We start from the raw sequence: 121,155 nt of genomic DNA, 5'->3' as shown, positions 1-121,155 counted from the left end.
AAATTTTATCACAGAATTTTGGATAGTTTTCGAGTTATGTGGGAAATGCTTCATCACTGCACAGTGAACCGAATTAAAAAAAAAGGAAATAATTTTTTTAAACCGTAAAAATATTTGTTTCATATAGCAGAAGGACACTCTTTTACACATTATAATTTTCATTATTGTACAAGATACAGTAATGGAGGAAAAAAATGTTGAATATTTCCAAAATTTTACTGCTGTAAGCTGTACCTAACCCCTTAAGGGGAGAGGATGGTATTTTTTAAAACTTTTTTTCTATTTGGTGTAAAATATTAATTTTTTGTATGTAGGGAGCTCATATCTGTGGCAACTCAACCAAATAAAAATATATAAAAAAAAATTATTTGGGGGCCCAAATTTGAAAAAAATATACCCAATGCAGGATTGTACTAAAATCGATACATCTAAACCGTTTTTAAAGATAGATTCAAACAGTTTTTTGCAATGTATTTGCAAAAGCATGTTCTACAAACTGTCTGTAACAGAATTTTGATATTAGTCCCTACGTTGGTAAAATAAACAATTAAAATTTAATAACAATTTTCTGATTTCCTTTCTTGCAAACAAACGGACGTATTTTTAAAATGAAATCAATTAACAAAATTCTGTTACAGAGAAAAATTTCCTAATAGTCTAAAGAATGTGTGTTCTAAATTTCATGCATGTATCTTTAATAGTTCAGAAATTATATCCATTTTTGTCTGGCAATGTAGCAAACAAAAAAAATGAAGTTACTGGAAACCGATAAAAGCGGGCGTGTGATTTAAAAATCCATAGTGCAGGAAGTTTAAAAATGACGTCTCAACATCCGATAAGGGCACAAATACCCACAAAATGTAATGCAATGCATTCCACACATATCAAAGGGTATTTTAAAGAAAAAAAATTGTTTTTTTTTTTTGAAAATTTAATTTACCGGAAACAACAATAAAAGTGGGCGAGTGATTTAAATATCCATAATGTAGGAAGTTTAAAAATGGCGACTCCAATAAGGGCACAAATACCAACAAAATGTTATGCTATGCATTCCACACATATCACAGAGTATTTTAAGGATTTTTTTTTTAATTTACTCATTTTTCACCAAAAAATACCATCCTCTCCCCTTAAAGAAAGTTATTTATTATATTGCACCAATACATTAAAAATTAACAGCGAATCTGAATACATATATCGTACTTCTGCTCTCATAATATTAATGTCCTGATAATTACAAACAGATAGGCAGTCTGATAAAGTGATTGAAACTTATCTAATATCAATTACGTCATTCATCATTCATTCCCATACTTCTGGAAGAATGTACTTGTTTTAGAAAGTATACACGTTTTAAGAACGAGGTTCACGTACCAGAGCGGTTGGCTGTGACATGCCCAGCCACTGAGAAGCAAAACACAACACCAGTGGTCAGTAGGTCTACATATAATAGAAGCCCTGTAATAGGCAAATAGGTCTTAATAGTAGAACAGTTTTGTAAAATGTAGCTTTTCAATAAACTACACATGCTGGCCACAAGTATTATTCCTTCTTTCGGCCCATTCCCATGAAAGTTTTCCCACAGTTGCACAAGAAGCAGGCTACAATAGTCACGAGTAGAGAAAATGTGTGAACATAAAGAAATGTGGAAGGTTACATAGCTAGGCCTAAATATATTGACTGAAACATTTGTATAAATGTGGCGTTCAAAGAAAATAACTTTTTGAACAATACAAGTTTGGTCAGTATTTTTATAATTATAAAAATTATAATAGTCCAATTCATTCATTGGTCTTCAGTAATTTTGGAAATAATATATATATTTTTTTCACTATTTAAATTTCAAAGATATTTTATGATACACTGTAACAAAACCCAGTGACTATGGTATGGTGGGGTTTTTTATTTGTATTCACCTAAATTCGCAGCTGGAATATGTTGTTGTTGTTTTCTAATGTCAGGCGTTTGACAATAAAGTCATTTGACCTCTTGCACTCCAATACTTTTCAAAGATATTATCACGGCCAGCCACTGAAGCACAGATTTTGAGGTGTTCCGAATCCATTTCTTGGTTTGAGTTGCACAATGGGCAGTTAGGGGACTGATATATTCCAATTCTATGCAGATGCTTGGCCAAACAGACATGGCCTGTTGCCAATCTAAATGCAGCTACAGACGATTTGCGTGGTAAATCAGGAATCAACTGTGGATTATAATGCAGAGAGTTCCATTTTTTCCCTTGGGATTGTGTTATCAAATTTTGTTTATTGAAGTCTATGTAGATTTAATCAATCTTTTCACAGAGTAATACGTAGATTTAGTAACAGGTCTGTAAGTAGCAGTGCTCCCCTTCTTTGCTAAAGCATCCGCATTCTCATTTCCCAGGATTCCACAGTGGGATGGTATCCATTGGAATACAATTCTTTTATTGAGTGATATTAATTGAGAGAGCATTTTAGTTATTTCTGCTGTTTGAGATGAAGGTGTGTGTTTAAAACTATTGATAGAATAGCTGCTTTGGAGTCTGACAATATAACTGCATTTTTAAATTTATTGATGTGGCATAGAAGATTCCTGAGACTTTCACTTATTGCAGTGATTTCTCCATCAAAACTTGTCATTCCATATCCAAGAGATCTATAAAGTGAGAAGAGACAGCACGTAACACCTGCACCTGCACCTTGTTCCCTGGAGATCAAGGATCCATCGGTGTATAAATGAAGCCAGTTTTGTGGAGGGTACCTAATATTAATTGTCTCTAAAGACAATTGTTTCATTATTTCAGTGTTTACTTCTGATTTCAGTATTTCTTGTGTTAAATTTAGATTATACTCTATATTTAATAGTGTTAAAGGGTTTGGTTTAATTTGTAAGTTTTCTTTTAAATTAGGGACGTTGATTTTCTGTTTTAATTCTTGAACCGTGAATATGAAACTTTTTTGAGTTTTTAATCTACGGAGAGGACTGTATGAATGCCAATTGTTTCCTGGTAATCTGATAAGTTTTTCATATTGAATCAGTGCTTTTTCTACTATTATCATTTTGATGCTGTTAATATTAGTGAGGAATCTCACAGAATCTATTGGAGTTGTTTTGATTCCACCAGTGATGAGCCTGAGAGCTTGGTTTTGAACACGTTCTATTTCGTTTATGAAAGGTGAAGTAGTTAAAATTTCTCCGTAGTATGTCAGCACTGGCTGTATAAACATTTTGTATGTAGTGTTCAAAGTATTTCTAGAGCAACCCCATTTCTTTCCTGCTAACGTTTTATAATATATGAAGATATTAAAGTTAGTATAATGTTTCACTGCCACATTAAATCTCTCACTTAATATTTTATATCCCTATAGTTCGTAAAAAATATCGATATGTTACGGTTTTAGACAGTCATAAAATTAAATGTAATCAAGATATTTATTACGATGCAATACATCAATGACCATGACAAAGCACATAACAAATCAAATTATGGTTTATTTAACAATGCTCGCAACTGCAGAGATTATATCAGCCTTGCCAGAGTACAGGAATTTTGTCCCGCAGGAGTTCTTTTACATACCAGTAAATCTACCGACATGAGCCTGTCGCATTTAAACACACTTAAATACCATCGGCCTGGGCCAGAATCAAACCCGTAACCTCGTGCACAGAAGGCCAGCGCTATACCAACTACGCTACCGAAACCGGCACCACATAACCAAAGAGCATACAGTCCATATGTAGCAGAGAAGGGGAGGGAGAGGGGATATAGGGGGAGAGGGAGAGAGAGAGAGAGAAACATTTCAGCTTATTGCACATTGAAATTAAACATAAACAATTTATACTTACTTATTTACAAATGGCTTTAGAGAACCCAGAGGTTCATTGCCATCTTCACAAAGGCCGCCATCGGTTCCTATCCTGGGCAAGATTAATCCAGTCCCTAGCATCCATTTTAATATTATCCTCCCATCTACGTCTCGGCCTTCTCAAAGGTCTTTTTCCCCTTAGACTTTTAAACTAACACTCTATATGCATTTCTGGATTCACTCATACGTGCTACATGCCCTACCCATCTTAAACGTCTGGATTTAATGTTCCTAAATATGGAACATATGCAGAGACTAAGAGGATGGCACAAAATACGAAAGATTGGAAAATGCTGGGTTTGCAGTGAAAGATCTGCCCTTGGGCAGAAAACTATGAATGAATGAATGATGTTAGGTGAAGAATACAGTGAGTGCACTTCTGCTTTGTGTAACTTTCTCCTTTCTCCTGTAGCGTCATCCCTCTTAATAATCCATGGCACTACAGTCCATGAAGGGCCTAGACCGACCAGCCGGCTGCTGGCCTCACGCCCACATGCCGAAGCAGAGGTGGACGATCATCCAACCAGAATGGAGGTATCGTGTGGTTAGCACGATGATCCCCCCAGCCGTTATAGCTGGTATTCACAACCGGATTTCGCTACCTATCATAGCTCCCCAAGTGCATCACGATGCTGGGTGGGCACCGGTCCCATACACTGACCGAAATTTCATGAGAAAATTTCTTCCGCCATTAGGATGCCTTAGACCATGACGCCACAGCACGGGACATCATCCCTCTTAGCCGCAAATATTTTACTAAGCACCTTAATCTCGAAAACCCTTAATCTCTGTTCCTCTCAAAGTGAGAGTCTATGTTTCACAACCTTACAGAACTGGTTTGAATTGTTTTTAAAGCAAACCGGATGACAAATTCTTCTCAACCGAATAATAGCAGGCATTTCCCATATTATTCTGTGTTTAATTTTCTCTTGAGTGTCATTTATATTTGTTACTGTTGTCCAAGGTATTTGAATGTTTGCACCTTTCCAAAGTACTGTATGTATGTATGTATGTATGTATGTATGTATGTATGTATCCAATGCCTACCCACTTCTCTTTACGTGATTCGGGTTCGGCATATTGTGGATAGATATTTGGACTGTGACCGATTTTTAAGTTGCACACCACTTCGATGGGCCACGCTGTACATGATGTGTATCTGTGGAGAGTTATGTCGTGTACTAGGGTGAGTATGTGTAAGTGTAGTGTATGGAATGAATGATGATAATGAAAATGAGGAAGGGAGAAGGTGAAACCCCATGCCGGCACGTAGCCTACTCCTATCACCTGCACCTAAGTGGAGAGTGCCTTAGATAAACTGAAGTTAATTATGCAAATTAACACATGGATGAATAAACTGATGATTAACAGAATAAAAATAAATAAATCAATAAAGAAACAATTTTCCTTGCTTTTCTGGAACAACAAATTATAACAAACTTAAGGTATACAAAACCTACTTCAAAATCAAAATCTACACTAATGTCAAAATAAGGTTTTAAGCAAATAAACTACTCACCTCATGGAGTTATAAGAATGCCTTGGATCCAATTCATAGCTATATGTGTCTGGGAATAAGATGAAATCTCAGAAAAGAAAAGATGAAACCTGCAAGATAGTAATGAAGAAAGAAAAATAAGCTCAATAGCTTATGATGTTACGTACGAAAAATTGATAAGGAAAATGTATTATAGGAATTCATCTGGAAAGCAGTGTGCGATTAATGTTCTCTCAAAGGGGTGAGGATACTCTCTTTTTCTCCCTTTTCTGCCCAATGTCTGCCCTCTTTCTCTACTAGTATCAATAGACTGTACTCCAAATTACTTAAAAAGGAAAGGAAAACCAACATGCATGAACTTTAATTTAAAATACCATTCAAAATAGAGAATTCTCTCACAATAATATATAATATTGACCTTATTTTACAAAAATGCACAATAAGTGTTCAAAGACAAAGTTCGTACTCTTACAAAAACTAACTACTGAATAAGACATAAGTACATGAATAATCAAATCACATCTCATACGTACTGCATGGCCCTTTCGAACTGCCTTGATTTCAACCGCCTCTCAAAAGAAAAAGGAAAATGCAAAGATATTTTTATCACCAAAATTATAGTCCCGTCACTCTAATTTCCGGCAGCCAGTCTCGTTGCAGGTCGGCTACATTTAAACGTGTGTGTTTTGTGATTCACTGGCTCGATAAATACTTAATATAATCGCCCGCCAATTTGGCTCTTTCGTTGGCGTTCGCAGAAAGCACACGAAGACGTTATTTGCCGCTCAATTATTTGCTGAATTACAGTGCGTTTGATTTATTATCATAGGAGCTACGACATGATAATGTTTAACGGTGTGGCGAATAGATTCCTCGTATGGTAGCTCGGCAACGAAAGAACATAAATTGCAAACGATACTACCTACCTAGACTTTATAGAGCCTTCACTTCCTAAGACGTAAGCAAAGAGGAGGAGTCACGCCGGGAATAACAGTGTCGCGACTATAGGAAGTTCAATTCAAACAATTTCATAAAAATAATTGTACATGAGTTCCACTGGTACCATGACAATATCCAAACAACACTCAATTTCAGTCCAGATTCTGTGTAGCATATCTGGTGTAACAGTTGCTACTGCTTCCACATTATGATCATGTAAGTTGTTGAGTTCAGTCACCTTGAGGGAATACACAATGTCCTTAACTTAGCCCCAAAGAAAAAAATCTAATGGAATGTCGGGAGAATGGGAAGGCCAGACTATGGTTACTGCAGCATCCATTCCAACAGCCTGGGAAAGTGTTGTTCTCATAATAATGCTCCAGTGAAGCAGTGCTCCATCTTGTTGGAGATTATGCTGGACTATTTGTGTGCACTCTGTGGAAATACGTATTCTTCTAGCATGTCTAGGCATGGAGATCCAATTATCATATCATGCTTATGCATGAACACACTATACATTTAGTTTAGGATTGTCTCGAATATGCTCCACTATTATATAGGGGTTGTGAGAGGCCCATATTCAGACACTATGGTGGTTAACTTTCCCAGACAAATGGAAAGTTGCCTTGTCAGAAAACATAACACGATTAAAAAATCTTAGTTTTTATTAATGTGTTCTAGGATCTCAATTGCAAATTCTTGTCACTAAGATTTGTTGTTTGGCTTGATTTCTTGAACAATTTGTACATTATAATACGTAATTTCCGCATGATAGACAATCACCAAAGTCATCCATATCAGTGAAGAAAATATTTCAGTTAAACTTCCCAATAAAAATGATCAGTGGCGGTGTGTCAATAAGAGCACAAGAGCACGTGAACACCTTGTTTCCATTAGTGCACGACTAGTTTTATTATTTAATATCGTATTGGCGTAGTGGGGATGTATATTATCAGGATCGAGTATTTTAAACTTCCCGCATCTTGCATAAACTTCTTATGTAAACTTGGCAACATCCGTTCACGTACAAACTGTGCTCTTTTCAAGAAGGTTACAGAAATTTCACGCATGCACGGGAGAAAATTGTCTTTCGCTGGCAGCTTATGACTCGTCAAGAGCACAAAGCATTAAGTGAACAGTGAATCTGTCCTACAGATGTCAGGTGCATCGATGCCTATCGTTTACGTGCTATATCTCGAGGAGGAATTTTAATTAGTCTGTATTTTAGCCTGCAGGTGTCAGCATCTCACTGTCGGAATGTTTACTTTATGTGGATGTCTGTACAGTGCTGCTACGAGAGTGTAGTTTGTGAATTACTACACTTCAGTGTCGGCATATAGCATAGTTTGGTTTTCAAAGACGTGCTGGCTGAATGTGAAGTGGTATGAATTTAAGTATCTGTATGGTGGTGTATATTATTTAAGAATAATATTTACTGGCATGTATTTATAGTAATCAGTCTATGCGAATGGGATTACAGTACTGGTATAGGCTATAGTGTATCAGTGTGTTGTGAATCAAAATATATTACTGAACACACACTTTTGTAAATTGTGTTATGTATTAATTTTTAACAAACGTAAACAATGAACTCCGTTCAAGTAATTTTGAAGAGTAAAGAACTGGGTAAACTGGCTTATCACGAAAAATTGGAAATAAAAATACTAGATTTCATTATTATTATTATTATTATTATTATTATTATTATTATTATTATTATTATATGTTGTTTTCAATTTATATACGGTTTTTTTCGACAGTGAAACATTGGAATCATGACATTTCATATTAGGCTAAAAACATACGATTTCAAATTCTCTTCGATTTTGGAACACAAAATTGTGAACACAAACAATATTTTATCACGAGCCGCCATTGAAAATGATACAAATTTCCCTGCATCTTTAGTCTTTCTTTCAGAGGCAATAACAATCAGGGAAATTCGAAAGGGCCACCTTGTATATCTACATATTCACAAATTCATTTCTAAGAAAATTCATTGGTTGGGAGGAAGATTTATCATTTGTGGATGGGATTATTAAAAGGAGAGCTGCTCTTGAAAGTGGAGAATAAATTCCCCCCACTCTCTTCTATAAATCACACCCTGGTGAAAGGAATGGGTAATAAATGGCAGTAAGTTAAAAAGAATATACTCTTATTATTAATAAACTTTATTTGATAATAGCATAGCATAAACATACTTGTGCCTTTAATTACTAGAACTTTAGCGTTTCTTCCATGTATACTTCCTCCTGGCACCTGCTTGCCCTGGTTTCTTCCTTTCTCTTCTTCTGTAATCCCGTTGCAAGAGTCCAGCTGTAACAACAATTAACATTTCAATAGGATAACACATGTAAGAGAAGAAATAGTATTACATATACAGGGTTAACAGCAAGTAATGTCATTGATTTCAGGAGGTTATTCTTTGAGATATTTCAAACAAAATCAATCAATCTTCTTAATATATCCAGCTGTTTGCTGACAACATAAAGTCCACTGTAGTCTATTCAGTTGTTGTTTTTCACGAGAAATGAGGGGTATTTTGATCGGTGTTCATTATAGATGCCTGTTGCTAGTAGCCAGAGTTGGGGTGTAGTCAATATATACTGCAGGGTTGTGTCTTCTGCAACTGGTACTGGTGATTTTAATTTACTTCTTTTGTGGTTTATGGATGGACAGTATAGAAGAATGTGTTCCAGATCTTCATCATGATTATTACACCACAGACAAGTAGGATTATCAGAAATGTGAAATCGGTGTAGGTACAATTGAGTGACAATGTGACCTGTTCTGGCTCTTGTTAAAAATGTTTGAACATGTCTGGGCAAGTTTTTGTACATTTCCAGGTCTTTTGGTTTCTTTTGTACAGACTGTAAAATTTTTCCTTTGTCAGAAGAGAGCCAATTGTTGATCCATAGGTTTGTAAAATGAGACTTTACTGAAGCAAAAGCACTGGATAGAGATATCACTTGAAGAGGTCTTGGTTGCGAATATGTTGCCTGTTTTGCAATATTATCGACTTTCTCGTTTCCAGGTATACCACAATGACTAGGTATCCATTGAAATGTTATTTCCTTTTGGAGTTCTTTTAGTTTACTTAGTTGTTTCAGAAGTGGAATAATTCTATGTGCGTATAGGTGAAGTTCAAAAAAGGCGGAAACGTCTCCAGATCGGACATCTTCACATATGCTAATGAGAAACTGGAAATTGTTAACTCATACAAATATCTGGGCTTAACACTGCAAGTGACAGGCAAGTCATTTACCAAGCACATAGAAGAAAGATGCTCGGCGGCAATCAAGGCTACGTACGATATAAAGAAGCTCGAAAAGCTCTCCACGACCACAGCCCTGCGCCTCTTCTACATCAAGATCGCTCCAATAGTTAGCTACGCGCTGAAAAAGATATGGGTTCACTTAACCTCAGCAAACCTGAAGAAGCTAGAAGCCGTGAAAGGGTCATACCTAAAAAGAGCTCTTCAAGTGTCAAGAACAACGCAAACGAGGCTGGTATACCTATTAATGGACACGGATTTCTTCGTAAGAGAGCTGATGACGAGCAACGGCCTTCAACCTACACCAGCATATGAGGCCCACGTTAGGGACAGAGAAGAAAAAGCAGCAGCCGTGGACCAGGAATTCCTTCAGACGCCAGCCATGAACACGGAAGAATGGAAGAAGCCTAACTTCGAGCTACGTCACGTCTTCACGAGGACGGCGGCCCACGGGTTCCACCACAGGATCTGTGCCAAACGAGGATACCACTCGGCCTCAGAGCAGTGCATCTGCACCCTCTGTGGGTACAGCTGCAGTCAATATCATATACTAACCTGCCAAGCAAGGACTGAGACACTAACGTTCTACGCAAAAGAAGGCAACTTTTGAGTAACATGTAACAATGTACATATTGTGTTTAATAAATCTTATTATTATATAGGTTTGGTACATATTTAATTATATTAAATATAGCCCCCTTGGAGTCAGTAAGTATGCAAATAGATTTTTCAGAAATTTGAGTAACACACTGAAGAGCAGCATCAATAGCTAGCAATTCAGTGTCAAGACTGGAGGAGGATGAACATGATATGAAACAAAAGAATTTAATACAATTTTGCTCGTTTCTGCTTCTTTCTCGAGATAAAAATTATTGTTTTATATGAAACATTTTATAGTGTGTTTTGGGAAAGCCATTGATTAAATTCCCAATATGCTCAGTCAATTTAAGAGAGCAGTGTATTATGATAATAAATGATAGGAAGAATTTTAGTTTTGTCTTTTAAATGTGCAGAAATCTGATCTGAACAAATGTGAAATTGTAAAATTCCTTTGCAGGACGAAAAGTTAGACATATTTTCAAAAAGTAGCACAACCATCTACAAAAAGTCACTTCTTTTTGGTACAGTAAAATCCCTTCGTATCTGGCACCCAAATAACCAGCAATACCAAAACAACGGCACTTTTGGCTAGGCAAAAAAAAAAAAAAAAAAAAAAAAGTCTGACGAAGATATGGATGGTTTTCGTAGATCGCACATGCCGCATATTGTGTTTACTCTTCACACAGTTCACGCTTGCAAACATAGACAAAAAAAAACCGTATGTCCCTGGAGTAGAGGATAGCATCGGTAATCTGTCACTTGAAACTTGCAAACAATGCGCAGAGACAATGTCTTTCAATTTAACACTTGAATTCGCCCGTTTCGAAGGGATGTTGGACGAGTCTAAATAGGAAAGTGTGAAATTCTCTGTTCCTACAGCATGTAAAAATTTTATTTGAGTGATGGATAGTATCATGACTATCACCACTAAGCACTGTTATTGCACAATGGATTCCGCAAAACGCAAGCGAAATGTTCTTACGCTCAAATCATCAAGCGCTACTTCATAGTATAGTTGCAAAGTTGACTACACTGCTCTTCATGTCACATGACTCATATGACGACCATTTACAATTGTCATAAGGTTACGAAAACTTCTAGTATTTTTTACGCTATTATGTACCCTATTACTGTATTACAATAATTATGAACTGATTAATATACATTACCGTATTCAGTACTAAAAATAAACATTTTATGTATTTCAAAACTTTATTTTTAATTATCAATATGAAAATTACTAAATTTCAACATTGAAAAAAATGTTTGTGCAGTACAGTGTGTCTTTACATAACCTATAAACGTATTTTCCAATTATCTGGGAAAATCAGTTATCCAGCACTGGCTTTGTCACACAGTTGCCGAATACGTGGAATTCTACTGTATTAGGAATCTCAAAAGTGTAACTGCTGCTTGAAATTTGTTTTAGAATGTAATTTATACTTCTTTTCGTCCTTAAGAAACACCACTGGTGGTAATATGTATTTCCATAATCCAAAAACATTTCTGATTTATACATTATCTACGCAATTCTGACAAAAATAAATGCTAGAAGAATTGGGAAGCAATGAAATTCTTTTTAAATAAATGCCTACACTGATGGATAAGTACTCATATTATTAACCAAAATGTGACACACATGAAGAATATAATTTTACCAATTCTCATCCTTTCGACTACATCCTGGCTCAGGAAACAGCGAAGTCCCAAAGCAATGCCCAATCTAACAGCTCCAGCTTGCCCTGTTGGTCCTCCACCAGTCACAGTGGCCTCTACATCTACAGTTCCAACAGCGTTTGTAAAGATCAGTGGGAACAAAAGCTGAAATAAAAACAAAAACTGTGAAAAATATATGCCATTTACAGAATATATAAATGAATGAATGAATGTTAGCCATGATGTCCCAGGTTGGGCACAGGCCTCCTGTGATGGGGTTAGAACCCCCTCGACAGGGATGGCTCAAGTGTACTCGCTTGGTGAGCCAATCCAGGCGAGCTTGTCGTGTATACTACTTTCGTGACATGGTTAATAACCCTGTTCAACTTTAACTAGTCTCAGCACTCTGTTCTTTATTCATTTTTTTCTTGCACTACACACATTATACTGACACTGGCACTTTGACAAACACTGATTGCTATTTACACTATTTACGTGACACTTTCTCAACTCTGACTTTACTATTTACAAAACTTATCTTACACTTTCACTAATACTGACTTTACTATTTACAATATCTTAACACTGATTACGTTATCTATTTACAAATGACTTTCCCTAGTTCTTTCCACAAAACTCTGTTCTTTGCTGTCCTCAACCATTGTTTCCCCACCTCTTTGGTAAACATGTCAGACCATCTGAGCTGTGGTTTTCCCTGTCCTCTCTTTCCGACGTAGGGGTCCCACATCGTGACTGCATGGGTCCCTCTTGTCTGATGTAGTCTCGCCACATGTCCCCCCCAGGTCCACTTCGTTGCCGTGGCTCGTTCTGCTGCATCAGTAGTGTTCGTCAGTCTTTGCAGTGTTTCGTTTGTCATTCTGTCTCATAGAGTGGTGCCCAGTAATTATAATTATAATTAATATATAATTAAAGATACAAAATCATAAAAGCTCAAATCTACAGAGATGAGATTATTATGATGTACCGAAGTACATGTGATATTTCCGTGCAAGAATTCTCTGTTACCATATGATGAAGGATGGATAGAAGAGAGAAAAATTCTCTCCAGCACCAGGACTCGAACCAGGGTTTTCAGCTCTACGTGCTGACGCTTTATCTACTAAGTCACACCGGATTCCAGTTCCGATGCCGGATTGAATCCTCTCAGTTTTCCCTTTGGTGGCCTACCCTCATGTACTGTGTCACAGAATATGTAACAGTGGCACAATGTCCAACACACTATATACAGAGGTGCACTCATATGAGCTACTGCACAGAAATACTGTACTCCAATCACGAGAAAGTCTCCAGGGAATGAGACGCAGCAGGATGATGCTGTGAATGAATGTTGATGTCATAAGGTTACACACGTGGGTACTCGTATCTCTATTGGCTATCTCTCAAAGCACAAACGATAACACTGATATTCACATTTTTATACTACCCTAGTTACAAAATTAGATCACGGTTAATTTCCTAGTCTTTTAATCCCTCCATAAAGGAAATAACATATGTAGGAGAGTGCATGATTCTTAAATTGACGTTATAACGGTAATATTATCTATCTACTTCGATCCAACAAGTGACGCAATAGTAAGCACATTCCTTTCACGGTTTATCTCCTGGTTGGAGAACAGTATTATATGTACTTCGGTACATCATAATAATATGATATGCATAAGTAATCACTTAGTGATTCAAGTTGGCACTCATCCTGTTGGGTCCCGGTCACTTAGTCTTTGACAGTATGCAAGATCCAGGTGTTAATGACATCTTCGTACTAAAAGAAGATATGTGGTTTGTATCTTGCTCCAACTGCTTTAAACCCTGGTAATGAATCCCACTACAGGAAGGTGGATGGGCATCATTGTTGTTCTTGAAGTTATGGCGAAGTTATTACCATATATTTCTGCACATAAGACGAGGTATGGTTTTAGCTTATATCTGTCCTTTTAAGACGATCCCTAAACTATCAACCATCATGTGGAAACATTGATAAAATCCTTAAAAAAAGGTGCAAAATTTCTAACGCCATGAATGGCACAAGGACGACTTGCCACACTCAGAATGGGACCCATAAAACGATGCTTTCAACAGTGAAAGTCAGGTCGTACTTGACGAGTTCTTTGCTTTCGACGATGAATGTGATTTGTTGTATTTTATAATGGTTTTAGTGTAGAATTTTATGGTCTTTTTTGTATCTACCTATAAATGACCTCTGGGTTTCGTGGGTATTTTTTTGATTCAACTATCGTCTTAATCTGCGAAAATATACAGTACTTATTACAAAATACACAAATTTCTTAATAAAAGTTTTTATTTGCATGGTACTGAAATTAGTGAATACAATATATCTCCCTATTGTGGATTTCTATAAAGAATGGTACCAAATAGATGATATAGAAATCAGAGGCCTTCTTGTCAGAGCTCGGGGCATAATACCAAAACTGACAGCCCAAATTATAAGATTTTAAAAGATTTCGGCCTTGATAATACATTGCTACAAGATATAATCTTAAAAGCTATTAAAGGTTATATAGCAATTTTTATACACCATTTGTATAGCCAGACATAATGTTTTATTTCAATGGTTTTTAAATTTTTGTTACAGATTTCTGCATGATGTTTTATTGTTTTGTAATATTGTTAATTTATTCTTGATTAGTATTTAAGTAAGGTTAACTTATTCATTTCATTAATTTTCCCACTTTTTTTCTTTCACACCTTTTGTTCATTATTTCATTATTCCTTGTTTCCATGGCAACAATTCTTTGTGGAAGAATAAAATAAAACATTGCTGAAACTTCAGCAACCAACACACCAGAGTTGTTCAGTCCTCATATATGAAAAGCATATAATATTTACAAATATAATAAATAAACAAGTCACAAACTTGACTTCTCAAATCTTACATGCATTCTTTCAACTTGTGACAGCTCGCTAGCCGGTTGGCTTACAGGTTTGCTGTCATGGCAAACACTGCTGCTAGGGGCCGGTCAGTCATTCAAGTGCGACAGGTTAGATCAGACGTCTCCAAAAGCGTACTCACGAGTAAGTCCCTGAACGAAACCGAAGCCAGTACATAATGAGTGCGCTACGCCTCACCCATCCCCACCTGTACTGTACTCAATGTTTATGCGCAAACGAAGAGCAGTGGTGGACTGCCATTATCATTGTGTTGGTCAGAGTGTTCCACTGTTTCACATTGTCTTCTAATCATGGACGTAATACATTCAAGGATGAAAGGGAAGAGAAATGTTTTTGTGTTAGTGGGGAGAATGTGAAATGCTTAATTTGTTCGAAAATTATTAAGGGTGTGTTAAAATTCAACATGCGACGACAATACTTGACTCTTCACAAAGAATATCATACAATTACAGGCATGTTGGACATGTGGAAATAATTTATTTTGAGGCTATCTGTATAACTGTTGGTTATACATAATAATCAGTATATTACAATACGTTTACACTCAGTTCCGCATGACATACTTATATTTTTTTGTTTAATTTTAGGTGAAATGCTTAGGCCTACAAATATTTTGATAAATATAAAACAAGAAAGTACAAACAAAAATCACACACGTGTTCTCAGGCTTAAACAAAAAAAGCTTCTTGCTAGCTATGTTCTAGCTTGGAATATTGGAAAATCAATGAAGCCCTTTACAGAAGCATCATTTGTAAAATCGTGCATACAGAACGCTACTAAAATACTGTGTCCAGAACAAAGTCAAAGTTTAAGAAAATTAAATTGTTTCCAATTACAGTTCAGAGAAGGAATTTCAAGAGTGTAAATGTAATTGAATCTGAAGTCGAAACCACAATTAACCAGTTTGTAGCTTACTCACTTGCATTGGACGAAAGCACAGATAGAAATGACAAAGCTAACCTAGTCATTTTCATCCGAGGAGTTAATGAACATTTTACTGTGTCTGAATGTCTTCTAGATGTAATTACAAAATACAACTGGAGAAGATCTTTTCCAGGCACTGAAAGGCACCATAGAACAGAAGAGGTTGAATTTGCAATGGCTTGTGTCTATAGCAACAGACGGGGCTCCAGCTTCATATATGTCAAAATAATACACAAACGTATGATTTTCTTATTATTTTGATGTTATTATTTGTAAACTTAAACAGACCGTTGCCGCGATCCCCCACTGATCGCTCCCATTTGTTGAGGTACGAGTCTCTCCCCCTTCTCTAGCCTTACAGCACACTGTGTTTGGCGGGCAGCATCGAGAGCACGAATGACGATACGCTTTTTGGAGACTTCTGTGTTAGATAATGTGGCAGCATTGTCCACAAGCTTGATGATAACTGGTTACTTTCAAGGACAAACTAGGTTGCCAGAACAACCTGCAAACCACGTGGCTAGTGACCATAAACCATGCGGCTAGCAAGCTGTCATAAGTCCAAAGAAATGTTAATTCCACTACAATACTTCAGTCTATTAGAATTAACCTCAAAATAATTACAAAAGATATTATCACACCAACAATAAATAACTAAATAAATAAATATATTACATGGGAACATTTCAAAGATATTAGTAAACATTCAATTAAATTAATTATGCTTTCATACTTTTGCAGTATCCAACATGGTGTGAGATTTCTGGGTTTTTGCGACAATTAATGCAGAAATATCCATTGTTTCAGAACTATTCTCTGCCTCTCATTAGAGAAGGCAGGGAAAGGGCGAGTCTATCTGTTGGATTCTTTACCAAGAGCTATTTCCAGGATAGGTTCCCTTCTCCTGCCTTCTTTCATTGTGGAACCGATTTGTAACTCTGAAACACAGGATGTTTATGCATGACATGGTACAAAAATCCAAAAATCTTGCACTACATTCAATATATTATGTTTCAAATTGACAGAGGATTGTCAGGCACATCTTAAACTGAACTACATGACACATTAAAACGTACATCTTACATTTTAAATAATATATACAAGTGTAAGCTAAGGTATTATATGTTGGCGATCTTTAGGCTCAGTCACACAGTTGCAAAAAGTACCTAACTGTCATGTTCTTTCTTTATGTACCTAAATTACATAACTCAGTACCAAGTAAAACGTCTACATTACTCTACTTAGGTAAATTGTAAAACTTACAACTATAAAATTAAATATTATTTTGTATATTTGTTACAAAAGTGGTATAAATATTTTTAGTCATATTAACTATGACTATATCTTTATAATCTACAAATTTAAAATGGAGGGAATGAGTTAGGCACCATACAGATTCAATAAATATACAAATACAAAACTTTGTATTCATTAAAAATAAATAATTTATCATGAAGCTAAAATCATTTAAAATATACAAAAGATTTCTTTCAATCAGTTAGTCTATAACAAAAACGTTTTATTGATGCTTTATTCCAGATTTCTAAGGAGTTTATTACGAAGTATATGGAAAGCAGTTTGTTTTTGAAATTCTACTTAGAATATACCGGTATGTCTTAACTAGGGTTGCCAACTGTGTTTGAAGAAAACACGAAAGACCAAGCAATCTACAATATTTCACATAAAAAATTGACGAATTATTGAATTCAGTTTATTCCACATTTAGGGCGTTTGACTTAAATTAAGATTATTTTCAGACATTTTGCCTCGCGTAATAGTTGCAAACAAATTGTAAAAGTTCCCTACATGAGTAGTTGAAGTTGACTGTGATTTGCAATTCTGATTAGATGTGTCGTGCTCCTGTTTCGAACATCTGTTCACTCACTGTTCATAATAGAAAACACTCTCTGCATGAGTTTTGTTGCCTGGTATGTTTATAACTCAATTCACTAGTCTTTTTTTTTCTTCTAAATTTGTAACTCTAACATTGTTTGATTTTAAACTAGTGAGCCTTGAAATTATTACTGGCAAGTATTATTACTTTCTACATTTCAGTACGTCTCTGGAACAACAGAATCCATCATATAAATCACCTTCAATCACGGAAAATTAAATGCTTCAAACAGATTTTTTATTGGGTTATTTTACGATGCTGTATCAACATCTCAGGTTATTTAGCGTCTGAATAAAGGTGATAATGCCGGTGAAATGAGTCTGGGGTCCAGCACCGAAAGTTACCCAGCATTTGCTCACATTGAGTTGAGGGAAAACCCCGGAAAAACCTCAACCAGGTAAATTGCCCCAACCTGGATTCGAACCCGAGCCATCTGGTTTTGCAGTTAGACGTGCTGTTACTCCACAGGTGTGGACAATAGATTTTTACATTATACAAAAATAAGGGAGAAAAATGCTCGAGTCCACACCTGTGGAGTAACGGTCAGCGCGTCTGGCCACAGAACCAGGGTTCGAATCCCAGTCGGGGCAAGTTACCTGGTTGAGGTTTTTTCTGGGGTTTTCCCTCAACCTAATACGAGCAAATGCTGGATAACTTTTGGTGCTGGACCCCGGATTCATTTCACCGGCATTATCACCTTCATTTCACTCAGACGCTAAATAACCTGAGATGTTGATACAGAGTCGTAAAATAACCCAGTAAAATAAAAATAAATAAAATGCTCGAAGACAAGAAAAATACAGGAGTTGGGAGACTTTTAAAAATTAGGGCTAAATATGGCAACCCTAGTCTTTACCATACAGATAATTCAAAATTAAATACACAACAACTATATTAATAATAATAATAATAATAATAATAATAATAATAATAATAATAATAATAATAATAATATCCAGATTATCTCACGAAAATTAAAACTCAACAATCACTGCACTTCTTGTTTAGTACATCTAACAGTTGATTTAATATTATCTGATTCAATTTTGTAGCTTCTTTGAGCTCCTTTAACTCCTCACTTAATTTTGCAATTGCCTTTGATCCTTCTTCAACTCCTAAGTACAAAGATTGAACATTTGGAGACTCCTGTGTCTGAGGGAAAATATTTTTGTTTTCCTCATTAAATGACGCTGCACGGGATTTTATATATGTAAATGACGTTGTATTAGAGGAACCCCGAGAGGATACAGTATGACCACACCGTTTTCTATTTTTGGCAATCTCATAAGCTGCTTTCAAAACATTCTTTGGTAACCTTTTTTCTCGAGGATTGAGAGGTTTGACCTGTATTGCTACCCAATAGGCGGAAGGTGAAACCAAGGCAGTCCACTGGAGAAGTTTAATAATATAGTGTGGCAGATAACCACTGAATAATGCGGACTCAATATACGCAATCAATTCTGTCTGACGAACGAGTTTCAATAGTCCTGCTGTTTTTTGAAGTCCTTGAATATCATGTACGGCAATACCTACCAACAAGTTCATCAGAACTACAGTTACAAAGACGAGGAATATAATGAATGTTATGTGTGCACTGACTTCCAGAAGAAAAGCCGGTTTCTTTTCGTCGTCTTTGCCTAATATTAGATCTTCAAACTCTAGTTCACCAGTCATCATTACAAGTACTTTCATGAAGCCAACAAATGGATTTCCAAACGCATCTGAAGTAGGGAAAATAACACAAAAACTAATAGTAAATCCAATCAGCAGACATAGATACGCTGCAAAAAGTTTTGCAAATTCCTTCTGTACACTAGTGTACATTGCCACATAGCAGCCTAACATAGGTAACTGTCCTATCATAACCATGAGGTTTACCCAACCCAATAACACAGCAAATGCTCCAACATGGTTCTGCCAGGTATATGTTCTCCCTGTATATATGCATGAAATCACAAAAACACTGACTATTACAAACCATTCGATTAAGTTTTCCATCTGGCACAAATATTGTTTAAAAGAGGAGTATGCTGCAAGTCCAATTAGTTTTCGAATCAGTTCAATAACGGTAAAAAATACAAGGACATACCACATAACTTCAGTCACAATCGGCCTCTTTCTGAGAAAATTAGCTATCATAGAATTGTCTTTGCAAAGCACATCACTTTCTAGCATTCTACTGTCTCTCATGAGAGTCGCATTGTTCATTGCTTTACTACTGTTATAGCAATTATGAGCTAACGCCATGAGGACATACGCTGAAAGGGACAGAACAAATATTAAATAGAAAAGAAGTCTGGCAATGTAGTATTTTCTTATTTTCTCCCATTTCAGGTACAAGAATGCTTCACACAGCGGATGTTCCAGAATATCCTTTTGTCCCGCATCCACAAAAGTCTTCAAAAAGCTTATTTCTCCCATATGACAGTTTTGTAACAGAATACGAAAATCCATCTTTAATTCCACTTCCCTGTTAGACGCTTCTGGATCAAGTAATGATATTGCACAGTCCAGTTTCTGATATAACATAGCTAATGACGCTGGAGTCTTTCGGACAATAACACTAAGAGCCGAAGTGCCACCCTTGGTTTTCGCACTCACATCTGCACCGTGATATAGCAGTGTCTCTACGCACTGAGACTGTTCATTCAATGCAGCTATATGGAGTGGAGTGTAACCGTATTTGTCCTTTTTATTTACTTCAGCTTTCCAAATTAAGAGTGTCTCTGTAATTTCAAACGCCAACAAAGATTTCCCCACTGCTGAATGGAGGGGTGTTCTTTTATCAGTATCAACAGCATTTGGATCGCAACCTCCAATATTTAGCAACATTTCAACACATTCTAGTGACTGTACACGAGCTGCAAGATGTAACGGTGTTTGTCCTCTGTAGTTTCTTGCGTCAGCATTAGCACCTTTGGATAAGAGAAGTGAAACACACTCAGGAAAGCCTCCTTCTGCAGCAAGGTGAAGGGCAGTATTCTTCTTGTCACGAGTAACGAGGTTGCAATCAACGCCGGCATCCAAAAGAATCTTCAACGGTTGAGCATGTCCTAATTCGGCAGCTGAATGAAGAGGCGACACTCCTCCAGGTTCCACAGAGTTGATGTCTGGACATTCCCCTATAAGTAGCTGTACACATTCTACAGCATTCGCTTTTACAGCAGAATGTAAAGGTGTGCCATATATGAAGTCATCATTACTTTTCATTCTTCCTGTGACATCTAATCGTGCACCATTGTTTAGAAGCAGTCTTGCTACTTCAAACGAATTTCCAAATGCAGCACTGTGTAGTGGGGTGAACCACATTGGAGCCAAATTAATATTAGCACCACTTGAAATAAGAAACTTCGAACATTCAACACAACCGCTGAATGCACTCAGATGTAGAGCTGTAAACCCTTCAATAGGCTCACTGAAGTTTATATCAACCCCTAAACTGTAGAGCCACTTAAGGAAATCCAGTCTTTTAACAAAGGCTGCCCACAAGAAGGCAATATTCCTTTCCATTTTGCTACTCTTTGCAAATAATTGTTGAGCATCTTGAACAGTAACTTTACCAGCCTCGATGTCTTCGAGATAATGTCCTCCATTTCCGTTTGCAGTAGGCTTCATAAGATCCAGAAGTCCTTGTCTGACACTATTCCTGCATATTCTTACACTTATTGCTTCATTTCCAAAGTCCTCGAAGCTGTCAAGCAATACCATGTCATCTGCAGGAGGTGATTCTCCTCTCTTCATGCAATGGCAATCATCGTCTTCATTCTCAGTGTTCTGCATGGTGACGCCTTTTCTGTAGCTCTTCCATCTCCCCAAGAGTTTGGGTGACACTGTCTTATACTTTGATAAAGATGTGAGTGGAACCCTTTCAATATTCATGCTGACTGCTCGATCAAGTGTTACCTTCTTCTTGTCTAATGATTCTGTGTGCTTACTCTTCTTTGGGTCCTCCATTGCGAATATGCACAATGAAAATCTTCAGACTCCAGTATCGTTCTGCCAGCCTGAAATAAGAAAATATATAATAAGTATTCTCTTATCAACATATACCCAAACACACAATTTAACCAAAGCCTTGAATTATGCAACATACATTTTCAAAAAGTGGAAATGTCTAATCCCAACTCATAGTAGAAAAAATATAATTATTTTTCACAAATATCTACACATAATCGTCTCCGAGTTCTAATGATTACTATGCTTGCCATTAGATTCGAAGTTAGTGAGTCAAAACCCAGCCATGGGTGATGGATTTTTAAGGCCAATAAAATCCCGATCATGGCTTCCTTTGAAAGTGAAGTAAGGTTCAGAGGTCCATGTTGTATATTTGGGGCACATGAAAGAATCCTATAACTGAATGAGAGGACTTGAGGGAAAATTTCCTGGTCGTTTATTGCTCACGTCAAAAATTCAATTCTGAAGGTGACACAGAGCTGTAATCCATATCCTAATATGTGGTTGTTAACATGTTCATATTCATATTTTCATATTCATATTTATTGTCATCAAACGTCTTTCAGGTAATGGCTTCCCTCACATTTCTGTATACGGTCCACCACTACCTTACTTACATTCCATCCTCTATCCTTTATATTTATCTTATCATCTATGTCTCCCCCAATCTGCCAAATATCTAAAGTTTAACCCTGCTTCTGCCTATCTCTTCTTTCTGATGTACAGTATTTACAACTCTTGACCTTCTATCTCTTCCCTCAATCTAATTTCCAACTACTATGCAATACTGTCCACCTTACTCTTATATAGTAACATTCGCGTCTACATCTATTCCTCCATCTCTACTACTATCATTTTCATCTTTCGTTACTGTTATCCCTACTTTTGTGTTTAACGTTCAAACCTTTTTATCTCTGACTAGTATTTACTAATATTTCTACTATCCCATCTACTTAATCTTATTATAATATTTGTCTCAATTATCCTTGCAATGTTCTAATGTTTGTGATACCTCCTTGCAATTTCTTGTTCGATTCACATGTCACTTTTTCACTTTATTGGATAACTTTTACGGTACACTCTCATTACTTGCACATACTCTCTCCTACTCTTATTAGTCTCGCTACCATATTGCTTTTCTTCTCTCTAATTTACTCTTTTCATCTTCTATTAACACTTCATTACTTGATCCTCTACATTATTCGCAGTTCCACTTCAGTTAACTTATTGATCTAATACTCACATTTTTGCCCGCATCTAATGCCTCAGACTAAGTCAGATCTTTCCTCTAGTTCACTTTCACACTTCACACGTCTTAGGGTTGTTAACAATATATGCATGGTGTTTGGATAAAGGTAGATGTCATAAAAATTAGTTTTGAAATAAATGAAAATTAAACTTCCGACCCTTATTGAAAATTTATTTTCTACACAAAACACACCAAATGCTGGTATTCTTTTGTTTTTTGCACACCCACTTGCAGAATTAAACTTATGCATTCACCTGGGAAAAAACCCATTTGCACAAAAAAAACTTAACCCCATTTACTCGAACACCATCGATATATTAGGTTTGTTCCAGCAAGCAATTCAGAACGCGTTCCGAACTATTATCGAACTTCTTTCGACGCATGCGCCACTTATGTACGGTATCAGAGCTAGTTCGGGATTTTACGTTGTTGGAATGTTTCCTGAACTCTTCTTTCACGGCCTTCAGAGTTTCTTCTCATATTACAATTATATTCATCTTCCGAACTTAATTCTTCGTAAAATATATCGCTATCACCTTCCAAATCACCCATGATGAACTATTTTTTTTTTTATTTTAACCTGCCTAGTCTCGAAGCATTTTAATCATTAACTTCAGATTAAATCATCTGCGCATGCGTAAATAGTTCAGAATTCCCAGTTCCTGCTCTTAATCTAGAACCAATTTAACTCGTTCCGAACGAATTCTAAACCACGTTGAAACAGGGAACTGGGAGCTCAGAATCGGTTCGGAATCAGAATCGATTCTGAACCGTGTTGGAACAAACCTATTGCCAATTATCATCTCCCTGATTCTGTTAGTCTGGTAATGTGATGAATTCCAATCTGAGTAAGGACACTTGTAACTTATGGCGAAATTAAATTACGTGAGCGAGAGATAGTGAAGATCAAGATCTAAGGCACGAAATTCTCAGTTAAACTTTTCTTCAAAAGAAGCCATGTTCTCATAAAAATCCATCACCTTGAACTTACGAACTTAATGACATGGTTAGTACCCATACGATCACTGGAGGCGATTAACATAATACAGTTCACTAAGAAGTATTTATTACCAGTGGCGTCGCTTTGTTAATATTTGAGCGTCTAATCAGATTATACCAAATGAAAAATTAAGGTTGAAAACTTAAGGTGTGGAAAAACAAAAAGAGACTTAATTTATCACACATAATAGATCCTGTCATAATACAGTTCGCTAAGAAGTAATTATCAGTGGCGTCGCTTTCTTAATACTAGAGTGTTTAATCGGATCATACCAAATGAAAAATTAATATGTGAAAGATAAAAAAGAAGCTTAAATTAATCACATGTAATAGACCCTATCATAATTATCATAAACAAATACCGGTTCTCACAAACCATGCCCGATGTTCAATCGCGGGCAAATACTTTAAGACTTTTGGCAGTGGGGAAGGTTCCCTTAGGTACTCGTATAAGAACTGGCGGAACTAATGACGATATAGCCAAAGTGTCGTAAGGAAGGCAATATTAGGGAGGTGACAAGAGCAATATTGTCAAAGTAGAATTAAGGGATAGGTACAGCTTATAGCAGTAAAATTTTTGGAAATAATTCAACATTTTTTTTCTCCATTACTGTATCTTGTACAATAATGAAAATTGGTATGTGTAAAACACTGTTCTCCTGCTATATGAAAAAAATATTTTTACGATTTAAAAATAATTATTACTTATTTATTTTTTTCAAAATTCAAAATGGTGGTAGTTCACTGTGCAGTGATGAAGCGTTTCCCTCGTAAGTCATAAACGTGTTAACTTTTTCATGTTCTCTTTCATTTTATTGCCGAAACTCATGTTTACAATATCATGCTCTTTCAACTACATTCCTTAATCAATATATTTTTTTATTTTGTGTTAGAAGAAAATACTGATATCTGACCATTTTTAAAAATGAATTTATTTTTTATCAGACAACCTATCAAAGGTAGAGAAGTGATCTTGCAACATGTTGTAGATATGATATGCATGGATACACACAAAAAATTTCATCACAGAATGTTGGATAATTTTTTAATTACGTGGGAAACGCTTCATCACTGCATAGTGAACTGAATTTTGAAAAAAAAAAAAAATCGTAAAAATATTTTTCTCGTATAGCAGAAGGACAGTGTTTTACGCATACTAATTTTCATTACTGTCCAAGATACAGTAATGGAGGGAAAAAATGTTGAATATTTCTAAAATTTTACTGCTGTAAGCTGTACCTAACCCCTTAAGCAATGGAAGTAGAGTAATTTAAAGGGATTTTTATTATTGATTACATTTACGGTTTTATGGTAAGAATTCGGGAAACACCTCTTTAAATCAGATCTTCATCTACCCTCTGTTAGTCTAAGCTGTTTTAAAAAAGGAGTTCGCTATTCATGTATAACAGTCTTCAATGCACTGCCTAATTATCTTAAAGATTTGAAGAACAACGAGAAAAGGTTCAGAAAAGAATTAACCAAATTTCTACATACTCATACCTTCTACACAATTGATGAATTGTTTATGCTTGTGAATTGAATTATTCTACTTAAATGACATGTACGTAGCTCAGTTGGTAGAGCAGCTGGCTACGGACTGGAAGGTCCGGGGTTCGATCCCAGGTGGTGACAGGATTTTTTCTCGTTGCCAAACTTTCAGAACGGCCCCGAGGTTCACTCAGCCTCCTATAAAATTGAGTACCGGGTCTGTCCCGGGGGTAAAAGGCGGTCAGAGCGTGGTGCCGACCACACCACCTCATTCTAGTGCCGAGGTCATGGAAAGCATGGGGCTCTACCTCCATGCCCCCCAAGTGCCTTCATGGCATGTTACGGGGATACCTTTACCTTTTTACCTTTTTACAATTTTATATAGCTCAACTAAAATATGTTTTTATATTGACTTAATCTGTTTACTATGTATTGTATTTTTTGTTTAGCATAACTGATGAATTGTATGTACTGTAAATTGAATAGTATACTGTATAGGTCAACTGATGAATTGTTTAAGCTTATAAATTGAATTAATCTACTTCATATGAATTGTATAGCTTAACGAAAATAAGTTTGTAAATTGAACTAATTTGATTGTATATGTTTGTATAGTTTGGCTGATGAATTGTATATGTTCTTAAAATGATTACTAGTCTGTGTAGCTCTACTGATGAATTGTATATAGACCTACTGTAAATTGAATGGTAATATGTATAGCTCAACTGATGAAATGTTTATGATTATAAATTGAATTAATCTACTTGATATTAATTGCACAAATTTGTATAGCTTAATGAAAGTATGCTACTTTGTATTGTATATATTTGTATAGTTTTGGCCGATGAATTGTATATGCTTTAAATTGAATAGTAATTATAGCTCTACTGATAAATTGTTTGTGTTTGTAATTTGAAGTAGTTTGCATGATATGTATTATCAATTTCTGTATATCACAACTGGTTGAATTGTTTATGCCTTAAATTTAATTAAATTGTTTTGTATTATAATATAGCTCAACTTATGAATGATCGTTTGCGTTTGTAAATTTAATAATCTGATTGGCTATGTATTGTATACTTTTAGTAGAGCCATCGATGTAGCTCAGTCGACAGACTCGCTGGGCTGCTGATCCGGAGCTGCGTTCGGGCTTGGGTTGGATCCCCCTTTGGACTTTGGTTTCTTCGGAGGTTTTCCCCAGCCGTGGGACTGAAGCCGGATGGTCTATGGCGAGTCCTTGGCATCAACCCCTTTGATTTGATTACCCCCTTTGATTTGATTACCTGGTTGGGTTTTTCCGAGGTTTCCCCCACCGAAAAGGCAAATGCCGGGTAATATTTTGGCGAATCCTCGGACCTCATCTCATCTCACTACATCTCGCCAAAATGTAAAAAAAATTGTACAAAATTGTAAAAATTGTAGAAAATTACTAAATTGTAAAACTATAAAAATTTGTAAAAATTGTAATTGTAATATTGTAAAATGTTGACATGTTCCACATCTTAAAGCTTCATTGCTCATGTAAGATCTATGGAATAAAATAAATGAATGAATGAATGAATGAATGAATGAATGAATGAATGAATGAATGAATGAATCCTTATACGGGGAATCCCAAATCATTACTTACACCAGGGCTCTGAGTATTTCACTTCCTTCTATCGTTCTTATTTCACCATTGCCACACAACACTGTCATCTCGTCTCTAAGTGGCCCTTAATTCGGAGGGAACTTCAAATAATTACAACTGCAATCCAATTTGATTTTCTTGTTATGACTGTTTAACACTAAGCGACGACCTGGTAATACTACAACATCACCACAATGTATAATACAAACAAACATGCACTTACCATGGACAAAGACTTCACATTCACACACGACCTCTCTGCTTACTGTTCACTCACGAAATGTCACGCGTGACCGACACAACACACACACAGAAGCACAGGCTCGCAGCTACGTCAAATAACAACTGAATATAAAACCGGTTTAGGTTAATAGCGGCGCGGTACTTTCTCCCCCACCTATTTTCTGAGTCTTGCATCGGAGAATATTCCAGCTTACTTCCGCTTCTCTTCGAGAGAACTATTATCAATTACGTTTTAAACAATACAAGGCCGTTGAGAGCATGATGATCAACGCAACACTGTCTTTTCTCATGCAACCAACCAGAGCTTCTAGTAATTAAGTAATTTCTCGCAAAATTTAAAGAACAGCAAAAAGATACCATTAAGAATAAAGCTGTGCATTTTAGGCTGTGAACCACTTTAATCTTGCGAATAGGTCACAAATCTTTACCCCGAAATGCAGAAGAAGAAAAAGATGAAGATAGGGCGGAGGGGGGGGGGAGGAACGAGCCTTGATCTTTGTATGTCACTTTTAGAAATATGATCTGTACGTTAACAATAAAGGATTTAACGCGATGTTATACAGGGACATCATTTTATTTTTACTAACATTTCCAATATTAACCTGGCTATACTTTTGGATTAACGGTTGCTATCCCCTTCCACGACTGGAGTTCGATGATAATGCGTAAAATACAAACAGATCACTTTACTAGGTATAAGAGGGAAGAAAAGTACCGTAAAGTGGGGTGACATTGGACGCCGAGGTGACTTTGAACAGTAATTTAGCGCCTTTCTAAATTAAATGCTGTACCCAATTGCGAAAAAACTGAACTAATTTATTGACAAATTAAACAGTTTTTTCGCAATTGGGTACAGCATTTAATTTAGAAAGGCACTAAGTTACTGTTCAAAGTCACCTCAGCGTTCAAAGTCACCCCACTTTACGGTAGTTCATCCATTTACGTAAACTAGGAAATATCACGATTTAGAGTTTGATAATTTTCATTAGGTTCTTGTTTAATCAAAATTCAGTACTGTATTAACAATGTGTTTTTACTGACGAACTGAATTATTCGGACGTATTCATTATGCAGTGTCTATTATATTGTCTACAGCACATTAGCGTACAATATAAGTTAAATTGAAAAATAATAATAATATGGATATTTAAACACATTTTTGAAAATGTTGGCCGTTCATTTCGATACAGGCTTCAATTCTTTCGTGCATATTATCGTACTATAGAATATTCTACCTAATTCCAATTACCAGTTTCGTCCTTCGTACTAGTAACTTATGTTGAAATAATTCTGTACCTGCTCTATAAAAGAGTAAGTACCTTGCGTACTATATACTTCACTTCTGTCCCATCCGAAAAGGTAAAATTACTCAGACATGCTATCTACTCTCCGTCTAAGTGGTTTTGTCGCAGGATCGTAGAAAGGGGGGAAATCATGTGACAGTTAATTACTTAACGAGGCCCTTTTATTGAAGTTATTTTAAACAGTTATATAATATTACATAGACGTCCAATTCCTAACAGAAAATATTTTCTGAGAAGAGCTAAGACAGCCCAGCCAGTAGCCTTCACAGAGGAGCGAGCAGAAGCGGGTGGGGGAAACCGGGTTGCGACGTAGGAAAACGGACGACAGTACCTGTGCGAAAATATGATTTAATATTGAAAGCTCTTTCGTCACTGGAAAACGCGAACATATTTCTGGAACGTACTATACTCACTAACTCTGCAGTTTACTATGACCGTAAGGCGACTCTGACTGCATACGCGGCCTTGGTTCTGTGTGGAGGATGATTGGAAGTTCAGTAGTAGAGGGGGTGGGAGTGAAGTACATTCAAAAACTCAGGTACAATAAAAATTGAAGTAAAAATAAAATGATGTCCCTGTATAAATTATTATCTATTTTATACGACACAATATTACAATGTTTAAGAGGTTAGGTACAGCTTACAGCAGTAAAATGTTAGGAAATATCCAACATTTTTTTCATCCATTACTGTATCTTGTAGAATAAAGAAAATTAGTAGGTATGTGTTAAACACTGTCCTTCTGCTATGTGAAAAACATATTTTTACGTACAAATTATTAACATTTTTTTTTTCAAAATTCAAAATGGTGGCAGTTCACTGTGCAGTGATGAAGCTTTTCCCTCATAACTCATAAACTTGTTAATTTTTTCATGTTCTCTCTCTTTTATTTTATTGCTGAAACTCGTGTTTACAATATCATGCTCTTTCAACTACATTTCTTAATAGATAATATTTTTATTTATTTAAATGAATTTATTTTTTTATCAGATAATCTATCAAAGGTAGAGAAGTGATTTTGCATCATATTGTAGATATGGCAAGCATAATTACACACAAAAGAATTCATCACAGAATGTTGGATAATTTTTGAGTTATGAGGGAAACGCTTCATCACTGCACAGTGAATCGCTACCATTTTGAGTTTTGAAAAAAAAAAATGTAAATAATTTTTTTAAATCGTAAAAATATGTTTTTCATATAGCAGAAGGACAGTGTTTTACACATACTAATTTTCATTATTGTACAAGATACAGTAATGGAGGAAAAAATGTTTAATATTTCCAAAATTTTACTGCTGTAAGCTGTACCTAACCCTTTAAATGATGCCAACGATTTGGGATTCAGGATTAATGGATCCCTCTATCAGTACATAAATTCTCTCAGCTTCCTGTATCAAAGATTAGCTTCACAATGGAACGTGATATTTCACTTTTGCCTGTGTGACTTTTTAATGGCCATTCTTTGAATGTGTTAGGTGAAAAAAAGTACGAAAATTACCGCCATTATGTGTAAATGTGAAGACTTGACATTTGCCGGAAGAAAAACTGGCATTATTAAGACACTAATTGGAGGTTTCTATTGTCCAGTTGTCACGGGGTGCGATAGTAATCCTGCTAAAAAAAACCCTTACCGAAGACCTGAACAGGCTACGGGACCGTACAGTACAGTTTGAAAAATATTTCGGTAGTCATTTTTATTATTACGTCTATTGTCAGGCAGTATATCTCACATGACGACATGTGTCAGAGAAAAAACAATTGCTTGTATGCCTCTGAAGTGCGATTAATGTAGGTAATATGTAGCTAATCAGTGATGTGTGCAATCGACGGAGAAAGAAACTGGCCACCCCACCCATTATCTCTGGACCTAGTTTCCTCATAAATGGTGCGTTGTTGGTATCACTTGTGAGGTTCAGACCTGTCTTCGGACAGTTGACTAAACAATAACAACAACGATATAACTGTCTATATTCCAAAAAACACACACATTCATTCATTCATAGTGTTCTGCCCAAGGGAAGGTCTTTCACTGCAAACCCAGCATTATTCAGTCTTTCCTATGTTCTGCATTCCTCTTAGTCTCCGCATATGATCCATATATCTTATTGTCGTCTATTATCTGATATCTTCTTCTGCCCCCAACTCTTCTCCCGTTCACCATTCCTTCCAGTGCATTCTTCAGTAGGCAGTTTATTCTCAGCCAGTGACCCAACCAATTCCTTTTCCTCAGTTTCAGCATCATTCTTTCTTCACCCACTATTTCCAACACAGCTTCATTTCTTATTCTGTGTCCATTTCACACGCTCCTTCTCCATATCCACTTTCAAATGCTTTTAACCTTCTCTTAACTTCGTCGTAATGCCCACGTTTCTGCCTCATACAATGCTACACTCTACACAAAGTACTTCACTAGTCTCTTTCTTAGTTATTTTTCCAGAGGTCCGCAGAAGATGCTCCCTTTTCTAGTAAAATTTTCCTTTGCCATTGCTATCCTCTTTTTGACTTCCTGGCAGCAGCTCATGTTACTGCATTTAGTACACCCCAAGTATTTGAAGCTGTCCACTTGCTCTACTGCCTTATTTAGAATTCGCAAGTTTATCTTCTTTACTTTTCTTCCTATGACCTTGGTCTTCGTACAGACACACATGTGCTTGCAATAATCTTTTCAGAAACATTATCTAACAAATAAGGTCTAATTTCCAGTATAAAATAAAATCAGTAAGGGTGCTATTCATAGACATTTCGCAGCACGCGCTACGAGCGTACTAAGCTAGCCCCGGCTATCCACTGGTTACTTGTTCAGAATTCAAATCATATACTATCTCTAACACTGGTTTATGAATACGAAAAACGCTGATCATCCACCGGAAACCCGCGCTAAAAATGTCTATGAATACGGCCCTTAGACTCGAAACGAACTTTTAAAGTTAGCACTTTTAATGTACGCTGTGAAACATAATATAATAATAGAAAAAAAGCTTACTTTGAAAATCTATCTTAATTCAAATTATTATTATTATTATTATTATTATTATTATTATTATTATTATTATTATTATTATTGTCTTTATGAAAACCGCAATTGGCTTCAATTCTGTAATGTAATAATGCTCGGAGAGGGCGACATCCTAATTTTGTGTGTCCTTTATTTCTTTACCCTTTTCTTTCCAGCTTTATATTTAATTCATTTTCATTTATTTCCTTTTTTCATTTTGTCTTTGTTCCTTCTTTTTCTTTATTCTTCGCTTTCATTTACATGAATATATTTTAATATCGAGTATGTACTTACTTACTGGCTTTTAAGGAACCCGGAGGTTCATTGCCGCCCTCACATAAGCCCGCCATTGGTCCCTATCCTCAGCAAGATTAATCCATTTTCTATCATCGTATCCCACCTCCATCAAATCCATTTTAATATTATCTTCCCACCTACGTCTCGGCCTCCCTAAAGGTCTTTCTCCCTCCGGCCTCCCAACTAACACTCTATATGCATTTCTGGATTCGACCATACGTGCTACATGCCCTGCCCATCTCAAACGTATGGATTTAATGTTCCTAATTATGTCACGTGAAGAATACAATGCGTGCAGTTCTGTGTTGTGTAACTTTCTCCATTCTCCTGTAACTTCATCCCTCTTAGCCACAAATATTTTCCTAAGCACCTTATTCTCAAACACCCTTAACCTATGCTCCTCTCTCAAAGTGAGAGTCCAAGTTTCACAACCATACAGAACAACCGGTAATATAACTGTTTTATAAATTCTAACTTTCAGACTTTTTGACAGAAGACTAGATGATAAAAGCTTCTCAACCGAATAATAACACGCATTTCCCATATTTATTCTGTGTTTAATTTCCTCCCGAGTATCATTTATATTTGTTACTGTTGCTCCAAGATATTTGAACTTCTCCACCTCTTCAAAAGATAAATTTCCAATTTTTATATTCCCATTTCGTACAGTATTCTCGTCACGAGACATAATCATATACTTTGTCTTTTCGGGATTTACTTCCAAACCTATCTCTTTACTTGCTTCAAGTAAAATTCCCGTGTTTTCCCTAATCGTTTCTGGATTTTCTACTAACATATTCACGTCATCCGCATAGACAAGCAGCTGATGTAACCCGTTCAATTCCAAACCCTCTCTGTTATCCATATCGAAATTATGGTATCGAACCACCTCTAATTGAATTATTATCAATTTATACTAACACCCAAAAAGACCATAAAACGATGAAAGTTGTACAACATCAATTAAACAATTTTATTCTAAACTGCGGTGGTGCAGCTTCAAGGTTGTATCTCGTATGAAAGGAAGCGGATTGAACATCTCCTCAACTATAGCTTGTAACCGATTCTTTCATGCAGAACTGCTCCACGCTCATAAAACACTGAAGCGTAACTTAACCTTCGACAACGATACAGCCATCACTGTACCACAATAGACCATTAAACGGCCACAAATATGAGCAAGGGATTCAAACACGGGTTGGTGTGATTAAAGTATCTTCTACTATAGTCCATCAAACTCTTCTGATCTAACCACCGACTTATTCGATAACCACGTACTACGAATGTAAGTTTTGGAAGACAGAAGTGAGTCTAGAGTTACCAGACGTGTGGTTTTACCGAAACAGTACAGCATTTTTAAATGATGAAAGAGTAATGGAACGGAGAAAAATTCTCTCCGGCGCCGGGATTTGAACCCGGGTTTTCAGCTCTACGTGCTGATGCTTTATCCACTAAGCCACACCGGATACCCAACCTGGACAGAATCGTCTCAGATTAAGTTTCAACTCTTGGGTTCCCTCTAGTGGCCGCCCTCTGTACTACGTCATAGATGTCTATAAACGTAGAACTGAAGTCCACACATGTGCTGAGGTGCACTCGTTATGAGTGACTAGTTGGCCGGGATCCGACGGAATAAGCGCCGTCTTAAATCACGAAGTGATTTATGCATATCATATTATTTTAATGTACCGAAATACATATGATATTTCCATGCAGATATTCTGCGTCATCATATGAGCTGAAAACCCGGGTTCAAATCCCGGCGCCGGAGAGAATTTTTCTCCGTTCCATTACTCTTTCATCATATGATGACGCAGAATATCTGCATGGAAATATCATATGTACTTCGGTACATTAAAATAATATATATATATTTTTTTAAATGAGTTCTATGTAAAAGGGGCCTATCCTGGGATAGGCTCTTTGAGGGAGATTGCATTTTCTTATCCGCCACACACTTACTGGTAATCCTGCAAATGTTGGTTTAGATATCTTTAAAGCAGAGGAAACTGTAGGCAAAATACAGTAGTGGGAAAAAAAAACCGGACCGACGGAATAATCAAAGTCCCCGAAATGAGCCACTGCGCATGCCACGCCCGCATTCACAAGATAGCGAGTAATCTATTGAAATTGTTGTAGTTTCGACTGCTGACGTAGCCCATTTCGAAAGCCATTAGAAAATAAGCTGGTAAAATTCATGTTCTGGGAATAATAAGTTAATTAAGTAGTAAAATATCGCTGCAATCGAAAAGTATTGGGAATAACTTAAATTTGAATAAGGAACAAAAAAAAGTTTCTTTCCCAGGCAGGATTCGAACCACGAAAGTCTTAGTTACCAGTCTATCGTGCTGTCTGGAGTGAACAAGGTTCTGAAATCAGCTACAAGGGTCGGTCCGGTTTTTTTTTTTTTTTTTGCCACTACTGTACATCAGCTGTTGGTTTGGACTCAGGTCGGACGTCAGTTGTTTCTGCGTGAGCTATAAGCTATACATGTCGACCGCTGTCGAGTAAAAACAATGACAATTAATGTCCCCTTCATTGTAAGAAATGGTGCAAACTTGGTATCAAATGAGCCAAAACAATTCAACAAAACCTAAGGCAAAAAATCAGCTATTCAAAACACAATCATATCGGCGACTCAGTTATCCTCCGTGCTTGCTTGCTTCTAATTTCTATCAAGGTCTTTATCAACCATTCAGGTTCTTTAAGATACCAACCAGGGAAATAGACATAACATTTCCTCCCGTAGCAGCTATGAAAATAAATTCAAAGTATATGAAACTTGAAGTGCAATGGTATGAAGAGGTTTTCTGCAGCAGCTGACAGTGATGAAAACTGAAATGATGGTGATCCTACGTACTTGTATAATGTATTAAAGTGAAGAAATATTGTCTGTATGGTTTTGTTAGTGTTCAATATCGAACTCATGAAATAAGTTGCTTTTTTATTGTACTATCTTTGCATGGGGCAGAAACATGGACATTACGACGTGAAGAGAAGCGAATAGAAGCATTTGAAATGTGGATATGGGAAAGATGGACAGTGTGAAATGGAAAGAGTGGATGAAAAAAGTTTTTTATTGGGTTATTTTACGACGCTGTATCAACATCTAGGTTATTTAGCGTCTGAATGATATGAAGGTGATAATGCCGGTGAAATGAGTCCGGGGTCCAACACCGAAAGTTACCTAGCATTTGCTCATTGAGGCATTGAGGGAAAACCCCGGAAAAAACCTCAACCAGGTAACTTGTCCGGGATTCGAACCCGGGCCACCTGGTTTCGCGGCCAGACGCGCTGACCGTTACTCTACAGGTGTGGACTAGATGAAGAAAGAATGAGAATGAAACTGATTAGAAAGAGGAAAAGAAATTGGCCGGGTCACTGGTTGAGAAGAAACTGCATACTGAAGGATGCACTGAAAGGAATGGTGATTGGAAGAAGAGTTAGGGGCAGAAGAAGATATCAGATGATAGATGATATTAAGATAAGTGGATCATATGCGGAGACAAAGAGGAAGGCAGAAAATAGGAAAGACCGGAGAATGCAGTGAAAGACCTGCCCTTGGGCAGAACACAATGAATGAATGAATCTGTCATTTATACAGCAATATACTTTCGTTTATTCTGCAAGCCAAGTATGACGTAATGCATCAAAAGAACTAGCATCAGGTCGAACTCTTGAAGTAAGTCTGAACTGAAGAATCGCAGAGACAATGATGATGAAGGTCAGTGATCATGTTAACTGACACAGGTCTCCAATCAATTTACTCATACATGAAAATAGATTACCTCCATTTACCGGGAGATTACTTGCAAAAAAACTCTGTAAAAATCGAATAGAAGCACCATTTTCATCTGCAAACATCTCAGTCAAAGCCTTGGTTCTTTCCCGTTTGTAGTAATCGTCTTGTTCAGTACCATAATTAGTGTCTTCTGGGAACTACAAATTCTTTAAACATCCAGCTCAAGCTTTCATGCTCAACTGTCTTACTCAGCGTTATTTAGCACAAAATTTCGTCAGTTCTATACTTAAATTAAACACAACATTTAGACTCAGTGAACAGGTACGGCCTTTGATAAATTAGCTACTCTGAGAAACGATGCTGTATCAATTGCTATATTATCTAGCGTCGCTAAAGTTGGTGATAGCGAAATGTCATTTTAGAGAGATGAGTCTAACGAATAAGCCATGGAATTACCTAATATTCGCCTTAGGAAAAAAGCAAACAAGGTAATCAATCCAAGCCGGGATTTGAACCTACCCAAGAGCGCAATGTCGGAGCACGAGTCCCGATCGTCGATCGTTACACTAGACCAGTATTTTTCAATATTTTTCAACGTGTGGCACACTAAAGGAGTAGTTTAAAATCCCGCGGGACACTCATATAATCTAAACCAATGGTTCCCAACCGGGAAGGGTGGAATTTGAGGGTTTTAGGAGTGAATATGTTTACTGAATGTTGACTTTAGTGGACTCACTAGTTTACTACTCTTTTCACTTTTACTTTTCCAGTTTTTGTTACAGTCTTCACTATTTTCATTTTCTCGCGGTACAATAGCGAATCATTCGCGGCACACCGGTTGAAAATGGTTGCCCTAGACCATGATAGTAGTCGAAAAACATCTTGGAGTTTGTATTATTATTATTATTATTATTATTATTATTATTATTATTACTATTATGTGTATCTAATGCCTACTCACTTCACTTGCGTGATTCGGATTCCGCATATTGCGAATAGATGGCAGGACTGTGACCCATTTTCAAGTTGCACACCACTTCGGCGGGTCACGCTATGCATGATGTGTGTATCTGCAGAGAGCTATGTCGTGTACTAGGGTGAGAGTATGTGTAAGTGTAGTGTAGGGAACGGGTGAGGATGACGCTGAAGATGAAGGGAGAAGGGGAAACCCGGTGTGGCACGTTGTCTACTCCTGTCGAATAGCACCATGAGGGCCGCCAGGCTTAACGTCCCCGTCCGACGGACGAATCACTATCAACAGTGACATATGCCTTCTCTTGATATACAGATTTGGGTTTTAAGCCAGGTATAGGTCTACTGGTGTACAATTTAATGATTAGAAGTTGTACACCGCCATGAAAATTTCTGACCCCGTCGGGAATCGAACCCGGGCCGGCAAATCTGTAGGCTACCACAGAGCTAACTCGGCGGACTTTTTACTATTATTACTATTATTATTATTATTATTATTATTATTATTATTATTATTATTATTATTATTATTACTACTACTACTGTCACTTCTCACGTAATTTTAGGTTTCTCCTTTAACAACTTAAATCGCAATTTTCATCTTACGATGTTTGGTGACGTAACATCGTAAGATGAAAATTACATTTGTAAAAAAAAAGTTTCTTCACACCCATAAGCAGTGCTGACTAGATCAGACGCTATGGACAGTACTCTGTAACAGAGTCGCCAGTATGAAAGGATAATTCCAAGCCTTTGGCGTGAGACGAACTCGATAGCTCAGTGGTAGAACGCCTGGCCGGAGAAAGGAAGTCGCAGGTTCGATTCCCGCTCGAGGTTGTATAATTTTTCTTTCATTACCATGGCATGATTGTGACTATAATAGTAGGGGAGACTGTTGTACCTTTAGCATAGTGTACCTTTGAACATTTTTTGTTTTTTAATTTTTGCTACTACCTAGAGGACTCAAAATGAAGTAGATTGTAGAGAAAGCCGCTAAGTAGCTCTGGTCGTAGTTTCAGTTTGATTTATTGCAAAGTGTGAGTTCCGTGGACAATAAAAGTTTTTTAGTACCAAAAGTAAACATTTCGTTCATTGATGTATGTTTTCTAACACAAAACCAGATTGTATTTGTTAATATCTTTTAAGTACGGTGTGTTCCCTATCATCTGGTGAGTAATAACATATTTTAATTTTCATGATTTATTTGACTCTCTAGTTTTCAGAGCCATATTTGTTTAAACGTGCACCCTCTTGTACCTTTGAACACAAAACATCTTGTACCATGGAACACGTTCCAAATTACACGATACTATCGGTTTTTGTTTTGCTTTTATTTTAAGGTCATGTCACGAAGTAAGTCTGGAGTTAAAGAGGTCCCCAATTGATCCGGATGTCTTGAAGAAAGCTGTTGAAGCAGTTATTGCTCCTCCAGGAAATAAAATCTAAATCAGAGAAGCCTGCTCTGGTTTATGATTGAAAATACATTTTAAATATGATTTTCAGTTTTTATAGCTATATTCCCACCTATATTCCATGTGTTCCAACTTACAAGAGTGTATGTTCCAAGGTACATGATCCTGTTGTACCTTTGAACACATTACATATCTCTTCATTTTATTTTTTCCATCCTTAATAGATCTGTAAAACAGGAAAATACATACAGGAAGTTGTAAAGGAATCTTCAATAATTATTTCAAGCATTTTTTCATTAAAAAATTTCATTTCCCAAAATAAAAAAAAAATGAAATGTGAAAAGTGTTTAAAGGTACAACAGTCTCCCCTATTTAAATTCACTTAAATCGCATTCTGCAAATGTTTCAGTTTTACACTAGCCTATATCAGGAATAGCTGTATAACGTGTTCACATACATCGACAAACTAGTAATAATAATTATTATTTACAATTATTAACAACAATAATAATCCATGCAGTATTTTAATGTCTAAATTTGGTCACACCAGAGTTTAAGTGATCTTTCTTCAAAATGTATGATAGACTATAATGCTTTCCACACGACTTCGTTCATGCGTTTCATCTTCGTGGTTACAATATTTTGCCTAGGCACACGCAATATTTTAAATTACCACTACTAACAGCGACTGAGTCTTAACAATACAACTAGACAACGCTGCTTAAGCGAGAATGGCTCATGCGGTTCTGGGTGGCTAAAAGCAGCTAAGTTGCATGAAAAGGAGTATACGTGTATAACTGTTCACCTTGGTTAGACGACGACGACGATAGTGATGACGATAAGACCGTAATATTTTTTTGAAGATTTACCTTTACTGTTTGGACACAAGTCTGAAGTTCGAGGTTAGTTTCTCTCTTCTCCCTAGGTTTCTGCGATCTGCTCTTTCTTTAGACCAAGACAAGGCATATCTGGCCCCCAAGCCAGATACGTCATAACTCATAACGTCACATGTCTTCTTTCTCCCTTCACCAAGGCCTAGTGGATAATCAACACAAGTTGATCAGACCTTCAGTCTATCACGCAGACGGTCCGGGTTTGAGTCCTGGTCACGTATGGGATTTTTAATCGAAAAATCAATAGTGTCACTTGTGGCGGACAAGATCGCAGTTGGGGTTTCCTCGGGATTTTCCAGTTTTCCCCCATATTAGGCATTTACATAATTCCGTCAGCAATTCTCCATTTCGTCATCATTCCATAGCATTCCCTGAACGCCGGCTGGCCTAGAGGCGAGGAGTTGCCTGCTCGAAACCTGGGTACGCAGAGAATCTTAAGGCTGGTTCACAATAAACCGGGAACGGAAACGACAACGAGAACGAGACCGGAAATATTGTTAAAATAAATGTATTTAAATGTAAGCATTCACAACAGTTAATTGTGAATGACCACATTTAAATACATTTATTTTAACAATATTTCAGTTCTCGTTCTCGTTGTCGTTTCCGTTCTCGGTTTATTGTGAACCAGCCTTTAGTGTAGTCAGCCGGTGTGGGTTTGAGAATGCGCCTAGCTTGAGGTTAGCGCAATAAATCTTTAAAAGTCATAGTTCTGGGTCGTAGGGCCCCTCTACCCGAAATTCCATTCCATCAACACAAATAGATAGGCCTACAGTGGCGGAATTTCAGTAACCTTATGCACCACTGCAGTACGACTGAAATAAAAGCAAGGAAGTACAGTATAAAAGAGTATGGGGAGTGAATTATTTTGTTATACAGGGTGTTTCCGAGGTGGTATTACAAACTTTCAGGGATGATGGCGAAGGGTACATGTATCCTGATAAGGAACCATGGTCCGGAAATGACTGAGTCGATAGTTTCGTTTGTACCATTAGAAAATTCGATCATGTAACACCGTCATTAGAATTGTTGTCTTGGAGCCCACTTAAAGAAAGAAGATTCTTCAACTCTCTCTTATTACTATTTAAAATCACCCACACCTCCACATCCTCTTACCTAGCATCTCGTTTTGTTTACCTTTCACTACCTCGAACCCGGAACATGTACCTTCTCTCTATTCCTCTGCACAGAACATCCTTCTACTCATCATCTTTCAGCATATCTATTACACGCCTCTGGAATTCTCTCCCCGACCATGTCAGAGACTGTCGGACAATATCAAAATTCAAATTTAAATTAAAAAATCACATTCTAGTTCATGGAATTGCTTGTTGAACGCCTGTCAGGTTGCGCAACTTTGCCTTAACCCATGACATATAGTAAATATTGTAACTATGCTGTTGTAAAATTGACAATTAATACGTAATGTATTTATTATTATTATTATTATTATTATTATTATTATTATTATTATTATTATTATTATTATTATTATTATTATCAGTTATCAATTATCACTATCATCAATGCTATATCTGTTTTCTTTTTTTCTCTCTCTTGTATTAGCTCGATGAGAGCTCTATAGTGTTCTTTTGACTCTCTTGACCCTCTATAGGGCTTTAACTTAATTTATATTATTTTCATCAGTGTTTGTGTTTCTTTTCTGTATTTATATGTGTTATCTGGTAGGATGGAAGAGAAGGCCTTATGGCCTTAATCCTGCCAGATTAAATAAATAATAATAATAACAATAATAATAATAATAATAATAATTATTATTATTATAAGCAAAAATAATTGTGTGGAAATGGAATTGCAATTTGGCACAACGTGCCCTCCTTCCCTTAACTTGTGGAACAATCGTGGAAAAATTATATGAGCCGGATGTCTCCTACGTGGGTACTTGCCCCGATACAATCTGTGAACTTGTCTACTGTTACCATTGGCTCATCCATATTCGAAAATCATGTCTGCTTATTCCGCTCTCGTGTACTCCTCCATTTCACTAGGACTGATCGACTGGACACTGCAACTTGTACACATATACTGCTGTCTACAGACGTGCATATCAGGACCGACCATGTCCGTTGTAACATAAGAGGGGTGATTTGTTGAAAAGCTTGAGTAATTTTACTCTCAGATCATCAATGTTCCTGGATTTCTGTGAATAGACAATGTCTTATACAAAACCCTACACGAAGAAGTCAGGAGAGGTTAGATCTGGGGAGTTTGGGGGCCAAGCCAAGAGATAGCTCTGCTTCTCGTACTGGGTTTCGCCTGCGACCTCCTGCATGCTTTTTTTTTTAACACAGAACCTATTTCTACAAATGTTCGATACCACAACATTATGGAATCGTATTTAGGTACATTACGCACACCATACTCACGTCGAAATTCCCTTTGAACTCTTTTAACACTCTCAAATTTAGCATACCAAAGAACACATTGCGCCCGCTGTTGATTTGCAGTAGCCATTTTAATTATCTACGATTTCCATTTGTCCTTTCAGATTATGCATTGTTGCTTGTCATATATGGAAACTCCCATCTTTTAATCATAATATAACCAGCAAGAAATTGTTCCTACTATCATAATAAATTAATATTATCCATACCCAAACGGATCAGACTGTATTTTCGGTGTGTTACTCTTAAAAAGGAAAGTCGTTTGATTTAAGATCGAATACTGGCAACGGAATAGTAATAAATAAATAAATTATTCTGACTTGTCGAAAAATCCAAGACAGCAGAGACGCCATTTCTCAAAATAAAGTCCGTTAGTCATAAGATGAGGTTAGTTTGCAATGCTAATTATGAATAAAAAAGTACTTATTGGGAATACCACTGTCTTCCGAATACTATATGTGTAGTGTTAATCCAGGAATAAATTGCATCCTCTCTTCAGTAGGTACAAAAGGAGGTGAAAGAAAGAAAGAAAGAAAGAAAGAAAGAAAGAAAGAAAGAAAGAAAGAAAGAAAACTCTTATTCAATGAAATTATTACCTCGACTGTATACCAAGTGGACAACATACATCTGTCTATTTCTAATTTTGAAGTGGGAGAAAGATGACTCTGTTTACTTCAGGAACAAGTTTACATACTGCCGTGTTTCAACACACCGACGTACCACGCAGAATGCCAAAATACCAAGGTCAAGGCAAGAATTGAGATCATAACTGGAATTGGATGTCAGTCCACAATACTTCCATTTATACGTAACGTCATCCATAGGAAACATGAAGAGTATTATGACGGACAGTTCTGAAAGAGATTCGCGGCCCAACTGTCTCAACAAAGGGAAACTAGTTCATACAGCCTATGTCACATGTAAAAATATAATTAAATAGTGAATCAATAGAATTTCTTACTACAAATGTAGCAAATTTAGGTTCGATTCCCGAGAATCATTAGATGCTATGATAAGTTGATAAGTGACATCGTACTTATTTATAAATGGCTTTTAAGGAACCCGAAGATTCATTGCCGCCCTCTCATAAGTCCGCCATCGGTCCCTATCCTGTGCAAAATTAATCCAGTCCCTACCATCATATCCCACCTCCCTCAAATTCATTTTAATATTATCCTCCCATCTACGTGTCGGCCTTCCCAAAGGTCTTATTCCCTCCGACCTCCCAACTAAAACTCTATAAGCATTTCTGGATTCGCCCATACGTGCTACATGCCCTGCCCATCTCAAACGTCTGGATTTAATGTTCCTAATTATATCAGGTGAAGAATACAATGCGTGCAGTTCTGTGTTGTGTAACTTTCTCCATTCTCCTGTAACTTCAACCCTCTTAGCCCCAAATATTTTCCTAAGAACCTTATTCTCAAACACCCTTAATCTCTGTTCCTCTCTCAAAATGAGAGTCCAAGTTTCGCAACCATACAGAACAACCGGTAATATAACTGTTTCATAAATTCTAACTTTCAGATTTTTTGACAGCAGACTAGATGACAAAAGCTTCTCAACCGAATAATAACAGGCGTTTCCCATATTTATTCTGTGTTTAATTTCCTCCCGAGTGTAATTTTTGTTACTGTTGCTCCAACATATTTGAATTTTTCTACCTCTTCGAAGGATAAGTGACATTGTACAGTAAAGAACTAGTACGAACAAAAATGTGTTCAACTGTTAAAGAAAATAGCCTATTCGGACGGCCAAACCACAGTCTAGTATATACAGTCACGAAGCTTGAATTGAGGGTGCTAGGAACAATAGACTGTGCCGGTACTATTTCGCATTGTCTGTAATGAGGCGATATTATCGATCCTAGTGGTTAGCAACTATCTATGGATGCATATTTACTACGTATTGAGCTTCGTGACTGTATATACTAGACTGTGGCCAAACCATGCATCCATTGTGTAGCCTATTTGTTTTCTCCCTTTATAAGAAAAGGGGAAAACTTCTCAAAATTAAATATGTTAAAGGCAAACACTTATATGATACAACTACAAACCGTAAAAATAAAAAAGCCTGCTCTTCTCCAGTTACAAGAACGGTTGTTCATCGCGACGCCGAGTTTTATGAGGTCCCCGGAAGGTAATTTATGATAAAATTTATGGTTAACAACTTTTTACAATACCAAACACAGCGATAAGGCGAAGAAGCAAGAAGGATTCAAGCGTAAAAGTAGGTTACATCTTTCTGTTCGCGGTTTCTCTTGGTACTACACTGAATATCAACGTGGTTTCTTACTATTAAAGCCTCCACTTACATAATATAATAATGAATAATATGAAACAGTATGAATTATAGTTTATATTTTAACGAGTGACACAAATTTAACATTTCCAGTTGCATACCACAGATTATTGTGAAAACAATAAAATTATTATGGAAACGTTTTATGTAGGCATGAGTATTACATTATTACAATCACGAATGAGAAATTCCTTCATTCGTTCAAGGTCAGTGAACGCAAACAATGCTTTCTCTGTATTACTGTGAGTAAGAAAATACATTTGTGCGAGATCGTGCGTATTTGCTTGTTTTCCGCACAGAACCAATACGCGGTAAGTGTGAAATACCACATTCAGTATTCCCAACGTAACACACATAACAATTTCCCTCTTCTTACCGCTTAAGAGCGACATTCACTTTACTGCTTTAGGCTTTTAACATATTATTCTTAAAGACGTTTAACATAGTAATAATTATAAATTGGAAACTTACCACTGCAATTTCACCTAAATTGCACTGTTAATTATTCTTTTTAAATATTTGCAAAAATTAAGTAAAGTCTACTATCCACGAAACTTATTGCATTCCTGATACAAGTAACATTAATGAAGCCGTGAAAAAATCAACGAGATTCCAGATGCCGATGTTATTACTGCAATATGTTATATAAATAATATTGTTAAAATATTAAAATGAAAAATAAATCATTACATAACCTTACCGTTTGTTTTAAGTTCGCATTTATAGACTGCGGGGGGGGGGGGAAGACAGACGTATATCACGGCCTGCTGGAGTATAGTAAACGCAGAAAACAGCAACAATGTTGAAGAAAGATATATTGGTGTTCCGAAGTTGGCGTCATTAAACAGAAACCAACATGGAGATTTCATTGCAACTAATTAGAAATTCGTATTTCAGGTATGTAATAAACGATCTTCGCACAAAATAATGTACGATACACGAGCGGTATGTTTGTTTTCATGTTCTCGGAAATTAAAAAAGCTCAACTACGTTTCGCTTTTTCAATCTTTTCCTCGAACATGAAAACGTCACATACCGCTCTTGTAACGCATATTACTATTTTGTAATCTTCACGCAGATATAAACTGAAGCGCCATAGGATAAAAATACTAACCGTTCTTAATGAGCCAATTAAACGTGAAAGATGAAGTACGAAAGAAAAGATCATTAATCTAACAAATAAACGGAAAAGTTGTAAAATTTCTTCATGGCTACTTTCATAAAAAAAATAATCTGAAGAAAGTTTCCAGTTTTCAACTTCTTATAGAATCACAAAATCTGACTTGAACACGAGAGTAGTACTTAAAACTTCATAAAAATTTACTACTAATGGGCGGATATGCGATCCCAAAGAATGATAGGGTTATACGAATAGCTACGGCAAAAAAGACTCATAGACCAACAAGAAGCCCGGTTCGTGGGAGCTTCAAAATACTGGGTTACCCTATGTTCAGGGCTTACAAATATGGAGGGGCATGCCTGGGATAAAAAGATGAAGATTTCAACTTTTTCAAGGGAAATTCAGCGGATGAAGCAGCCAGCCCTCTCTGCTGGGATTAATACACAGAAGAAGCCAGTCTGAAGACTTATACTTCGATTAAAATTACTTTGTGATCGTTAGCTCTTCCAATACTTGGTTCGCGCGCGCGATCTGTCGATGTGTTTCGAAAATGAATAAACGTCATGCCGCGAGGAAAAAAAATTACAAAACGAACGCATGTAATAAAACAACAATGAAGCAAATAGCTGCATCAATAATAACTATATAAAAAACAGAACAAACTCGTTTGCGCTAGCTTGCAACTGGTATGCACAAGTCAATTAGACAAAATAAAAATGCGAATAAGCGCGGCTTTGTCCACAAAATGAATCGGCAACAACGCTAGCACAGTCTACTATATACAGTCACGAAGCTTGAGTTTTGAGGGTGCTAGAAACAATAGACTGTGACGGCACTATTTTGCATTGCCTGTAATGAGCAGAGTCCGTGGATATACAGAGTAGCGCAATCACCGAGTCGGCCGCCATTGTTAGTCCTTTTCAACACGCTAGGGATAGGAATATTTGAAGTGAAACTCAGATATTTTTAATTTGAAGGGCAAAAACGTCTAAAGGATCTTCTCACATTATAGAACATTATTATCAGTCAACATAATAATGTATAAAAACTTCATTTAATAATTATTACAGCATAAATACGCATTTAAGTGTTCAATATACTCCTTCATAAACATCACAGCAGCATGAACTTAATAAATTACAAGTAACAAATGAAAACAACAATTTACAAATAAAATAACAATAAATCTAAACATTTCCAACTGCATTCCTCGTGCAAACTCTCCGGCTTCCGCATATGAGGGCACACTATTCTGAAATTTCTCGAAGTTTATTAGTTTTAAGAGTTCACAACAGTGAAACCAATAACTACCATACTTACGAAGCTAGATTCACCAAATTTTGATCACTGGTATATCTGCTTATTAGTGACAGGTGTACAAAATTGCATCCGCCTATGATACGTGGTTTTCATTTTATTAATTATTTTATTAAAATATTGAACCGCTTTATATAAAAAGTCGCACTACAATTGACATTATTCTTAAGTGATTTCCACTTACATGACTCCTTACATACATGGAATCAAAGCTTACTATAAGGTTTTGTTGTAAAATTAATAAGTAAATTGCTAGAATTTTTTAGTAAATAAAAAAAATTAATACTCATAAAAATTCCTAGTAATTTACCCATTCGCTGTACAGAAAATTCCAATAGTAATGTTTGTTCTAAGGTATATAAAGAATCTTATAAGTGAATATCAATGAAAAATAATGTAAATTGTGACGCAAGGGACTTTTTGCATTAAGCAATACACTATATAATTAAGTTATTAATAAAGTGCAAACCACTTATCATAGAGAGAGACGAAAGTTTGTACATGTGTTATTATCAACCAGATATATTAGTGATAAACATTTTGTGAGTTTAGCTTTAAAAGTATGGAAGTTAGTAATTTCATTATAATGTCCCCAAGGATACACTGATGTGAGGTTTTGTCATTTTTGGTAAAAAAAAATCGTTTCTTTGTTTTTATCTTTAAAAATTCATTTATGGTCTAAAGATGCCCTCTGCCAATTTTCATGATCATACGACCGGTCTATCAGCTGTTTAGGGTTACATTTTTAAAAGGCTGCGAGCTCTGACTGTTAATTTAAATTCTCCGTCCACGACCCCCACTCTGAATTCTGCAACCATTTTGGAAATTACGCTATATTTCATACATTATTTATTATATTAGATTTCCGATTGAGCCAATGTAGCTTCTTGACTTTTCGAAATATTTCTTCATAGAATCCAACAGGTGTTAGACCTACTTCAAAGGCTGCTTTCCTTTAAGAGATATTCAGTTACAAAGGAGAGCACAACTCTTATCTAAAGGAAAATTCCACTTGTTGCTAGTAGCCATAACAACGTGTTTTCCATGCTGGGTTTTTGTTTGTGATACAAGAAATATTTGCAAGTTTCTAACAGTTTTATTGTTAGTGTTATAATAGTGTCTATAGTCCATAGTGATTTGTAAATAATATTTATCTATTATAGTGTTTTCATAAGATTACATAATTTTTAGTCATCTTTATTTACTAGTGTAGGTTAGGTGTGCACAGCGTGGTAGTGTATATAAGGATAAGTTCTGTATATAATATGATAGTTCTATATGTTTCAAAATGCCTAGAAAATAAAAAAGACAGAGATCTGGTTAATTATTATTATCCCAAACTTTTGAAGTCAATTTTCTCCACTTTAATTTTCTGTAAATTTTGCATTGCTAAAAATGCTACTCTTTCTACAGATTCTGTACTACATGCATGATTTTTTGTAGAGGTTTTTGAATATGTTCTTAACAAAACTTACTATCAGTATTATACCTAACACTCTTTTTTTTTTTTTTTTTGTTCTTGTTGTTTAGTCAATTGTCCGAAGACAGATTTGAACCTCATAAGTACCACCAATAAGGCATCACTCATGAGAAAACTAGGCTAGGAGATAATGGGGTAGGGTGGCAAGTTTCTTTCCCCCTCCAATGCATACTTCGCCGATTAGCTACATATTCCACTAATCACACTTCAGATACAAACAATTGTCTTCCTCTGACACATATCGTCAAGTGAGATGTACTGCCTGATTATATCTATATCCATATCAGCCAGAAGAGGTATTTTTTAATATTAAGTTTTTTACGCTCGAGTTGAATTTTTCTGTTTTTACACTTTTAGTGCATTAAATTGGTTTAATTATTTTTTAGTAAAATAAAGAGGAAAATTGTATAGTAAGTTTCGTTTCTGAAGGTCTGACACGTATGTAGACAAAAATTCTGGCCAAAATAGTAGCAATTTTTGAAAACCTAAATTTGCACAATTTAAAATTACAAATTAAAAGTACAAAATTTCATAGATCTACTTAGAATAGTTTAGAAAATTGAAATTTCACATCAGTCTAACCTTAATAGGGTTTCTAGTTTCTACGGTCTTTGTATTTTCTAATCGAGCCAAACAATACAATCTTGTCTCAAGAATAAATTCAGAACTTCACAGATATATTTTGTCATTCTTGCAAATAGCAAATAGGATCAAATTCAGAAATGCTTGATTTGAAAGGGAGAAGATGGTAAAAATTTGACACTGATACTAATTGGTATGTGACTTTCATTTGTTCTATGTAGAAATATCATTGCTGAATCAACTTAAATTCTAGATTAGTTTTATAAAAATATTTTGGGGCCCAAATTTTGAAAAAATAAATATCAAAATACAGTCATTCATTAATCTCATAATGTATGCTCGCTTAGGTAGCGGATCGTTCCTTTTTATATTTATAGTCACTTCTTTCCTTTTTCCTTATTTCTTTCACCTTGTCACAGAGAAAACAAATGTGCGCTTTTTTTAGTTCTCTGTGAACAGTTCTGAACACAGTAGCATTGCATTTTTTCGCATTTAAATTACATTCTTTCCCTATGCAAATGTATACTGCATAGCGCGCGCTGAACAAACAATGGCGGATTTGTCGGCATTTGCCGGCTCAAACGATTGCGGTACTCTGGATATCCACGGACTCTGGTAATGAGGCGATATTAGCGATCCTAGTGGTGAGCAACTATCTAATGTTTGCATATTTACTACGTATTGAGCTTCGCGGCTCTATATACAAGACTGTGACGCTACTACGTTACAACTCAGAACGGGCCATGATTTATTGTTGTCATAGTAACCGTGATAACTTCCTATGAACATACTTCCGGTGAAATCACAAAGTACGAGTGTACTTCAAAAAGTAAGGTAATAAGAGCTCTCATGGACAAACTTTATTTCACAGGCAGATATATTGATGCACAATAGTTGGGCACTGGTACGCATTACTTTTCAACAGTCACTTCCTTGGTCGTCCTGTTCTTGGCTTATTGATCACAGATGATGATGCCTTATATCTCTTAATGATACTGGTTATTGTTGTTCGTGGTATTCCTGTTTTGTTGGCAGTTTCTCTTTGAGAGTTCCCTTCTTCATGTAGCTGAATAATTCGTTCACGTTCAACAAAGATCTTTTCCTTTGTCTTCACTATTTCGAGTCTGTTTACTCGCAGAAACTGCTTGTAATACTACTGAATCACAGACTAGCACATTATGAACTAATACACTGTATAATAAACAAAGAGGACGAATACTTTTGTGGCACTATATCCTGGAGTATTTTCTTAAATGATTTTTATTTAATAATTATGAAATTACACAAAACTTATTCTGGCTGCATTGTTGGGAGTATTTATTACAGTTTAATTGATAATTTCTACGAGTTTTAAAGTTGGTATTTAGTGCTTTCTTTATTAACTTTTGTATCACTAGGACGGATAGACGAATACTTTTGAGGCAAACTGCATCTCAAAGCGGAGTGGAACGGGTCAGGACGCTGAAGCCCTGACGTTGTTGTGGATATCATTTTTAACTCTTCCTAATATCACTATTAAAATAACCGTTTACAATTTTCTATAATATGTATGTCCTAATTCTGTCACGAATATATGATATATATATCATCATCATATTCCAGGCACGAAATTAGGCCATGGTTGGCCTGTTTCGGTTCCAGCTATACAGGATCCAATAGCCATTTCTGTGGACGTCTAGGTCGTCGTCGTCGTCCTTGAGGGTGGTATTTTAGCATTTCTTGGGGTGTCCGGCCAGCTTCCATACGAGAAAATATGTGTTCAAACCATCTATTTCTGTATTCTGTAATTTTTTCTTCTAATGGTTGCATGTTGAGTTCCTGCAGTAGACTATATCCTCGTTCCTCTTGTGGTCCAGAAGTGTGTATCCTGTAGTTCGTCGCAGATATTTCATTTCAGTTGCTCTTAATCTGCTGATAGTCTATCTCTTTGTTTCAGAACACAAATTTCGCTTCCATACAGGAGAGTTGGTAGTGCAAGGGTTTGATATAGCTTTATTCTGGAATGTTTCTGTACTAAACTTGGTTTTAGAGTATGGTTTAGCAGTCCTAATATTTGTAAAAATTAGTTAATTTTTCTGCTTACATCATTCTCTCCTTAGTATGATATATTACATCCTAAGTATGAAAAGGAATTTATCTAGAATAACTCTTCTCGGGTTCTCAGCCAGGTGAGTTGGAGATTAGCTTCCAAGCTTTCGACGGCTAGCTCTGAACCCGAGAAGAGTTATTCTACATCAAACGCCGGGAAAGCCTCAAGTCATACAGGAATTTATCTGCTCTAAAATCACATTTTCAACAACAATTTCGCTTCGGATTGGGTTTGTACCTTCAAATGCCACTATTTTGGCTTTTTCTGGTGAAATCTTCATGAGACACACACACACGCACACGCACTCTCTCTCTCTCTCTCTCTCTCTCTCTCTCTCTCTCTCTCTCCTCTCAATATATTCGGTTCTGCTGACCCTTCACATTTTTGTATCCAGTCAGCATTCCCTTACACTATTTACAGCTTAAACACAGACGAATCGTGACCTTAATACCTGCTCCTAACTGTATCTTTCATGTCCTTTCACTTATCCCTCCTAATTTATCACACTTTATTAAACTACTTCACTTCTCTTATTCTCAGCTACATTAATAGCCATTTATACTAATTTTCTCATTCAACTTCACTTCTATCTTTCTCATAACTAACTAAATAATTGCCCCTGTATATAACATAAATACCTTTAAACTTATTAACTACAGCATAGAAGACAACCCGTATTGACTATTTCAGGAAAACTATAGACTAACCCATTATTAAACTCACAGTCGAAATAGTTTTAACACTATCATGTTGATACTCGTACCCTAGAACATTGGTTTCACTTGATTTATGGTCCTAAACAAAACAATTCCATAACCTTGACAAAGTGCATCCGTTCAGAACCATTTTTACATTATATAACTAACCCTGCTATTATTTCATCCCACTGATACATCATTTCCTCAGATTATATATTGTTTTTCCTTCCCTACTAACCCCCTTCCACACTCCTAACTCGATTAACATTCTCCGCACTTTCCCTTCTACTCCCGCAATTATTTCACTTCCTCTTTCTCAGCTTTGGTTAATTTTCCATTCTTCTCTCCCTCCTCCTGCCTTTCAACTCCAAGTTCTCCACCTCTGTTAGCATTTGATACTTTGCCTATTTCTCCACTTTTCTACAACTCTGCATTTATTACTTGACCTTGGGACTGTCACGAATATACGACAATTTATTTTCTTTCAGACGAGCTATTGTTTTCACGACGTCTATTCGTACGATGGCAGAATCACGAACGCACATTACATAAAAGTTCCAAGTTTACCGACTTAGCAGAGTTTAATTTCATTTCAGAGGTGTAGGGTTGTAGGATGGAATTTATTAACATCGATCATAGGATGTAGGCGAAGATGATGACTAGACTGGAAGAGGAATTTTCACATTACTTCTACTAGTGGATGGCAAAGGACAACATCGGAGGTTCGCTGGCAGAGCTATCAGCAGCTGAAAATAGAAACTAAAGGTGGGGTTTGAAAATTCTAGCTTATGACTAGGGCAGACCTGCAGAGCTGCAGCTCTTGAGAGCGACTTCTTTCCTCCCCTTTCTTACCTCACCCACCTTTTCTACTGTGCGGTCACGGCGTTCTAGTTACGCTCGGCTGTATCAACATTCATTCTCGCGGCGGAAGTCGATCATCCCCAATAGAAGTGGAGTGAGGCTGACGTCATAGTTCCCCTACTTGCGAGTTTTGCAGGCCTGGACTAGGGCCCGGATTTTTCGAAAATGCATATGCGCATATGGAAATGCATATTTTGAGAGTTAGTGCATATTTTGAGGGTTAGTGCATGTTTCGGCATTTATTTAGTTTGTGTATGATCAATTATCTGACATTTCTAGACGAACTGTAAATTTAGTAATGAATTTGTATGTTGAACATCCCTTGGCACAACAATAGCCTTCTTATTCCAAGTGAAATTGTAACGGGACCATACTTCCAGTCTCATAATACATGCACGTTGATAGATGAACGTTGCAGACCTTTTTCACAAAAGGAATTTCTTACATTCTTTTCTCAATGCAGTAGTCTCTCAAAGTTTATGTCGACAGGACAGCAGTGTTCATCTGTTCACTTGTTTTTCATCTACTAAAGTTTATGCGGTGTTCTGTGAGATTAAACAAAAAATGCCTAAAGATAAGTCCATTAAATCCTTTTTAATTAAACAGTTGATTTCAGGCAATAGTGGCTATTCAAGTGACGGCGATGTAGTGTATTGTCAAGAGAAGACTGTGAAATGCGAGAAAAAATTTTAACTAGAATAGCATTCGAAAACAACTGCACATCTCAGGTCAAAACAAAATGGTAAAAACACGCGACAGATACTTCTATCTCAGGCGAAATCACTGTCTGGAGTCAGTACATTTTCCGCTGACCTTGATAAAGCTTTTGTATGCAGCAACATTCCGCTGCATAAATTAAATAACCCACATCTACGATCATTTCTTAAAGTATTTTTTTAATTGGGTTATTTTACGACGCTGTATCAACATCTAGGTTATTTAGCGTCTGAATGATATGAAGGTGATAATGCCGGTGAAATGAGTCCGGGGTCCAGCACCGAAAGTTACCCAGCATTTGCTCGTATTGGGTTGAGGGAAAACCCCGGAAAAAACCTCAACCAGGTAACTTGCCCCGACTGGGAATCGAACCCGGGCCACCTGGTTTCGCAGCCAGACTCACTGACCGTTACTCCATAGGTGTGGGTTTCTTAAAGTAATTCATCCATTTATGTAAACTAGTAAATATCGCAATTTTGAGTTTGATAATTTTCATTAGGTTTTTGTTTAATCAAAATTCAGTACTGTATTAACACTTAGTGTTTTTACTCACGAATTGAGCTATCCATTCGAACGTATTAATTGTGCAGTGTATATTGTACTGTTACAGCACATTAGCGTACAATATAGAGAATGAAGTTAAATTGAAAAATAATCATAATATGGATATTTCAACACATTTTTGAAAATGGTGGCCGTTCATTTCGATACAGGCTTCAGTTCTTTTGTGCATATTATCGCACTATAGACTTACTTACTTACTTACAAATGGCTTTTAAGGAACCCGAAGGTTCATTGCCGCCCTCACATAAGCCTGCCAGCGGTCCCTATCCTATGCAAGATTAATCCAGTCTCTATCATCATACCCCACCTCCCTCAAATCCATTTTAATATTATCCTCCCATCTACGTCTCGGCCTCCCTAAAGGTCTTTTTCCTTCCGGTCTCCCAACTAATACTCTATATGCATTTCTGGATTCGCCCATACGTGCTACATGCCCTGCCCATCTCAAACGTCTGGATTTAATGTTCCTAATTATGTCAGGTGAAGAATACAATGCGTGCAGTTCTGTGTTGTGTAACTTTCTCCATTCTCCTGTAACTTCATCCCGCTTAGCCCCAAATATTTTCCTAAGCACCTTATTCTCAAACACCCTTAACCTATGTTCCTCTCTCAGAGTGAGAGTCCAAGTTTCACAACCATACAGAACAACCGGTAATATAACTGTTTTATAAATTCTAACTTTCAGATTTTTGGACAGCAGACTGGATGATAAGAGCTTCGCAACCGAATAATAACAGGCATTTCCCATATTTATTCTGCGTTTAATTTCCTCCCGAGTGTCATTTATATTTGTTACTGTTGCTCCAAGATATTTGAATTTTTCCACCTCTTCGAAGGATAAATCTCCAATTTTTATATTTCCATTTCGTACACTATTCTGGTCACGAGACATAATCATATACTTTGTCTTTTCGGGATTTACTTCCAAACCGATATAGACTATTGCACCTAATTCCAATTACCAGTTTCGTCCTTCGTACGAGTAACTCATGTTGAAATAATTCTGTACCTACTCTATAAAAGAGTACCTTACGTACTGTAAATTTAATCTTCACTTCTGCCCGATACGAAAAGATAAAATTACTCAGAAATGCTCTCTACTGTCCGTTCAAGTAGTTTTGCCGTAGGGTCGTAGAAAGGGGGGAGGAATCACGTGACCGTTAATTACTTATCGAGGCCCTTTTATTTAAGTTATTTTAAACAATTGTATAATATTACGTAGACGTCCAATTCCTAACAGTAATTAATGTTTTCAGAAAAGAGCTACGACAGCCCAGCTACTAGACTTTACAGAGGGGCGAACAGAAGCAGGTGGGGGAAACCGGAATGCGACGTAGGCAAACGGACGACAGTACCTGTGCGAAAATATGATTTAATATTGAAAGCTCTTTCGTCACTGGAAAACGCGAACATATTTCTGGAACGTACTATATTCACTAACTCAGTACTGCATACGCGGCCTCGGTTCTGTGTGGAGGACGATTGGAAGTTTACTAGTAGAGGGGGTGGGAGTGAAGTACATTAAAAAACTCAGGTACAATAAAAATTGAAGTAAAAATAAAATGATGTCCCTGTACATCCGGGCCCTACTTATGACTCTTATGAGATCATACGGTAGAACTGTGTTCATGGTACCAACTTTGCGTGCTAAAATCATCGCAGTCGGTCAGGCTAGAGATCGTGATGAGTCCAGAGCAAGGCACCATAACCACTACATTACTACAGTAACGAGGGCAGCATACATCATGTAAAAATGCTACCTTTACCCATTACTGGTCAGGCGGAGAATTAGCAAGAAAGAATGTAGTCAATTCTGCATACTGTCACGAACACTTTACAGGTAGCTAACTAGAGAAAGTGGCCCTCATTTCTTCCTTTTACTTTTAAATGGTTTAATTCCACCGACTTGGTTCAATCGACGCAGCAGAAAGTTTCTGTTCGGTTCCATGCCTCATGTGGGTCACAGAGCAGGGGAATCCCGTTACATGCGTCACTGTAGTCTGAAGCTGGTTCTTAACGTGACGGGCATGCAAGGAAATCAACATTCAAGCAAGTCTTCGGCGAAGATGACACACAAAGACTGCCGCACTCGAAACAAGGAAATACGAGGCCGTTGGAAAGCACATGGACGAGGCACGATACGTACCAATTACATGTGCACTAAATGAACAATAACAAATAAAATGGAAACTGGTAATTCGACGTTGAGTAATTCCAAGTGTTCCATAATTTTAACTCGCCTAGTTCCTCTTCAAATGCAGTAAAAATAATGTTAAAAATGTAATTTATTTATTTTATTGGGTTATTTTACGACGCTGTATCAACATCTAGGTTATTTAGCGTCTGAATGATATGAAGGTGATAATGCCGGTGAAATGAGTCCGGGGTCCAGCACCGAAAGTTACCCAGCATTTGCTCGTATTGGGTTGAGGGAAAACCCCGGAAAAAACCTCAACCAGGTAACTTGCCCCGACCGGGATTCGAACCCGGGCCACCTGGTTTCGCGGCCAGACGCGCTGACCGTTACTCCACAGGTGTGGACAAAAATGTAATACAGCAGCGTTTCTCAAACTATGGTCCACGGACCACCTGTGGTCCTCGAGTTCTGCCTTTGTGGTCCTTCAAAAAAGACAGAAGAAGAAATGAAATTCAAACGAATTGCATATCACACTAAAGCTGAAAATCTCAAAGTTTGGAAATGACACATGACAATCGCCTTTCACTTTTTCTCCCAGTACTAATATTTTATGAAATAATTTCTTACCCTACCCGTCTACACACTCTACTCTCAGCATCAAACGAGGAATTTAAAGCACTATGAACTGTGAGCTATGAACGTGGCATTTCTCGCCATCTTTTCCCTGCACATCTGGTGCAGAGTCTGTAACCCAGCCAGGGACCACTCGAATTCATAACAGAGGACCAAATTACCGAACTTTTTCATGTATTGATCACTTTCTTAATAATTTGAAATGGGCAAGTATAATACGTCGTACACCAATAAAATAGAACTTGCCAAATTGCATCTTTACTTGTTGAAAATCGGGCATGTTTCTGCATTAATTTTTTATTTCTTTTTCCAGATGACGATATAAGAAATTTTAAACAACGCACTGAGGTTTTGGTTCACTCTCATTGGCACACAAAGTAAATCCAAGTTCCAAATAACTCTCGTCATATTTACGAAAGTATTTTTTCTTTGAATATTCTGTAATGGCACTTTAAACACTGATATCAATATATTTCTTCACACACAGCTTCTGAACTATTAGCACTGTCTAAATGAAGCATATCATCATGTTATTTTCTTTTCAAAGATCCGGATCGAAGTCAGTCTTCCATTATTTATAATGGACACTATTTAACAGAGACATGGACAACTACTGCTTGTACCACATAAGGATTTCAAACAACTAGCTGCTAACAGGCAAGCGATGAATCAACAATGCACAGAATTTGTTAAATGTTACTTGTGATTGCTACAAAAATATAATTAGAAAAGTATTAGAATTAATTAATTCTATTTTAAAATATAAGTATACCGGTATTAAAATATGCTGCAAAAATTATAAATTTACTTTCCAAGGGAACAAGAGTAAGGTGGTCCGCGAAACTGTTCTGACTTAAAAAAGCAGTCCTCACCTCAAAAAAGTTTGAGAAACGCTATAATACAGTATTTAATTCGAATTTCTAAAGGGATGTGGATAAATCTAAATTAAAAATCTATTGTCTGGTAAAGATAAATGGGCAATCAATGACTTTTCTTACTGTTTATATTGTAGTCCGAACAAGAATTTAACTACTAGAGATGAGCAGATGAAAGAAGAACAGGTCATGTATAGCACCGCCTATTATTAACACATTTGTACAGTACAGTAAAACTTCGTTAATCCGGACCCCGATAACCCAGACTTCGCTTAATCCGGACAGGCAAAAAAAAAACGAAGAGTTTGAAAAAATTAAAGAACCTTGTTTCAAGGTTTACTTTTATACATTAGAAATATGGAATTACAATAATTACAACATTACACCTATTGGAGAATGTTGAGGTATGGCTGGAAGCTGATGAAGGTGACCCATGTTATCATATTTTAACGGAAGAGACAGTATGACAACAGCTGAGAGCTCTGAGGACGAAGAAGGAAAAGGAGAGGCCAACTGAGTGATCAAGTGCCAAAAACCTGTTTCGAGATATTGGCCATTGATATAAATCTGTTTTCTTTTTATAAAACATTTTATGCAAGAAGTATTATAACATTCATACTATTAGATCAGATTAGATTAGATTAGATTAGATTTAGATTTATTTATTTAACCTGGTAGAGATAAGGCCGTCAGGCCTTCTCTGCCCCTCTACCAGGGGATTACAACTATAACATGAACAATAAGATTACAATTAATATTAAATTTACAATTACAATTACAATAAAAATTAAAGTACGACAAGAATACCTGATTAATGAAAACTAGACATTTTATCATAGAAGTTAAGAACAAGAATATTTTTGTATTTACTAAATTACAAATTAAACCTACAATAACAAAATTCTATAGTGATGAAATTACCGGATATTGAGATATTTTGTGGTAGATTAAAAGAACTATTTACAAGAAACCATGTCTGAACGAGTCTCAATTACTGACCAAGTGCCTAGTAAGTTTGCGTTTGAATTGAATTTTATTTCGACAGTCCCTGATGCTAGTAGGTAACGAATTCCAGAGTCTTGGCAGGGCTATTGTGAAAGAGGATGAGTATGAGGAGGTGCGATGGGATGGTATTGTTAGTATTGTTTCATGGCGAGAGCGTGTGTTCAGATTGTGGTGGGAAGAAAGGTAAGTGAAGCGAGACGACAGGTACGAAGGAATAGAAGAGTTCAAGATTTCGAAGAGAAAGAGAAGTGAATGTAAATTTCTTTTCTTATCTAGTTTAAGCCAACCTATTGCTTCCAGGGATGGGGTAATATGATCATATTTACGAACATTGGTTACAAAACGTACACACAAATTATGAGCACGTTGAAGTTTCATTTTGTTGTCGCTGGAAAGGTCAGTCAGTAAAATGTCAGCATAGTCAAAATAGGGAAATACAAGGGTCTGCACAAGGGACTTTTTTAAGCAAGAGGGAAGATGAACATTTATCCTTTTTAGCACATGAATAATAGAATATACTTTTCTGCAGGTTTCTGTGATTTGCATGTCCCAGTTGAGATTATTATCCATGTGAATGCCAAGATTTTTTACCGAAGAACTGAAAGGGATATGCACTGTACTTACTTTAACGGGGGAAATGTCGAGGTGCTTTACAGCGTCGGTTTGCCGTTTGTGTCCTAATATGATTGCTTGTGTCTTTCCAGGATTGATATTAAGATGGAATTTCTTTGTCCATGTCACAATCGAGTCAATGTCTTTGTTCAATTTATCTATAGCGCCATTTATTCGATCTAAGCGGGAAGAGATGTAGCATTGAAGGTCGTCAGCATACAAGTGATAGTTACAATGCCTTACATGAGATGTAATATCACTGCAAAAAAAAAAAAAAAAAAAAAAAAAAAACCAGCACAAATAATACCAAAAAAAAGGCTAACCGATTTTTGATAAGAGACTAGCAGTTGAATTAATATTTCAAAGCAAAATAAATAAATGAATTTTATGCAATAAACGAATTTTTCCTTATAAATAGCAGCAAAATTCAGACATCGCATTCTTGATTTCTTCCGAGTTAAATTAGTCTGCCATCAACAGATTTGTGCAAATATCGCATTTTCTTTTTAAATTGTCGGTTGGTCTATTATTGCGTAACTCCGTCCAATTATGAATCATATTATCATCGATAAATTACGATACTATCCATTAAAGGAACAGGAATCCAACCTAAACTACTTCTATTCACAACTCATGTAATCTTAAAATCTTCAACATCATTTAAAACTAAAGCGAAATTCAACTCATCCTTCAAGTTTTAGATAAAATCACTCATTGCATGAGTGTACAGCCATAAAAAAGAATGGCATCAATTAAGATGCAAGTCACGCTCCATAAATGACATGTCCACGTGCATTTCATCACCGCTTATTTCAACCAAGCACAGTTCTTCCTACACGTTGTACATAAATCACATGCTTTACTGGGAATACATTTAGCTTCCGTCTGTCTTTTATAGCGCCCGCTACCAAGTGCACGAATTATCGGTCCAAATGTTTCCTTGGTCGTATTTCGACGAGCCAGTTCAATAATAATTTAAAATTTAAAGTCTTGATAAACCTACATTTTAAAACTTGATGTTGCTGTGAAAAATCCAAGGATCTTAAGTACTCATTCCCTTAAGATCCATGTTTCCCTGTTCATAATATTCGACTTTCATGCTCTACCGCTTGCCGATTGCAGGAAACTTGCTCCGCGTGTTATAATCTAACAAGCAAATATTATCATGGTGGCAATAAAAAAGTTAATTTCTTTCTTCCACCATGTTAATAATGTCAAAGCAAGTGCTTATACAAATTTTGGCCACTCGAACGCAATTACGAGGACCGACTAGAAAGTAAGCTTCCCTGGGACGGTTTACAGGAAGAAAACACAATTTCACGGAAAGGTTTATTGGAACAGATATAGCAATTGTTGAACTATTTTCAACACATTCCCCACCGGAATTGAGACTTTTTTATACAATGGGATCAACTTTTGTATTCCTGTGTCGTAGAAGTCTGCCACCTGGGATCGAAACCATTGTGTGATAGCCATCTACACCTCTCTGTTGATCCCATGGTATGACAAATGTCTCACTTCCGGTGGAGAATATGTTGAAAAATAGCTCAACAATATATTTATTTTGCTAATAATTGCAACATAAAATATAAATAAACAGAAAAACTTTAGCTCCCCCTGAAAGAGTAAAACTCGTGCTGAGGGGCGGATTCCTGAATTGAAATTAAGAAATATATAATACAATTTGTCTTATGTCTACTACGCAATAAGAATGTAGAAATTTAAATTGACAACTTTTATAAAATCCATACATACCTTTTTAAATTAAATACTAGAACTATTAGAATTGACAAGATTATATATTATATATTCTTGGGCCTAAATTACTACTATGATTAAATACTGTAGCAGTGTTGCATTTTGGTTCAAATAATCTTAAAGAATTCATACCTTTTGTTTCATAATTATGCGAATACAATTCAAAATTATTTCGATTTTTATGTATGAATTTGATCAATACAACATAATAAATTTGTCTTATTTTAAGAACATTAAAGTCTAAAAACAATATTTGAGATGGAAAATCAATAGGTTTATGAAGACATATTTTAATTATTTTCTTCTATAATAAATAAAGTGGATTAAAATTGGATTTAAATAAGCTACCCCATCCTATAATTTCATACATAATTACCGACTGAAATAAAGTTAAGTATATTGTGCGTAATAAACTTATTGACAAGTAGTTCTCAATATAACAAAATAATATACTATTTTACGTAATTTATTACAAAGGTAATTAATGTGTTGGTTCCATTTTAAATGACTGTCAAAAATTATGCCTAAACACTTAACTTCAGAGGTACTTCAATTCCTATATTTGTTCCAATAAATCCTTCCATGAAATTGTCGTTCCTTTCAAGATCAAAAGTGTCGTCATCCAGGATGCAGCGAAGTAGAAACCCTTGGGCATGTTTTGGGTTATTGCCCTAAAGGAGAACTACTGAGGAACAATCGCCACCATAAAGTGAGAAGCTCCATCGCAACCACTCTTCGGAAGGCAAAGTGGGAGGTTTACGAAGAAGTGCACTGCTTGGCTGAGAATGGGTCAACGAGAAGAGCAGACATTATAGCCATCGATCGCCGGAATCAAAGAAGCCTCATTCTTGACCCCATTGTCCGTTTTGAGAAGGATGATCAACAAGCCAATAACGTTAACGACGAAAAGAAGTCTATTTACAACCCATGTATTCCTCACTTCAGTGAGAGATACAAAATGAATATTAATACATGCGAAGTGAAAGGACTTCTTTTTGGCGCTAGGGGAACTTCATTTAAGTTAACCGAAACCATTCTCCTTTCTCTTAAATTTTCTAATGAGGACATTAACAAAATTTATCTAATGGTATTGAGAGATTCATTATCCATTTTACACAATCACTTGTATAATACTATGTAATTTTTTTTTTACTTCATTTCATTACTCTTCAATGTATTTTCATCTCATGTTTCTCCGAAATCAAATTGTACTTTATTTTTAAATTTATCATTGTTCCGTATTCTCTCCGCAATCATATTGTATTTTTAATTTAACCTCTGCTTTGTATTCTGGATTCTAGTGGTCAGCCATAGATTTCGGCCATATGTCCCAAATTGTGGAATTTGTGTGTTCTGTAAACGGCCCCAGGAAACTTACTTTCGGAATGGCCCTTGTAACCGCGTTCGAGTGGCCAAAATTTGTATAAGCACTTGTTTTGACATTATTAACATGGTGGAAGAAAAAAAATTAACTTCTTTATCTGCCCCTATAAGAATCTTTGCTTGTAAGTAGGTGAATATTTACTTTCACCTATATCGACAGAGCAGTGAAACTACGTACTGATTCTTGATGTTTCTATAGATAAATAAAGAACTACACTATTTTTGGTAATATATGGGTTTAATATTTTGTTAAAATGTTATATATTGTAAATATTCTGTGTCATGTGATACAGAGTAAGTCGAATACCTACTTCGAAAAGATGGAGATTTGAAACGGCCGAATGTTACACCAGAATATAACCGCCGTAAAAAGTCAAATTTCATAACTACGAAGAGTTTGTAAATAACAATAGAAATAAATATTACAAACACAAGACTTGCTTTGTTGGTCAACATCTTGAATGTGCACACCTGCTGCATTGCTTTATGGCAATCAGTGAAATCGCTCAAGTGTAGTTAACGAGTGCTTTGCAATCTCGCAGATGTTAGGTTCACTCGCCAGTCATTGCCGTGCGAAAATGAAAGTGTTGTATGGGATGCTGTAATAGTTTGTTTTCAAGGTCCAGCTGTTGTTAATGGCAGAGTTAACACCAGAACAATGACTGCATAGGAGCTCAGCACAGTATTACGAGTAAAATTCACTTCAAACACACAGGCGCACAGCAATTTTCCCTATCTAGGTGGACAAAAATTAAACTTCGACATGTTTAGTTATGCATAGATGAATATATATGTTCTTTAATATTTGAAGAATGTTGTGCAATTTTCCCTATCTAGGTGGACAAAAATTAAACTTCGATATGTTTAGTTATGCATAGATGAATATATATGTTCTTTAATATTTGAAGAATGTTGTGCAATTTTCCCTATCTAGGTGGACAAAAATTAAACTTCGACATGTTTAGTTATTCATAGATGAATATATATGTTCTTTAATATTTGAAGAATGTTGTGCAATTTTCCCTATCTAGGTGGACAAAAATTAAACTTCGACATGTTTAGTTATTCATAGATGAATATATATGTTCTTTAATATTTGAAGAATGTTGTGCAATTTTCCCTATCTAGGTGGACAAAAATTAAACTTCGACATGTTTAGTTATGCATAGATGAATATATATGTTCTTTAATATTTGAAGAATGTTGTGCAATTTTCCCTATCTAGGTGGACAAAAATTAAACTTCGATATGTTTAGTTATGCATAGATGAATATATATGTTCTTTAATATTTGAAGAATGTTGTGCAATTTTCCCTATCTAGGTGGACAAAAATTAAACTTCGATATGTTTAGTTATGCATAGATGAATATATATGTTCTTTAATATTTGAAGAATGTTGTGCAATTTTCCCTATCTAGCTGGACAAAAATTAAACTTCGACATGTTTAGTTATTCATAGATGAATATATATGTTCTTTAATATTTGAAGAATGTTGTGCAATTTTCCCTATCTAGGTGGACAAAAATTAAACTTCGACATGTTTAGTTATGCATAGATGAATATATATGTTCTTTAATATTTGAAGAATGTTGTGCAATTTTCCCTATCTAGGTGGACAAAAATTAAACTTCGACATGTTTAGTTATGCATAGATAAATATATATGTTCTTTAATATTTGAAGAATGTTGTGCAATTTTCCCTATCTAGATGGACAAAAATTAAACTTCGACATGTTTAGTCATGCATAGATGAATATATATGTTCTTTAATATTTGAAGAATGTTGTGCAATTTTCCCTATCTAGATGGACAAAAATTAAACTTCGACATGTTTAGTCATGCATAGATGAATATATATGTTCTTTAATATTTGAAGAATGTTGTGCAATTTTCCCTATCTAGATGGACAAAAATTAAACTTCGACATGTTTAGTCATGCATAGATGAATATATATGTTCTTTAATATTTGAAGAATGTTGTGCAATTTTCCCTATCTAGATGGACAAAAATTAAACTTCGACATGTTTAGTCATGCATAGATGAATATATATGTTCTTTAATATTTGAAGAATGTTGTGCAATTTTCCCTATCTAGGTGGACAAAAATTAAACTTCGACATGTTTAGTCATGCATAGATGAATATATATGTTCTTTAATATTTGAAGAATGTTGTGCAATTTTCCCTATCTAGGTGGACAAAAATTAAACTTCGACATGTTTAGTCATGCATAGATGAATATATATGTTCTTTAATATTTGAAGAATGTTGTGCAATTTTCCCTATCTAGATGGACAAAAATTAAACTTCGACATGTTTAGTTATGCATAGATAAATATATATGTTCTTTAATATTTGAAGAATGTTGTGCAATTTTCCCTATCTAGGTGGACAAAAATTAAACTTCGACATGTTTAGTTATGCATAGATAAATATATATGTTCTTTAATATTTGAAGAATGTTGTGCAATTTTCCCTATCTAGGTGGACAAAAATTAAACTTCGACATGTTTAGTTATGCATAGATGAATATATATGTTCTTTAATATTTGAAGAATGTTGTGCAATTTTCCCTACCTAGGTGGACAAAAATTAAACTTCGACATGTTTAGTCATGCATAGATGAATATATATGTTCTTTAATATTTGAAGAATGTTGTGCAATTTTCCCTATCTAGGTGGACAAAAATTAAACTTCGACATGTTTAGTCATGCATAGATGAATATATATGTTCTTTAATATTTGAAGAATGTTGTGCAATTTTCCCTACCTAGGTGGACAAAAATTAAACTTCGACATGTTTAGTCATGCATAGATGAATATATATGTTCTTTAATATTTGAAGAATGTTGTGCAATTTTCCCTATCTAGGTGGATAAAAATTAAACTTCGACATGTTTAGTTATGCATAGATGAATATATACTGGATGTTCAGTTCAAAGTGTGTCATGGCTCGCTGTATGCCGTCATGTGGCTAGCCGATGAGCCTAGAGAATTCAATATTCCTACACTTCCGCAAAGGTGTATTATCTAGGAGGCAGAGAAGTTGCCTAGCAAGTACGGCGTTCATTCTGAAGAGTACGTACCGATGCGTACGATAACGCCGGTAGTGGCAGGAATGTGAACTGTTTGGAAATACGTACTGTCGGGATATGGGGAGAGGGTTAAGACGATTACTTATGTATTTGTTGACATTAACTTCGACGGTCAACATGGACACGGAGCATTTGATTTGTGTTGTGGAATGTTACCGTACGCAACCGATGATAACAAATACCCTGCGTACGACTTGCCGGCGCAAAACACAGTTCGAAAGAGGTTATGGTAGCACACAGACAGTACAGACCGCCATCTGTTGCTACGACGTTCAAGTTATACCGTACACGTTCTCAAGTTCAGATTGAAGAACGCCTTGAATAATAGGCAACTTGTCTGACATATAAGCTGAAACTCGCTTCAAATCGGCGACTCAACAACAGTGACGTCATGACACATTTTGAAATGAACACCCAGTATATGTTCTTTAATATTTGAAGAATGTTGTGAGTAATAGCTTTTACTCATTTATCAGCGATAAGCTAAATTTATAAGGGTATGAACTTTGAGTTTTTCCTAACACTTCTAGCTCCGGTTCAGTCGTAGAGAGAGAGGCTTACTAAGTGGGTGAAAAGAGCGAATTGTTCGTGATTTATTGTGTTCTGAAACATGGAATTTGTTCAAATAGGTACGTTCTTACTAATGTAACTTAATTACAAGTTTATAAAGTATTTTACTTCTTACAGTAGGGTTTAAATATTACAATTGAAACACTTATGTTTTTAAACTTCTCCAAATATAATGTGAGTTTAAGTACAGCCGGTCACGTCCGGTTACAACAATTCTTTTACCATTTAATACAGCATCATTTAGAGTGTTTTTCATTTAATTTCATTTATTTAATACTATACACTTGAGCTACATTAGGCATTGCAGCCCGAAAGAGCAGAAGCTCGTGCTCGGGCGCAGTTCAGATCAGTTATACAAAATATATCACAAAATTAAGAGAGTTCATTGAGCACAATAACATCAATAAATGGTAAAATAATACAGCATGTAATAATAGGGTCTATATACAAATAGAAAATACAAAAGTACATGAATATTAGAGTATCAATTTTAACTCAATTAGCTTAAACAATTAAATAATTAATCTTATTTGTTTCTTAAATCTATGTGTGTTCAGTGTACTTAGCTCAGGGTAAGCTCTAATTAATGTATTATATATTTTGGGTCCAAAATTTCTGCTGTGTTTTAATCCAGCAGTTGTGTGGCATTTGGGAGTATTCAGAAAGAAACTGTAGTTTTGTCTCGTATGATATTCATGAGGATCAAATTTAAATTTATTGTGGTTTTTATGGAAGTAAATCAGCAATGTTTGTTTAAAGAGAGTGTTGAATCCTCGGTTTAAAGTTTGCGCATTCTTGCGCACTTATCAGTATTTTTTTTTTTTTTCAGTGGTTGGGCGTACGATAACTGTTCCGTGTTGGGCATAACAACAGAACAGAATCATTGACTAAGGAAGTATTTAATAACTGTGACAGTGTTTTAGGCCTACAATATTATTCACATGATATGGAATATCAGTTTAAAAATACATGGAACACATTTTTATATAACCTTAACAAGTGCACAGTGAATCAGAACGCAAATTAATAATTAATAATTAATAACTTCTCTGCAGTCTAACGCATTGTTATGAAACTTTGCACATGACTTACAGGTGGCACATATGATTTGTGTAGAAACTCTGATTATGTTTGCACAAGAAAAACTACCCCTTTATAGTGGGTGCATTTAGATAGAATTAATAACTTCTCTCCTATCTAAAAGATTTTTATGATACATTGTACCGGTTACAAGTAGGCCTAGCATATATTTTTTGTGCACAAACTACATTTACGATTCCATAAATGGAACTACTCCTTTTAGGGATGCATTTAAACAAAATTAATACATTCTCTCCTATCTAACAGATTTTTATGAAACTTAATACAGAAGTTTCAGGTGGAGTATATTTGTTTGTCTACAAAGTCTGATTATGTTTTATAAGAGGAATTGCCTCTTTATAGTGGTGCATTTAGACAAAATTAACAACTTCCCTCCTATATAATATATTTTTATGCAACTTTGTATAACTACTAGGCCTACAGATGTAATCAGAATTTGTACACAAAAAAATATGCTAACTGTAACTCCTGTAGAAAGTTTCATAAAATCTGTTATGTAGGAGAGAAGTTAATCTTGTGCAAATGCACCCCCTGTAAAGGGGTACTTCCTTTTTTGGAACTGTAAATATAGTTTATACACAAAAATATATCCTACCTGTAACTTCCGTACAATTTTACATAAAAATCTGTTAAATAGAAGAGAAGTTACTATTTTTGTCTAAAACCACTCCGAATAAAGGGGTAGTTCCTCTTACACAATAATAGTCAGAGTTTGTACACAAAGAATATGTGCTATCTATAAGGTCTGTACAAAGTTTCATAACAATCCGTTGGAATGCGGAGAAGTTATGAATTTTGTCCAGCTAGATTCGCGTTTTTGCACACTGTGAGGCGTGACTCAGGCGGGGGTTCGATTCCCGCTTGGACTGATTACGTGGTTGGATTTTTTCCGAGGTTTTCCCCAACCGAAAGGGATGTCAGGTAAATTATGGCCAAATTCCATCTCGCTATCACCAATTTTATCGATGATAAATAACCTAGTAGTTGACAGGCGTCGTTAAATAACCGAGTAAAAAAAAAACATACTCTGAATATGAAGAAATTTGTTTCCCAGTCGTCCTCTGTGACGTAATAGTAACGCCCGATAATCACGTGTGGTCCGAAAGCGATGACATTTTAAGAGACTATAAAAATTCCTATGATTAGTTTCTTCGGAAGGAAAGTGAAGACAATTGTCTCGTGTTACAGACTGACGGCACGCATAAAAAAGTGTGACGGAGATGATGCGTTTTACGCAGAAGGTATCAGATTGAATCGTATGCTGAAACTAAGAGGAAGGCGGAAAATAGGAACGATTGAAGGGAGAATGCTGGGTTTCCAGTGAAAGAGCTGCTCTTAGGCAGAAAACTATGTATGAATGAATTAATTAATTAATGGTTTAGAAAAATATACATTTATGTGTATTTTTTTTAGGTTAAACCGCTCTTAAATAGCGAATATCATGAAAAATCATCAAATAGTTTAGGAGAAATCACTGTACAAATATAGAGGGGAATGCCCAAAACAAATTTTTCAATAACGATTGGTGTTAAGTCCAGGCCTGGCGGTTTCGGCCCCATGAACGTAAGATTAATGGTACATTTACTATAGCATACTAGTCGTTGGTCGCGTGGCATGAGCAGACGGCCATGCAAACAAAAGTGTGTATGCACCAGTGGACTATCGGCTGTCGGCTATATGCACGAACAGTTCTAGGAGGTTACAACTACATACTACTTGCGCAGACTACAAGTTGTTCCTAAAACAGGTAGTCAAGGCTAAGTTGCACATCTCTGTAAGGATACATAACTTGAAATAAAATTTAATCTCTGCATACCTTACATATATACATATTTAAAGAAAAACATATGAATAATTTAAATAAATTGTGTATATAATTTATCTAAAATGTGAATAATCGACTTTCTGAAAACCCGATGTACACACATTTTCGAAATGGCTTACGATTGGAATTCGATGTTTTTCCCTATCCCTATACAGCTTAAAAGATAACCTTATTAGCATTTCACTCCAATCATACTGATTTAAACTATCACTGACTACATTGTTACTTTTTTCTTTAGACATCATCCTGATTGTGCTGTATTTTAATCGTCTCGTAATAATCTCTTTCTATTATCTAATATTATTTGAAATATATTAACATTCTATGTATTTTAGTTTAATTCTGCTACACAGTTTATTTCAGTGTTTAATTAATAGCTCATAGTATTTTGTTGTTTAATTTGTAAATAACTTTTGTATACATGTAACTCTCATCTAAATCAAATTGTTGAATTCTTTGTAAGTTCATGCATATGTATATACACTTTTTGCTGGTTGAGTGGAAGAGAAGGCCTTACGGCCTTAACTCTGCCAGCTAAAATAAATCATTATTATTATTATTATTATTATTATATTCTATAAATGATTATACCATGAAAAAAACTGGTGTTTGTGTACCTATAGAACTTTAAACATTGAATATTTGAAAATGCCTTACAGAAGGATTTCTTTTCGATTTTCTTGAATGTTACACAACTCTCTGGAAATGTCCATTTTGCAGTCCGGTTTTGTTTGTGACGTGCAATGCATGTCAGCAGCATCCTTATTTTCCATTAATGCAATATTTTTCTTATATATAATCTATTAGCATTACAATGGGCCTAAATAATTGCGTTTTCGTCCTCTTGTAACAGAACCACAAACTTTGCACTGAATTTCTTACTGTCCACTTCCTTCACAATACTGTACTTTATTCGTTGGAGCATATAGTTTCCGCTGTATACACTGAACGATTGAACCCCGGTAACTTCATATAACACCGTCTCCTTAACCCTTAAATTCACAATGTATCCTATAGGATACAACAGGTCAATAGGCAATATGCTATAATCTTAATACAGAGTGAGTATAAATGATTTCCCTGATTACGAAAATTATTTGTGGACAAACGACTGAACGTAGAAAATGTTTAAATATACGAGTGTATGGAGAAACTCTCCAAGTTTTTAAACATACCTTATAGGTGCTCGATATGGACTCCACTTGTGTCCCTGCAGGCATCAAGCCGATAGTTCAATTCGTCCCACACACGGCTAAGTGTATCCATATCGATTACAACGATGGTGTTGTAGATGCGGGCGCATAGCTCTGGCAGATTTTCCAGTAATGGAGGTACAAAAACAGAGTCTTCAACATACCCCCACAGGTACAAGTCACACGGTGTTAAGTCAGGGGAACGTGGAGGCCAGGGCAAGAGTTGCATGTCGTCTCCCCTCGCGCGATCAATCCATCTTTTTGGCAATCGGTCGTTCAGGAATGTCCGGACTTCGTTGTGGAAGTGAGGTTTTTTATTTTAGTTGGTTATTTAACGACGCTGTATCAACTACTAGGTTATTTAGCGTCGATGAGATTGGTGATAGCGAGATATTTGGCGAGATGAGGACGAGGATTCGCCGTAGATTACCATGCATTCACATTACGGTTGGGGAAAACCTCGGAAAAAACCCAACCATGTAATCAGCCCAAGCGGGGATCGAACCCGCGCCCGAACGCAACTTCAGGCCGGCAGGCAAGCGCCTTAACCGACTGAGCCACGCCGGTGGCCGGAAGTGAGGTGGAGCGCCATCTTGTTGATATATGAAGTCAACACTACCACTCCCCAGCTGTGGCATCAGCCACTCTTCTAACATGCCTTGACACGGTGGGTTCGAGAAAAAAGAAAGGGCAGTATACCTTGGACTTGGAAAGTGCAACAACAAAGACGAAATGCATCTCTTAGCCTGGCCTCCACATTCCCCTGACTTAACACCGTGTGACTTGTACCTGTGGGGGTATGTTAAAGACTCTGTTTTTGTACCGTAATTACCGGAAAATCTGCCAGAGCTACGCGCCCGCATAATCAACGCCATCGCTGCAATCGATATGGATACACTTAGCCGTGTGTGGAACGAATTGGACTACCGGCTTGATGTCTGAGGGACACAAGTGGAGTCCATATCGAGCACCTATAAGGTATGTTTAAAAACTTGGAGAGTTTCTCCATACACTCGTATAATTTTCGTAATCAGGGAAATCATTTATACTCACTCAAATTGGTAGGAAAATTAAATTTAACTAAAATTTCACAATACTATAACATTGTACAACATATAAAATATGGACATTGCGATAGTTGTTTTCTTTACAGTCCGACACGGTTTAATAAACTAGTGTGAGAAATGAATGTCAATTTATTTAAGGGTTAAGATCGTTGTAGTCGTTGCTGACTCTAAACACGGACTGCGTGACGCAGACCAGCAGAATGTTATTTTTTTTTAATTTCATCATGTATTTTTAACATTAATTTACATTTTTTTTTTTCGTTCATTTGAATTGATTAGGATGTCGATATTTAAAATCCACGATTTGGACGGCTATTATTTCGAAAATGTTATGTTTTATTTAACGACGCTCGCAACTGCAGAGGTTATATCAGCGTCGCCGGATGTGCCGGAATTGTGTCCCGCAGGAGTTCTTTTACATGCCAGTAAATCTACTGACATGAGCCTGTCACATTTAAGCACACTTAAATGCCATCAACCTGGCCCGGGATCGAACCCGCAACCTTGGGCATAGAAGGCCAGCGCTATACCAACTTGCCAACCAGGTCGACTATATTATTTCGATATATATATATATATATATATATATATACTAATAATAAATCTGTAGCCGAAATTTGTCTGGTAATTTTCGATTTTCCCAAAAATAATTGGTCCTAACATATAAAATTAACCACCCTGAAACCGAAAATCGCTTTTTTGAAATTTTTGTTTGTATGTCTGTCTGTCTGTATGTTTGTTACCTTTTCACGCGATAATGGCTGAACGGATTTCGACGAAAATTGGAATATAAATTAAGTTCGTTGTAACTTAGATTTTAGGCTATATGGCATTCAAAATACATTATTTAAAAGGGGGCCTGAATTAAATAAATCGAAATATCTAGCTTATTATTGATTTTTGTGAAAAATGTTACATAACAAAAGTTTCTTCAAAAATAATTTGCGATAAGTTTTATTCCATGAAAAATTTTGATGGGACTGATATTTAATGAGATAAATGAGTTTTAAAATTAAAATAACTGCCATATAAGGCCGTGTAATGAATTAAAAAACAAATGACCGTCTATAAGGGGCCTTGGACAACAACAATCGAAAGCTATGAAAGATAGCCTACAGAGAATGTTTCTGTGTTTGTATGAAGCAATATCGGAAGATAAATTAACCGATTTGTATAATTAATTATTGATTCACCATTGGAAAGTGTAGTTTCTCTAGATGGACATAATGCTATAATGTTATTACAGTAACTTGTGAGTGAATCGAAGACAGGTAAGATTAAAATAGCTTCTTATGCACAGAAAACTCGATAGGCTATTCTGTACATTCGTTTCCTGTATTTCCTAAAATAATTTTTATGACCAAATGAGTGGTCACTGGATCAAAATGATCGCATTTTAATTATGCAAATACAATTTAAATTAGTAACATAATAAATGATTTATCCTTCTATCAAACACGAATGTTCCCTGGATCAAATGTCCTATTTTAATTATGTAATTACTTTATATTTATATCTAACGAGTGCAGCGGAGCGCACGGGTACGGCTAATATATATATATATATATATATATATAACCCTATGTGCACATAATTTGCTGTTTTGTTTGGGTTCCGAAACCGCTAGCCCCGGTGTTGATTATTATGCTCTCAGTACCTATTGTAGTTTTCATAAAAATAAATAGGAGGCATTACTTTCGGAACGACCTTCGTAACTCCTAAATGATTACATTATAATATACTTCTTACTGTGAAAGAAGACGAGTACCAGTTGCCAAGTTATACATGGCGCAAGAATGGACACTAGTTATTTTAAGATAAGCAGTAGATACTGCGTTTATCGAAATTAAACATATACAGGGTGATTCAGACCACCCGTAAGTCATTTATTTCGGAAACTAGTGCATTAAAATTTTCCGAGACAAAAATATTTTTAACTAAAGCACATATGAACTTTCACTTGAGCTTGATTTCATCAATGAATCTTAACAGGAAGTAGGGTCAGTGGCGTATCACTTTAAAATTTCAAATGAGAGTAGTGGTCAAATATGATACCATTTGATAGAGCTCTTCAAAACAAACAACTTTAAGAGGAAACGTTTTTATTAATTCGTACTCTTTCAAAGAGAAAACGTACAAAAAAGCAATGGGTGATTCGGACCACCGTTAATTCATTTATTTCGGAAACTAGTGCATTAAAATTTTCGAGACAAAAATATTTTTAACCAAAGCACATGTGAACTTTCACTTCAGCTTGATTTCATCAATCAATCTTAACAGGAAGTGGGGTCAGTGGCGTATCACTTTAAAATTTCAAATGGGAATAGTGGTCAAATATGGCACCATTTGATGGAGCTCTTCAAAACAAACAACTTTCAGAGGAAACGTTTTTATTAATTCCTACTCTTTCAATGAGAAAACGTACAAAAAAGCAATGGGTGATTCGGACCACCGTTAATTCATTTATTTCGGAAACTAGTGCATTAAAATTTTCGAGACAAAAATATTCTTAACTAAAGCACATGTGAACTTTCACTTCAGCTTGATTTCATCAATCAATCTTAACAGGAAGTGGGGTCAGTGGCGTATCACTTTAAAATTTCAAATGGGAATAATGGTCAAATATGGCACCATTTGATGGAGCTCTTCAAAACAAACAACTTTCAGAGGAAACGTTTTTATTAATTCCTACTCTTTCAAAGAGAAAACGTACGAAAAGACAATGCCATCAATATTGAGAAATGTTACAATACGAAAATGTAAACAAGACAATTAATGTTGACAGATGTTACTGAAAACTGGACAATGTCATTAATTTTTACAAATGTTCAAACTGTCTGCCGTTCTGAGCAGCACACACCCGTACTCTTGTTCTAACACTGTCAGTAACTCCTAATACTTCGGCGTGGTCAAGTGACTGACAGGTCTCTTGTACGTTTTCTCATTGAAAGAGTAGGAATTAATAAAAACGTTTCCTATGAAAGTTGTTCGTTTTGAAGAGCTCTATCAAATAGTACCAAATTTGACCGAACTCCCATTTGAAATTTTAAAGCGATACGCCACTGACCCTACTTCCTGTTAAGATTCATTGATGAAATCAAGCTCAAGTGAAAGTTTACACGTGCTTTAGTAATAAATATTTTTGTCTCGAAAATTTTAATGAACTAGTTTCCGAAATAAAGACTGTTACGAGTGGTCTGAATCACCCTGTACATTAAAGTAGAGCTGAAATGCTCTTGTCGTAGATTTACGGCAAGTACCGTGCCACTGAACAAGAGAGATACAGAGAAAATTGTCGATCATGTATTAACCAAGTCAAACTCTAAAATTTCTAAACGGTACCGTATGAGTGACGAAAGCAATTGTTAATGTACAGTATCTATAAGACGAGATTGCATTAGAAAAATCTTACTAATTACATTTTATTATTTCCCAAAGCTTCATTATTTAACAATATTGTTTCAGCTCTGCAGTTAGGCCTACTTAGCATTCGTCGGTGAAACTGATGATAATGAAATGATATTCGGCGAGATTAATCCAAGAATTCATCGCGAATTACCAAACATTTGCTATACAATTGGTAATTAGTTCAAGGGGAATTCGTCCAGAGCAGCGTCGGAGAACGATTCCGGACCGTTAGCCCTGAGCTACACCGGTGACTATAGATATTAAAATAATAACAAATAATGTTAATTTTAAGTATATGATTATGTCTCGTGGCCAGAATATTGTACGAAATGGAAATATAAAAATTGGAGATTTATCTTTCGAAGAGGTGGAAAAATTCAAATATCTTGGAGCAATAGTAACAAATATAAATGATACTCGGAAGGAAATTAAACGCAGAATAAATATGAGAAATGCCTGTTATTATTCGGTTGAGAAGCTTTTGTCATTTAGTCTGCTGTCAAAAAATCTGAAAGTTAGTATTTTTAAAACAGTTATATTACCGGTTGTTCTTTATGGTTGTGAAACTTGGACTCTCACTTTGAGAGAGGAACATAGGTTAAGGGTGCAAATCAAGATTTTCAGGTATAACTCCCTGTAAAGTTGATTTGGATAATTTCGAGAGAAAAATTGTTCAAATCAACTTTACAGGGAGTTATACCTGAAAATCTTGATTTGCATAATACACGTCACTGTTCGTTAACAGAAAACCACAATTTAAGTCACACGGAGTTAGTGTGCACTCGAAGTTGGTTGCTTGACGGTTGTCAGCCCACTTTGAGGTCTGTGGATATAGAGGGAAGAATTGGATCGGTGTCGGTTAGAGTTCCCGAGTAGCTCAGTGGTAGAGCGTTGGTACGTTAAACCAAAGGTCCTGGGTTCGATACCCGGCTCCGGAACAATTTTTCCCTCGAAATTATTCAAATTATTCATAGGTTAAGGGTGTTTGAGAATAAGGTTCTTAGGAAAATATCTGTGGCTAAGAGGGATGAAGTTACAGGAGAATGGAGAAAGTTACACAACACAGAACTGCACGCATTGTATTCTTCACCTGACATAATTAGGAACATTACATCCAGACGTTTGAGATGTGCAGGGCATGTAGCAGAATCCAGAAATGCATATAGAGTATTAGTTGGAAGGCCGGAGGGAAAAAGACCTTTGGGGAGGCCGAGACGTAGATGGGAGGATAATATTAAAATGTATTTGAGGGAGATGGGATATGATGATAGAGAGTGGATTAATCTTGCACAGGATAGGGATCGATGGCGGGCTTATGTGAGGGCGGCAATAAACCTTCGGGTTCCGTAAAAGCCATTTGTAAGTAAGTAATGTTAATTTTAATGGCAAATTGTCAATCTTTGCTGACAAGAGTAAGCAGTAGCAGGTACCTCCCACAAAGCATTAAAGCTGCACGTGTTAGTTGTTGCATGCGCTACATTCTGATTGTGAAACGAACATGAATCAGCTTATCCGAGTATCTGGGTGGGTTTTAGAATAAGGTCGACAATGCCGCATTGATAACTCGTTGGCACAGCGCTGGCTTACGACAGCCGCGGACAGGAGTTCAAATCTCGGTGATTATAGAATTATATTAATTTGTGGAGGACAAAGCGAAGGTGGTGAGAGTTCTTTTCATTATCACCACTAGGGACAGTACTTTGTCCTACGAAGCTACGAAATTAAGTATTGCTGGACTTTTTAGTGCAGTGGACGACGCGCTTACATCTAGCAAGCGAAGTAGGCCTACTTCTGTCTGCTTGCGCGACTCTTGCTGCTTAAATTACGCGGAACAAAACACAGACCATTTAAACAATTACACTAATATTTACAATTTATATGATTTACACTATGCAAACTAGAATACGTTATTTTTACTGTAGGGTGTCCCAAAATTTCCCATACATATGGAATGTTTGTTTCAAATAGAAAAATAACATAATGTGCTGAATGTGGCCAACCCACTCCCCAGATCTTATACCTCTTGATTTTTACCTCTGGGGTTATTAAGGATAAAATCCGTACTTGCATCATTTGCAGGCCTGTACCATCGACGTGTCATCATGTGATGCTGGACATATTGTAAAATGTGTGTCGGAACTGGTTGGATCACATTTACCTATGTCTGACTCTCGAAAGCTGCCACATTATGTCCTTTCCTATTTTCAATTAACATTTCCTATGCACGGAGACTTTTGGGACACACTGTATAATAAAGAATGTAGTCCTGCATTGATCGAACATTATTTACAGTATTAGTACAGTGTTGTGTACTGTAATGCAAGGTATTTTATTTCATAATACTATAACCTACTTATTTTGTACAAAGTGTATAAAGGGACTTCTTTCAAAAGCAGATTATAAAAAAACTGCTTTTTTTCTCTAGAAAATAATTTTTATTTTTAATACACCAATTTTATAATTTCTTTGATAGAAATTGTCTTATTTAACATTAAATTGTAATGTTTTAACTCTTGGAATTATACGTAATTAAACACACCTACCTACATTTTGCCACTTATTATTATTATTATTATTATTATTATTATTATTATTACTACTATTATTACTACATTGTTTTCTGTGTTGCTGTTATTTATATTTGCTATGTATTATTATACTAGTTGAGAGAAAGAGAAGCCCTTATGGTCTTAACTCTGCCAGTAAAAATAAATGAATTACTTAAATAAATTAACAAATAATTAAAAATATGGGAAAGAACATCGTAGTATCAGTCTTTATCACTATAATACATTGTAAACATTCTATGAGGTCTAGTTTTGAACCATGAACTGCAACACAAACAAGATGAAAATGTTCTCTTATAGTAGCTGTGGCATGCGCCAAACATGACGTCATGTCAATATAGTATATGAATAGCTAACCTATCTCCGTACGTCCTAGGCCAGGACACGGTCCCTAATCATCGTCTCGAAAAATAAGACACCACTTGTGTTTGCATGACGCCGAACAGATCGTCTGCTTTGGTGGGTATTCCTCGCGGTTTGTCCAAAAATCAGTAATGACAGTGGTGATAGGTTCTAGACGACTTAATGTAGATCAGTGATGTACGGCAGTCCACCATCAGAAGTATAATAGGAATATACGATTATGGTAGTTGAAGTGGAATGCGTAGTATGACGGATATAGCCGGTAGCACAATCGGTTCGCAAATCATTCTATAGCGGGCGCCTAACTGGGCTGAACTGCAGTGGTTGCCAAAGTGTGGATCGCGATCCCTTGGGGGGGGGGGATAATTTACAAAGTAAAACAAAATAAATCTTATTATCCACTGGTTTTGCTAAAATGATAAGATGTTTTCGTTTTTACAGGAGTTTGTATTTTTCGAATGCGGTTACGTGCCGGAAAGGTAGTGGGGGAGGGGGGGGGTCGCAAACAAATGCCTCGTCCACAAGCGGGTCGCGCTTTCAAAAAGTTTGGGACAACTGGGCTGAAATACTTAGGGATCTTCATATTCCAACCAATAAGAATTTCTATACCTTCACGGTTAATAATGTATCTCCCACTATTTCTGTACAGATCACTTACGTCAAATACCTGCAAGTTCCCTCCAACCAACAAAGTGGCATATCTGCACATGAATTCTCAAAGCAAGGCCTTGTTTATATTAGTAACGAACCCTATCATTTCTATGAATAAAGAAGTTCGTTCCTGATATTTTTGTTATAAAGGAAAGTTAGACAATGTTCGGTAAACGAAGAAGCTCTGTAGTTGATGTATTGACGAAACAAATTTGCATAAGTACAGTAGGTAGGCCTACTCTTTTGCAATGACTCAAACTTGTTTTCAAACACGGAACATGTCGTAAAGACAGTTACGAGCTCTCCTACTAATGAATAATAATCAGTTGTACAAAGTGTAGTTACATTTACGGAAGTAAACAAACGATAAAACAAATAGGTTTCTGACCTAACTTAGAGCTATGACGAACACCCAGTAACGTGTAGAAAAATAAGAGAAAGATGCACCTTAAATTTCATAACTGTTTGGCAACAAATCTTTTATACAAATCAGACACGTGAATCAGATGCAAAAAATCAAATCAAATCACATCCAAACTGCAGAAATTGAGATTTTAAAGGCAGTGAAACTGTAGAAAATTAAGGCATTAGGACTAGACGTACATCGCCGGCTTAGAAGCGAAACACATTAAAGTCAAAAATATTACCTCTCAGAAAAAGGCGTTTGAAAGCTCTTAACAAAACTGAATCCTCAAAATATTTTGTGCGAGATCGTGCTTGCTTTCCGCACACAACCAATACGCGGTAAGTGTGAAATAACACATTCAGTATTCCCAACGTAACACACATAACAATTTCCCTATTCTTACCGCTTAAGCGTCATATTCATTTTACTGCTTTAGGCTTCTAACATATTATTTTTAAAGACGTTCAATATAGTAATAGTTATAAATTGGAAACTTACCACTGCAATTTCACCTAAATTGCACTGTTAATTATTGTTTTTAAATATTTGCAAAAATTAAGTAAACTCTACAATACCACAAAAGTTACTGCATTCGTGATGCAAGTAACATTAAGGAAGCCGTGAAAAAATCAACAAGATTCCAGACTCATCATAGACTGGGGGGAAAAAAAAAGACAGACGTATATCACGGCCTGCTGCAGTATAGTAAACACACAAAACATTTTATAGGAACAATGTTGAAGATAGATATATTTGTTTTCCAAAGTTGCCGTCATTGAACAGAAACCAAGATGGAGATTTCATTGCAACTAATTAGAAATTCCTCTTTCAGGTATGTAATAAACGACCTTCACACAAAATAATGTACGATACACGAGCGGTATGTTTGTTTTCATGTTCTCGGAAATTAAAAAAGCTCAACTACGTTTCGCTTTTTCAATCTTTTCCTCGAACATGAAAACGTCAACATACCGCTCTTGTAACGCATATTACTATTTTGCACGATCGTGTTTTTTTGTTAGATTTACAGCTATTGTTGTTAGGCCTTGAAAGTTAGAATTCCCACACAGAAACTTGCTAGGAAAACCATTCTTCATAACATAAAACTATAGACTGAAATAGATCCATTAAAGTGTACTTATTGCTATTTAGTTACCATTACAGTATAGTTTTGCACAGGCTTTGGAATAATATTGCTCTAAATTTTCAATGCAAAATATATTGTATCTACCCATCCATCATACGGTAATGCAGAACTCCTGCACGGAAATATCATATGTACTTCGGTACATCATAATAATATGATATGCGTAAGTAATCACTTAGTGATTCAAGACGACGCTCTTATGATAATGTTAATTACTTTAAGAAGTTCTGCTTCACTGATTTCAGTTCTTATATAGTCTTTAAGCTCATTTATTGTATGCGGGTTTTTCGCATAAACCTTATTTTCAAGTGCCCCCCCCCCCATAGATAGAAATCGCATGGTGTTAAATCTGGACTTCGTGGGCCCCACAAATTTCTACTGATAATGCTCCTTTCGAAAATTCGACGCAATTCTCTCATGGATTTTTTGACAGTATGAGTAGTGGCGGAGTCTTGTTGGAAATATACTGAGGAACGTCCTCCATAAGGCCCGTAACACACTTGAAGAGTTTTCGCCAGCGAGAAATGTGTTGCGCGAAAATTAAAAAATTGATAACATGGATTCAAATGGACGTCCACACACTGGAAGAGATTCTCGTTCGAGACACAAACCTCGCGCGAGTTTCTCGCTGGATTGGTAGCTCAGCGAATTTTCTTGACACACTATCAAAGATGTTTGACATTTATACTCTTTATGCTCGACCATGCCGAAATGTAGTAATTATACACCTGGTAGCAGTCCTTTAATGCATGTCATTAAAGTACAGGTCTTCAGCCAATCACAAGTCAGCTATGTACCGTTATAACGATTATTCTTGGATATGCAATCGACAGACAACTAGCGAAAAGTCACGGAGGCTGGAAATTCAATACTGTCGCAGAAGGCTATGTTCTGTTACTATAATAATTAGCGTTAATTGTAAATAATACTCAAATAAATTCAATTTGTCATCTCGTTTTTCAATTCTAAATCAATTTCCAGGTTATACCAGACTAATGTTCATTCTTATTCTGTGCCAAGGTCAATGACATTCGGCCTCGGAAAAAATCAATACTTTCGCGTCTGCGCACATCTCACAATTCAGGTCAGTTCGCACATAACCATAAAAAGACCTTATTTTCAATACTTTCACGTTAGAAATATGGTCGAGCATAAAAAGTCGTATGTAACTTGCCTATAATGGTAATTAAGACGCTCGTATGAAAATTATGAAACTCGCTTGCGCTCGTTTCATAAACAATCATACTTGCGTCTTAATTACTACCATTATAGGCTCGTTGCATAATGTACTATTATGACGATTGAATGTAGAAAAAAATATCACAGGTGGCGATGAATTGTATTGTTTTTATTTGAAAATGAGGAAAGATGGCTGATAATTGCAGTCAGAAACTTATGGAACTTGTACGATGTCACCCGTAGGCCTATTTGTATGATACACGGGATGAAAACTATAAAAACACGAAACTTAAAGAAGAAATCTGGAAACAAATATCAGCTTATCTGAAAATAAATTGGGCTATATTTTATTTTGATGAGATTTAATAGTATTAATTAAACATTTGAAATAATATCTATATGTCTTAACAGTTTACATAATTTTAATCAGAACATAGCAAAGAATCCTCTATCATATCATGAATGGCAAAAACCTGAGGTCTATTCAACCTGAAATAATGCCAAATCGAAACCAGTGTCCAAAACTGCCCTTATTTTCATAAGATACACTGTGATTTTCAGATATTTCTGGCTTTAATTTTAGGACTACTTTTTTCTTTCCACTAACAAAATATGTTCATGTAACTCCATTTCCTCATCATCTGAATACTCAGATTCAACATAGCGTTCGTACGTAATTTGTAAAGTACGACAATATACTTACAGGTTATATATTTAAGTACGACAATATACGTAAACACATAACCTATAATATTTCCCCCGAGTTATTACTACAATCAGAAAAATGCTTTCTGCATGAAGGCAGTGCATAGATGATCATAGCGAGATGTGATCTGTGATAGCGATAACTCGCCAAGTGTGTGGAGGAAGGCTCTTCGCCTCTTTCTCGCAACACATTTCTCGCTAGCGAAAACTCTTCAAGTGTGTAACGGGCCTAATATTTCAGTGCCGGCAGATTGGGTGGCCGCTAGACCGCAGATAAGCTCCTAGCGGCGGGCAACGCGGCAAATGAAAATCCCGCAGCGTAACAAAACAGTGTCACTATATCAAACGCAGGGGTGGTATTTCAGACCTGGTGGCGTCAAGGTACTATTTTTCGAGGCCGGGCGGCACCAAGGCACTTTTGTGATATTCACATTATCGCCAAATTTTACACTATAAGAAGTCCTATTGTATTCATATTTAAACAATTTCATAATGAGGTCTACTCCGCAGACATAAAGATTCGAACCTATGTATTTTCGTCTGACATTCCGTAAGTATTCCTGCGGAAAATATGATGATGATGATGACGACGACGACGAAAACTGCTACCGGTTCTACTGAAATTCCAGGGCCAGGGCACTTTTTTGTTTAGAAATGCACCAACTTACTTACTTACAAATGGCTTTAAGGAACCCGAAGATTCATTGCCGCCCTCACATAAGCCCGCCATCGGTCCCTATCCTGTGCAAGATTAATCCAGTCTCTATCATCATACCCCACCTCCCTCAAATCCATTTTAATATTATCCTCCCATCTACGTCTCGGCCTCCCTAAAGATCTTTTTCCCTCCGGTCTCCCAACTAACACTCTATGTGCATTTCTGGATTCGCCCATACGTGGTACATGTCCCATCTCAGACGTCTGCATTTTAAGTTCCTAATTATGTTAGGTGAAGAATACAATGCGTGCAGTTCTGTGTTGTGTAACTTCCTCCATTGTCCTGTAACCTCATCCCGCTTAGCCCCAATATTTTCCTAAGCACCTTATTCTCAAACACCCTTAACCTATGTTCCTCTCTCAGAGTGAGAGTCCAAGTTTCACAACCATACAGAAGAACCGGTAATATAACTGTTTTATAAATTCTAACTTTCAGATTTTTGGACAGCAGACTGGATGATAAGAGCTTCTCAACCGAATAACAACACGCATTTCCCATATTTATTCTGCGTTTAATTTCCTCCCGAGTGTCATTTATATTTGTTACTGTTGCTCCAAGATATTTGAATTTTTCCACCTCTTCGAAGGATAAATCTCCAATTTTTATATTTCCATTTCGTACAATATTCTGGTCACGGGACATAATCATATACTTTGTCTTTTCGGGATTTACTTCCAAACCGATCGCTTTACTTGCTTCAAGTAAAATTCCCGTGTTTTCCCTAACCGTTTGTGTATTTTCTCCTAACATATTCACGTCATCTGCATAGACAAGAAGCTGATGTAACCCGTTCAATTCCAAACCCTGCCTGTTATCCTGAACTTTCCTAATGGCATATTCTAGAGCGAAGTTAAAAAGTAAAGGTAACAGTGCATCTCCCTGCTTTAGGCCGCAGTGAATTGGAAAAAGATCAGATAGAAACTGACCTATACGGACTCTGCTGTATGTTTCACTGAGACACATTTTAATTAATCGAACTAGTTTCTTGGGAATACCAAATTCCATGAGAATATCATATACTTCCCTCTTAACCGAGTCATATGCCTTTTTGAAATCTATGAATAACTGATGTACTGTACCCTTATACTCCCATTTTTTCTCCATTATCTGTCGAATACAAAAAATCTGATCACACCAACACTACCAACAAACACATTCATGAATTGCTCATAACATGCTAGAAGTCAATGTCCATGTACCAAAATCCTGAAAACAGAATGAAAAAGGAAGTAAACCTTCATCCACTTACCTCTTTTTCTCTTACAACTTCGGCAGATGTTCTTGACTGGAAATGCTGCATGAACGGAAATGGTAAACAAGATTCCTTCTTCAATGTTCGCTGACCACTGCCGATTCAAGCGTTTTCTCGGTCAGTAAGGTTACAAGGCTGAGTAGGCCTGGCTTCCGCATGGCACGTAACAATCTCTCTCGAAATTAAAGCGCACAAAGAAGCAGTTCATACGCTCGCGGAACTGTTTCTCTCTAGCAGTGATGCCTGAGTCAGCAGCAACGCTATTATTCAAGACATTCCCTCCATCTGAAACGGAACCCCTTCCAATCTGCATGGGAATTCCTCTTTGTACCAGTATGACGACCCGCACCAGTTCATTCACTTCAGTTTTGTGCGTGTTATAGTTTTTATGAGCTGAAGACTGCAGTAAAATTTCTTTCTGGTGTAGGTATGTACGCAGAAAGAAAGCGGCAAAAATCGGAACGAATGGACAGATGTCAGGTAATGAATGACGCATCAACGACGTCACGTTTAAACACGTTTCTAAAGCCGGGAATCCTGTGACATACGTGCAAGAAGCTACCAATACGAAATAATTTAGTTACAATATTAGAACAGTTAACTGGTCCGGTAGTTTTGGTAGAATACGAAAATCGGATATTATACGGTAGAAATTGTCGTAGAATTGATAGTATCGGTTAGAAAAGAAACTTGAATGCATGTATAGGAATCGAAGTTTTTTTTTTCTTTCTTTAAATTAAGAATTACATAATCATGTAACAGCCAACGCAAATGCCTTTGTACGATACTCAAATAGGACTGTAAGCTGGTTATCAGTGTTATAACTAGAGACGAGAATGTCATGCACCATACAATCCAAAATATGCATGTATTCATGCGCTATCAAACTATGAAATTATATGCACGATCAAGCGAAAAATACATTCATTTTTGTTCAAAATTTCTTATTTCACTTCATCTTTTTTTTTTCTTCTTCACAATTTAACAACTAACAACATTTCTACATTGTTTTCTGTGAGATTCCTGCGCTTGTCAGTCAATATGTTTTTGTAGACACAGAATGACCTCTCTACATCACAAAAAGTTGTGGGTACAAACTTGAATGAACCTTTTTCTGTTATTTTCTTTTTCTTTTCCCTTTTCAATCCTGATTCTTTAAGCTAAAATAAGGAACATAAAAATTGAGAAACTGAAGTATACACTCAAAACCATTAAAACATGCATTTAAACTGAATACTGGGTGTTCATTTCAAAGTGTGTCATGACGTCACTGTTAATGAGTCAGCAATTTGAAGCGAGTTTCAGCTTTTGTGTCAGAGAAGTTGCCTATTAATCAAGGCGTTCAATCTGAACTTGAGAACGTGTACGGTATAACTTGAACGTCGTAGCAACAGATGGCGGTCTGTACTGTCTGTGTGCTACCATAACCTCTTTCGATCTGTGTTTTGTGCGGCCAAGTCGTACGCAGGGTATTTGTTGTCATCGGTTGCGTACGGCAACATTCCACAATACAAATCAAATGCTCCGTGTCCATGTTGACTGTCGAAGTTAATGTCAACAAATACGTAAGTAATCGTCTTAACCCTCTCCCCATATCCCGACAGTAAGAAAAAACTCACCTCAGTACATGTTTCGAAACAGTTCACATTCCTGCCACTACCGGCGGCGTTACCGTACGTATCGGTAAGTACTCTTCTGAATGAACGCCGTACTTGGTAGGCAACTTCTCTGGCTGATAAGTAATACACCTCTGCGGAAGTGTAGGAAGATTGAATTCTCTAGGCTCATCGACTAGCCACGTGACGGCATACAGCGAGCCATGACACATTTTGAACTGAACACCCAGTATAATGTATATTATATGCACGATTAAGCTAAAAATTGCTTAAATATGCATTATGCATGCTTTATTCCAAAAAAGGCCAAAACATGCAAATATGCACGGAAAAAGTACACATATTTGGGACGGGAAAGTAATGAAATGGATAACTTAAGTACTAAGTTTGAGCTATGTCCTATGTTCCTATAAAAATATGGATTTCCATGGAATTCTCGCCTCTAGTTACAACTGGTGTAAAAGGTAATTTTGGCGTAAGTTATGTGTAAGGAATCAAATGGGTATTTAGCTAGACGTTCCAGACGTATGGAAAGAATTTGTGTTACTTCTTTTAAACAATCACATAAGTTACTTGAGTGATTGTATATTAAGAGTTTTACAGTAAAAACACACTGTAACTTAATTATACGAATCAATCTTCAAGCCAGTTATGTAGACCAATTTACCCACGAGTCGTTGTCCATAGGAGGTTGATCTACGTTACGCCCGAGATGAGGTAAGATGATGATGGAGATTTGTTCGGATGCCACAGGAAAACCGTAGCTCCCTGAGAAAACCTCTGTGTTACCTGGACCACGGACTTGCCCAACACAAGTTATAAATCGGTCGTACACTGGAGATCGAACCCGGGTCTACAGTATATAAAAAATTACTTAGAAATGACGTATCAAAGCTTAATATTTAAATTGTTTGGATGTCACACGTGTTCGATTACAGTCGCGTTCAAACCTCCTGATGTTTCGCAAGCGCCAGTAAGGCCCGTTACACACTTGAAGTTTTTCGCTAGCGAGAAATGTGTTGAAAGAAAGAGGCGAAGAGCCTTCCTCCACACACTTGGCGAGTTCTCGTTATCACAGATCACACCTCGCTATGATCATTATGCACTGCCTTCATGCAGAAAGCATTTTTCTGATTATAGTAATCACTCGTTGGGGAAATATTATAGGTTATGTATTTACGTATATTGCCATACTTAAATATATAACCTGTAAGTATATTACTTTACAAATTACGTACGAACGCTTTGTTGAATCTGAGTATTCAGATGATCACGAACTGGAGTTACATGAACATATTTTGTTCATGAAAAGAAGAAGTAGGCCTAAAATTAAAGCCAGAAATATCTTAAAATGACATTGTATCTTACGAAAATAAGGGCGAGTTTTGGACACTGGTTTCGATTTGAATGATGATACGTTTAGGCGTTATTTCAGGTTCAATGGACCACAGTTTTTTTTTTTTTTGCCATTCATATGATAGAGGATTTTTTGCTATGCTCTGATTAAAATTACGTAAACTGTTAAGACATACAGATACATTATTTCAAATGTTTAATCAATACTCTCATCAAAATATAATATAGCCCTAATTATTTTCAGATAATCTCATATTTGTCTCCAGATTTCTTCTTTAAGTTTCGTGTTTTTATAGTTTTCATCCCGTGTATCATATAAACAGGCCTACGGGTGACATCGTACAAGTTCGATAAGTTTCTTACTGCAATTATCAGCCATATTTCCTCATTTTCAAATAAAAACAATACAATTCATCGCCACCTGTGATATTTTTTTCTACATTCAATCGTCATAAAGAGTATAAATGTCAAACATCTTTGATAAATGTGTCAAGAAAATTCGCTGAGCTACCGATTCCAGCGAGAAACTCGGGCGAGATTTTTGCCTCGAGCGAGAATCTCTTCCAGTGTGTGGACGTCCATTTGAATCCATGTTATCAATTTTTTAATTTTCTCGCAACACATTTCTCGCTGGCGAAAACTCTGCAAGTGTGTTACGGGTCTTAGTGTTCCCTTATTAGAAATGGATTTTTCCAGAATACGATGTTTCTGGAACTCTGAAAGATCCAGAAGTAACTGAGTGATTGTATATTAAAAGTTTTATAGGAAAAAGCACACTATAACTTAAATTATATGAATTAATCTTCAAAGCCAGTTATGTAGACTAATTTACCCACGAGTCGTTGTCCAGGGTGCTCCATAGGAGGTTGATCTACGTTACACCCGAGATGAGGTGAGATGATGATGGAGATTTGTTCGGATGCCACAGGAAAACCGGAGCTCCCCGAGAAAACCTGTGTGTTACCTGGCCATGGACTTGCCCAACACAAGTTATAAATCGGTGGTACACTGGAGATCGAACCCGGGTCTACAGTATATAAAAAATTACTTAGAAATGACGTATCAAAGTTTAAGATTTAAATTGTTTGGGTGTCACACGTGTTCGATTAGAGTCGCGCTCAAACCTCCTGATGTTTCGCGAGCGCCAGTAACATGCGAGAGCGACGTTGTCAGAACTACACTCTCCGTCTCTGTCTCTCAGGGGCAGTAGTTTTAAAACTGTGGACCGCGACCCTTTACCTGGGATTGGTTTGATAGTGAACTTCAGAAGGCTTAATAATAATAATAATAATAATAATAATAATAATAATAATAATAATAATAATAATAATAATAATAATAATCAGATTGCATCGAATGAAAATAAAAATCACAAAATATAGAAAAATTGTTTGAGTCAGACGTAAATAATCATACTCGCTGAGTTTATATCAGTTTTTGTAATAGTTTTACTTTTATTAGGGTTAATAAAGTTGTCGAATAACACAAAGACACAGTGTGATAAAATAAATTGAATGAGAGACTTAATTTGAAATAGTAATTTTCTGTACAAATGCATTGACATGGCCCTAAATAGCATTATGTTCATACTGTCAAAGCATATTCTTGCAAAAATAACGGTTATTATATATGCCTGCACATTTCATATATATATAACGCCTTTATAAGTCCCGCGCCGTCGCATCGTGGTCTAAGGCATTCTGCCTAGGACTCGCGTTACGGAATGCGCGCTGGTTCGAGCCCTCATGGGGGAAGAAATTTTCTCATGAAACGGCTGGGGGGATCATTATGCTAACCACACGATACCTCCATTCTGGTTGGATGATCGTCCACCTCTGCTTCGGCATGTGGGCGTGAGGCCAGCAGCCGGCTGGTCGGTCTAGGCCAAAAAAAACGCCTTTATAAAATACCCCGTTTGTTGCGCTCAAGTCCCGCATAATACGCTGTTTTTGTGGAATATTTTCGATGTAATTTTCAGCAATGAAACATTTTAGCCATTCAATGGAAATTTTTGCTGGTCAGTTTGTTGTTTTTTAGTGCCTTGAAGTGCATGTGAGTGCGATTACAATGAGTGTTATATGAAAAGCGCTTTCTGTGTCGGAAAAATTGAAAATCTTACGAAAGTACGATGAGAACAGTTCTTAATCAGAAACAATTCTCTGATTCATTAGGAATTCCATCATTGACAGTAAGGATGATAATAAAAAATCGCGACTCAATCCCTGCAGCTGCGACGTCATGAGGATGGAAGCGCAGGAAAGTAAAATGTGGTAAACATGATGACTTTGAGAACATGCATTCGGCAAACAACTGTAAATGACTTTTTTAAAAAAAATTAAGTACAGTACATATTGTAAATGTACAGTAATTACATAATGGAGTAATCCTGTATTACCTTCCATGAATCACGTATTTCAATAAAGAAAAATGCTAATAGATACTGTATATAAGTCAAAATTAGTATACCCGCCTAATACGCGATCCTGGATAAAATGCGGTTTACATGCAGTCCCTTGGACAGCGTCTTATAGGAGTTTTTCTGTATTAATCCATAAAATTGGAACCACTGGGAGTAGAAATGTGATTTTTGTTTCTGTCTGTTGAGAAAACATTAAACATACTAATTTTCCGAGCGCACTTGTAATTTGATCTTGAGACTCTCTGAGCTTTATCTTCATACTCTTGTATGTTCCTTATGACATAAACAATCATAAGTTAAAATAATGGCACTTATACCCCTTATACCCTGTATGTCCCAATAATACTGTCTTACGACAGACCCAATTTGACTAGTGAAGTTCATGCATTTAAGAAAAGTGTAAGTATACTGACCTGCAGTTCAACAATTTTGAGAAACACAGATACAATCAATGCCAATATTTCACCAAAGTACAAACCTGTCATCTTTGCTTTATAGTATTTATATAAATATGAAATAAATGTTGTTGTTTTCTAATGCCAGGCATTTGACAATAAAGTCATTTGACCTCCAGCACTCCAATATTTTTCAAAGATATTAATGAAAATAAATGTATTAGTAGTTGTAGTCAGTGGCGTGTGGTGATAAATAATCCTGGTGGTGCACAAATATTTATTATTATTATTATTATTATTATTATTATTATTATTATTATTATTATTATTATTATTATTATAGGTACTAACTATACTACAACATAACTATTACATATGTTACGTAGGTATAGATTTACATAATTTTGTTAGTCAAGTAATTGCAGTTAATCAGTTTCCTATGTAGGTCCAGTAATAGCAAAGTAAAGTGTTCAATTTCTATTGCAGCACACCGTAAATAATATTGTTTTCGCTATATTGTGTTTTATAACACAGTTCACACGTTCACAAGCATTCGATACGTGTGTCGTCTCATCAGCCTTAACTGCTAAAAAAGTCAGCAGCTTTCTTTATTTCTTTGAAATCTCATCATGGCATACATCAAAATGGCTTGAAGGATTTCGTTCTATATAGTGTTTGATGTGCTCTTAAACACTGTTCCTCTTTCCAAATGTTCCTTAAGAGTGCGTCTAATTCAGAACTAAAATTGATGAGGCCAAGAAAAATACTAGCGTTTAAAGATGAGTTTCTGTCATCGTGACCTCTTAAAGCCAACTCAAAAGCTCCACAAAACCGCACGCACATATCTGTTCTTGGTAACTTTATCATTGTGAAGTTCAACAATCCAATATTAAATCCAATTGTGTCTGTATGTTTGTTTGATCCAATACTGCTACTTTAACATTAGTGTTGATGTGTGCAGCTGAAGAATCGTGTTTTTTAATTTTTTCATTCATGTGATTCAAATCAATCATACCTGCAGAACGATAATCAAAATTATTTAGTTACTACGCACAGTCCTAAATTCAAACAGAAAAATTAATAAAATTCATAAAGCGTACTTATTTTCGTCAGTAAATGTTCGCCGTCGAACAACAGACAAGGAAAACAAAATACAGCATCTTTTATATTGCAGCCGCATATTGCATTTTTCGTTAAGTCCGAATGTTGAATTTTCTTGTCACTTCTCTATTACTGTTCTTCGTCACTTATAATTTTAATTCATGTGTAGGTCTACCCATCTTCTTTATTTTGATCTTTTCGTGTAAAGGTCTTATAGAAAATTACACATTTATAAGATTTTGCACACTATTCATTGTAACATTTATGATGGAACGAGCTTGAGAACACATCTGAAAGTGCTCCTAACCCCTCCTACGCACACTGTACTGCCTCCCTACCATGCTCCAAAGCTGCCAGTGAAACAGTATTATGCGCATGCTCGAATGGAACAGTGTGCCGCAAGTGTTGAGCGGTAAACGTAAGTCCCAGGCGTCAACAAGACCAGTACACATGCAGTTTATTTTTACATAGTATTATAATAAAGAATTATGTCGCTCACATAGTCTACTGCAGCTCATTGATATAAATTTAAAAACATGTTTTACTTGAAGAGGTGGTGCACTGCTCCTGTGCTCCTTAAGAGAAATCGCCACTGGTTGTAGTAGCGGTAGCAGTAGTCACAAATGTATATATTATTCCCATACAGGTTATACTGGTGCATTTAATACAAAGAGTAGAATTCCCATGCATTGTGTTTAACAAGGCAGAATGCCAAGACGAGTGGTTACCGTCAAACTCTAGATGCTTTAACTCCAAGAAAAGAAACCATCACAAATTTTATAAAGAAACTAAATTGTTCTCGTAGCTGTTCTGGAATTGATAGCAGAAAGAAAATCTGTTTCTGCTTGAAATGGAATATGCGCAACTTAGTCTCTTAATTGCGTGACCTACACAGAACTTGATTCACGAGCATAACAACGGAAAATGTAATCGTCAATATTAACCGATTAAAGAAGTTCTTTACAGAACGAGTGGAAAATAAAAATTCTGTCATTCACGTGGATATTAGAAGTATGCAGTTCTCAATTCCGTATCACCAGCAGAAAAACTGGACAAATTTCTGTTACAATACGACATTATTAAATATACTACTCGAATTCATTTCTTATATTCGACAATACTATTTCATAGTTTTTAATAACATAAGATCAGATTCTGAAAGACATACTCGAGTGTGCAATGTTACCAAACTGCAACATTTTGAATGGGATAAATAAATTTATTATTCCGTTTCATCAGTGTACTTCTTAGAAAGAAAATCTGTGTTAAAAATTCGATAGATGGATAAAAAACGATAAATAAATTAATATCTGAAGCTGTACCTACTGACACTTACTTCAATTTACATACACAGCAAATCAAGCTCAAACAATGAGATACTGATCTTATGTTATAGCAGTAGTGTAATAGGTAATGACAAATTGGCAATTATTCACAATTAACATGACAATTCATTATTCATTGTACATATAAGTGTAATATGTGAAGGTTAGATCGATTACCTAATATTTGTAAGAAAATGGCAGTACACTTTATCCAGGCTTATATTTGTTTTTTCTAAAGATGGGACATGACTTTAGCGCTGCAATTGGAAAAACAAATGAATATTACGTAGCATTAAAGGCTTGTTGCTATGGTAACAACAATTGGGTTGCCAAAGAAACAGTTCCCACATGGTGAATGCTCAATAGCTCTCTTGGAGTCATTTGTTGTGCACATAATGTCAGCTATTAATACGTTTCGTCAGCGCATCTGGCCGCGAAACCAGGTGGCCCGGGTTCGAATCCCGGTCGGGGAAAGTTATCTGGTTGAGGTTTTTTCCGGAGTTTTCCCTCAACCCAATATGAGCAAATGCTGGGTAACTTTCGGTGCTGGACCCTGGACTCATTTCACCAGCATTATCACCTTCATTTCATTCAGATGCTAAATAACTTAGATGTTGATACAGCGTCGTAAAATAACCCAAAAAAATAAATACGTTTCGTGTTTCTTCTCTGTCGATTTTTGTACTTTTTGACACCGCGTCAATTTTCAATGAATGTTTTAACGTCAGCTATCTAATATCAGCTTGTAGCTCACATCTGCTATCGCGTGGTGCCCAAATTGGCAACAAAGAATTGTAGTTCCAAGTATGGCCGCTTAACTGTCATGTACTGAATGAATGTAGTACAATTTAAAATTGCAATAAAGGTAACTGAATAACTTCAGTGGTATTATATATCTTTAGAGACGTGAAATTTTTCTTTTTATTAGTACTTCGATTTTAATTTTTAACAGAAGAATTAACTCAAAAACAAAAAATAATGCATTAAGTAAAAAACATATTTATTTTAATTTTATAGCCTACATGAAGAGGATAGGAGAGCATTTTCGACAATTCAAAACTGAAGATAAAATGTTCTATAAAGTCTCTCCAATTGAATCAGTTCTTCAAATAAAGCTATGTTCATCTATGTACCATTCTTAAATTACTATAAAAATGAAATCCTATATAGCCTGCCAGCTATTCAGATAATTTTCTGAAAAATGTATAGCATTTATATACTGTTCATGGTGATTTTAGATATCTAGAAACACTGATATTTGGGTGAATGTATAAAATATAATATTTCCATCTTTCAACAATTGTACGAAAGATGGCATACATACTGTATATTGTAGTCAAAAGAAATTTGAAAGCAACACATGCATATTCTTACTGATGAATAAATCCTAAGTTAAATTTGATCATAATTACGTTTAGTTTACTAATGTTAATTAGCAAACCTTTGCACAATCTTCATATCAATGTTACGCATAACTAGTATATTACAATATAAAATCATCAATAAATAAAACCATCTATTTCTCACTTCTCTATAATCATGATTAATTGCCAGTTTATCAATTCCATAAAATATTTACGAATGAAACAAAAGAGCAGAATGGAAGTATCCAATCTTACCTGCTCTCTGTCTTGAATGTTTTCAAAATATTCCAGGGGTTGGCCGTTGATAGTGATCTTGCCAGTCCCTGGTGATCTGACTGTAACATCAGCACGGGCAGATTTTCTGGGACATTCTGAAATTTTTATTTGTTTTCATGTACATTAAACACCCAATAACCAATATGATTGTGTACTTCACTGACAAAAAATAAATGTCAAATGATGAAGGAATTTTGGGAAATTGGAAATGATAAACTTTCTTTTTCATATTTATTTCAATCATCCTCAGTTATTCAGAAGTCACCATATTTGTCATTAGATCTCAGATTCTCATATCCGTTGATTAAAACGTTTTAAACACAATGTATAAATATATATTTTATATATTTTGATGTACCGAAGTACATATGATATTTCCATGCAGATATTCTGCGTCATCACATGATGAAAGAGTGATGGAACGGAGGAAAAATTCTCTCCGGCGCCGGGATTTGAACCCGGGTTTTCAGCTCTACGTGCTGATGCTTTATCCACTAAGCCACGCCGGATACAATCCCGACGCCGTTTAGAATCGTCTCAGATTAAGCTCCATCTCTTGGGTTCCCTCTTGTGGCCGCCCTCTGCACTACGTCATAGATGTCTATGAACGCAGGACCGAAGTCCATACATGTGTTGAGGTGCACTCAGATGAGTGACTGATTGGCCGGGATCCGACGGTATGGGCGCCGTCTTAAATCACAAAGTGATTTATTACGCATATCATATATATTTTGATGTACCGAAGTACATATGATATTTCCATGCAGATATTCTGCGTCATCACATGATGAAAGAGTGATGGAATGGAGAAAAATTCTCTCCGGCGCCAGGATTTGAACCCGGGTTTTCAGCTCTATGTGCTGATGCTTTATCCACTAAGCCACGCCGGATACAATCCCGACGCCGTTTAGAATCGTCTCAGATTAAGCTCCATCTCTTGGGTTCCCTCTTGTGGCCGCCCTCTGCACTACGTCATAGATGTCTATGAACGCAGGACCGAAGTCCATACATGTGTTGAGGTGCACTCAGATGAGTGACTGATTGGCCGGGATCCGACGGTATGGGCGCCATTTAAATCACAAAGTGATTTATTACGCATATCATATATATTTTGATGTACCGAAGTACATATGATATTTCCATGCATATATTCTGCGTCATCACATGATGAAAGAGTGATGGAACGGAGAAAAATTCTCTCCGGCGCCAGGATTTGAACCCGGGTTTTCAGCTCTATGTGCTGATGCTTTATCCACTAAGCCACGCCGGATACAATCCCGACACCGTTTAGAATCGTCTCAGATTAAGCTCCATCTCTTGGGTTCCCTCTTGTGGCCGCCCTCTGCACTACGTCATAGATGTCTATGAACGCAGGACCGAAGTCCATACATGTGTTGAGGTGCACTCAGATGAGTGACTGATTGGCCTGGATCCAACGGTATGGGCGCCATTTAAATCACAAAGTAATTTATTACGCATATCATATATATTTTGATGTACCAAAGTACATATGATATTTCCATGCAGATATTCTGCGTCATCACATGATGAAAGAGTGATGGAACGGCGTGGCTTAGTGGATAAAGCATCAGCACGTAGAGCTGAAAACTCGGGTTCAAATCCCGGCACCGGAGAGAATTTTTCTCCGTTCCATCACTCTTTCACAATGTATAAAACTATATGATGATACTGATTTTTAAGCCAACAGAATTCTCTGTTATGTGTATCATTTATTTCTCTGTTAATAAAAAAAGTGTTTAAAACTATATCATCAAAACATGTCCTTTTATCCTCCCTCGCTCTCTCTCCCCCTTCTTCTCCCTCCCTCCCCCTCGCTCTCTCTCTATCTCTCTCTGGGCCTAAAAATCAGAGCTGGAGATGTATAACTAGAAGAAAGGGAAAGAAAGAAACTCACCTTTAGTTGTCACGTAAGCTCTTCCATCAGCATCGTACTGAGGCTGTAAATAAATAAAACATCAAAAAATGAAATCAGAGTAATTGTGCCATGATGATGATGATGATGATGATGATGATGATGATGATAATAATTTAACAGAAATTTTCCCTAAATAGTGGCTTTCCTTCACCCAAACTTAATAATAGATTTGGGTTTTCTATGCACATAGAAGGTTAAAGACGTGAACTTACACTTTTCTCCCGTTTTAACCCTCGCAAATTAGCTGTTCTAGAATTTCATGCTACTTATCTGGGATCTTTTTTGACCTCAAGAATATGTGTTGTAAATAATTAGGATATTTTATAGCTTAATACATTTTTATATATAAGCAAATTCAAAATTTTTATTGCACGTAGAGTTATTTACTATGTTTAAACAATGAATAAATTAATTCATTAATTAAATTAGTTTAATGGCAGACTATTTAGTCTGTATCTGTAATTTTATTTTTATACTTTTTATCAGAGCTATAACGGCTGGGGGGCTCATCGTGCTAACCACACGATACCTCCATTCTGGTTGGATGATCGTCCACCTCTGCTTCGGCATGTGGGCGTGAGGCCAGCAGCCGGCTGGTAGGTCTTGGCCCTTCATGGGCTGTAGCGCCACGGATTATTATTATTTTTTATCAGAGAACACATTCAGTTTCCTTGATATAAAGCACAAAAACGAAATTGTTATTGCAGCAAGTGTTAATTATGTTTAGACAATTAATTAAATAATTAATTAATTTTAATTTAGTCTCATCACCCACTGTAGTAGAAAGAAGAAGAAGCTAACTTTACAAATATAAATGATTATACATCTTGATTACTATGAATAATTACTTATGAACCTACAGTATGATTTAGTCCTGACAGTCGCCAGCGATATGTGCCTGAGTCAGGAGAGTCCATTTAGTTACGCCAAGGAGTGTTTGGATTATTCACTCGCTTGCCTTCGGAGCGATCGGATGTCATGCATGCAGTAGAGCTGTATGGTTCCAGTACAATTAAGCTGTACTGCATTCGTTTACCGACCACTCGCCCTTATCTCTACTCCGGAACTCTCCCCAATCCTCCTATTACTTTCCCTCTTTTGCGTCGCTAAGCTGTCAGGACTAAATAATCGGTCTGTACAACCTTTTACCCATAGCCTACATGTGCAGTTTATGCTTTATTTGTTTCATTTATTCACTTTTTACAGGTACATGTTCACTTTGCTTACAACAAAACACTATCACTGCAAAATAAATCTAACTACAAAACAAAAATTGAAAAGACTACAGTGGACTTTATGTTGTCAGCAAACAGCTGGATACATTAAGAAGATTGATTGATTGATTGATTGATAATTATTAAATAATCATTTTAATAGTAAAGGAAACTAAACTAACCAACGATAGCATATCTATGTTAAAAAAAAAAAATATGTAGAATAACTCTTCTCGGATTCTCAGCCAGGTGAGTTGGAGATTTGCTTCCAAGCTTTCGACGGCTAGCTCTGCCATCTTCTTCAGGGAATGAAGTGATTTGGGACCATGTCTAGCCGGTATATATGCAATAGTAGGGCTTCCTGCTGCGGGCCAATCAGGAGCTAGTTCCTAGTCCCAACCACCAGGAGCATTCTGGTTAGTGGAAGCGGTAGCCAATCAGGAGCTAGTTGCTGGTCCCGACTGTCTGCCATGTGCTGGTGGTCTGAGCGTATTGATGGCAGGTTTCCATGCTGTACTCAGCTGTAGACCCCCGTCTCTGTTGAAATTATTGCCATCTAGCTGGATTTCGATGGCTTCCTTGATAACCAAGTCCCAGTAGCCTGATGTCTTATCCAAAATGGTGGTGGCGCCGAAATCTAGCTTGTGACCAGTTTCTAGGCTGTGTTGGGCTACTGCAGACTTATCAGGGTAATATAGTCTTATGCTGCATTGATGTTCCTTGCAGCATTCCATAATGATGCATCCCGTCTGCCCGATGTAGCATTTCCCACACCATCCATAAGCTGCCCACAAAGATCCAGAACTTGCTGAGACCAGTTAAGGACGACCTTGATCTTAGGACACCTGATGTCTACAAAATACCTTGTGAGTGTGGGAAATGCTACATTGGGCAGACGGGACGCAACATTATGGAATGCTGCAAGGAACATCAACGCAGCATAAGATTATATTACCCCGATAAGTCTGCAGTAGCCAACACAGCCTAGAAACTGGTCACAAGCTAGATTTCGGCGCCACCACCATCTTGGATAAGACATCAGGCTACTGGGACTTGGTTATCAAGGAAGCCATCAAAATCCAGCTAGATGGCAATAATTTCAACAGAGACGGGGATCTACAGCTGAGTACAGCATGAAAACCTGCCATCAATACACTTAGACCACCAGCACACGGCAGACAGTCGGGACCAGCAACTAGCTCCTGAATGGCTACCACTTCCACCAACCAGAATGCGGCTGGCAGTCGGAACTAGGAACTAGCTCCTGATTGGCCCACAGCGGAAAGCCCTACTATTGCATATATACCGGCTAGACATGGTCCCACATCACTTCATTCCCTGAAGAAGATGGCAGAGCTAGCCGTCGAAAGCTTGGAAGCAAATCTCCAACTCACCTGGCTGAGAACCCGAGAAGAGTTATTCTACATCAAACGCCGGGAAAGCCTCAAGTCATACAAAAAAAATATGGTTTATTTAATGATGTTAACAACTGCCAAGGTTATATTAGCGTCACCGGTGTGCCAGAATTTTGTCCCGCAGGAGTTCTTTTACATGCCAGTAAATCTAATGACATGAGCCTGTCGTATTTAAGCACACTGAAATACCATCGGGATCGGGATTGAACCCGCAACCTCGAGCACAGAAGGCCAGCACTATACCAACTACACTATCCCGGCAGACCATATCTATGTTACTGGAACGTTTTGGGGTATATGGATGTAGATATTAACAATAAAAAATGGTATAGAGTCAGAAAAGACTCGAGGGTTAAACTGATTTGTCAGTGAAATATTTATTAAACACAATCATGATCATAAAACATGTCTACAGAAGGAGTCTCGTTAATACCTACAACAATTTTAATTCTCTGACTCAATTAGCAGAAATCTGTGAAAAAATCATTAGCGAAAATCAGGTGTCCCTAATGATCAATCTTCTTAATGTATCCAGCTGTTTGCTGACAACATAAAGTCCACTATAGTCCACTGTGGTCTATTCAGTTGTTGTTTTTCACGAGAAATGAGGGGTATTTTGATCGGTGTTCATTATAGATGCCTTTTGCTATAGTCCCGTCGCTCTAATTTCCGGCAGCCAATCGCATTGCAGGTCGGCTACATTTAAACGTGTGCGTCTTGTGATTCGCTGATTCATTTCTTAAGGCTCGATAAATACTTAATATAATTGCCTGCCATTTTAGCTCTTTCATTGGCGTTCGCAGAAAGCACACGAAGACGTTATTTGCCACTCAATTATTTGCTGAATTACAGTGCATTTGATTTATTATCATAGGAGCTACGACATGATAATGTTTAACGGTGTGGCAAATAGATTCCTCGTATGGTAGCTCGGCAACGTAAGAACAAAAATGGCGAACGATATACTACCTACCTAGACTTTATAGAGCCTTCACTTTCTAAGACGTAAGCAAATAGACTGAGCCACACTGGAAATAACAGCGTCGGGACTATAGTAGCCAGAGGTGGGGTGTAGTCAATATATACTGCAGGGCTGTGCCTTCTGCAACTGGTACTGATGATTTTAATTTACTTCTTTTGTGGTTTAAGGATAGACAGTATAGAAGAATGTGTTCCAACTCTTCATCATGATTATTATTTTTTTTTTATATTGGGTTATTTTACAACGCTTTATCAACATCTCAGGTTATTTAGCGTCTGAGTAAAATGAAGGTGATAATGCTGGTGAAATGAATCCGGGGTCCAGCACCGAAAGTTACCCAGCATTTGCTCGTATTGGGTTGAGGGAAAACCCCGGAAAAAACCTCAACCAGGTAACTTGCCCTGACCGGGATTCGAACCCGGGCCACCTGGTTTCGCAGCCAGACGCGCTGACCGTTACTCCACAGGTGTGGACCCATCATGATTATTACACTACAAACAAGTAGGATTATCAGAAATGTGAAATCGGTGTAGGTACAATTGAGTGACAATGTGACCTGTTCTGGCTCTTGTTAAAAATGTTTGAACATGTCTGGGCAAGTTTTTGTACATTTCCAGGTCATTTGGTTTCTTTTGTACAGATTGTAAAATTTTTCCTTTGTCAGAAGAGAGCCCTAATGATAAGCTATATAAAAAAGTAACTCAGATAGGAGTAAAGCTAATTGTCTGTAACACAGAATCTCTTACCTTTGGAATCTCTAAAGCACTGGTTCCACTCAGCATTGGTTTCCTGAACTTTTCTACGAACTCTTTAAGTCGATATGAATATGGATGTTCAATAAGACGATCCATAATAGTGACAAATCTGGAATACTGAAAGAAACGGTACATGAAAACAAACTACAATAAAATTCAACTTTAAACATCATACTTGCTTGCACTATTTCATTAAGATATACAGAGAGGCACATGAAAAACTGGCCCACCAATTTGTCACCTATTGTTGTAAAAACTGTTGCGACTAGGGTTGCCATATGCCCCGATTTGGCGGAACATGTCTTGATTTTCATATAAAAATCCTGAGTCCCGCTTCGATTCGAGGCAGGACGCAAAAAGTCCCCCCTTCAGAAAATTAACACCACTTGTATAATTTTCTCATTGCCTAGAGTCGACAGCAATTCAGAAGGCGGGTTGTCTGCTAGCGTCTGCGTCGAGAGAGAGACAGATAGAGAGAGCAAGGCAGCGTACAACATTGCCACATCGTACGTCACGAGCACGTGCAATACAAATAGCGCAAGAGAGAATTTAAATTATCAAAAGACAATAATGACCTTAGCTATTGATTACTGTAAGCATGACACCAAACAAACCCTCTTTCCTTCACTAACAATATTCTTTGCACGGTTCTCAATCCCACACCACATGCTTCTGCAGTCGTTTCTTGCATGTTGGCAATGTTGCTGCCAGCATCAAGATGGCCGGCAGCGTTCTGCTTGTTAACGTTTTTAAAATAATTATACACCTTAAGGTAAGATCACACGTCGCTACTTTTGCAGCGCTGCAGTACAAGAAACTGCGCAACTCTTGTACTGCGACGTGTGAACAATGGTGCAACCCGAAAGGTAGTGGGTGCCGAACCTGCTGCCCGCTACTTTTCCATGCTGCGCGCAACTTAAAAGTAGCGACATGTGAACAGGGTTCTCAGGGTTGCAGCCGCAGCATTTTTGATATCGGTTTTGTTGAAACTTTTGCTGCGGTTGCAACCAGTGTTACCACCCAAATGTGCCAATGATACTTTTATTGTTTGGATATATTTTAATGTTAAATGTGACGAAAATAAATTATTTGTAATAGTCATTAAATACACAACACAGGCTGAGCATAATTGCTGACGATATAATTCATTTTTTAAATTTTCCGTAGCGTAGTTCCAAACAGGAGGGTTGCCAACATTGATTACGTGAATATACTGTTGGTTATCATTTAAGTAGGCCTATATATGCGTTTTTAAAAGCTTTATAGTAAAAATAATGTCAATTTCTGAATACTAGATACGACAGAAAAGCAAATAATAGATAAGGAAGCTTTCGCATGAGTTTCTTAATAATGCGAACATAACCACAAAATGTATATTGAGAAGTCAACACTGAGATGGGAACCTGCAGCATGACTGCGGCTGCAAAAGTAGCGCCTTACGTGTGAACAGACTCGCAACCTCCAGTTGCAACTTTTGCAGCACTCGGGTTGCGCAGCATACGCGCTACTTTTGGCTTACGTGTGAACACGACACGCAACTTTTGCAGCTGCAGTATAAAAGTAGCGCTGCAAAAGTAGCGACGTGTGACCGTACCTTAAAACACTATTTTCTGCGCCTGCTTGTGTAATACTTGTCTTTTTACAGTCTCTTCTTCCATTTATTTACCTTACATACACACAGTAAATGTTAGTTTTACTTATTCAATGTATTGAAACACTCGCACGTGAACAAACGAACCGGGAAGTACTTGTTATAGATTGATTCTGATTGGTTCTACTGTACAAGCTTGTGACGTCACATACGAGAGATGCTACGGCTCATATAGAAGCTAACCACCTTCTGAAATGCTGTCTAGTCTAGTAACTATTTTCTTCTAGGTCTAAATAATTACATTAAATTTAATTAATTTTCTTAACAATGTAGGTTTGCACAATGGAAAATACGAATATTTTGGCAAGTGTAAGGTTTGTGACAATGAATTCAGTGGTAAATATATTTCTTAACATTTCAAAAGAGATGTTCATCAGAAATGCCTGGTACAGAAAATGAAAAAAGCTTGCTGAAAATGCTGAAGTCCAGTGATAAATATGTATATAAACTGTGAAAATATGTACTGTATGTTAAATAGTGGATTTGGAGCACTAATATGCTAAGTCACAAAATCAATATGAATTTAAATATCAATAAATTTTATGTTATTGTAATCAATTAATAAACATTCAAATGTAAATATTTTGTAACATGTGATGCCATCTTTTGGAATTTGTGCTTTACAATCAATAATAAATAGTTGGGGAAATCTATGAGACAGAACTACTACTAAGTTGTTAAGTTAATAATTTGGCATAACATATTATCGCCACAAGCCCTTCAGAAACGTGATGTACAAGTACAAAACAATATTTATTTGGTTGTAAGTTAGTCAGATAAATATGTTGTTGTTGTTTTCTAATGCCAGGCGTTTGACAATAAAGTCATTTGACCTCTTGCACTCCAATATTTTTCAAAGATATTATCATGACCAGCCACTGAAGCACAGATTTTGAGGTGTTCTGAATCCATTTCTTGGCTTGAGTTGCACAATGGGCAGTTAGGGGACTGATATATTCCAATTCTATGTAGATGTCTGGCCAAACAATCATGGCCTGTTGCCAATCTAAATGCAGCTACAGACGATTTTCGTGGTAAATCAGGAATTAACTGTGGATTTTGATGCAGAGAGTTCCATTTTTTCCCTTGGGATTGTGTTATCAAATTTTGTTTGTTGAAGTCTAAGTATGTAGATTTAATAAATCTTTTCACAGAGTAATACGTAGATTTAGTAACAGGTCTGTAAGTAGCAGTGTTGCCCTTCTTTGCTAAAGCATCCGCATTCTCGTTTCCCAGGATTCCACAATGGGATGGTATCTATTGGAATACAATTCTTTTATTGAGTGATATTAATTGAGAGAGCATTTTAGTTATTTCTGCTGTTTGAGATGAAGGTGTGTGTTTAGAGATTATTGATAGAATAGCTGCTTTGGAGTCTGACAATATAACTGCATTCTTAAATTTATTGATGTGGCATAGAAGATTCCTGAGACTTTCACTTATTGCAATGATTTCTCCATCAAAACTTGTTGTTCCATACCCAAGAGATCTATAAAGTGAGAAGAGACAGCACGTGACACCTGCACTGGCACCTTGTTCTCTGGAGATCAAGGATCTGTCAGTGTATAAATGAAGCCAGTTTTGTGGAGGGTAGCTAATATTAATTGTCCCTAAAGACAATTGTTTCATTATTTCAGTGTTTACTTCTGATTTCAGTATTTCTTCTGTTAAATTTAGATTATATTCTATATTTAATAGAATATTATTTATTTAATAGGCTTTAAGGAACCAACCTGGACAAATACCCAATGTCCCATCCCTACCTTCCCGTGGTGCAGCTGTTAGTAAGCGTAATTTTACAAGCTGAACTAAAGGGAGGGGCTACTCATCAATTAGCACTGGTCAGCTTGATGAGTTAATGACTGAATTTGGTATAATTTTCCTCTATCCAATACCTAATTCCCTCTTTACCCTTTCCTACTGAGTCCTCTGACTGAACTCTTACTTTCTTCGACCCCGACGGCATTAGAGCATTCGAGGCCTAGGGGTTCATTTCCCTTTCCTTCCTCCTCTTTCTACTTTTCTGTTCCTAGTGCTGACCTGCTATGGCACTAAAATCGTCCTCCAGTGGCTTAAGGAGGGAAAGCTGGTGATCAACAAGATCTCCCAGCTAGGTCCAATGGACCCGTCAACCAACAGCAGGTGTGGTCCTCCAGACATTCTGGGGGTTGTGTGTGAATGAAGTAGCCACCAAAACATTAAAATATGGTGTTCACTTAAATCGGCTACAACTTGCCATTTCCAAATCTGTGCTTCAGTGGCTGGTCATGATAATATCTTTGAAAAATATTGGAGTGCAAGAGGTCAAATGACTTTATTGTCAAACGCCTGGCATTAGAAAACAACAAGCAACAACGACATATTTAATAGAGTTAAAGGACTTGGTTTAATTTGTAAGTTTTCTTTTAAATTCTGGATATTGATTTTCTGTTTTAAGTCTTGAACCATAGATATGAAACTTTTTTGAGTTTTCAATCTACAGAGAGGACTGTTTGAATGCCAATTGTTTCCTGGTAATCTGATAAGTTTTCATATTGAATCAGTGCTTTTTCTTCTATTGTCATTTTGATGCTGTTAATATTAGTGAGGAATCTCATAGAATCTATTGGAGTTGTTTTGATTCCACCAGTAATGAGCCTGAGAGCTTGGTTTTGAACATATTCTATTTCGTTAATGAAAGGTGAAGTAATTAAAATTTCTCCGCAGTATGTCAGCACTGGCTGTATAAACATTTTGTATGTAGTGTTCAAAGTATTCCTAGAGCATCCCCATTTCTTTCCTGCTAGACGACCTCTAAAGTCTCTCACTACAATGAGAGACAGAATGGTTTTAAAATACGAGTTCAGCTGTATTCATATACTCATATCAATGAAGTGGAATGAAAACAAGATAGAACTATCAAAATCACAATGATCAACATTTATGTAGAAGGTAAAGAAGGGATTCCTTAAAATTGTTATTCAATCTAAAAAATTTTGGAGTAACAACACTAAACTTCAACTTGAGTGGAAAGATAATTTTACTGTAATACTTACTTCTCTGTCACTTACAGTCTCCACAAGTATTTTCTCAAGCTCTTGCTTTGTTATCCACATTGATCCTGAAGTTATTCTGAAACATAAGATTTGTATTATTACAATCTTACTAATAAACCGTGTATAGTTTTTATACGAGACTTATGCAGAATTGAGACAGAAAACGTTACTAATAAACCATGCATAAGCGATAGACGTATAAACAGGCTGTAACTATACAATGGGAATTGCTTTGCAGTAGTTATATACACAAAACCCCTTGTTTAAGCGTTGTATATAGCAAAAAAATGGCCGCCCCTCTAACAGCTGTTCGTATCGACTGTCATCTTATGATAATGATTGCCTAGTAACCAAAGAAGAACAAACCAAAGAGCACAGAATAATTAGAATAATATTACTGTAGCTTGTACTCTTTGACCAAAATATAGTATGGTAATCTATTAGAGCCAGTTGTACTAGATAATTTGTAGAAACAAAAGCCGCCCTAAATAAGGGTTCGATAGATCGGCCTACTAATCAATTCATAAAGAATAATAAGTAAACAAAACAATTTTGTGACACTTGGAAAGAAAAAGAAAAAACATTAAGATAAGAAAACGTAGGAAATCATTTACAATAAAAATTTTGTTGGGTACAAATGATTACTAATTATAGCTAAGGATGATTTTAACACGTGAGATCCTATGGCATCAATCGTTGCATCAGAAATTTTATATTGTTTAAGTTGATTTAAAGTTTCACGTGGGATCGTGCCACGGGCACCGAACATGAGCCCAAAAACTGTCCAATGTGTGATGTGGTATTGTGCTCCAAGATGCTGACAACAAGGCTCATATATGACTTGTTTTTCACGACACACCTCTTGTGGCTGTTGCTCATGCATCTCAAAACGGATTGTGGGATCAAGAATGACACCCTTATCCTTCTGCCGATCAATTATGATGATATCAGCCCGTCTAGTAGAGCCATCAGAAGAGACGCAACCAACCTCCTCATAAACCTCACAGGAAGCATTCTGACGGATTGAAGCTGCGATGAGAGAACGAACCGTATTATGTCTGTTGATTCGGAGCAATTCTCCATGACGGCAGAAACCCAAGATGTGAGGAAGCGTTTCTTGCTCGTCGCACCTTTTGCAATGGGTTGAGTCAAGAGTTCTACCAGGGACAGTACGTACAGGTATTGTATTACAGTTCATCTTAATGGCTTGCGTCCACTGACTGCTCGAAAGTCCCTTTTTGGTTGAGATCCACGAATTACCTTTCTTCCAGTGAGAATAGAAAACAACTCCCAAACCTTTACTTTTCAATTTGCTCCATTGATGAAAAGAATCTTCACGCAATACTTAACATGCCACACTAGAGTGCTCTACCGGATGCAATAGAGAACCTCAGATATTCTATTATCTTTCGTAACAAAGTAATGACGAAACTATGACGTAGCTGTGTAACAGTTATACTGTTATACACGACGTATGTAGTGATTATTAGTAAGGAATTTACACACGACGTAGTGTAAACGAGCTACTCATTGTATAAGTATAAGACAGTTAAACGTCTGTATATAGAGTTTTTATTAGTAAGACCGTTAATGTATAAATATTAAAACTAATTTCAATTTCTCAAAAATAAAATAAAATGAAATAACGAATAAAACTTACATTTTCTGGGTAGTATCAGGCTTCAAATGCTTCCTTATCATTTTGTCTTCAAAATCGTTTAATGAACTGAAGTGATCAGCAATATCCTGAGGAAAGAAAGTAAAAATTCATTATTATCTAAAGTGGTTTATACTATACAGTTCAACAATGACGATGACTACAATAATAATAATAATAATAATAATAATAATAATAATAATAATAATAATAATAATAATAATAATAATAATTTTTTTTGCGGCTTCTCATTAATTGATCTTCCTATTCAGTCACAAAACAAGGATATAGGTGAAGTTTAGTGAAACAGATAAAGATTAATGAATTTAAATACTATTATAGTCACAATCATGCCATGGTATGAAAGAAAAATTTCACAACCTCGAGCGGGAATCGAACCTGCGACTTCCTGTTCTCCGGTCAGGCGCTCTACCACAGAGCTATCAAGTTCGTCTCACGCCAAAGGCTTGGAATTATCCTTTCATACTGGCGACTCTGTTATAGAGTACTGTCCATAGCATCTAATCTAGTCAGCACTGCTTATGGCTTGAAAGAAACTTTACAAATGTAATCTTCAATGTAAAAGTTTCTTTCAAGCCATAAGCAGTGCTGACTAGATTAGATGCTATGGACAGTACTCTATAACAGAGTCGCCAGTATGAAAGGATAATTCCAAGCCTTTGGCGTGAGACGAACTCGATAGCTCAGTGGTAGAGCGTCTGACCGGAGAACAGGAAGTCGCAGGTTCGATTCTCGCTCGAGGTTGTGAAATTTTTCTTTCATACCATGGCATGATTGTGACTATAATAGTATTTAAATTCATTAACATGTCACATCAACGGACGTGTATACGTCACCAAACATCGTAAGATGAAGATTAGATAAAGATTCTTTTCTCTTAATGTTCAAATTGTCTGTAGTTGTTTTTTGAAAGTTAAGAGATATTGTTGTTGTACGATTCCCTGTATCTTCATGAATGCACAATCTTCAATACTTCCCATATTATAGCTATATTTAATTATACATTTTTAATAAAATTATATAATTATATATGTAATTATATAATTAAATATGTACCAAACCTATATGCACATAATATTATTCCACTTCAGAAACAACTAAGTTAACTAAAAGAACTCCAAAAGGAAATAACATTTCAATGGATATCTAGTCATTGTGGTACACCTGGAAACGAGAAAGTCGATAATATTGCAAAACAGTCAACATATTTGCAACCAACACCTCTTCAAGTGATATCTCTATCCAGTGCTTTTGCTTCAGTAAAGTCTCATTTTACAAACCTATGGATCAACAATTGGCTCTCTTCTGACAAAGGAAAAATTTTGCAGTCGATACAAAAGAAACCAAATGACCTGAAAATGTACAAAAACTTGCCCAGACATGTTCAAACATTTTTAACAAGAGCCAGAACAGAACAGGTCACATTGTCACTCAATTGTACCTACACCGATTTCACATTTCTGATAATCCCTACTTGTCTGTGGTGTAATAATCATGATGAAGATCTGGAACACATTCTTTTCTACTGTCCATCCTTAAACCACAAAAGAAGTAAATTAAAATCATCAGTACCAGATGCAGAAGACACAGCCCTGCAGTATATATTGACTACACTCCACCTCTGGCTACTAGCAACAGGCATCTATAATGAACACTGATCAAAATACCCCTCATTTTTCGTGAAAAACAACAACTGAATAGACTACAGTGGACTAAAGTGGACTTTATGTTGTCAGCAAACAGCTGGATACATTAAGAAGATTGATTGATTGATTGATTGATTGATATTATAGCTACATTGAAGCTAAGAAATTTAGGCCTAATGGCATAATTCTTGGTGACAGATGACAGTGCTTATCCTTGTCGTTCACAAATCATAACTCCAAAAATATCCTAAATACTAATGGTGAAGGTATAATGATGCTCATATTAGAACAAGAGTATCTATTGAACATACATTTGTTGTCTGGAAACGGAAATTTTCCTGTTTAAAACGCAAATTAGACTGTCGTGACATTTAGCGAATATTTGTGAAACTTGATCAACAAATCAATATTTTTTTTTTACTTGGTTATTTAACGACGCTGTATCAACTACTGAGTTATTTAGCGTCGAAGGGATTAGTAATAGTCAGATGAGGCCGAGGATTCGTCATAGATTACCTAACATTCGCCTTATGGTTGGGGAAAACCTCGGAAAAAACGCAACCAGGAAATCAGTTGAAGCAGGAATTGAACCCACGCCCGAGTGCGACTCTGGATCAGGAGACAAGCGCCTCAGTCGACTGAGCTACGCTCGTGGCTACCAATCAACAGTTGACAGATCAATAAGTTAGATTTAAATTTTAGATTTAGATTTATTTAATAGTAACATATGCATAAAAAACGCTACATGAAAATACCCCGAAAGCGCAAAGCTCGTGTTCAGGGACAGTTCCGTTTTGATAGAAAGACTTGAAAATGACATACAATTTTACATTGTTCACCAAACATACCTATTTTTTTCTGAATTAAAATTTAACATTCTGATTTGGCCTACACAGATTATACATACCGGTAATTCACAAAAATAGAAATCTCTACTGTTTCTAAAATAAAATTTAAAATTCTTGCACTAAGATCACATTCTTAAGAAGAGTAGATAGAAACATACATAAATATAAATACTTTATAGACAAAATACTTAAGAAAAAAGGTCACATAAAGATGATGATAATAATAAAGTTAGTAATAATAATACTAGTAATAACTGAGTGAAAAAAGAGACGATGCTGAGATCGGTGGATTAATATTGACTTGTTATTAGTAGTATAGTATAATTAGTACAGGTTATGTTGATATAGTAACCAAGATAAGATAGAAACAATATACTTAGGATAGAAATGAACTTGTTTTACAATACATCGTCCCTCCTCTGGCAAACTAGCAAAAGTGACAAACTAGCGAAAGTGACAAATAAGCGACCCCGTACTTAAGGTCTATATTATGCTATTTAATAGTACAATATAGACCTTAAGTACAGGGTCGCTTATTTGTCACTTTCGCTAGTTTGCCAGAGGAGGGACGACATGATACATATAAAACAGGGAAATCTGTCATATAAGTTTTTTAATTCTGGATCTGAAAATTTCATTGCTTAAAGTAGTCAATTCTGAATGAAATTTTATTATAGAATTATATAGGCGTGGACCATAATTTGTACTGTGTAGTAAAGCAGCAGATGTGAAACATTTAGGTTCAACTAAATTAGGAATTTCATTTCGTCTTGTATTATGATCATGTGGCTGAGCTACAAATTTCATTCTATTTTTATGATAGAATTTCATTAAAGAGTATTTATAAATTTGGTCAATTCTAAAAACATTCAATTCGGAATGGATCAAATTTGTTGGATAATCCAGTCGCCTTTTCAAACAAATTTTGATTATACGTTTTTGCAACATAATTAGAGGAAGAAGAGCAGTTTTTGTAATGCCTCCCCATCCAGTTATACCATATTGGATAACAGATTCAACTATAGCCAAATAAGCCAAACGTAATACATGAGTAGGCAAGTAATGGCGAAGGTTTACAACTTTGTAAATTGGATCGGTGTCGGCAGAGTTCCCGGGTAGCTCAGTTAGGAGAGCATTGGTACATTTAACCAAAGGTCCCGGGTTCGATACCCGGCCCTGGAACAATTTTTCCCTCGAAATTATTCAAATTAACTTTACAGGGAGTTATACCTCAAAAGCTTGATTTGCATAATACACGTCACTGTATGTAACAGAAAAACCACAATTTAAGTCACACAGAGTTTGTGTGCTCTCAATGTTGGTTGCTTGATGGTTGTCAGCCCACTTTGAGGTCTGTGGATATATAGAGGGAAGAACTGGATCGGTGTCGGGTAGAGTTCCCGGGTAGCTCAGTTGGGAGAGCGTTGGTACGTTTAACCAAAGGTCCCGGGTTCGATACCCGGCCCCGGAACAATTTTTCCCTCGAAATTATTCAAATTAACTTTACAGGGAGTTATACCTGAAAGCTTGATTTGCAACTCTGTAAATTGTTTTACGTATCTTGTTACATAAAAAGGTGATTTGTCTATCCCATTTCAAGTGCTGATGAACAATAATTCCCAGGTATTTCACATCTACAGATTCTTTCAGGCAAGGGCATTTACAGGTTGTAGGGAGTTTACGAAATGAGTTGTGGATTATTAATTTTAAATGAGAAAGTGATTTCAATTTATTCAATCCAGAGACTGTTAAAGAAAATGGCACCAAAGTAGTTTTAGTTATATTTAGAGATAGCAAATTTGCATCAAGCCATGTTGTGATGTTCAAGAAACACGATGAAGATTTAACAAACGATAGTAACCAAGTGGATATCTCAATGAATCGGGCTTAAGTCAGACTTGTAACACTTGGTGAAAAAAGTGTTATTATGATCTTGGCTTTTTATATAAATCGTGAATGCAAAGTATGTTACAACAGTTTCACATTCCAGTGCTTCTTGCTTTGTATGTCATTAACTCACATAATAAAGCTGAAACAGATGAGATCTTCCTGTATAAAACAAGAAGTGGTGTGGTCGCCCACTCTCATCAAACTCTGCAGCCTTCCTTGCTGGAAAAACTTCATCTGGAGGTTTCATTAGAGGACGAGCCCTTGGTTCAAATAGTCCTGATGGGAATAAGTACTCAATGGCTTTCTGAAACAGTAAAAATCAGTAGGAATTAATTACAGCATTGCAGCATAATATAAGGAACTTTCTTTCACATTTCTATCAATATAATGTTTAGAAGACTGAAGCATTAAGAATAATACTGAATAATGTATCTTTTTCAGTTATACCGTATTTACCCGCATAATATACGCACTTTTTTTTTTTTTTTTCGATTTTTATAACAAAAAACTAGGGTGCGACCTTCATGCGAGATAAACATTTCAGTGGGGGGAAAAAAAACAGGTATTAAAGATGTGCCAGCTTGAATGCTGAAATAATCGATGAATATGTAATGATAAATTAGCCGTGACTAATTTATATATCCATTGCATCACACTTAAGATGATCGATAGTTAGCAGCAGTTGTATAAACAGATGATAACTTGTAACAATGAATACAGCGACAATAAGACAAGTTAATTTATTGTTATTAATAACACTAGCCTTATCTCATTCACTGTCATTAATTGGATAGTACCTATATTTTACGTGTGTAAAAAAAAAAAAACAATCACGATTGAAGTGGTACCATGCATTGTTGTTTAAAGACTTGAATTTAAACATAAGCAGTGCATCCAGTCTTACAACTTTCGATATCATTAAAACGACCTTAATTTAAAATGAGAAATGTTTATTATACAGGGATTTTTTTTTTTAAATTTTAACGTGAAAAACTGGGGTGCATCCATTACGCGGGTAAATACGGTATTACTTTTAACACTCGCAAAGAGCCATCACTTTCGTACCAACATTGTGATACAACCAATAATCTATCACAAATGTTTAGTTCTTTTCCGAAAAAAGAAAATGGATGTAATTCTATGTGAGGTACCCTTAAAACATGGTCATAAATAGTTTACTCTACACTTACTTACTTACTGGATTTTAAGGAACCCGGAGGTTCATTTACTCTACACTATCCTTTAAAAAAAAAAAAAAAAAAAAAAAAAAAGAAGACTCGTGCTTTTTTCAAACAATATCATGGAAACCCCATTTTAAATTTTAACAGAAAAATCTCCTGTACTTTCCCACCTTGCAGACTTACTAAAGGCTTTACCAATAACCAAAAATGCATTTAAAAATAGGCTTAAGGACCTTACTAATAGACGGTAATTATACACAGTAGTTAAAGGGTGTAAATGATATGTTGTTATTGAAGTGTTGTATCAGTGAAGAATTATGTTGTGTCAGTGAAGTGTGTTGTATCAGTGAAGAAGTATGTCGTGTCAGTGAAGTGTGCTGTGTAAGTGAAACGTGTTCCTGTCAGTGAAGCTTTATAGTTTATAGTGGCAGTGCAAAGAATTTGAACAGTGAAATGTTTTTGAAATGGTAGTGAAATCAGGATAGAATCAGTGAAATGTGTCGTAGTTCCAGTGCAGTGAGTGAGTTGACAGCGAAATGAGTGTAATTTGAAAGGTACTTGTGCAGATATGAACATATACTCGTGGGTTTTAGTTCGATCTTAGTTTTAAGATACAAATTAGAATATTTCAAATATTATTTTAAGTGATCGTTTCAATTAATTTAGTATATTACCTGTTGTTGTTGTTATTATTATTATTATTATTATTATTATTATTATTATTATTATTATTAGTATTAATTATTAGTATTATTATTAATTGTATTTTTAATTAATAAGTTATTATTGTCATTATTGAGTGTAATTAGTTACCACTGCCACCAGGTATATACCCATTGCAGTGTGAATAAATACATACATACATACCTGAAACCGTCCACAAAGGAACAAAATGTTAGGCATCTTATCTGAAAAGAAATGTAATGTCTTCTCTTTCACCCTGTATACGATTTATCAGGATTGTCGGTACTCACATCCACATCATCCTGAGTGAAGGTTTCTGGATCTTCACCCATCATGTTTGCCAGATGTCTTTTCCCGATATTATACTGAATCAACTGCTCTTTCATGAATTCATCTGTAAGAGATACAAATTACAAAAGATGTGAATAATTGATATGGTAATGACAACATTAAAAAATGTCTGCAATAAAGACTTTAACCTCTATGACAACCATTCACAAAATAACTTGACTGCAGTTTGAGAATATAAAATCGACTTGAATCTCCTTGCTCTTCAATGGGTGCAACAAAACAATTAACAATGAAAGGTCAAAGCACAATAGACAATTCATGATACTTTTCTTTTGAACATCCTGTGCCTTGGCATCGTGATCTAATGCAACCTGCCTAAAATTCATGTTAAGGAATGCACGCTGGTTCGAGTCCTCATGGGGGAAGAAATTTTCTCATGAAATTTCGGCCACTGTATGGGACCAGTGCCCAACCAGCATCGTGATGCACTTGGGAAACTGCGATAGGTAATGAAATCCAGTTACAAAAGCCAGCTGGGAAGATCGTGCTAACCACACAATACCTCCATTCTGATTGGATGATCGTACACCTCTGCTTCAGTATGTGGATGTGAGATCAGCAGCCAGCTGGTCGGTCTGGGCCCTTGCAGGGCTGTAGCACCATGGATGATGATGATGATTATTATTATTATTAATTATTATTAGTATTATTATTATATTAATTATCATAGAAAGTGAGCCATAGCGAAGAGAGAAGTTAGGAAGAAACACAGACAGACTTCGGATGAATTTCTTGCTTTTTAGAAAATGATATTACTCGTCCACGGCTACAAACTTTAAATATTCTTAAAAAATTAAATTACTGAAGTCAAAGATAATCTCACAATAAATATCATCTCCTAATAAAACTGGTTACAATATTTAATGACAATTATGAAATCCCTTTTTCTGATAATACAGTAAAGGAACATATTTCTTTTGATGAATTGAAACACACTTTAGGTAAATTGAATAACTACAAAACTCCAGGAGAAGATTCAATAAATTTAGAATTATTCAAGTATGCCAGTCTGAAGTTTTAATAAGATTTTTGAGATTCTTAAATCTGCTTTGGAATGGACAAGACATCCCAGAAAACTCGACTAAATCAGTGATAATTCCCATTCACACAAGAAGGAGATCCAAAACTAAAAGAAAATTGTAGAGGAATAGAATAAGTCTTTTGAACTCTGGATACAAGATATATAGGCCTACAAATATTCTCAAGAACAAAATAATATTCTCAAATCGATGTTTGATGACATCACATTAATTCGATTATTCGATTGTTTTCATTTTGTCTTGTTACTTTGAGATTAGTTCTGGTGATAGAAGAAGCATGTAATTCTATCACAGTCTACTATATACAGTCACGAAGCTTGAGTTTTGAGGGTGCTAGAAACAATAGACTGTGCCGGTACTATTTTGCATTGCCTGTTGTTGTTGTTGTTTTCTAATGCCAGGCGTTTGACGATAAAGTCATTTGACCTCTTGCACTCCAATATTTTTCAAAGATATTATCATGACCAGCCAATGAAGCACAGATTTTGAGGTGTTCCGAATCCATCTCTTGGTTTGAGTTGCACAATGGACAGTTAGGGGACTGATATATCCCAATTCTATGCAGGTGTTTGGCCAAACAATCATGGCCTGTTGCCAATCTAAATGCAGCTACAGACGATTTTCGTGGTAAATCGGGAATTAACTGTGGATTTTGATGCAGAGAGTTCCATTTTTTCCTTTGGGATTGAGTCATCAAATTTTGTTTGTTGACATCTAAGTATGTAGATTTAATAAATCTTTTCACAGAGTAATACGTAGATTTAGTAACAGGTCTGTAAGTAGCAGTGCTGCCCTTCTTTGCTAAAGCATCCGCATTCTCGTTTCCCAGGATTCCACAATGGGATGGTATCCATTGGAATACAATTCTTTTATTGAGTGATATTAATTGAGAGAGCATTTTAGTTATTTCTGCTGTTTGAGATGAAGGTGTGTGTTTAGAGACGATTGATAGAATAGCTGCTTTGGAGTCTGACAATATAACTGCATTCCTAAATTTATGCATTGCCTGTAATGAGCCGATATTAGCGATCCTAGTGGTAAGCAACTACCTAATGTTTACATATTTACTACGTATTGAGCTTCGTGACTGTATATACTAGACTGTGGTTCTATGTCTCAATACGGTGGTTTGTGTGGAGGTTGCATTTAGGATGTCGGATATTTAGCAGAGTCGATGTTCAAGAGCACATATCCAGATCATCATGAACATATGCATTGTTTTTTCATGAAAGTGGGAGAACTATATCTGCATCTTCATTAATGTGAGGTAAGTGATCGTAGTTTGCTATTTACTTTATTGTTTCGTCATGAACATAGGTTAGGTTAGACTATATTGGCCAGGAATGTTAAATTGATCATTATTATAAATTAAAATTATCTATATTTGAAGTGTTTTCTTTTTGCGAATTTTTCAGATTTTTTGAAGTTAACTTATTTCAAATTTGAATGTTTTCCGCTCATTTTTTTTTTTTTTTTTTTTTCATTTTTGGGGCAAAAATCGAGGGTTTTTGAAATTTATTTTTCTCGAAAAGACAGAACCAGTACATATAGATATTTACCAAACAGAATATCACAAACAACAAATAACCTATCCAATATATATATCATATAACAGTGTACCCAAGATGAAATACAACTGAACTCACCATGCGCTTTTGCTCTCTCCAGATAGGCTCGCATCGCTTTGCTGACTTTTTTCTTGGGTGTAGTGTCATCCTCCAAGATAATTTTCGCTGTGCAATATGAAACTGCACTTCTATAGTTAAGTTCATGACCCTGCAAAATAAAATTGATTTAGAATTATTTTTTTAATGTGGAACTCATTATCGATGACTGCAAACTTACAAAGCTACAGTATAATGATTTTGATACAGAATAATTATTTTGAGATATTCTGATAAAACACTGGGGTTTTCCACAGAACACCATTTTGAACGTGAAGAATTCATATAGGACGTCAGTTGACTTGAAAACATATTAAAAAATAAAGCTAAAAGTTGGAAAGAATTTATCGGTATAGGTAAGCCTAAAAGTGATTAACACGTGAAATCAAAAGGCACAAGATTTCAAAATGAACGCGAATACCGAAAAATATATATTTTTTACACTGTAACAATTATGAGTGAAGCTAACCTAATCTAAGCAAACGAAAATACCGGGGAGGGGGGGGGATTTATAGGCCCTATTTCTTTACTACAGCATTACCATATTAAGGTATAAATATATTTACATTCTTGGGTCCTAGACGAATCATAGATATCGCAAAGAAAAAAAAAAGTGTCGACGCAAATTTCACATCGAAAATGAGAGTCGAAAGTTGCTCTGAAAGTGGAGAGATGCGGACAGGAGGGATGATTCCGTCGAGGTGGAAGAGGTAGGTGGCAGTGAGAGGCAGCACATCTCATTTCCGTGTGTTTCCTTACTGATCATACAGAAAAAGCGAATTTTCTTAAGGTCGAATCAGTAACAGGTCCGATTAGGTTAGTTTAGGTTAGGTTATTTTGGGCTTCTTTTGTGCCTTGTATGTACTCACAATTGTCTAAGAATGTACCCTTTCTTCCAAGACATTCCGAAAGCCTGAACTAACCCAAAAACTACAAATAATGCCCATGGCTTGTCAGTATATCTTTTCATTAATAGTCTTCCTCGTATGTAATCGTGAAAACTTTGTAACTAATTCAACAGTTCATAGCATAAATACACGTCATAAAAATGACTTTCATACTCCATCGGCAAGTCTATCGTGCTATCAAAAAGGAGTGCGTTATATGGCAGTAAAAATTTTTAATAGCCTCCCTATCGATATAAAAAATGAAACTCAAAACATAAAATTATTTAGGGCCAAATTAAAGAAGTACCTAATTTCTCACGCCTTCTATTCTGTAGGTGAATTCATGACATTCAATAACACTTCATGAAATTGATACTAAAACTATGTGTTGTACTAGTAGACTATATTGTAAATCTCGTCTGTATATATTTCATCTAGACTGTGACTATAAATTAAGATTTTATAATAGTATTAAGTTTTTTGACTTGTTCCATATTCTAGCTGTAAGCATGTATGAATACCATGGAATGTTAATAAATACAATACAATACAATACAATACAACCCAACCTGACACTGATTTTAGGCTTTTGTTATGCTTTGCATATACTCATAATTGTCTTAGAATGTGCCTTTTCTTCCAAGGCATACCAAAAGCCTAAACTAGCCAACTTACAGGCATGTTATATAAGTGCCGATAAACTTCTAGGGCCGTATTCATAGGCATTTTTTAGTGCAGGCTTTCGGTGGATTATCAGCGTTTTTCATATCCATAAACCAGTGTTAGCGATAGGTTATGATTTGAATTCTGTACTAGTAACCAGTGGATAGCCGGGGCTAGCTTAGTACGCTCGTAGCGCGTGCTGTGAAATGTCTATGAATAGCACCCAGCGAATAGGGATTATAAAGAATGGACACTGAGTGAATTTTCCTGTCTTTTGTTTCTCTGTGCGCCAGCGTTTAGTTCTATTTTCAAGCGCTAGAGGTTAGTGTAATCGAGCATAGGCTAAGATAATAATTGAGAATAGAGTTGAGACACAGGATTCAAACATCGCCTACCTTATTGCATAATCCAGTAACGCTTGGCTTCAAATAAATTCAAGTTAACAGCTTTTCCTTATTTCTCAGTGACGAACTAGTTGTAATAATATTTTTTTTTTTATTTCAGATATAATAAATTATATTATAAAATAATATAATACATTATAAAATTATGTATCAAATTCGTTTAATATTTGTATATAATATATGCATACGGTTTTACTTCTCATAAGAGTTTTGTTTTTCCATTTTCAGCGCTATCAAATCATTACACATTTTAATTGTTGTTGGGGTCAACGTCTCAACTCTCATTATAAAGGAACTCTAGAGTCTAGACATTACATCTAATGACGGATTTATTATTTTATGGATCCAATTTATTTTATTTGAGTACATAATGTACCTAGATGTATTAATTATGTGTGTTATATTTCCGCTGTGTCGACTGCCAGCTAGTGTGATGTCAGCGCCAACTCTAGGGAGAAAGCAGAATCTCACGCTCTAGCTGGCTTGAAGGTCATTGAAATCAGTCCGGCTACATCAAAGGTACCGACGCGAAGTGTCCATTCTTTATAATCCCTATTCGCTGTAGCACCCCTATAGCCTAACTTAATCTGAAACTGATTCGATTTACGAAAACTCGCTTTGGTCGAATAAGTGACAGGTTAGGTTGGGATAGTTCAGGCTTTTGCTATGCCTTGCATACACTCACAATTGTCTAAGACTGTGGCCTTTCTTCCAAAGCATACCAAAGGCATAAACTAACCACATCTAACCTGTCACTGATTCGACTTACGAAAACTCGCCTTTTCTCTGCGAATCAGTAAGAAAACGTACGGAAATGAGATGCATGTGCTTTCCCTCCATGCCACATAACCCTTCCACCTCGCTCGAGCAAGCCCGCCGGCCACCACTTTTACAGCAACTTTCGACCCTTATTTTCGGTGTGAAATTGGCGTCGGCACTAATTTTTTTTTTTTTTTTTTGTGTAGGATACGTATGACTCAACTAGCTCAAGGGTGTAAATACATTGCACTTTAACGTGGTATAACGCTGTTAATTCCATTGGGTAAAAAAGCTTTAAGGTTAGAAAACAGTATTCCAATCCTAATCCTACTCTTTACACCAAATTCAATTGAGGGAAGACGATTTCCTAGCTGATGCTTAGTATATAATTACCTGAGTGTTCATTAAACGATATTACATCTTTAATTGTGCGATCCAAAACACCAAACACTGTGCTTATATAGTGAAAATCAAGTAGCTTATATATCCAAGTAACAGTGGAGTTGCATTTCCACACTTATCAGAACTTAAAACAAGGCTACAGAAAGAACACATACATGTAGATAATAGAACTTACTGAATGTCTAAATATTGGCCATGTGCCAGTATTTATAGGAGCACAACTACGAATACTTATTGGCAAATATTTTCGTAATATTATAACACACTTCGCCATTTTCAAACACGTGCAATGCTGACTTCTGAATGTCTTTTGTTTTATGGGGTTTTATGATAGCCAACATAACAATCCTTGATAAAATTATTGCATTATAAATTGAATTATGTCCTTATTAACGAAATAATTATTTTAAATTTCATATTTCTTTAAATTTATTGTATAGGATTAATCAAGTGAAAAATTAATGTTTAAAGTTTTACATTGGTTTAAATTCTAAATACACATAACCTTGTTTCATGCTGCTTGCTTGGACATGTGGAGAAGTGTCACACGTCAGAGATGTGTGCAGATGATAATTGAGAATAAACATGTCTATGTCTGCATAACACTGAGCATTCGACGATTTTAGAACTTCTAGCGTCACTGTGAATATCTATGCACAACTCTACATCTACATCACATCGTTTGTAACATTAGTAACTACACCCGTGCCAGGACTCTTTATACATATCGGGCTGATCTGATAGTTGCTGATAGTGTGTGTTCAACATTCGTGACGTTACACAAATGCCTACATATTAATGTGGTGTTGTATGTTAATATATCCTAAGACAAAGTGTTGCAAGAAAGAAAAATACGAATACATGATTGTGTTAAAGACAAAAGTGAATTAACATTTACAGTTCTAATAAAAGAAACATAGCATATTATTTTAAGGTCAAAGGCTTCGAATACAGATGAAAATGGTTAAAATTGTGTTCTTACACCCTGATTTAGGTATAGGCGGAGCCGAAAGGCTGGTAGTTGACGCAGCTTTAGCATTAAAAGTAAAAGGTCATAATGTTCAATTCGTTACTTCACATCACGATCCGAATCATTGTTTCATAGAGACTAAAGATGGAACTTTACCAGTGACTGTTGTTGGAGATTGGCTTCCAAGACATTTATTTGGACTGTTTTATGCACTTTGTGCCTACATTCGCATGATATATGCTGCATTGTATGTTGTTTTCTTCAGTGGCCATAAACCAGACATTGTTTTCTGCGACCAAATTTCTGTGTGTATACCATTTCTACTTATGAGTAGTTCCAAAATACTATTCTATTGTCACTTCCCTGACCAACTTCTCAGTCAGCCAGGTAGTACTCTGAAGTCTTTGTATCGTGCTCCTTTAAACTGGCTGGAAGAAATCACAACTGGTATGGCCCACAAAGTGTTAGTCAACAGTAAATTCACTGCCAGTGTATTCAGAAACACGTTCAAAAGTCTGAAGATTGTGCCAGATGTTCTCCATCCCACCATGAACACCGATTTCTTTGATAATACAGAACCCTATCAAATCAATGAAGTTCTTCTAATGGAATTACCAACTGATAGCTTTCTCTTTCTTTCTATAAATCGTTATGAAAGAAAAAAGAATTTGAAGTTGGCATTGGATGCTTTGAGTGAACTCAAAAGGAAATTATCTGATAAAGAATGGTCTCGTGTTCATTTAGTAATGGCAGGTGGATATGATGTAAGAGTGAATGAAAATGTTGAGCATTATGCGGAATTAGTCAGTCATGCTAACAGACTAGGGCTGACTGATAAAGTTACATTTTTGAAATCTCCCTCTGACATTGAAAAGATTTCTCTGTTATATCACTGTCATTGCCTTGTTTATACACCTCCAAATGAACATTTTGGTATCGTTCCTCTTGAAGCAATGCATGCCAGTAAGCCAGTGATAGCCGCTAACAGTGGTGGACCAACGGAAACTGTTGTAGATGGTGTTACAGGGTTTTTGTGTGATTTAATCCCTGAACACTTTGCTGATGCAATGATGAAATGTGTTCAAGATGAGGAAATGCGACTCAAATTTGGTGAAGCTGGAAAGGAAAGAATGAAGGCATTATTTTCTTTCACAGCTTTTTCAAATCAGCTTGAAAACATTGTTCAGGCTCTATGTGAAAACAAGAGCAAAGATAATTAAACTGAAGTACTGTACTCAATATTTTCCAAATATAAAATTTGGGTTAAAGTGCAGAATGCGAAGTGTTACTAATATGCTATTTTTGCTCTAAAGTACCCGTGGAAACGAGCCATTTGTGCGCGCATTTGTTATATAAAATAATCAGCGAATAAAGAATATTTTCCAAGGACCGAAGCATTATACTTTCTCTTGCACAGGAAAAACAAAACCGTGAATGAAAGAAGAGTATTTTCCCTGTGTATATCACCTCAGATTCTGCACTTTACCAGGATTTGTTGTTTGCATTCCAATATTGTAAGAATAAATAAAACTTTTGAATCATTAAGCAATCTATTACTGTTTCTTTATTAGTAAGTATACCAGGTAACAAGCAACCTCTGGATATCCCACTGGATTTTCTTGGCTGTGAATTTGGATTGCATGCCCGTCATACTATCCTGCTCGTTTTGGAAGTGAGACGATAAAAATCTTCCAATCGAAACCTAAGTAGAATTAAGGGTCCTAAAAGATTCACAAGAAATTTGGAAATTTCCATTTCTGGCAATGAAATAATTCTATGATCTTGATACGATAATTAACCAGGGTTCTGTTTCATAAAGCTGAAAAGTCCTACAATCATAACAATTCTACAGATATGTCAGAGTATTGCAGCATTTGTTTTGTGACAATGTTTACTTGCATTAACAAATACTACAATTTGTGAATTGTCAACAGTGTTTCATAAATATGACAATGACAAAGTACGGTATGTGTAAACATGTAAGATCGATAAATTATTTCTTCTCGTTCATTTCATATTTTTATAAATGTAATCGATATGAGATGAGGTGATCGTATTATATATAATGCATGTCATTATTTAATTTGTTAAAATTAGTAACCACCGTTAGAAAAATCAATTATGGACAGCGAGAAAACTGCACTTCTAAATTTGATTAAAGAAAGCAACGACATTGTCAACAAAATGTAGCCTCATTTTGAAAAGCTGCATTCATTTCTTTTTATCAAGGACCCATTGATAATTCCAACAATTCTCGGCAATTTCACTGCTCTCATGAAGAGCTGTGGATTGGCATGCACATATATTGGCCAGCAAACCTCTTTCCCAAGTAATAGTATATACAAACACTTTCCTTACTTACAAATGGCTTTTACAGAACCCGCAGGTTCATTGCCACCCTCACATAAGCCTGCCATCGGTCCCTATTCTGTGCAAGATTAATCCAGTCTCTATCATCATATCCCACCTCCTTTAAATCCATTTTAATATTATTCTCCCATCTACGTCTCGACCTCCCCAAAGGTCTTTTTCCCTCCAGTCTCCCAACTAACACTCTATATGCATTTCTGGATTCGCCCATATGTGCTACATGCCCTGCCAATCTCAAACGTCTGGATTTAATGTTCCTAATTATGTTAGGTGAATACAACGTGTGCATTTCTGCGTTGTGTAATTTTCTCCATTCTCCTATAAAAATGTTTCTAAAATCAGTGGTGGACA

General features: G+C 36.2%; 3 protein-coding genes across 7 annotated transcripts; 1 reads left to right on the top strand and 2 right to left on the bottom strand.

Annotated features, from left to right (window-relative positions):
- Positions 1–5,437: 5,437 nt before the first annotated feature.
- mRpS9 (mitochondrial ribosomal protein S9) lies at positions 5,438–117,786 on the bottom strand. 3 transcript variants are annotated; one of them, XM_069820121.1, is made up of 12 exons: positions 117,640–117,786; positions 114,332–114,461; positions 111,585–111,688; positions 109,560–109,733; positions 105,028–105,113; positions 103,368–103,443; positions 98,673–98,798; positions 94,295–94,337; positions 92,359–92,474; positions 11,818–11,980; positions 8,487–8,601; positions 5,438–5,456 (listed from the first exon to the last, which is right to left on the bottom strand). In XM_069820121.1, exons 1-11 carry the CDS (start codon positions 117,736–117,738, stop codon positions 8,510–8,512), a joined length of 1,209 nt encoding a protein of 402 aa, XP_069676222.1. In that variant the 5' UTR covers positions 117,739–117,786; the 3' UTR covers positions 5,438–5,456; positions 8,487–8,509. The 3 variants fall into 3 exon arrangements, with proteins under 3 accessions (XP_069676222.1, XP_069676221.1, XP_069676223.1); XM_069820120.1 differs by lacking the exon at positions 5,438–5,456 and having other exon boundaries at positions 8,441–8,601; XM_069820122.1 differs by lacking the exons at positions 5,438–5,456; positions 117,640–117,786 and adding an exon at positions 117,456–117,482 and having other exon boundaries at positions 8,441–8,601.
- Positions 14,541–83,468, bottom strand: wtrw (water witch). 3 transcript variants are annotated; one of them, XM_069820077.1, is made up of 2 exons: positions 82,525–83,468; positions 14,541–21,565 (listed from the first exon to the last, which is right to left on the bottom strand). In XM_069820077.1, exon 2 carries the CDS (start codon positions 21,513–21,515, stop codon positions 18,543–18,545), a length of 2,973 nt encoding a protein of 990 aa, XP_069676178.1. In that variant the 5' UTR covers positions 21,516–21,565; positions 82,525–83,468; the 3' UTR covers positions 14,541–18,542. The 3 variants fall into 3 exon arrangements, with proteins under 3 accessions (XP_069676178.1, XP_069676177.1, XP_069676179.1); XM_069820076.1 differs by lacking the exon at positions 82,525–83,468 and adding an exon at positions 27,105–27,261; XM_069820078.1 differs by lacking the exon at positions 82,525–83,468 and adding an exon at positions 26,882–27,077.
- Positions 117,787–117,884: 98 nt separating the features above from the next.
- Alg2 (alpha-1,3/1,6-mannosyltransferase Alg2) lies at positions 117,885–120,002 on the top strand. The gene has a single exon (XM_069820119.1). The coding sequence runs from the start codon at positions 118,419–118,421 to the stop codon at positions 119,652–119,654; it is 1,236 nt and encodes a 411-aa protein (XP_069676220.1). The 5' UTR covers positions 117,885–118,418; the 3' UTR covers positions 119,655–120,002.
- The last annotated feature ends 1,153 nt before the right edge of the window (positions 120,003–121,155 follow it).

This window comes from Periplaneta americana, chromosome 3 (genome assembly GCF_040183065.1).
Source record: "Periplaneta americana isolate PAMFEO1 chromosome 3, P.americana_PAMFEO1_priV1, whole genome shotgun sequence".
Classification (NCBI taxonomy): domain Eukaryota; kingdom Metazoa; phylum Arthropoda; class Insecta; order Blattodea; family Blattidae; genus Periplaneta; species Periplaneta americana.
Note: the sequence above shows the minus strand (reverse complement) of the source record. Positions and strands in the feature narration are given on the sequence as shown.

Excerpts from the sequence above, each read along its gene's own strand:
- mRpS9 (XM_069820121.1), bottom strand. The coding sequence starts at position 117,738 with ATGGCGAAGTGTGTTATAATATTACGAAAATATTTGCCAATAAGTATT. Across the intron at positions 111,689-114,331 it reads GGAGAGAGCAAAAGCGCATG|ATGAATTCATGAAAGAGCAG; the intron begins GTGAGTTCAGTT and ends TATCTCTTACAG. Across the intron at positions 98,799-103,367 it reads AGACTGTAAGTGACAGAGAA|TATTCCAGATTTGTCACTAT; the intron begins GTAAGTATTACA and ends CGTTTCTTTCAG.
- wtrw (XM_069820077.1), bottom strand. The coding sequence starts at position 21,515 with ATGGAGGACCCAAAGAAGAGTAAGCACACAGAATCATTAGACAAGAAG.
- Alg2 (XM_069820119.1), top strand. The coding sequence starts at position 118,419 with ATGAAAATGGTTAAAATTGTGTTCTTACACCCTGATTTAGGTATAGGC.